Genomic DNA, 144,179 nt, shown 5'->3' with positions numbered 1-144,179 from the left:
CTGGGGCCAATACGGTGATTATGGTCCATTACACTATCTTTCTTGACAAGGGTATCCCTGCAAACCCAACAAATTGATCCCGATTTTAGGGCACTGTGTTCCTCTTCTCATAATGACATGGTGTAGTTTGTGTGACGCAATTTTGAATAAGACTTATTGGCTGTTTTGATTAGATCCACTAGTGTATTTTCCATGCTACTCATCTCACTCTTAAGTCTCTACAAATTACCAACTGCATTTTGTTCGCTGAACCCTGTTGTGCAAATGAATGGAAAACAGCTACAACTTTACGCTCTTTGACTATCTTCGACATTGATGGGTCAGATATTTCCAACAGTGTTTCTTGACAATCCATGGCTACCTTATCGCCCTTGGAGGGAATTTCGGAAATTTTTAAATTGTAAAATAGCTTTGTCTCCTGTCAGAATTTCTACCTTTGATTGCCATGAAGCTAGCAATGTTTCATATGATCATTAAATGTTATCTCAGTGTGAAATGGGGAAGAACACGTGGGACAATAGTGAAGTTTCCCTTTTTCACACCTTGAGACCCCAGTCGACTGATTGTAGTAATGGGGGAAAAATGACCGCATGAGATTACATATTTGGGGGGTTCATAGAGGAGCCAAACCCAATTTTCACATCATCTACTGGCGGTATCCTGACTGAATAAAAAAAAACTGTTTTCATTTGGTACTTTTACCCCATCCTCAAAATCCGTGTCACACTGAAGAACCACCACCTCCAGCCCAAGGTTTTCGTTTTCTTTTTAAAAAAAAACGTATTTCTTTTAAGGACATCGGATACTTGCCCTCCGATAAATTGAAATTTACTTTCGGGAAAATTTTTTCAACCATTACCTGCAAATTCATCAAGTCACATTTTTGAAGCATCATCTTTCAGAGGCTTATGTGCGGCAATATTTTAAACATTGCAAAACTGTGTCAAATCGTAAAATCTAAGCTCCCCTGGCAGTCGACAAATCCGGATGACATTTTGTCGTCGATTAAATCTCCCTAACTTCCTTAAACATATTTTGTTTAATTTACCGAGATTCAGATCTAGCTGTTCTATGAGTAAAATAGAGAACCCACTACCCCTCTCGTTAAACGTATCCAAAGTGGATATTAATTTATTAACCCAATCGAATAAATTACTCTTAAACTCGTTTAAGCTAGGGTAAAATGTGTAATTCCAGGTTAAAATATTATAATGAAAAATATCACCTGATTTCCTTTTTTTAAGTAAACTTTTTGACTAAATAAAGCTTTAATTCCATATCTTCCGCCCCAATTCTGTACCTGAGTCTCAATAAGTGCTCTTATTGAGACGTAGGTATGAAAAAATTCAACAGTGTCGGCTGGAATAATACATCTGTCAGCCAAGTTCTCCTCGGGAGGATGGAAAAGTACCCCGTGTGATTGAATGTGACCTAGAACAGCTTTGAGTAAATTAAATTCACGCAAATCAGGGGATGTGATGGTGTTTTCAAGCCCCGTACCACTTTTCACAGGACTCAAATCACTAATAACAATGTCCTCGTTAAATATATCCCTGGAAATATCATTCTCAACAATTTCCATAAGCCTGTTTAGCTCTTCTGTAGTAAACTCGAAATCCTGGTGAATAATGATGGCATACCTTCACTAGCATAATCATCTTGTGATGACTGGCCGGGCGAAATTGGATAGTCGTCTTGAATTATCTGCAGTCCTGACGGGCAAGGAAAAGTACTACAGGATTGCCCCTGCAACTAAAATAAAGAAATTGTGTTTTTTTCTTTGAAGGTCTTATCACAATGACAAGGGGGTTGTGTGTGTGTGTGTGGGGGGGGGGGTAAAGTATATAGTTCAAAATGTAATGGTATTTCTTTCCTAGGAAAGCTTATGTAGATCTTACTGTCAATGGCAATTAATCATAATAACTAAAGCATTTGTAAATGTGTTCTGATAAAACAGAACTGTGGAAAAAGCTTTCTCCCTCCATCCATATTGACTAAGCATACTGCATAAATAGAATTACTAACCCCTTCCATAGAAACACCATAGTCCAAAAAAAGTTTTCTGAGACAATTTATCTGATTAACTATTCCGTAGAATACTAGTCAAATTCCCTTGAATTAATGATACTACCAATATTGATTTCTCACCTTATGTTCATTTCCAAGGTCAAGTGTTTCCCCTATACCCTCTGTTCTAAATCAATAAAACGTTTAAGATCCAATAGCTAGTTGATATCTAAAGTCAGTTTTTATAAAGCTTCTTTTTTTATTCTTTTGCTAATTTATTAGATAAAATGGTAAAGTTTTGTACATTTTTTTTATATAATTCATCTTAATCTATTATTCTGGGTTAATTTAAGTTTTTCTTTCTTTCTTCTATAGTTTGAGAAGTAGCCTCTTCGCGAGAACCGTTCTCAAATAAAGTATTTTTAACAAAGATTAATTCATTTTTATGTATTTTGGTGATATTGGTTTTAACACCCTATCAGATGAAGAAATAATTACTCCCCTTTTAACTTGAATAGGATGATTTCACATAAAATATTAGTAATATTTATTGTTTTTCAATTAATTAAAAAAAACTTTTTCCAGAAAACCAGTTTTTCAAAGAAAATTAAACAGCTTCATTAGGCCAAGAATGGGCAGAAATAAAGTAAAATAATCTTCAAAGTGAAAACTACCAAAAATCATTATCAATAAATAAATAAAACTCAATAGGAACAGAAATTACAATAAATAGCCGATTCAAACTCAAAACGAGCAAACATTTACATGAGTAGGGCTGATAAACCCCATACATTCTCAAGATCATAGCATAATTTGCATTTTACCGAAAAAAAAAATGACCGTGGATTGTCAGTTTAATCGAGATATACTGATACCTATTCCTTAAAGTTTTCATAGCTTTTTATTTATCAAAGTAAGAAAATTGAAAACATTTAAAACGTACTTTGAGTAGAGTTGACCTTTTGAATTTGCTTGCCTCTCCGTACCAAACATGTTTTTGTGGTAGGTAATTTTTTTAGAGAGGTAAATAAACTTTTATTTTCCATGTGTTTTACGCAATTTAAAAGTTCAATGTATTTTTTTTTTTTTTTTTTTTTATTGATAAGCCAAAACCAGCATGTCTTTTTTCACTGTTATGCAATTATTTTTTGTCACTTAGTTTTTAAAATACATTGCCCCTCCCCCCAATATTTATCTGCCAGAAGATTGCATATATCAGCTGTTCTTGATATATTGCAAGTTTGCCCTTTTGATAATCTGGATGCACAAAGTGAATTTGGTTTAGTTCAACTTCTCCCTTAATATTCGATGAAAGTTTGAAATTAATACCCTTGGCCGTTCCTGGGATATTACCGATACGCACTTTTGAAAACCTGGATGCTCATAGTGTCTTGCACAGTATATGATCTGCACCGTTAGACCTAGCCTGCCACCACAGTCTTAGTAAGAAAGCCTTGACAGGTTCAACCAAAATTAAACAGTTCGAATGACGAACTGCTCAGGGTTGCCAAAACTTTTAGGGACAAGTGTCCAAATCGGCCAAAAAGGGACACTTTCAGTGTCCCTCTAGAAAATCGACCAATATACAGGGTTTCCACTATGAATTTTCAAAACCTGTGAAAAAAGTGCCGAGAAACCTGTGCGCAAAAACATCTATAAGAAATATCCCCAAGACGCTACCAAAGCTTAAAAGTAAAGTACAAATTAAAAGCAGTCGTATTTATAAAAAAAAAAAGAAGAAAATAAAGACATTTGGTTTTTGATTTGGAAAAGTGTCCAAAAAAGTGTTTTTTTTTCAAAAAGCTGCCTTTTTGACCAATAGTGTCCCGGTGTCCCTCAGAGTGAAAAGTGTCCAAAAGCCAATTCAATCGATGCATTGTTTTTAAATTACATTTTCACTTGTAAAATTTACAATAAAAACTCATTTTCAGTTTTTCATTCATCTATAAAATGTTTTTTAAAATATATTTAAGCAAGATTCAACTTGAGAGTATATTTTTAACGCATGAGTCGCATGCACTGAAAATATGAACGACGAAACAAGAAATTGCAATAGGGTATTAAGATGCTTCCCCGCTAATTAAAACAAATAGTTAGGTACATAAGCGTCAGGTTTGAGCATTTTATATGGTAAAAGCATGAAATTTGGCAGACATGTGCAGAAAAATATGGAGAATGTGACTGGGATCAGAAACACATTTTTTTACGCGATAGTCGCGCCGTTTTGCGTTTTTCCGCTCGGGAAATATATATATATGTATATTTAATATGCAGAATATATATATATATATATATATATATATATATATATATATATATATATATATATATATATATATATATATATATGAATTAGAATATTTAATTGGCTGTTTGGGGATTTTGGGACCTAGGTTTTTTAGGTTTTCGTGTGTGTTTGACTCCTGGGGTTTATTACTTGAGAAGTTAACTTTAGTATTTTGTGGTTTTACGTGCCTGAAATCATAAATTAGAAGTTAATTAGCTGTTTAGGGTTTTCAGACCTAGTTTTTTAGATTTTCGTGGGTGTTAGGTTCCTAGGATTTATTATTTGAGAAGCTAACTTTAGTATTTCGTGGTTTGACTTGTCTGAAATCATGAATTATAATATTTAATTGGCTGTTCGGGGATTTTCAGACCTAGGTTTTTTATGTTTTCGTGTATGTTTGACTTCTGGGGTTTATTATTTGAGAAGTTAACTTTAGTATTTTGTGGTTTTACGTGACTGAAACCATGAATTAGAATAGTTAATTAGCTGTTTAGGGTTTTCAGACATACGTTTTTTAGATTTTCGTGGGTGTTTGGTTCCAGGGGTGTATTATTTGAGAAGTTAACTTTAGTGTTTCGTGATTTGACGTGCCTGAAATCATGAACTAGAATAGTTAATTAGCTGTTTGGGTTTTCAGACTTAGTTTTTTAGATTTTCGTGGGTGTTAGGTTCCTGGGGTTTATTATTTAAGAAGTTAACTTTATTATTTCGTGGTTTGACTTGCCTGAAATCATGAATTAGAATATTTAATTGGCTGTTTAGGGATTTTCAGACCTAGGTTTTTTTTAGGTTTTCGTGTTTGTTTGACTCCTGGGGTTTATTAATTGAGAAGGTAACTTTAGTATTTTATGGTTTTACGTGCCTGAAATCATAAATTAGAATAGTTAATTAGCTGTTTAGGGTTTTCAGACCTAGGTTTTTTAGATTTTCGTTGGACTATTTACGTGCCTGAAATCATAAATTGGAATAATTAATTAGCTGTTTAGGGTTTTCAGACCTAGTTTTTTAGATTTTCGTGGGTGTTAGGTTCCCAGGGTTTATTATTTGAGAAGTTAACTTTAGTATTTCGTGGTTTGACTTGCCTGAAATCATGAATTAGAATAGTTAATTCGCTGTTAGGGGATTTTCAGACCTAGGTTTTTTAGGTTTTCGTGTATGTTTGACTCCTGGGGTTTATTATTTGAGAAGTTAACTTTAGTATTTTGTGTTTTTAAGTGCCTGAAACCATGAATTAGAATAGTTAATTAGCTGTTTGGGGTTTTCAGACCTACGTTTTTTAGATTTTCGTGGGTGTTTGGTTCCAGGGGTGTATTATTTGAGAAGTTAACTTTAGTGTTTCGTGATTTGACGTGCCTGAAATCATGAACTAGAATAGTTAATTAGCTGTTTGGGTTTTCAGACTTAGTTTTTTAGATTTTCGTGGGTGTTAGGTTCCTGGGGTTTATTATTTGAGAAGTTAACTTTATTATTTCGTGGCTTGAATTGCCTGAAATCATGAATTAGAATATTTAATTGGCTGTTTGGGGATTTTCAGACCTAGGTTTTTTTTAGGTTTTCGTGTGTGTTTGACTCCTGGGGTTTATTAATTGAGAAGTTAACTTTAGTATTTTATGGTTTTACGTGCCTGAAATCATAAATTAGAATAGTTAATTAGCTGTTTAGGGTTTTCAGACCTAGGTTTTTTAGATTTTCGGAGGAACGAGTATAACTTGATTGGTGATTAGGATTTGAATAAAAGGAATAGTTTTCGTTTAGTGATTGTAAATTTTATTAATGCTTTTACAATCGGATGTGTTTGATTAATCTTTGCAAAAAAAAGGGGTAATGGGATTTGTGAATTGGAGGAGATGCCGTAATTATGTACTGTATAATACACAAGTGATGTTATGGAGAGTATTGCCAATTTAACGAGAAATGACTGAAAAGTGTTTTGAGGGAGAGGGGGTGCATGGAGGGTTGAGTTGCATGAGAGTTCAGTTACAGGGGGATACAGTTACACGGTGGTTTAGGTAATTGGGGGCGAGTTGCATGGGGGTTCAGTAGCACGAGGTTTCAGTTGCATGGAGTTCAGGTGTACAGGGTGTTGGTTATAAAAGGGTTCACTGACATGGAGCGAGTCAGTTGAACGAGGGGGGGGGATTTGCGATTGGGAGGAGATGGGATGATAGTGTACTGTATAATACACAATTGATGTTTCGGAGCGTATTGTCAATTTAACGAGAAATGACTGAAAAGTGTTTTGAGGGAGATGGGTTGCATGGAGGGTTGAGTTGCATGAGAGTTCAGTTAAAGGGGGGTACAGTTACACGGAGGTTTAGTTAAATGGGGTCGAGTTGCATAGGGGTTCAGTAGCACGAGGGTTCAGTTGCGTGGGGGCTTCAGAAGCTTGGGATTCAGTTACATGGGGGGGGGGCATTGTTACCTGATTCTTTTATTCTAACTTAACTTGTAGGAATAGGACTTCATTCCATTGGCTAAATCAGTTTATTCATCTATAATGGTGAACAAAAAGACTATTAATTCTCCGTATTCTTCTTCTTCTTCTGATCATGCACCCATGCCTCCCATGCCTCCTTCTCACTCGGGGTCAATCGACGTCTTAATATCCGATAGAAGTTGCATATTCCACTCATTCTCCACACCTCGTAATATCCGTATGGACAGAAGGATCTATTAGCATAGTTATAGTGGAGGCCGAGTTGCTAGCGAAAAACCCGTGTGGATGAGTTGAAATAAAAATTTTTAACAAGAAATGGCTGAAAAGTGTTTTGGGGGAGATGGGTTGATTGGCAGAAGGATGTATTAGCGAAGTTATAGCGGAGGGCAAGTTGCTAGTGAAAAATCTAAGCTAATTGGACTTAAATTATTTCAAGAGATACACGTTAACACTCTAAAGAGAAATTTGAGTCGCATAAGCTTGGGTCTGATAAGCGCTTGAATCTGATAAGAAGAAGTTTAAATTTCTTTTAATCCCCAAGATGTAGATTCCTCCCCCGTATGATTTTCGTAATAATTATCCATTATCGCATATGCAAATCCTCCTGAAAGTAAGGAGCAACATCAGAATTTTGATGTTAGAGCCGTAAACATATTTTGTCATTTTAAGATACGTACAAAAAAAATAAAGTTGAATAATTTCGAAGTTTAAAAAAAGTTCTTATGGAAAAAGCCTGGAAGTATTTTTTTTACGGTTACATGCGCGGGGGTGGAGGGTATAAAACGTTACTTTGAGATTTCATATTGAATTCTATGACCTTTCTAATATTCTCAATACTCAAAGGTTCAAATGCAAGAACTTATTGATTTTATTTAATTTATACACAAATATCTAATCTATCGTGATGAAAGCCACAAAGCAAAGTATATTTATTACACGTTCTACACTTATATGATGATTCGTATCTTCGTATATCTCGCCATATCAAAAACCAGTTCCGCTGTTTACACCAATAGCATCTATCGTCCCTGACTATATCGTCAGGGTTATGGGGATAGTACAATCCTCCTTCGGGCTTCATTACAGAGCTCTGAAAGTAAAAGTATATTAAATTATTAAGAAGCCTATTTCCTTCATATGAATACTTTTCATTTTAAACTTAAAATACGCTAAATTCTTGATTTTCATTCTAACTTATTTTCTTTAAAAATTTGGAAAAAAAAGCCAACTTCAAAATAAAGAGTAACGAGTTAAGGATGAGACAGACTTTTGATCGTTTACATAATTAAATAAATAAATAAAAAATTATATATTTGAAATCAGCATAAAAATATGATTCTATTGATGTATCCATGGATATCAAAATTCCAGTTTTTAGAGTTTTGGTTACTATTGAACAATGTCGCTCCTTACTTACAGTTCATTACCACGAACTGTTTGAAAAAATATTAGTTTTTTTCCTTACTTTCAGTTAAAAAAAAAAACAAAAAAAAAACTAGTGATAAACTTATTAGAGTGACAAAACACTTTTATATTACACCTGTGAAAAGCTAAGAAATCCAGCTCAGAAAAGTAAAAAAAAATAGCAAGCCACACATCCCAAATCATAGATTTCAGACAACACACACCAACGAAAGACTAAGAAATCTAGCTCTGAAAAGTACACTGAATCGGACGGTATGATTTTGATTAAAGTTCTATGACTTTTAGGGGGAGTTTCCTCCTTTATTAAAAATAATGCAAATATTCTCAGGCGCATAACTTTTGATTGTTAACACTAAATGTAATGACTTGAAATCACTTATATATTTGAAATCAGCATAACAATACGATTCTATTGATATACCCATTGATGTCAAAATTTTAGTTTTTAGAGTTTCGGTTACTATTGTACCTTGTCGCTCCTTACTTACAGTTCCTTACCACGAACTGTTTGAAAAAATATTAGTGTTGTTCCTTTCTTTCAGTTAAAAAAAAAAACAAAGAGTTATGGTTACTTTCGGACGACTTGCACTTTACAGGCTTGGAACATTTGGTGGGTAGATATTACACCTGTGAAAGGCTAAGAAATCCAGCTCAGAAAAAAAAATAGCAACCCACACACCCCAAATCATAGATTTCAGACAACACACACCAACGAAAGACTAAGAAATCTAGCTCTGAAAAGTACACTGAATCGGACGGTATGATTTTGATTAAAGTTCACTGACTTTTAGGGGGAGTTTCCTCCTTGATTCAAAAATAATGCAAATATTCTCAGTCGTATAGCTTTTGATTGGTAACACTAAATTTAATGACTTGACATCACTTATATATTTGAAATAAGCATAACAATACGATTCTATTGATGTACCCATTGATGTCAAAATTTTAGTTTTTAGAGTTTTGGTTACTATTGTATTTTATTTTTAAATATTTGGTATCTTACCTTTATTGGTCAAATAAAAAACTTACCTTCTTATTTGTGGATCCTGAATATGGATATAAGCATCATAAAAGTCACTCAGGAAAGCCTGTAGTGGATATGCCGCCAATTTTGCATGTAACCATTTATAGTTGAATAGGACGTGGTTGAACAAATCGTCAAACCTTTTTGATCTAATGAAGTGGAACGGAAGCTCACCAAACTGAAAAGATAAATGTAATAATTAACAATTATTAAGTAGATCATGGCTTAATCTAAATAAAATTGCTTTTGACTACTGATTGCCAAGCAGTAAGAGAGAATTACAATGTACCAATATATGATGTATGTAAATCCTTTTCTTACATCTCCGATGTTTTAATAGACATTCTAAACGTTCGATATGCTAGCTTACTCTAAAAATAATGAACACATAACAATGTAAGGTATAATATATTTTTAATGAGATAATGTCATGTAGAATTGAACAACTTTGGACATTTTGAATCTGTTCCATAAAATGCATCACCATGAACTCTCTTGATAGTATAGCTCTTGTCTTCTCTTAGTTCGTAATCAGTAGAATATTAATTATTACATTTTGACTCAGACACAATTTTTATAGGTGTGTCATCGACAGGGTCAATATGCTTTTCGTCTGTGGTATTATTTGATTCATTGACTGTTTGATCAATGGCAGTAACGTTTGCTGGTACTTTATTTTTCATCGATTCATCTTTATATTCCTTAGTGATATTTTCTGCCAATGGCCTTTATTATTTTTCTAGCAATTTCACTGTCTATTATCACACTATTTTTACAAAGGTAACAGTTTCGGCACGTAGACAGGATATGGTTTATAATATTAGTAGAAGAGTAGGCCTTTCTTTTCGTCTTTGCTTTCGTTTGAATGCTAATATCCGAAAGCTGACGATATGGTTTAACACTGGGTAACATGTTACCACAAGCACTAGCAAGATGCCTTTCCTTGGCACCTATCCAAACGAGCGGGGATTTCCCCACTGGTTCCTACACATTGCAAAACGTGAGCAGTATGAAAACTCCACGTTTTCAACCAGACTGGTTATTTAGGGACCAATCAGGAGAGACATGCAATGTCGACATAGCTTTATTTCATTTTTTTAAGATTAATTTAGACGAGGTTACGTGCCGCACGTAACCTCGTCTAAATTAACCTTAAAAAAATGAAATAAAGCCAGTGTTAAACCATATCGTCAGCTTTCGGATATTAGCATTCAAATGAAAGCAAAGACGAAAAGAAAGGCCTACTCTTCTACTAATATCATAAACCATATCCCGTCTACGTGCCGGAACTGTTACCTGTGTAAAAATAGTGTGATAATAGACAGTGAAATTGCTCGAAAAATAAAAAGGACATTGGCAGAAAATATCACTAAGGAATATAAAGATGAATCGATGAAAAGATAAGTACCAGCAAACGTTACTGCCATTGATCAAACAGTCAATGAATCAAATAATACCAAAGACGAAAAGCATATTGACCCTGTCGATGACACACCTATAAAAATTGTGTATGAGTCAAAATGAAATAATGATTATTCTACTGATTACGAACTAAGAGAAGACAATAGCTATACTATCAAGAGAGTTCATGGTGAAGCATTTTATGGAACAGATTCAAAATGTCCAAAGTTGTTCAATTCTACATGACATTATCTCATTAAAAATATATTATACCTTACATTGTTATGTGTTCATTATTTTTAGAGTAAGCTAGCATATCGAACGTTTAGAATGTCTATTAAAACATCGCAGATGTAAGAAAAGGATTTACATACATCATATATTGGTACATTGTAATTCCCTCTTACTGCTTGGCAATCAGTAGTCAAAAGCAATTTTATTTAGATTAAGCCATGATCTACTTAATAATTGTTAATTATTACATTTATCTTTTCAGTTTGGTGAGCTTCCGTTCCACTTCATTAGATCAAAAAGGTTTGACGATTTGTTCAACCACGTCCTATTCAACTATAAATGGTTACATGCAAAATTGGCGGCATGTCCACTACAGGCTGTCCTGAGTGACTTTTATGATGCTTATATCCATATTCAGGATCCACAAATAAGAAGGTAAGTTTTTTATTTGACCAATAAAGGTAAGGTACCAAATATTTAAAAATAAAATACAATAGTAACCGAAACTCTAAAAACTGGAATTTTGATATCCATGGGTAAATCAGTAGAATCATATTTTTATGCTGATTTCAAATATATAAGTGATTTCAACTCATTAAATTTAGTTTTACCAATCAAAAGTTATACGACTGAGAAGATTTGCATTATTTTTGAATAAAGGAGGAAACTCACCCTAAAAGTCAGTGAACTTTAATCAAAATCATACCGTCCGATTCAGTGTACTTTTCAGAGCTAGATTTCTTAGTCTTTCGTTGGTGTGTGTTGTCTGAAATCTATGATTTGGGATGTGTGGCTTGCTATTTTTTTTACTTTTCTGAGCTGGATTTCTTAGCTTTTCACAGGTGTAATATAAAAGTTTTTGTCACTCTAATAAGTTTATCGCTAGTTTTTTTTTGTTTTTTTTTTTAACTGAAAGTAAGGAACAACACTAATATTTTTTAAAACAGTTCGTGGTAAGGAACTGTAAGTAAGGAGCGACATTGTTCAATAGTAACCGAAACTCTAAAAACTGGAATTTTGATATCCATGGATACATCAATAGAATCATATTTTTATGCTGATTTCAAATATATAATTTGTTTTTATTTATTTAATTTTGTAAACGATCAAAAGTCTGTCTCATCCTTAACTCGTTACTCTTTATTTTGAAGTTGGCTTTTTTTTTCCAAATTTTTAAAGAAAATAAGTTATAATGAAAATCAAGAATTTAGCGTATTTTAAGTTTAAAATGAAAAGTATTCATATGAAGGAAATAGGCTTCTTAATAATTTAATATATTTTTACTTTCAGAGCTCTGTAATGAAGCCCGAAGGAGGATTGTACTATCCCCATAACCCTGACGATATAGTCAGGGACGATAGATGCTATTGGTGTAAACAGCGGAACTGGTTTTTGATATGGAGAGATACACGAAGATACGAATCAACATATAAGTGTAGAACGTGTAATAAATATACTTTGCTTTGTGGCTTTCATCACGATAGATTAGATATTTTTGTATAAATTAAAGAAAATCAATAAGTTCTTGCATTTGAACCTTTGAGTATTGAGAATATTAGAAAGGTCATAGAATTCAATATGAAATCTCAAAGTAACGTTTTATACTCTCCACCCCCCGCGCATGTAACCGTAAAAAAAAATACTTCCAGGCTTTTTCCATAAGAACTTTTTTTTAAACTTCGAAATTATTCAACTTTATTTTTTTTGTACGTATCTTAAAATGACAAAATATGTTTACGGCTCTAACATCAAAATTCTGATGTTGCTCCTTACTTTCAGGAGGATTTGCATATGCGATAATGGATAATTATTACGAAAATCATACGGGGGAGGAATCTACATCTTGGGGATTAAAAGAAATTTAAACTTCTTCTTATCAGATTCAAGCGCTTATCAGACCCAAGCTTATGCGACTCAAATTTCTCTTTAGAGTGCTAACGTGTATCTCTTGAAATAATTTAAGTCCAATTAGCTTAGATTTTTCACTAGCAACTTGCCCTCCGCTATAACTTCGCTAATACATCCTTCTGCCAATCAACCCATCTCCTCCAAAACACTTTTCAGCCATTTCTTGTTAAAATTTTTTATTTCAACTCATCCACACGGGTTTTTCACTAGCAACTCGGCCTCCACTATAACTATGCTAATAGATCCTTCTGCCCCTACGGATATTACGAGGTGTGGAGAATGAGTGGAATATGCAACTTCTATCGGATATTAAGACGTCGATTGACCCCGAGTGAGAAGGAGGCGTGGGAGGCATGGGCGCATGATCAGAAGAAGAAGAAGAATACGGAGAATTAATAGTCTTTTTGTTCACCATTATAGATGAATAAACTGATTTAGCCAATGGAATGAAGTCCTATTCCTACAAGTTAAGTTAGAATAAAAGAATCAGGTAACAATCCCCCCCCCATGTAACTGAATCCCAAGCTTCTGAACCCCCCATGCAACTGAACCCTCGTGCTACTGAACCCTCATGCAATTCGACCTCATTTAACTAAACCTCCGTGTAACTGTACCCCCCCCTTTTAACTGAACTCTCATGCAACTCAACCCTGCATGCAACCCATCTCCCTCAAAACACTTTTCAGTCATTTCTTGTTAAATTGACAATAAGCTCCAAAACATCACTTGTGTATTATACAGTACACTATCATCTCATCTCCTCCAAATCGCAAATCCCCCCCGCCTCGTTCAACTGAATCGCTCCATGTAAGTGAACCCCTGTATAACCAAAACCCTGTACAACTGAACCCCATGCAACTGAACTCTCGTGCTACTGAACTCCCATGCAACTCAACCCCATTTAACTAAACCGCCGTGTAACTGTACTCCCCTTTAACTGAACTCTGATGCAACTCAACCTTCCATGCAACCCATCTCCCTCAACACACTTTTCAGTCATTTCTCGTTAAATTGGCAATACGTTCCAAAACATCACTTGTGTATTATACAGTACATAATTACGGCATCTCCTCCAATTCGCAAATCCCATTACCCCTTTTTTTTTGCAAAGATTAATCAAACACTTCCGATTGTAAAAGCATTAACAAAATTTCCAATCACTAAACGAAAACTATTCCTTTTATTCAAATCCTAATCACCAATCAAGTTATGCTCGTTCCTCCGAAAATCTAAAAAACCTAGGTCTGAAAACCCTAAACAGCTAATTAACTATTCTAATTTATGATTTCAGGCACGTAAAACCATAAAATACTAAAGTTAACTTCTCAATTAATAAACCCCAGGAGTCAAACACATACGAAAACCTAAAAAAAAACTAGGTCTGAAAATCCCCAAACAGCCAATTAAATATTCTAATTCATGATTTCAGGCAAGTCAAACCACGAAATAATAAAGTTAACTTCTCAAATAATAAACCCCAGGAACCTAACACCCACGAAAATATAAAAAACTTAGTCTGAAAACCCAAACAGCTAATTAACTATTCTAGTTCATGATTTCAGGCATGTCAAATCACGAAATACTAAAGTTAACTTCTCAAATAATAAACCCCGGGAACCAAACACCCACGAAAATCCAAAAAACGTAGGTCTGAAAACCCTAAACAGCTAATTAACTATTCTAATTCATGGTTTCAGGCACGTAAAACCACAAAATACTAAAGTTAACTTCTCAAATAACAAACCCCAGGAGTCAAACATACACGAAAACATAAAAAACCTAGGTCTGAAAATCCCCGAACAGCCAATTAAATATTCTAATTCATGATTTCAGGCAAGTCAAACCACGAAATACTAAAGTTAACTTCTCAAATAATAAACCCTGGGAACCTAAAACCCACGAAAATCTAAAAAACTAGGTCTGAAAACCCAAAACAGCTAATTAACTATTCTAATTTATGATTTCAGGCACGTAAATGGTCCCACGAAAATCTAAAAAACCTAGGTCTGAAAACCCTAAACAGCTAATTAACTATTCTAATTTATGATTTCAGGCACGTAAAACCATAAAATACTAAAGTTACCTTCTCAAATAATAAACCCCAGGAGTCAAACAAATCCGAAAACCTAAAAAAAACCTAGGTCTGAAAATCCCTAAACAGTCAATTAAATATTCTAATTCATGATTTCAGGCAAGTCAAGCCACGAAATACTAAAGTTAACTTCTCAAATAATAAACCCCAGGAACCTAACACCCACGAAATTCTAAAAAACTATGTCTGAAAACCCAAACAGCTAATTAACTATTCTAGTTCATGATTTCAGGCACGTCAAATCACGAAACACTAAAGTTAACTTCTCAAATAATAAACCCCTGGAACCAAACACCCACGAAAATCTAAAAAACGTAGGTCTGAAAACCCTAAACAGCTAATTAACTATTCTAATTCATGGTTTCAGGCACTTAAAAACACAAAATACTAAAGTTAACTTCTCAAATAATAAACCCCAGGAGTCAAACATACACGAAACCATAAAAAACCTAGGTCTGAAAATCCCCGAACAGCCAATTAAATATTCTAATTCATGATTTCAGGCAAGTCAAACCACGAAATACTAAAGTTAACTTCTCAAATAATAAACCCTGGGAACCTAACACCCACGAAAATCTAAAAAACTAGGTCTGAAAGCCCTAAACAGCTAATTAAATATTCTAATTTATGATTTCAGGCACGTAAAACCACAAAATACTAAAGTTAACTTCTCAAATAATAAACCCCAGGAGTCAAACACACACGAAAACCTAAAAAACCTAGGTCTGAAAATCCCCAAACAGCCAATTAACTATTCTAATTCATATATATATATATATATATATATATATATATATATATATATATATATATATATATATATATATATATATATATATATATATCTGCATATTAAATATACATATATATATATATTTCCCGAGCGGAAAAACGCAAAACGGCGCGACTATCGCGTAAAAAAACGTGTTTCTGATCCCAGTCACATTCTCCATATTTTTCTGCACATGTCTGCCAAATTTCATGCTTTTACCATATAAAATGCTCAAACCTGACGCTTATGTACCTAACTATTTGTTTTAATTAGCGGGGAAGCATCTTAATACCCTATTTCAATTTCTTGTTTCGTCGTTCATATTTTCAGTGAATGCGACTCATGCGTTGAAAATATATTCTTAAGTTGAATCTTGGTTAAATATAATTAGAAAAACATTTTATAGATATATGACAAACAGAAAATGAGTTTTTTAAATGTAAATTTTACAAGTGGAAATTTAATTTAAAAACTATGCATCGATTGAATTGGCTTTTGGACACTTTTCACTCTGAGGGACACCGGGACACTATTGGTCAAAAAGGCAGCTTTTTGAAAAAAAAACACTTTTTTGGACACTTTTCCAAATCAAAAACCAAATGTCTTTATTTTCTTCTTTTTTTATATATAAATACGACTGCTTTTAATTTGTACTTTACTTTTAAGCTTTGGTAGCGTCTTGGGGATTTTTCTTATAGATGTTTTTGCGCACAGGTTTCTCGGCACTTTTTTCATAGGTTTTGAAAATTTATAGTGACAACCCTGTATATTGGTTGATTTTCTAGAGGGACACTGAAAGTGTCCCTTTTTGGCCGATTTGGACACTTGTCCCTAAAAGTTTTGGCAACCCTGAGCAGTTCGTCATTCGAACTGTTTAATTTTGGTTGAACCTGTCGTTGCCACTACCTGTGATGCGTGCCACTAGCCTGCCCCCCCCCCCCCCAATTTTTTGGCATTAGGCAGAAATTTTGCAAAATCGGCCGAAATTTAGCAAAATTCTTGATTTCTGCAGAAAATTCGGCATAAATCAGGTAGCGATTCGGTAAATTTTTACGAAGAATCCCCTCCCCCCCCAATAAAATGATCCTCAGGACGCCCCTAGTTACAGTAACTGTAGTGTAGTATTAAAAGGATATATAGTGCCTTCTGCCTAGTTCAAAGTCCCTCACAACCGTTTCTGAGGCATTTCTGATGCGCCCGCTTGACAAACTGTGTTTGCATAGTGTGTTTCGAATTAGTTCCATGCAGTTTCTATATATCCCAAATTTTTCACCTTAATATCCTTAGTTTTAATAGCAGTAGTAGTAGTAGTAACAGTAAAATTAATCGTAGTAGCCCAAGATTTAGTGGCAGTAGTAGCAATAGAAATAGTAATAATAGTTACAGCAGCAGTAGTATGAGTAGAAGCAGTAGCATTAGGATGAAAATATTTTCTTTGGTTTTTCAACATCCCTCACAACAAACCCAGTTCGTTTCAACTTCACACACCAAACTGTTCCTAAGATATTGCTGTTACACCCTTTTGACAACCTGCACGCAGAGGGCGCGTTCTGACCCATTTCATCTTCCCACTCAAAATTTAATCTTCAAAACCCTTAAGCATAGTTCTAATACAGTGGTAGTTTTGATAATACCACTAACAGTATTGAATAGCTGTAGTACTACTTGCAGCAAAAGTATTAACCTTTTGCCTTTTGGTCAGTAGAACATCCCTCTCATCAAGTCCTGGATATTTCAACCTAATAAAATTAGCCATCGCAATGACATTGCTGATGTCCTTTTGATCACCTGTATGTTCATATACTTCTTGAAATTTACATCTCAATGCTCTTAGCCCTAAAAGTAGTTGCAATAGAAGTAGGAGTAGCAATAGTAATAAACGTAGCAGTAACAGTAGTATTAGAAGTATTGTACAAATATTGCCTTTTTGTGAAGTGATCTTCCCCTTTTAAGTATTCTCTGAAAGTTCCAACTTATACCCAAATCATTTCTTGAGATAAGCTATTTTGACAATGTGTATGCATACAGCGTCTATTGATTGAGTTGAAATTTTCCCTTAATACTGTAAATAAAGTAGTGTCGTAGTAGTAGTAGTGGTAGTTGTACTAGTATTGGTAGCATGCAAATATTGTCTTTTTGATTATCTCCCTTATTATTTCCTGAATTTTCCAAATTAATATACTCAGCTATTTCTGTGTTGCACCCTGTTTTGATTTAGTTCAGCAGTCCCCTCAACATTCTCTGAAAGTCTCACCTGAATACCCTTAGTCTTCTTGGAAAGTAAAGTTAAAACATGCATACCTTTCCCAATAACATACACTAGGTTTGAACAATGAAAAAATCAGCTTACAGCCCTTGTCTTAAGGACTGTGGGGAGGTTGACATCCCCAAAGACATAATTATTGGACCTTTCAACAAAACTGAACAAAATATCTCTCTTAAAATTTCGATCGCATATGTTTTGTGGAAAATAGGCTTGGGGGAAGGGGGCTGATTGCCCTTTAGTCACTCTGGACTCTTAAAAAGGGCAGTAAAACTTTCAACTTTTTATCAAATGAGCTTATACCAATTTTTCAAGTTTATACAACTACTCGTTCCATAAAAAACCTTAAATGCCCAACGCATAACTTACAACCCTTGCCAATGGGCTCTGGGGTATTGTGTCCACCCTAAAGAACATAGTTATATGATTTTTGGACTATTGGTAACAAAATGGCTCTCTCACAATTTCAATTGAAAGTGCTTTCGGAAAAGACGATGTCAGGGAGGAGGGCTATTTGCTTTCCATAATTGACTCTTAAAAAGGAACTAGAACTATACTTTTCAAATCAAATGAGCCTCTTCTAAAGTTCACATGACCACCCCTTCCATAAAAAACCTATATACCCCTGGAACCTACCACCTTTACCTCCAGACTCTGGGGGATTCTGTTTACCTCAAAGGCCTTGTTACATGATATTTGGACTATTTTTTAACAATTGGTTATCTCAAAACTTTTATCGGATACATTTGTGGAAAATACGACGTAAGAATGGGGGCGGTTGCCCCTTTTCACTTTCACTCTTAGAGAGGGAACTAGAACATAAGATTTCCAATCCAGAGAGCCCCTTCCGGAGTTTATATGACCACCCTTTCCATAAAAATCTTAGATGCCCTCATTACATAAATTAAAACCCTTGCTCTGAGGCCTCCTGGGGGGGGGGGCTGTCATTCTCAAAGACATAATTTCTAAACCTTTCAACTACGCTGGACAAAATGGCTATCCTAAAATGTTGATTCGGTATATTTCGGGAACTGATGGACTTGTGGGAAGGGGGGCTTGTTGCCCTCCAATCAGTTTTGACTACTAAAAAAGGCTCTTTTAATTTCCAATCGAATGAGCCTATATTGAAGTTTCTACGATAATAAATGGCCACCTCAGATTTTCCATCAGATGCATTTCAGAAAAATACATGTTGTGGGGGATATCCGTCCTAAAATCAGTTTGAATCTTAAAAAAGGTGATAGAACTTTTGATTACCAATCCAATGAGCTCCGTCCAAAATGTATACGACCTCCCTTTCTATAGAAGCTTTTTATGCCCCAAGGGGCTAACTTATAATCCTTTCCCTGAGGGATGTGAAGAGGGAGGGGGGGGGGGTGTTGGAATCCTCAGACATAATTTTCGGACCTTTTAGCTACGCTGAACAAAATGGCTGTCTCAAAATTTTGATTCGATGTGTTCGGAAAATAGTGGTCGTGGGAGAGGGGTCTGTTGCCCTCTAATCACTTTTGACTATTAAGAGAGGCACTAGCCCTTCAGTTTCCAATCGAAAGATCCTTTTTAGAAGTTTCTACGACAACAAATGGCAATCTCAAAATTTCTATCAGATGCATTTCAGGAAAATACGAAGCATAGGGAAGGGGGTGTCCACCCTCTTATCACTTTGAATCTTAAAAAGGGTACTAGAACTTCTGATTACGAATACAATGATCACCCTCTGAAGTCTATACGACCACCCTATCTACAGAAACTTTAAATGCATTTAAAGTACCCTTTCTACAAAAATTTTAATCAATGCATTGCAGGAAAATACGAGTTGTGGGAAGGGTATCCACCCTCTGATCACTTTGAATCTTAAAAAGGGTGCTAGAACTTCTGATTACCAGTCCAATGAGCCCCATCTGAAGTTTATACTACCACCCTATCTACAAAAACTTTACATGCCCCCTGGGTATAACTTACAACCCCTGCCCTGAGGGCTGTGAGGGAGGAGGGGTATCATCCCCAAAGAAATAATTTCCGGACCTTTTGACTACGCTGAACAAAATGACTATCTCAAAATTTAGATTGGGTGTGTTTGAGGAAATGGTGATTGTGGGAGGGGGTTAGTTGCCCTCTAGTTACTTTCTACCTTTAAAATGGGGGCACCAGTTCCTTCAATTTTTATTCGAATGAGCCCTTTTTGAAATTTCTACGACAACTCCTTCGATTCGAAGTGCCCTGGTCTAACCCCTCCCCCCCCCCAAAAAAAAAAATAATACATTGGGCCACATTGTTTTACTACTTACGCAGCGCTATTGTGCTGCCTATGATTTACGATATATCTAAACCACTAGTTTCTCATTATCTCGATGAATCAACACATCTAAAAATGGAAACTCACTCTCTGTTCGTTTTTCTACTGTAAAGACTAATTCTCTCCCTAAATGACTTAAATGTTCAAAAAACCTTTGATAGCTGAGTCTCCATCATTCCAAACAACCAAAACATCATTGATACATCTTCCTCGAAATTTAGGTTTTAAAAAGGTGTTTCTTCATAATTATTTAACGCTCTTCCAATTGCTAAGCCTTTTAATTAATGGAAAACATTATTTCTAAGCTTGACATAGCTTGTGTATTTATTAGCTATTTTATATAAATTTGAAATGGTTTTGTTTCTATTACTGAGGTTGATTCCTCTATCGTGTCTTTAAAACTTGTATATTGTTCGAGTTTTTTGACAAAATCGAAAGCGATTTGTCAAATTGAACTTAGTGTCTATTGATGGTATGTCAAAACTAAAACTCGATTTCAATAGATGTATCTATATATTTTTTGAGATTTTTTAAATTCGAAATTTTTAATGTAAGATTTTTTCAAATAAAGTCGGGGTTCCCAACCATCTTGCCAACAAGTTTTCAATCTTTACCGTTGGTGATTTAGTGGATCATACTAGAGGTCCCAGAGGCATACCTACTTTATGTAGTTTTGTAAATCATATATTCTCGGGCAAACCAAACCTTTTTGAAACAAGTTGTACTATTCAAGCTTTTTGTTACTTGTGAAAAGATTTTTTTTTTCATTTTCCACCGTCTTACTTAAATTATAAGACTTGTTTTTCTATATTTTCAGATTGTTGTATTTGTAAATGGAACGGCATAGTGGTCTATGAAATTATTAGGACACAGTCAACATAAACGGAAAACAGTCAAAATAAACAAGCATAGTTCACAATCCTATTTAACTCGAGCAATTTCGTAGCTTTGGGAGATCCCGTTGATGCTACCCACTTTGATTGAAAACCTTGCCAACTCAAGAGGACGTAAAATTTCCAGGATTACCACCCGGTGAAAATAAAAATTGATCCTAGTGATTTTTTGGTTGGTTTAGGGATTTTCTTTAATAATCTAGTGATTTATGTGCTGATTTAGTGTTTTTTTTTGTTTAGGCAATTAAAAAAATCACTAGAAATAGTGATTAATCATTAGCGGTGGCAACCCTGGAAATTTCATTGTCTATTCAATCAAATTTCATAGTAAAACTACAGATTATCAATAGCTACCGATCGCAATTAGACCTCTGGGATTAGATCTTCAACAACTCGACGCTTTTAAATAATACAAATGGAACCCCTGCTTGGTTTTAGAGTAAACAGCCAAACACTGGACGATGAAACATTTTTTAAATCAAATTGATTAGCATCAAAGTAGATGTAAAAAATATCAATATTATAACTTAAAAATGGTTTATTTGAAATGAAATTATCATAAGTCAAAACTGGTGAAGATGTTGGTGCAGATTTCATCATTAATTTCAAAGTTAAGCTCCAGCCTGATAAAAAGATAAGATATGTATACATTGGCATTTTAGAAAAAAATTGCTCACTTCAATGACTAATTTTCTTGTGAGACAAATACCTTTTTAGACAGTTTACTCACATACTCCACGGTTTGGATGTTAACTCCAAATAGAGAACTTTCCAATTTTACTTTTGAAGGACTATTTATATAAAATATTGAAAGTATAAAACACCCCAGTGTTTTTTTTTTATTGAGATTCGTTTTCGGAACTGCCGAATCAGTATAGGATTTGTCATTGCTAAAGGTCATTTTCAGCTTTGGTAATCTATTTTTAACACTTAGTTCTGGGGTTCTAGATCTGCGATTCAAAAATAGATGTTAAGCCATGAAACTTTGAAAAAAGGCTATATCGTTTGTATGTAGGTCAATGAATAGCGATATTTATCAGGCCGCGTTATAGATTAATCCATCTGTATTTGAAAGCCCATCTGTATTTTTTAACACTTAGTTCTGGGGCTCTAGATCTGCGATTCAAAAATAGATGTTAAGCCGTGAAACTTTGAAAAAAGGCTATATCGTTTGTATGTAGGTCAATGAATAGCGATATTTATCAGGCCGCGTTATAGATTAATCCATCTGTATTTGAAAGCTCATTCATTTCCCTCTTAGTATCTCCATCACTGCTTCTATAAAAAAATACATTTTGTGTCTCTTTTGACTAACAATGGCCTAATTATTTAGGGAAATGTTCAAAACCATCAAATGTTAATCCCTAAGAGTAAATAAGATTACAATTTTATTAACTTAGATCAAATTACACCAAGCATATATTTCAGAAATAGCGTTTGATTTCAATAAAATTTCACATTTGAGGGTGTTCAACCAAATAGCTAAAATCCTAAAAATAATATCGCACTATAGAAGTAAAATGTGAAAACATATTTAGCGTATAGTCCAGAAATGGTGTTAGATTCTCACCAAAGGTGGCATTTAATGATTTGTCATATTGTTAGTTAGAAATCTGAGACAAATCCAAGGTTTTCAAACTAAACTGTTTTAGAACCAAATTTTATGAAGTATCATACGAAAGAGGAAAGCTAAAAGAAAAAATCCTTACTCTCGAGAAACATATCCCTCGTCGCCTTCGAATTCTGGACGTTCTTTGTGTACAGCATGCACAATAATTTCCTTTTCGGTACTTCTCACTGTTATTTCACTTGCCCGAAAGCCAGGCAAGTCAACTCGGACTATCCAATCCTTATCATCTTCTTTGGTCATAACATCTTTTCCAGCCTTCTGAAAAACCCCTGGAATCGTCCTAATTCTTCTTCTTGCATGATGATGACGGCGTCTTCGAGGTACCCCGTAAGGTCTACAAGATTAAAAATCAGTGAAAAATCTGACCAGTCTGTCAATTTGAAGATATCTTAAGTACACACCGTAGCCAGGGAAACAGATAAGAGAAAACTTGTTTTTTTCCAGAAAAAAAATTGTATTTAATGCCACTCAACAAAACCATAGTTAATTGTGAAATTTAAATAAAAACAGTACCTTTTTCGTAATCACTGCATTTAATTTTACTTAACACTAGGCAAAAAAGAAAAAAATGAATCTCAAATGGCACAATAAAGTATATTCGTGAAGAAGTTCCCTCAACTAGCTGATATTAGCTAACTTAGCCTTAATTGTTCGGATGCGATATTTAAAAGGGTGACAAATGTTATTTTGGTCAAAGATGAGTTATGTATGTGTCAGTAGTAATGCCATGAGGCTTTCTACGACATCCCTGTTAAGTCACAACAGCCCAGTGAGATCACAACATCCCTGGCAAGCTTTCTGCAACATGCCCTGGGATGTCACGAAACAGCCCTGTTTCCAGCTGGAAAGATTGACATGAATAACATCACATGACTTACCCCCTCTTAAACGGTCAGGTGTAATATACTTGACATAATTTTATGTAACCTTGCGTCAGGAACACATGGGGGAATCCATTATTGTAACTTAGCGACAGCACACCTTATGTGATGTCACGAAATGATTGCGCAACCATCACTGTCACGTAACCTTTTTCGCCCGATAGGTTTAACGAGTTTCTTTTTTCATTCTTTATCTTTGACCTCGCTAAGACTCGAAAAGTCAATTCCCTTCCAATGGAAGAGCGGTCCAAGCAAGAGGACTAACACACCACTCCTAATATTCTGTTCTACTAAATACTTTCAAGAAATAACATATTCCCGTGACGTCACAGGACAACTCTGTCAATCCCATAATGCATCTACCGGGATTCCGAACGTAACCCTTGTTTTTCCTTGCACCTGGGTAAATTGGCACGAAGACGGGGAATGTTTATTTTTAGACAAAATTGTGCTAAATTTATGTCTAGCAATAAAGACGGAAGAAGTGCTTAAATTGTGTAAACTCCTTAGTCGTGCTAAAAAATAAATCTTAAAAACACAGACTTTGTAAATAAAACCTGTATATATACAGAAAAAATTAAAAAAAAATATTAAAAAAGAGAAAAAAGCAGTTAAAAAACACGACAAAAAAAAAGAAAAAAAAAAGAAAAAGCCTTATCGTAATATATGGAAAAAGAACCGTGTATTATAGAAAGTCGGGGGTCTTAGCATGCAATACCAGGGGATATGGCTGATATTAGATGCAAATTTAAACCCTATTAAGAATTTTTTAACGAAAATAATTCATTTCTTTGAGTGGAATGTTAGATTGCACAACCTCGTACAATACGCCCCCAACCTCCTATTATTTCGTATATATATTCCATATATATTCGAATCCATATATTTTCGGAATAATGCATATTTCTCATTGGCTATTTATTTATTATAATCTTTCGAGTTGTTCTGTATTGTTTATTTCCTTGTTGCGCTGTTTCTTCATTAATGTCTTTTTTGTATTTTTTTATCAAAAATATTGTTTGTTTCTATTTATTTTTGGGGCACTTTTCGGTATTTTTGCTCTTTTTATTACTTCGGTTGTGTCGTTTTTTATTTTTCTTAATTTGTAAATTCCTTCTTCAGGTCATTAATTTTAATTTTTTTTCTCTATTATTATTTATTTTTTATTTTTGTTTCTCTTTCCGTGCTAATGCTTCCTTGCAATATTTAACTAAAAAAAAACAAGTTTTTGTAACTCAAAGTAAGGAGCGACATTAAAACTTAAAACGAACAGAAATTATTCAGTATATGAAAGGGGATGTCCCCTCCTCAACGCTTCGCTCTTTACGCTAAAGGTTTTTATTGTTTTAAAAAATAAAGTTGCGAGACAAAGTTAAACTTTAGCGTAAAGAGCGAGGAGTTGAGGAGGGGACAGCCCCTTTCCTATACAGAATAATTTCTGTTCCTTTTAAGCTTTAATGTCACTCCTTACTTTCAGTTACAAAAACTTGCATTTTTAGTTAATTTCTGAACGTTTTTGAATTAATTCAGCTTTGATTTTGGCTTACCGTACATGAATAATTAAAACGAAATTCGCATATTAATTTTCCTTTTTTTGGCTAATTAGCTTTCTCGAAATTTTGTTCCCACGTAACTTACGAATTAACTTATGTCACGAATTTCTATATTCGTATGTTTTTATTACGTATATTAGGGAGTTCGGCCTCTACTCATTATTTCGGCCTTTACTCCGAAGCTTGAATTTTGATCGACTCCTAAGACCCTAAGCCAACCAATGCAGTTGATTATAGTAGAGATTTACTTTTAAAGTAATAAAAAAACTTCAGAATAAAGGGTATAGTATTGACTTGGGAGTGAGCCCCACTCACATACGGAAAAATTTATGTTCGTTTTAAGTTTTAATGTTGTTTCTTACTTTCAGTTGAAAAGAACTTGTCTTTTTATTTAATTTCTGATCGTTTTTTAAATAATACTGGGATATCTGGCGCCCCTTCACAGAAATTTCACTTCCCCCAAGGAAATATCTTCCATGGAAAGATCCTCCCCCGGTAACCCCTACTCTGACCCCAACCCCCACTAGAAAAAATTCCTCCTGAAAACACCTGTAAACTTCCCAATAACCAATGCTATGTGTAAACAATGGGCAAAGTTTATAACTTGCACTCCTTCCCCCCGGGAACTGTGGGGGATTAAGTCATCCTCAAAGAAATATTAATCAGAGTTTTGACTATACTGAACAAAATGGCTATCTCAAAATTTTGATTGGGTGACTTCAGGAAAACAATGAGCCTAGGAGGAGGCCAAGTTGCCCTCCAATGTTTTTGGTCACTTAAAAAGCGCACTAGAACTTTTAATTTCCGTTCGAATAATCCCTCTCATGATATTCTAGGACTATTGGATCGATACGATCACCCTTGGGGAAAAAAAATAAACACGGATCCGTGATCTTTCTTCTGGCAAAAAAAAAATACAAAATTCTACATTTTTGCACATAGGAGCTTGAAACCGCTATAGTAGGGTTTTTTGATACGCTGAATCTGATGGTGTGATTTCCATGAAAGTTCTATGACATTTAGGGATTGTTTCCCCCTTTTTTCAAAATTAAGACAAATTTTCTTAGGCGTGTAACTTTTGATAGGTAAGACTAAACTTGATGAAACATATATTTGAAATCAGCATAAAAATCTGATTCTTCTGATGTATCTATTGGTATCAAAATTCAATTTTTTAGAGTTTTGGTTACTATTGAGCCGGGTCGCTCCTTACTGGTAACGAACTTTTGATACCTGCTTTATTTATTTATTAGTTTATTTCTTTGAATTTGAATTTGTTTGACTCTAGTTCGGGTGACATATCCTCTTTGGGTGAGCAACTGATCCATTTTGAAAATAACCCAATAGATTTTCTTAGCTTGATTAATAATTCCGTAGGTCAGTCTAATAAATCACAATCAAATCCCCATTTTTCAGTTAGTAGTAAGTATGTATCGGATTTTGATCGAGTATCCAAACGAGATGGTGGTTTGTTTGAGCTTCAGCTTAATGTACAGGGCCTTTGTTCTTCATTTTATGAGTTGAAAAAAATAGTGCGTAGTGGCCACCCTGATTTTATTGGTCTTTGTGACTTTCCTTGATTCGAAAAATGAATCTCTATTGCAACTCTCTGGGTACAAGATGGAATGTTTAAATTGAAGTAGGATGGCAAGAAGTGGTCTCGCTGTTTATGTTTCGGAATGTTTTCCGTACTCTGTTAGACGTGACCTGTCAAGAAATGAAGAAGGAATTTTTGAATTCCTATTTACCGAGATTAAAACCCACGCTAAAACTTTGATTGTTGGTAATATATACCGGTCTCCTAGTGGGTCTATTCCCTCTTTCTTTCAGATTCTTGATGAGGTTTTGGAAACAATCCAACTTCATTCATGTGAACTTGTTGTTATGGGTGACTTCAACCTTAATTTGTGTGACCGAAGGTCATCCTCGTCCTTGGATTTTCTTTCAACAATGCACGCTCGTGGAACATTACCTTCTGCAGGCATTCCAACTCGCATTACTAACACTACTGCTTCTTTGCTTGATAATATTTTTTCATCGCTGACCTTGGTGCAAAATTTTGTGTTGACGAGTGATATCTCAGACCATTTTCCTGTTTTTTTCCACGTATGATTTTTCCGATGCGTTGCCAAGGAGGAACCAAGGAGCTGGTTTTTCCTCTTTAAAATTTAATGATCAGGGTTTGCATCTTCTTAGGTCACGGTTGGTGGGTTTTTAGTGGACTATTTCTGAAAATGAATCTGATATAGATAATTCTTTTTATGATTCTTTGAAAGAATTTACATTGGATGCATGTGTTGCGCCCCAGTCGAATCTGGCATCGAAAAGAACAACCCGTTTGAATCCTTGGATGACTTCGGGACTCCTTAAAAGTTGGAGGAAGAAAAATAATCTTTGGAAGGCTTACAGGTCCTCTAAGCTCTCTTCTCGTGATTCTCGACTTCAACTTTTCAAAGCTTATAGAAGAGTTTATAATTCGCTTTGCCGAAAGGCCAGACCGTTATTTTATTACATAAATTTCTCTGCGTGTGGTAAAGACATTAGGAAGACATGATAAGTAATCAATTCTGTTATCAGGCCATCTTCTCTGCCTCCTTCTATCCCTTCAAGTATAGTGATGGAAGGCGAAAATGTAGAGGGTGAGCTAGTTCAAGATACGTTTACTTCCTATTTCGCTAATATCGGCAAAGCTACAGCCTCTTCTGTAAGTCCTTCTTCTTTACCTGACTTTAGGTCTTACCTTGGACCGCCTTGTCATAAATAAATGGCATTGGAACCTGCCTCTGAAGCTAAAACAGCCAGAATTGTCAATGGTTTGAGGGGGGTCTTCATCTTCTGGTCCAGACCGTATTCCGACTAAGGTTGTACATTTCATTCTTCCTGTCATCATTTCTGCCCTCACGAGACATCAATGTTTCCTTTGAAAATGGTGTTTTCCCAAGTGCTTTAAAGCGTGCTCGCGTTATTATTCTTTTTAAAGGTGGATCAAGGAATGATCCTGCAAATTATCGTCCTTTTATCAGTGTTTAGTAAAATATTTGAAAAAGCTTTGCTTTCTCGACTTCTTAATTTTCTTAATCCTAAACACTTTTTTCATGATTTTCAGTTTGGTTTTAGTGCGAAGCACTTAACTGAGAATGCATGCGCAACTCTTTTGAAATATTTATATTCAGTTCTTGACTCTGGTCTGATACCTGCTGCTCTTTTTCTCGATGCACGAAAGGCATTCGACTCGTTAACACACAAGAATATTCTTTGGAAACTGTCCCATATTGGTATAAGAGGGAATGCTTATTCTTGGTTTCTATCATATTTATCTGGTCGAGTCATATCGGTTCATCCGCACTCTTCTAACCCTTCGGGAATAGAGTTTGGTGCTCCACAAGAATCTCTTATTGGGACGATATTCTTTTTAATCTATTTCAGTGACCTTATTAATGCGGTTCAAAATTTAAAACCTACCATTTGCTGTCGTCTTTGTCAACCAGCATTCGTCACTAATTGTGACAGGAGTTCGTCCTTACCGGTTGCACCTATTTCTTTTACTGATGACAGTACTCTTGGTACAGCTGGTATAACTGAGTCTGATCTTCGTTCGAGATAAATACCCTTTTTGAAAGAGTTATCCAATGGTTTGATGTAAATTATCTTGCCTTTAATGTCGAGAAGTCATTTTTTCTCATTTTCTCCCAAGTGTCAAAGGCTTGCCCTGAGTTAAATGAAATACACGTATCTTGAGGTTCTCTAAGTAGACCTAAGGATCGTTACGTTGGATTCAAAGGCATCTTGCTTGACGAAAATCTTTCCTTCAAGCATCATATTGACCTTATTAAAATGAAAGTCTCCAGGAGTCTTGGAATCCTTAGAATGCTCAAACACATATTCCTAGAGTCAATTCTCAGAATATTGTTCTACAGCCTAGTTCAGTCTTATGTTTTATATTGATCTGTTATTTGGATGTCAACTTTTCCCTCGTCTCTGATGAAACTTTCAAAACTTTATGATAGAGCATGGACTCTTATTAAGGAAACTAACCGATCTTCACTTAAACCCTTGCTTGATTTGAAATCTCTCTATTTTCTTTCTTGTTCTTCTTTCATCTTTTTACAGTTGCACGGCCATCTCTCTGCTGCTCTATGTAATAATATATCTTTTGTTTCGATCAATCTACTTATCATCTCCGCACTTCCAGCAATTTACAGATTCTTCATACTCTATCAGTGAGGTAACTCTGACAACTTGCAACAGGATTTGGAACACGCTCCCTGTGTCTGCACGAAGCTGCCACTCGTTTGTATGTTCAAAAATCACGTTAGGGATTTTCTAGCTAGTAATTAAGTTTTTTTTTCTCTTGTGTTGAGTCTCTTAAAGATGTGAATGTATGATGTTGAAAATGCTTTTGTTTTTTGTGTATTTGTTTCATTTTTGCTTCTCCCCTGTTTTTTTCCTGGCGATAGAGCCTTACGGGGGAGTTTATATTGAAGTGTATTTTGTTGAGTTTATTGATTGAATAAAATTGATTGATTGATTGAAAAAATATTGTGGTCACTATAATATAATGTAGTCACTTGGGTCCTTTAATATTGTGTTTAATATTGAACACTGACATTCCTCAGAATTTCCCCCGTGGACTTGATGTTTCAGTTCTGAACTCGGGATCTTCGGAAAAAATATAGCAGGAAAATTCCCTGCAATAGCATATTAAATATAGATATTATTGTTTTTCAATATCTTGGAATTTTTTCAAACTTTGGTTTTTAACAGGTAAATCACTAGCAGATTATTGAAGAGTCAGTGCCGGGTTCCCCATTATTATTTTTTATATCTATTACGGGTAGACTACATTTCCCCACTATTTGACTCCAAAATTGAAAAGTAAAGATAAATACTTGTTTTGCCCAAGCGTTCCACTGTAAAATACTCATGTCGTTTATATAGTTTGCAATGAAAGTCAGTAAACAGACTTACTTATAATACAGATCTTCTGAATAAGGATCAGTCCATGGATCTACCCAGCGATCAGTCCAGGGATCAGCAAGTGAGTAATCCCATGGCTCAGTCCAGCGGTTACCCCAAGGTTCAACAGTCATATTGGGAATCTATGCAAAAGAAATGATTATGAAATAGAAAAAAAGTGCATTCACTACAATAGTTTCAGGTTAACAAGGGCATGCTAATATTAAATGGGGAAGCTACAGAAAAAGGTTTCCATAAAAACCCCCAGCAAAAATGGAATTTCATAGTAACAAGGAACTTTGAAGGTCAAAACGAATTTTCATCACAGCAATTATATGAAAATAAAGTTATTATTTGAAAAACGTTCGAGCTCAGTCTTTGCGATTCTAAAATAATTGTGCTATATTGTTTAGAGAGAAATATTCGGATATCTACGAGTAATCCAGGTCAATAGTATACAGTGTCTTAGGATAGTCGTTAAGAAGTGTTTCTAGTTTTTAGCAGCAAGTTCAAATTATCACATTAGATTTTTTTCTTTTTTTTTACAACAAGCACCAACTTTCACCTTTTTTTTTTATTCTGCTGATCAATAATTTCAGGAAATGAACAGTACTTTTGAACAACCTTCAAACAATAACTGAGATCCAATTTTTTATTATCAGTTTATTGAGGTTAGTTGAGTAGGTCTATAGAATCGTTGTCAATTTCAGAATAAACTTGTTTTTCAGTTGATATTTCCGGTAATTTTCACTAGTCGGTCTTACAAGCCACATCTGCTGCCCTTTTAAGGTTTGCAACTGAGAATTGTTGCGTGTTGCCTTAACCTTCGTTTGATGAACAGCAGCATCCTGTATTTAAGCACATTGTGCACTTGGTGTCTGTGCACCCATGAAACAGCAAAGATTAAGAATAGCAGCTTTTCAGAAGGAGACATTCTAGAACTAAAAGCAGGCATTTTTAAATTGCCAATTTTGTGCTCATTTTCATGGTTTGGGTCGCATTTTTGACAATTCTCCAGCTCCCCTCTAACGGTCTAATATAGTAATAGGCTTTGTAGAAAAAAAATAATAATTAACAAAGAGTGATTCAAAGACAGATAAAAATTGGGGGAAAGGAAATATGATTCAATAACCCTGCCTGTCATAAAGCAAGAATTTCATCATTTTTTTGGTTAGATCTGAAATTGTCCAGAACGTGAACCAAACCGTGAAAATGTGCATAAATTGGTAATGTAAAATCCCTCTGTTCTAGCATGTCTCTTTTTGAAGAGCTGCTTCTCAACCTCTACCCATGAAATTTCAATGGGAGAAATTAAAAATAATCCCAAAATATGCACGAGGATGTATCATTTGTAATTTAGCTCAATTTTCAAAAAATAATTTGAAACTTGCAAGAGATACTTCGAATTTTTAAACCCTATAATGAAGAAAGAAGCAAACCTGGCAGATGTCCATGGTGACCAGTTAAAATCACTCTGTAATCGTACTTGAAGACTAATCTTGAAAAGTTAACAATATAATAACAAGAGGGATACCATTTAATTCTCCAATTTAAAAGCTCCAGTTATAACCCCTACCATTAGAATTGCTCTGCATGTCCCTTTAGGGCCGTGATATACCCATAGAAATTATACTAAACTGGGGAAACCGTAGGCTAGATGAAGACGGAAGGAGCCCTGATAATATCATTAATGTAAATTTTTTGCATATTATACAATAAGAAATTTGTCTTTACAGCGTTTTCTTCTGAAGTTCTGTATATTGTTGCTCTGTAAAAGAGTCTCTCCCAGTAAGAGTGGCTCTGGAGTAAAAACTCTTCCTAGCTAATTTATCTGCTATGGGCTGCCTCCCCGTCGTAGCATAATATTTGTAGGCATGAATATATAATGGGTCGGAGGTAATAGGCTTGAGACTGTCTGTGCAGGATTTCGACTCTTGTTGATAGAAGAGCATCGTCAAGTGCTGAAAACAACGTTGTGACCAAGATGGGTTCAGGATTGCACAAAGCCTCCATTCACACTGGAGGTCCCAGGGACTTCTCGTTGTTTGGTTCTAAGCCGGCTTAAGTGCTTCGGTGTAGACTTGCGAAGATGTGATCCCCGTCCTGCGCTGGTATCTGGGATCATTGCTTTTCCTGAGGCCAAAATAATTTCAATGATTTAAAGACATCAAAATTGGAACTTGGGATGTTATGACGTTAAAAAATGACTATCGTATCAACATTTTGACTAACGAATTCAGACAATTCGAGCTGGACTTATTAGGAGTTTCAGAAACTCATATTCCAGGGGTAGGAAGCATGAATTAGGTGATATTAATTTGTTTACTAAGGCAGGAAGGATGGGGTATATAGATAGGGAGTAGGGCTTATGATAATACTAATTGCTCATTTTATGACTAAAAAGTTCAGGGTATCAGTTATAGTAGTATATGCCCCCTGTAGAGCCACCTGACAGAGATAATAGTGACTCGGATGAATTTTACTTACAGTTACAGGAGCAAATAGACAGGGTCCCAGGTAGAAATATGATGTTTTTACTAAGGGATTTTAACGCCTAGGTCGGTAGAAATAAGGATAGATGGCATCCTTCCATAGGTAAATTTGGTGTAGGAGAAAAAACAGTAATGGATACAGACTTTTGCAACTTTGTGGGTATAACAATCTAGTTATAACCAATACGGTATTTGGTCATAAAATGGCCCATAAATTAACAAGATATTCAAGTGATGAAAAGGCAGCACACCTTATTGATTATGTTATAGTAAACCGAAGACTGGCAGGATCAAAACAAGATACTAGGGTATATAGGAGTTCTGTTATTGAATGTTAAAAGTAAAGATCCCCATCTAGGGTTGATTTTAAAGCTGAAATTTCGGAAGGGTAACTGCCTCCCGGGAAGTTATGGTGTTGATAGACTCCAGGATAAGAATTTGAGAGAAAGTTTCCAGGAACAGTTGACTACTAAATTGGAGTTAGAATTTGACAATGTAGAAGATGGTTGGAACAATTTTAGAAAAACAATTTGTGAAGTTGCTGAAGGTGTTTTAGGGAAGAAAGTTAGTACTGCAGCTATGAATATTAGTGAAAAAGCTTTATGCTTAATAGAGAGGAGGAGCGGTGTCGTTTTAGAACCAAATTTTCACTCTTAGGTTAATAATTCAGAAGTGCGTGAGTTGTCAAACACGTTTGGTCCTCAGTTTTACAGATTATGAGCAAACGTTCAATTCTGTTGATAGAAGACCTTTAGCAAAGGTCTTATCCTTGTATAGTGTACTAGACAAATACATTAATGTGATCAGTGCTATGTACGAGAATAACACTGCTGCGGTTAAGGTAAGAATTTCTAAGGGTCGTTCTTTTCCCTTCTACAGACGTCATTAACCATATTTCACCTGTCACCTCTGTTGTTTGACTGATGTTGAGTCTGATCAAATGCTGCAAAGTTGAGGTAGTTGCCTCAATGTTTTCTCAGCATTATTGGGGGGGGAATGCCCCCAACCAATAATGTGGAGAAAAAATATTATATACCTCATACCCCTTGACCATCAGGATATGAACCTCTGTTGCCCTCCCCCCTCCAATAAAATGCTGGAGATTAGCCCCTGGATAGGGGAACAAACAGGTTAAATCAGAAAATAGCCAAATTCAGCATTTTCATATGCTATACTAGACGAAATTTGCTACGAAGCTTATAGACGACGATAGAAAACAGATCTCACCTTATAGTCTGAAAAAGCTTAAAAATTACTCAGTTTTAATAAACAAAAATCAGTTTTCCTGAATAGGTGAAAGTTACGTAGATGGTAAGCTTTCGTAAATTTTACTACTCACCCTTAATATTTCCCCTATCGGTTCAGATAATTAAAACTCAGTGACGGCACAAAAGCTGGCTAATCTTAATATGAGCATATCGGGGAGGTCAGTTCACACAATACATCTGTTTCCATGGTAACTGTGAAAAAGCGTTTTGGTGTCGTAAATTTTACAAATGCTTACGCTTCTAGAGTTTGGCTTGAAATAATTTCCTGTCATTCATTTTAATATCCTTAGCCTTGGTAAAATTAGAAGCAGTACAATTAGTAGTAATAGCCAGCATCTAGCGCATTATGGTTAGTTGAATTTTCTAGCCTAACCCTTTGCCAAAATAGTAAAAGGTAGCTGAACTAGAATTTTACCCTTAAGACTGCAATAGGTTCGTATGGAGGGGAAGCTCTGGTTTCTTGTAATTGTTTCATATCCACAGATAAGAATAATAAACGAGAGGGAGGGATGGGCTCTTTTTGTCCTACAGACCTAAATGAATAAAGAAAAGATGAAATCATCTCTGAAATTTGAGCTCTGAGCCATATAATCTTTAACGACCTTCATTACACCAATTACAAATTACGAACTGTCTAATCAGTTATTAACGTATCAAAGCAACTAGTATACTAAAGCATTACTATTACTATGGAGTTGCTGCAGTGTTAAGCTGCCTAAAACCAGCAGGATGGTAACCACCTACTCGCCCTCTCACACTAATTAAAGGTTTTGGCTTCACGATTAAACAAAGAAAACATTTTAAAGTTATCATAAAAAGGACCAAAACAGGCACCCCAAGACTTGCGATGGATGGGAGGGAGCTCAAAGGGTCTTTCAAGCGTTTCTTTGAATGTTTGAAAATCAAAGATCAAATATTTTAGCATCGGAGGTAAAGGTCTTTATGCTTAAATTTAAATTTTTCTGGACCTTCAGCGGATATTATCAGCAAACTTCTTAAGCATTAAAGAAAGATTTAAAAAAGGGCCTGAGAAGTAACTTCAGAAACCAAAGATTTTCCTTATAAATAATTTTCTGTCAAAAGAAAAAAGATTATAATAGAAATATATATGGTATGATATAAAGTATAAACCTCTACCTTGCCTCTAAAACTCTGCTATTCCTACTTTTATCCTATTTTCTAAACGAAGACATTACGCTATCCTCCGTGAATGCTTACATTTTGCAGCCAAATCCAACGTTTGAGCTGGGTTGATTTCTTGGAACCAAGTATGTATTTTGTGTGAAAGTAAGACAGGAACAAAAGGGAAATTTTCGATAGGGTACTTTGAAGTACGTGACATAATGCAGACACATTTACATAATTAAGGAAGTAAAATTCAGCTTACTGACTTGTAATGAGTCGTAAAAATCGGACTCCCTTAATTTTGAGAAAAAAATTAATTGTTTCCAATCTTCGGAACTATAAAAAAAGTATCTTTTTCCATGCGAGGGAAAACAGCGACGTTACAACCAAATTTTCTACATATGAGGGGAGGGAAGGACAATACCCTCAACCACCTTACTTTATATTAAATGTTAATCAGGGCTTTCCTGAAACTATTTTAGAAGTTGACACCAATAGCTATTTAGTACTTGCAATTTATTTACAAGATTGTCTTTAAAACAAAGGGACTGTAAAATGTATTCTTTAAGGAAAATACAAGTACATTACCCTATGCTCAAGGTTAACGACACTAGACCTCAGAGGGGTATGAAGGAACAGTCCATCCACTCATATCTCTTTTACTTGTCTCTTTCTTTTTAGTTTGTTTTATTCATTTAAATGTCTGTTCTTTTTAGGTTTAATTACAGATCTTGAAGTAATCTGTTCGCTTTTAGCTAGGCTTTATTGTTCATTTTAATTTCCGTCCGTTTTTTGTTCGAGAAACTAGCTCCTAGGACAATTTCAACTTTATTGGGGATTAAGTTCCCCAGTAACATGCATCGGTCTCCAGTGGCGTCATATGGGGGTGGTGAAGGGGCAGTTGCCTTCCAATAAGTTGGAAAAAATTATTATATAGCCCATGCCCCTTGACTCTCCGGATATACGTCCCTCTTGCCCCCCCCCCAATAAAAATACTGGAGCTACGCCCCTGTTGGTCTCTCATGGGGGCCATTTTGAATAAAATTCTGATTTTTTCGATGTAGGACAGACAAATGTTCCTTCATGAACTGTAAGTATAAATCAATCTGTGCCAAAAGTACACCAAGCCCTAATAAATGGAATTTTGATTTACGGTACCATTACATTAATGGAAATTCGTATTTTTCCTATGAAGGGTGATTACGCATGAGTATTTTCTTATATATTTGATTTGTTTTCCGCCGGGGGCGATCAGACCAAAATAGCTAAGAGATGTTTTTAATAAAGAAAAGATTAACTTTACATTTTACCATGAAATTTACAAGGGGTTTGGGGGCACCCCCAAGAAACAAAATATTTTTGTTGAGCCTTGAATAATTAGATCGTGAATTGAAAAATAATTCGATGTATTTTAGGTCTCTCGTTCCCGGAACAAAACTAAGAGTTGTGCCTTTTTCAGCGGATGATTTCATTCGAAGCAGTATTATGTAAAAGCTAAGTTTTAGCGCAAAGAGGAAGGAGCTAATCGCGAAAAAAGAGGAAGAGAGGAAGAGAGAAAAAGAGGAAGGAGAGGAAGGAGCGATCAAAGCTCCTCTCTTTGTTAGGATAACCTTGGATGGGATAAAACAGACAAAAATAAAATAAAAACAAACAAGTATTTTAAACTGAAATTAAACATTGATTTCTAATCTGAATATAAATTATGCCACATTTAAGGGAGCTACCGCCCCACAAAACCTCTTTTAGGTCTCTTGCTCCCGAAACAAAACTAAGGGTTTTGCGTTCAGTTAAACGGGGGTTCAGTTATACCTGGGGTCAGATGCACTAGGGTTGAATTACCTGGATTCACCTATACGGGTTTAATTACACGAGGGTTCAGTTACACCCAGACCCATCTTATTTGATGAAAAATTTCGAGGGCTTAGCCAAACCTAGGAATGAGGCACGGTAATAACTACGGTGTTTTTGACGAAAAAGAGCAATTTATAGGCAAAACCAACAAGGGATCGATTACGCAGGAATCGGGTAAACAGACAAAATCAAGGAAAATTTCCCACAGGTACGAGTATGATCATAGGCAGCGCAATAGCGCTGCCTATGTAAAGAGCGATATGGGTAAAGTAAAGAGTTGCTTAAGTAAAGAGCGATTTTTTTTGTATTTTTTATGGTTTTAGACAAGGGCACTTCGTATCAAAGGAGTTATCGTAGAAACTTCAAAAAGGGCTCATTCGATTGGAAATTGAAAGGGCTAGTGCCATTTTTAACAGTCAAAAATGATTGGAGCGCAACTAACCACGCCCACCATTTCCCAAAATATATTCAATCAAAATTTTGAGATTCATTTTGAGAATTCATTTTGTTCAACGTAGTTGAAAGGCCCGGGAATATGTCTTTGAGAATCGCAACCCCCTCTCTCCACAGACCTCAGGGCAAGGGTTGTAAGTTATTTCATGAGTTAATTTAAGGTTTATATAGAAGGGTGATTGTATAAACTTCGGAGGGGGCTGTTTGGATTGGTAATCAGAAGTTCTAGTGCCCTCTTAAAGATTCAGAGTGATCGGAGGGTCGACCCCCCCCCCCACACCTCGTATTTTCCCGAAATGCATCTCATAGAAATTTTGAGATGGCCATTTGTTGTCGTAGAAACTTCCAAAAAGGCTTATTCGATTGGAAATTGAAGGGGCTAGTGCCCCGATTAATAAATCGAAAGTGACTAGAGGGCAACTTACCCTCCTATCACGCTAATTCTTTCCCCAAACACATCCAATCAAAATTTTGAGATAGCCATTTTGTTCAGCGGAGTTAAAGCTCCCGGAAAATTTGTCTTTGAGGATGACCCCCCCTACAGCCCTCAGGACAAGGGTTATAAGTTATGCCCTGGAGAGCATATAACATTTTTATAGAAAGGGTGGTTGTATAAATTTCAGAGGGGCTCATTGGATTAGTAATCAGAGGTTTTAGTGACCCATTTAAGATTCAAAGTGATCGGAGGGTGGATACTCCACTTCCCCACATCTCGTATTTTCCTGAAATGCATCTGATTGAAATTTTGAGATGGCCGTTTGTTGTCGTAGAAAATTCTAAAAAGGCTCATTGAATTGGAAACTGAAGGGGCTAGTGCCTCTTTTGATAGTCGAAAGTGATTAGAGGACAATTAACCCCCCTCCCAAACCCACCATTTCCCCAAACACATCCAATCAAAATTTTGAGATAGCTATTTTCTTCAGCGCTGTTAAAAGGTCGAGAAATTATGTCTTTGAGGATGACAACACCCCCCCCCCCGCACAGCTCTCAAGGCAAGGGTTGTAAGTTATGCCCTGGGTGCATATAAAGTTTTTATAGAAAGGGTGGTCGAATAAACTTCGGAGGGGGCTCGTTGGATTGGTAATAAGAAGTTACTATTAATCTCCATGACCACACTGCCTTTTCTATGACGAAAACAATAAGAATTCCAAATAGAGATAGGTCCTTTTATTAGACAGTGAAAAGAAAATATAAAACAAAGAATCTAAATATTTCGATGATACAGTCGGTCATCATCATCAGCAGAGTTACTAACTTATCAAAATTATAACAAACTGCTTTTATACTAAACAAAATAATCACTTCCGGGCCGGAAGTGATTGCTTTGACCCGGAAGTGATTATTTTGTTTAGTATAAAAGCAGTTTGTTTTAATTTTGATAAGTTAGTAACTTTACTGATGATGATGACCGACAGTGTCATTGAAATATTTAGAGTCTTTGTTTTATATTTTCTTTTCACTGTCTAATAAAAGAACCTATCCCTATTTGGAATTCTTATTGTTTTCGCAATAAGAAGTTCTAGTACCCTTTTAAGATTCAAAGTGATCGGAGGGTGGATACCCCCCCACCCCAAACGCCTCGTGTTTGCCTAAAATGCAACTGATAGAAGTTTTGATATGGTCATTTGTTGTCGTAGAAACAACAAAAAAGGCTCATTCGATCGGAAATTGAAAGGGCGTGTTTTAATAGTCAAAAGGGATTTGAGGGCAAAAAGCCCCCTCCCCCACGCCCATGAATTCCCAAAACATATCTGATAAAAATTTTGAGATAGAAATTTTGTTCAGTGTAGTTGAAGGGTCTGGAAATTATTTCTTTGAGGATGACACCCCCCCCCCAACAGCTCTCAGCGCCAGGGTTGTAAGTTATGCCCCGAGAGCATATAAGGTTTTTTATGGAAAGGATGGTCGTATGAACTCCGGAGGGGGCTCATGACATTGGAAATTAGACATTTTAGTTCCTTTTTTCAGAGTCAAAGTGATGGGGGGCAGGGCATCCACTTCCCTCTTGCGTTGTATTTTCCACAAATGCATCCAATAAAAAATTTTAGATAGTCATTTGTTCAAAAATAGTTCAAAGACTATATAATAAGGCCTTTGGGTTGGACAGAATCCCCCGGAGTCTGGGTGTAAGGATTGTAAGTTATGCTTTAGGGGCATATAAGATTTTCATGGAAGGGATGGTCGTGTGAACTTTAGAAGAGGCTCATTTCATATGAAATTTATAGTTATAGTTCCCTTTTAAGAGTCAAAAATGATAGAGTGCACGTAGCCCCCTCCCTGACATCCTCGTTTCCCAAAATGCATTCAATTGAAATTGTGAGTTAGCAATTTTGTTACCAATTGTACATACATCATATAACAATGTCTTTAGGCTGGATACCCTTCCCCAGAGCCCATTGGCAAGGATTGTAAGTTAGGCCCGGATCATATAAGGTTCTATGGAACGGGTAGTCGTACAGACTTTGGATTGGATGGAGCTCATTTTATTGGAAGATGGAAGTTTTCTGAAAGGTCTAGTAATTGTCTCTTTGGGGATGTCGACCTCCCCAGGGTCCTCAGGACAAGGGTTCTAAGCTAGGCAATTCATTCATTGCTTACACTTAGTATATGTTATTGAGAAAGGTATGCAGGTTCGAACTTTACTTTCCAAGAAGACGAAGGTTATTCAGTTGAGAGTTTCAGAGAATGTTGCGGGGAGTGTTGAACTAAATCAAAACACGTTATGTGTATACGGATTGTCAAAAGGGTGCAATACAAGAATAACTGAGTATATTAATTTGGAACAGAAATAATAATGGAGATGATCAAAAAGGCAATACTTGCATGCTACCAATACTACTACAACTACCACTGCTACTACTACCACTCTACTCCATTAAAGTATTAAGAGGAAATTGGAGCTAGATTAAATGACTCCAAGTGCATGCACATGGTCAAAATAGTGTATCTCAAGAATTGATCTGGGTATTAAGTTGGATCTTTCAGAGAATACGTAAAAGGGAAGATCATCTCACCAAAAGGCAATATGTGTGCACTGCTGCTAATAATACTGATATTGCTGCATTTACTGCTACTATACTACTTCTATTGCTACTATTTGTAGGACTAAGAGCATTGAGATGAAAATTTCAAGAAGTATATGAACATACAGATTATCAAAAGGACATACCAGCAATGTCATAGTAATGACTAATCGTATTAAGTTGAAACTTCCAGGACTTCATGAGAGGGATGTTCAACTCACCTAAAGGCAATAGGTTAATACTACTGTTGCTAGTAGTACTACGACTATTCAATGGTACTGCTAGTAATATCAATACTACTACTGTGACTACTATTATAACTATACCTAAGGCTATGAAGGTAAATTTTTAAGAAATTTTGAGGGAGTAAGATGAACTGAATCAGAACACGCCCTCTGTATGCAGGTTGTTAAAAGGGTGCAACAGCAATATCTTAGGAACAGTTTGGGGTGTGAAGTTGACACTAACAGGGTTTGTTGTGAGGGATGTTGAACTAACCAAAAGAAAATATTTGCATCCTAATGCTGCTACTTTTACTCGTACTACTGCTACTGTTACTATTATTACTATTTCTATTACTACTAATGCCACTAAAGGTTAGGCTACTACAATTATTTTACTGTTACTACTACTACTACTGCTATTAAAACTAAGGATATTAAGGTGAAAACTTTGGGATACATAAAAATTGTATAGAATTAATTCGAAACACACTATGCCCACACAGGTTGTCAAGCACACACATCAGAAATGCTTCAGGAACAGTTGATGGTATGTATTAAGCTGAAACTTTCAGCGTGTGTTGAAGGGGATTTTGAAGAAACCAAAGAAGCTATGTGCATACTGTTACAAATGCTGCTACATCTATTGCTAGTGCGCAACATAAGGGCATTAAGGTGAAGCTTTTAAGGAATATTTAGGCGGGTGTTGAACTAAATCAAAACAAACTATGAGCATGTGGACTTTCAAAAAGGTAGCAAAGTAATATCTGAAAAGCAGCTTATATTATTAATTTAGACATTTAAGGGTAAGTTGTGTGTGACTTTGAACTAACCAGAAGGCACTATTTGTATACTTTTAAAACTACCACTGCAGTAACTGTAGTGAAAACTCCTCCGTTAGCCTTAGTAATAGTAGTTCTGGTAACAGTAGTAGTAGTACTACTACTAGTAGCAGCGTGTATATAGACCCTTAGTAGGGGGAGAGGTATTACCACGGGGGGAACACCATATATGGGCATTTACCTACTTTCAGGGATGACGCAACACGCTCAGTGAATACAACCAGTATAAGATCATTGACCTCCATTGAGCTACAATCCGAGGAGAACAAGATCACATGCCTCTTTTTAGGTCAATCAGGGAGTTGCATTACAAACGGGAGTGATAACAGACCAGATTTCTTTTGAATTTACGGAATTTTTGTTATATCACAACTCCACCTTGAGGCTGTTTATATTGATCACGCTTCGAGGCTAAGATAACAGTTTACTTCTCGACTGTGGTCGCTATAATAGACACGTACACAATATGGGATGTGGACGATATAACTTTACTTATCGACTGTGTTCTGTATAATACACAAGTACTATTTAAGTAGCGTTGTCAATATAAAATATGCTTTAACATTCTAGTATACTAAAAAGTTGATACTAATAAAAAAACTCAGAACAATCCTTAGAAATCAACTAGTGAGACGATTATGAGTATGAACCATCAAGGACCCTATCCACCAAGGACCTCAACCTCCAAGGTCCTCTCTCCCCAACCTCCAAGGAGCCTCCCCCTCCAACGTCTTGGACCCATCCCCCCATTAATTTTTATTTTTTGGAAGTTTATTTTTTGCCCTTTTTTATTTTTTAACATTATAATTTTATTTCAACTTTTTTTTACATTTCTTAGAATGACATAAAACATACTTAAAGTATAACAAATTCACATTTAAGCTAGATTTCTTAACGTTTGTAGATGTGTGTTGTCTGAAACTTACGATTTGGGTTTACTATTTCACACTTTTCTGACCTAGTTTTCTTAGCCTGTCATAGGAGTTTGTTGTCTGAAATCTATGATTTAGAATATTTGGTTTATTATTTTAGACTTTTCTTAGCTAGGTTTCATAACCTTTCGTAGACGTGTATTGCATGAAACTCATAGTTTGGGATGTCTAGTTTGTTATTTCAGATTTTTCTGAGCTAGATTTCCTAACCTTTCGTAGGTGTATGTCTGGTTTTATTAATAATATTTGATTTTCTAATAAAGTAGGGTTTTAATTTTCAGAAATAAGAACGTCCTTGTTTAAAATACATCTGATGCTATTAATAATATTTGATTTCTTTTAATAATTGGGATACATTTTTGCATATTTCTTTAAATAAAGTCGGGTTTTAGTTTTCAGAAATATGAACATCCCAGTTTAAAATAAATCTGATTCTATTTATAACATTTTCTGAGCTAGGTTTCTTAGCCTGTCATAGGAGTGTCTTTTCTGAAATCTATTATTTGAGATTTTTGGTTTACTATTTAAGAATTTTCTTAGCTAGGTTTCTTAACCTTTCGTAGATGTGAGTTGCATGAAACTCATGACTTGGGTTGTCTGGTTTGCTATTTTGGACTTTTCTGAGCTAGATTTTCTAACCTTTCGTAGGTGTATGTCTGGTTTTATTAATAATATTTGATTTTCTAATAAAGTTGGGTTCTAATTTTCAGAAATAAGAACATTAATGTTTAAAATACATCTGATTTTATTAATAATATTTGATTTCTTTTAATAATTGGGTACATTTTTGCATATTCTTTAAATAAAGTTGGGTTTTAGTTTTCAGAAACAAGAACATCCCAGTTTAAAATACATCTGATTTTATTAATAACATTTTCTTTGCTAAGTTTCTTAACCTTTCGTAGATGTATGTCTGATTTTATTAAGAATATTCGATTTTCAAATAATGTTGGGTTTTAATTTTCAGAAATAAGAGTATCCATGTTTAAAATGTATCAGATTTTGTTAACAATATTTGATTTCCTTTTAATAATTGGGTACATTTTTGCATATTTTTTTAAATAAAGTTTTTTTTTCATGTTATGAATTCCAATATGTTTTTATCCGTAAAACTATCGTATGATTCTAAAAGGTACAATTTTCTAGATATAAAAAAAGTGCTTTATTGAAATAATGCATTTACACATAAATCTATACACTATATAGTTTTTAAGATTATGACTTCATCATCTTCAACCGATGGTGATGTCATCTTCATCATTGATAAATGTCTCCTTTATTGCTTCTTTCCGTCTTTTAGTGGGTGGAGGGAGAAACTCCATAGTATCTTCATCCAGCTGCATATCCTCAACAATAGCTTCTTTCCGTCTTTTAGTGGGTGGGGGAGAAACTCCCTATTATTATCATGCTCTGCTAGCTGCAGTGTTTCTGGAGTTTCATCTTTCTCCCCCCAGTCTAGTGCATTTTCTGTATTGGATATTGTAACCTCATTCTCTAAACTTAATTCTAGATCCCTCCGCTGACTATTGTCAAAAACGGATTGTGCCTCCTGAAACTTAAAAATAAAATATGAGGATCATGTTAGTGAAGTTAAACGAATATAAGTTGGGTTCATTTTTGTTTTTTTTTAATAAAGCTGGATTTTAATTTTCAGAAGTATGAACATCTCAGTTTAAAAAACATTTGATTTTATTCATAACATTGTTTTTTTTATATAAAGTTGGGTTCACCTGAACCCATCTCAGGTTTTTTCATACCCGAAAATTACGACTTTCTAAATGTTTCAGTTGAATAATTCAAAATAAAGAAGATTTTAGGGCAGTACCACCTCCGCACTATCGTTACACCGTTGGAATGTGAAAATGAAAAAAAAAATCCACTAGTATCATTATAGTAAATTTTCAATTGATCGGTGAATGTTCTACCGAAAAGCGTTTTTTCGAGATTTTAAATCAAATTCTATGACCTTTTTAATATTCTCACTACTCAAAGGTTCAAATGCAAGAACTTTTACTTGAATTTAATGTATTCTATACAGTAATATCTAAAATTTTATCATGATGATCAGCGGAAATTTCTGTGTCTTTTTTACACTTCCTGCATTTATAAAGGTATGTTTTCCTTCTCCAATCTCTGGATATCAAATTGAACTTCCTTTGTTTACTCCAATAACATTTCACATCTTTGACAATGTCATCGGGGTTAACCGGATAATATTACATTTTTGGCTTCGTTAAGGAGTTCTGAAAGTAGAAGTTCATTTTGATTTTTTCTTCAAACAGTTCGATGTATTTAGTATTATATTAAATACGTAACCTGCAGAGTACTAAGTGCCAAGGACATTTTCGGGGGGAGGGGGATGAATAAGCTATTTCATCTGTCAAAAATAATTTTGGACACTGACCATCTCATGATTCAAATGCTGAACTTCCAAAGAAAAGCAATAGCTTCTTAAATTGAAATATCTGACTTCCTTGTACACTCTATAGTCCAGGTTTATTGACAATGGTCAATGAAAGTACGTTTTATCGAGAAAATATTAGAAAATTTATACATTATAGTATGAATGACATGCAAAAACATGATAATACTACTAGTACTAACAACTTACTGCACTACTAAGCTATCCGAGGTCAACAAAAGTACGTTTTATCGAGAAAATATTATAAAATGTATGGATTGTAGTATGAATGACATGCAATAACATGAAATACTACTACTACTACTACTAGCAACTCACTGCAACGTAAGGGCACCTGAAGTCAATACAACTACGTTTTATCAGGAAAATATCTGAAAATGATTAAGATATAGTACAAATGGATTGCAAAAAACATGAAAATAGAACTACTACTAACAACTCTGAAAACTAAAACCGAACTTTATTAAAAAATATGCAACATATATCCCAATTATTAAAAGAAATCAAGTATTGTTCATAAAATCAGATGTATTTTAAACAAGGATGTTCTTATTTCTGAAAATTAAAACCCTACTTTATTAGAAAATCAGATATTATTATTAAAACCAAACATACACCTACAAAAGGTGAAGAAACCTAGCTCAGAAAAGTCCAAAATAACAAACTAATCATGAGTTTCATGCAACACACATCTACGAAAGGTTAAGAAACCTAGCTAAGAAAAGTCTAAAATAGTAAACCAAACATCCCAAATCATAGATTTCAGACAACACACTCCAATGACAGGTTAAGAAATGTAGGTCAGAAAAGTGCGATTAGTAAACCAAAATCACAAGTTTCAGACAACATACATCTACAAACGTTAAGAAATCTAGCTTAAATGTGAATTTTTTATGCTTTAAACATGTTTTATGTCATTCTAAGATATGTAAAAAAAGTTGAAATAAAATTATCATGTTAAAAAATAAAAAAAAGTTCAAAAAATAAACTTCAAAAAAGTATAAAAAATGTAAAAAAAGTTGAAATAAAATTGTCATGTTAAAAAATAAAATTATCATGTTAATTAATAAACTTCAAAAAAGTATCAAAAAGGGGGGATGGGCCCAAAAAGTTGGAGGGGGGCTCCTTGAAGGTTGGGGAGAGGGGACCTTGGAGGTTGAGGTCCTTGGTGGCTAGGGTCCTTGATGGTTCATATTCATAATCGCCTCACTAGTTGATTTCTAAGGATTTCTAAGGATTGTTCTTAATTTCCTTATTAATATCAACTTTTTAGTATACTAGAATGTTAAAGCATATTTTATATTGACAACGCTGCTTAAATGGTACTTGTATATTATACAGAACACAGTCGAGAAGTAAAGTTATATCGTCCACATCTCATACGGTGTACGTCTCTATTATAGCGGCCACAGTCGAGAAGTAAACTGTTACCTTAGCCTCGAAGCGTGATCAATTTAAACAGTCTCAAGGTGGAATTGTGATATAACAGAAATTACGTAAATTCAAAAGGAATCTGGTCTGATGTCACTCCCGTTGGTAATGCAACTCCCTGATTTGCCTAGAAAGAGGCATGTGATCTTGTTTTCTTCGGATTTTAGCTCATTGGAGGTCAATGATCTTGTACTGGTTGTAGTCACTGAGCGTGTTGCGTCACCCCTGAAATTAGGTCAATGCCCATACATGGTATTCCCCCCGTGGTAATACTTCACCCCTTACTAGCCTTTTTGTTAGTTGTACAGCCTCTTTAATATTCCCAATAAATTTCAACTAAATACTCGAAACCCTTTGGTTTATTTAATATCTCCCTCAACATGCCCTGAAAGAGTAAACTTTATACCCGAAGCTTACCTGAGATATTGCTGGTATTCGCTTCTGACAATCTGCATACAAAGTGTGTTTTGATTTATTTCAAAAACCCCCTCAAAACTTCCTGAAAATTTTTCCGTAATATCTTTACCATTAGTAGAAGTAGTAGACTAGCAGTAGAAGCAGCATTTGAAGCGTGCGCATAAAGCCTTTTGGTTAGTTTAAAAATCTCCTTGGCCTACCCTGAAAGTTTCAACTTGATGTTCTGAGCCGTTCTTGATAAAATGTTGATGCTTTCTTTTTGAAAATGTGCTTGAATATAGTGGGGTTTGATTTAATTCAACATCCTCCAACACATTCCCTGAAATTTTCCCCTTAATACCCTTTGACCCAGTAGTCGTAGTGGCAGCAGTAATAGTATGCACATGCTGCCATTTGGGTAGTTTAACAAGCCCTGAAAGTTTCAACGTAATACTTTAGGCTGTTCCCGAGAAATCCTTTTACATCGCACGAGAACCTACATTCACATGGTGTGTTTTGATTTAGCTTAACATCCCCCTAAAATTCCCTGAAAGTTTCACCTTAATAACCTTAGTATTTGTAGTAACAGTAGTAGTGGTAGTAGTTTTAACAGTTGAAATGATAGCAATTATATTAACAGTAGTAATAGCAGTAGTAGTAGCAGTAGTAGTTATAGTAGTAGTAAAATGCACATGCTACCTTTTCGTTAGTCCAATCTCCCCCTCAACATGCCCTGAAGTTATCAACTTAATACTCTAGGTTTTTTAGTTAGTTCAACGCTTCCATTGTAACTGAACCCTCGTCTAACTGAACCCCTGCTACTGAAACCTCGAGCAACCCAACCCCGTGCAGCTCAACCCTCGTGTAACTGAACCTTCGTGCAGCTGAGTCCCATTTAACTGGACCCTTGTCTAACTGAACCCCCATGTGACTGAGCCACATTTAACTGAACCCTTCGTGCAACTCAACCCCTGAACTCAGTTTTCCAGTATTAAACAAATCATTGGGTATAACGCAATTTAGAATCTTTACATGTTCTACCTTGTTGTTATTGTTTGTTTTTAAAGTGTTGAAATGATTGTCTCTTATTTACCTTGATACCCTTAGCTTTGGTAGTAGCAGCAGTAGCAGGCATATAACGCCTTTTGGTTAGTTCAACCTCCCCTCACCCTACCCTGTAAGACTCAACTTAATGCTCTAAACTGTATCTAAGATATTACTGATATGCCCCTTTGATCACCTGCATGCACATAAATTAGTCGACAGTCCTTTCTAATTTCAAATGCTACATTGGGGGCTCTCATCTTCATATCATTACTATCATTTCCTTCAAGTTGCTATAGTATAAAACCACTCATTTTTGATAATAGAACGTTTTTCGACCTTGAATCAATGCAAAGTAGTCAAATGTCTATGTGGAATTGTGATACAAAGCAGTGTTGCCACCCTGGCGAGGAAGAATTTACTAAATCTCAGAGTAAAAATTTACTAAATCGTATCTGTTTTTACTAAATGATCAAAATATTTTTTTGCGCACCATCAAGCATTGATTTTTACTATAGGAGGACAATCAATAGGATTTTTAAATTATTTTTCATTTTTTTCTCTTTTCCTCTTCCCTCTGTTTTTATCTTTTTTTTCGTTTTCCTTCAAGTAAACCTACTGCTGACGCTTGTCACTCGAATTTTATTTATTTATTTTTTAATTAAAGCTACAGATATTGTTGCATCGGCTGATAACATCGATTTATTGGAGTTATGAGAAGTGGAATATTTCTTTTCCCTAAAAAGCGTGGAGCTGCTTCTGATTGGTTGAGGGTAGGAGTGGGCTTGCGCAGTGCAGAAGCAAGATTCACCCTGAAGGGTCTCTTTTTTATGACTCCTTCTTAAATCTGTTACAAGACTATTTTCATTCCATGGGGGTTGGTCACGACAGTCGCAGAAAGAGAAAAAATAACCTACTGTGAATTTTCACCGGTCGGTAAACTACTGTCCTGATTGTTCAAATCGCTTTTCGCAGACTTAACCGAGTCGGACAGCAGTTGTCCACTTGTACCTGCAAGAAGTGAATTCAAACGGGCAAGAGTTGTCTCATAACTCCTACAGTATCATACTGGTATAAAAGATTGTATCTGAAACAGATTCCTAGCGACAACCCGCCTAGTAAGCCTTGTCCGTACTTGACGGCTTTTTCTTGCCATCTGCTTACCGGATACTGTCTTGGCACCGATGAAGCACTCAAGAACCTCGAATGCATCGATCCTTCTGTTGATTTGTGCTGCTCCGTATGTTACACAGTAATGTACTGGCTGATTAGATTGCAGTTTACTATTAATGGTAGTTTTTTGTGCCTGACAAACAAGAAACTGCCGTCAAGATAAAACTTCAGATGATTCTACCATGGTTTGTAGCCGAACAATTCTTTTGGATGATGAAATTTCTACGTAAAACTATTTGTTTTTCTACCTAGAGACTACCATCCTTACAGGAACTTTATTTATTAAAATGATTATCTTCTCGAGATCAATTGTAAGACCGAATCACAGGAAAGACAGGATAAAAAAAACATAACCCTTCCGGTAGTTTCCATGAAGACGAAAAAAAATTCATACCTCACAGATGATATGACATAGGAACATTCAGACACGCAATGCAAACAGGGGCATAGCAGGAAATGTGGCAACTATTTTTTGGTAACCAAACCACCCTCGAATGGAAAAATGGTCGACACTTTTAGATCCAGTTGTATGCCTGGACGAAAATTCGTCCCCATTCGGTATTTCAACAAGGTTGTTAACTTTTTAAGTGCTCCAAGAAAAGATCGGAAGAAAAAAGAAAACAATCTGAACTATTCCTCAATGTCCAAGAGATTCATGACCTTCTCTTGAACAGTCAAAGAAGGTTCTCTTGATCTCCACCTTAAGATTGTTCACACTAACTGCGGCGTTATGGATCAAGTCGCTACTCCCCCATTTTTATTTTCTCTGTGCACCATTTGTTTTGTGTGCACCATCGCAGAAACAGTTTCCCGTCTTTAGTCTATTCTGAAGCTTTGGCTTCATGTTGGAAAAAACTGAAAACTGGCGTTCTAACTCAGCAGAAGAGTGGGGGAGACAGCCCAGCTGCAACAAAAATTTGCAAAGATCATCAGACATCGCTTCCCCTTACCATCTTTAACCGAACGCAAATTTTTCAAGAACATATCAGGTTCAATTATGTCACTAAATTTATTTTTCACAAAGTCTTTCTTAGACTCTTAATTCCACGACTGCACACTAAAGATGTCTCTTTTCCCCTCCATTTCCGTATTCCCCAACAAATATGGAAATCGAACCATGAGTGGTACGAGTGTTCTGACTGAACCGCTCACAGCAACGGCAGGATCAACACAATCGAGGTTCTTGAACGTTTCATCGTCGCTTTCGAACCTCTTGGCGATCTGGCTGCAGAGCTCTATATAATATAACCTTTAGTTTTTTTCGGAATTCTCCAAGCTTCAGCAAAAAAATTCGCATGATTGCTAGAATTTTTGGCGTCAAAATTCCGACTGTAACAAATGAAACCTAGTTCTTAGCCCAAAGTTAAATTCGCTCGCAGGAAGAACTACACTCTGGAGTGTCTGACGAGCGTGATTCACGGAAAGATTGAAAACTTAATTATGTGTAGCCTTTTTTTATCACACTGTGCTTCGCAAAGCACTTCAATAGCGAGGTAAATCTAGCTCTGGTGCTACTCAGAATATTGTGACGGTGAATCGCTCTACTCTGAAAATCCAGATTGAGAAAATTGATCTTCTTCATCGTGAAAGACATAAAATACAGATATGCTTTGCAGAGAGGATCGTTCATGAAACGATAAATCGGCCTTGCCTTCTCCCGACTAGCCCTATCAGTGTCGGGGTTGATAGATTGATCGCCCAGGATCAGAGCCAAAACAATACACTGTTCTTAAATTCTGTTAACCGCTGCTTCAAGAGACAATCATCGTGTTGCGCTGATGGACAGCAGGCTGTGTTTGGAAATATTCGTAAAGTCTTGACGCTGTTCATACTTCTTGACCCGTTTTAGAATAAAACAGATATAGTTGACTATGTCTCTAATAAAGTCTTCAACACTTTCAGATAAGAGTTCACGCTTCAGGTTTACAAAGCTTCACGCGATATACTGATGGTGATGAAGAGGTGGGAGGGACTGAAACTGAAGCCATAGAATAAAAAATATCAATTCAGACAGAGAAAAGTGTTCAAATTTTGTCTAATAGAACGAATCTTGCTGGATAAACCTTCCACTTTGGGGAGGGGGAGGAGTTGGGGGGGGGGGTTGTGAGATTTTATGGAAATATTTTACCTAAGGGAGATTTTGGCCATTAATTTGAAAAGGCAAGTTGTCAAAAGGGGTATATCAGAAATGTCTTAGGAACAGTTTAGTGTGTGAAATTAAAACTAGTCCTTCATTTTCTGCAGGGTATTTAAGGATTTTGCTGCTCTTTATTGTGTTTTCTATCGTCTGTTTTGTGTTCTCTGTAAAGCACTAGTTTTTTTCAGTATTGTAAAAATTTTAAAATATAAAATGAGAGTCAGTTTATTTGAAAAAAATATTGTAGATTTATGTCGCAAGAGCTGCGAAGCAATAGTTTTTGTTCGTTTTGGGCTTTATATTCGTTCTTTACTTCTATCAGTAAACTTTTATTGTTAAATGACATTTTATAACAATTGTTTGGGTTTCAATTTCCGATGTATCTAAAAGACATACAATTAAAAGGTAAATAAGTGCCGAAAATTAAAAAAATATCAAACGTTGGTTAAAAATCAAGTGCAAAGGTATAGAAATATAATACTTGTTTTGATTTTTTTTACATATTCTTGATGGTTAATTAACAAAAAATATATGCTCGAAATATTTAGGCTATCATTTTCAGTAAACCACTGATGACCCTTTTGCCTTTGGGCCTGGATTAGGGTGGAAATAGGAGGTACCCTAGGTCTTATTCTAGTAATTTACGTTCTTCATAAACTTAACTTGATTGTTGATTTAAGTTTTTCTTTTATAGGCTTAACTTGTTTATTCAAATTAAGGACTATCCATTTCAAGTTTAAATTGGTGTAATTCCTGCTCATTTTAGGTTTTAGTATTGCTCATTATTTTTCTTGAAATGTTTTGTTTTTATCTTTTTAAAACAATATTGTTTAATCATATCTTTAATCCTTGGTCGAGTGCTTCAAAGCTAAAAGCTGAAAAATACAAGTTTAATATGTTAATTTGACATATTAGATGCCCTCATATATCTTTAGAATTGCGAATACCCCCCCGCAGGAATTCTAAAAGAACAAACATGTTTTTGGTGACACAATTTGTACATGAAGTCTTGTGGTTTTGTGTGATTCTATAGCTTCTAATCAAGTTTGATCTTCTTTGAGGGCGCATCTACGAAATATCAAATCAAATATAACCCCAATGAGTGGAATGATTCATTTTGTTATTTGTGTCGATCCATAGAATTTAAATTGTTGAACACAAGCACATGTGCTAACAAATACTATCTTAAGTGCAAACGTTGCAAAATCCATACCATAATTGACATGAGCTTCAATAAGGCCTGGCCTTGAAAATAAATAAAATGGATTTCTTATAAAAAACTTATCACCTATTATGGCATTTTTGGATGAGTAATAGTGACATTTAATTATTGATGTTATTACGAAATTGTTTATATTTTTTCTATTTTTTTCTTTGTTGATACATTTAAGCAATAAACATTTTTTAGTTTACTTTTCTTTTTTTTTTAAAACTTATACATATCCATAGAAGGGGTGTGTTCTACAAGTGGACATAGCCTCTGAATAAAACAGAGAGGGATGTGTCTATAGTGGAACATAGAAGACACTTCAAAACATTTAGTTCTGTTCAATTAATTGATGTGGGAAACTTTCTAGTGAAACCCTTTGCTTTAATGGGTCCTATACCCCTATCTCTCCTTTTCAAAATATGCCGCGAAGTTAAAACAAAACTTCTCGAAGTTAAAAAAACGCCAGAGAAAAAAAATCTCAAGTTTAAACAACAACAACGTTTCGAAGAAAAAACGTCACAAATAGAAAACAACGTCTCGAAGTTAAAAATTTCTCGAATAAAAAATAATTTCCAAGTTAAAACGAAAAACTTCTTGAAGTTAAAAAAACATATTGAAGACAAAAAGGTCTCGAAGTTAAAATAAAACCTCTCGAAGTTAAAAAAATGTCACGAAGAAAAAAATATCTCAAAGTTACTAAACAACCTCTCGAAGAAGAAAAAACGTCTCTAAGTAAAAAACGTCCCATAGTTAAAGCAAAAACGTCGCGAAGAAAAAATGTATTGAAGTTAAAACGAAACTTCTCGAAGTTAGAAAAATATCACGAAGTTAAACAAAACGTCCCGAAGTTAAAAAAAGGTAAAAAAGAAAAAAACTAAAAAATGTCGCAAATAAAAAAAAATACATCTCGAAGTTAAAAAGCAACATCTCGAAGAAAAAAACAGCTCAAAGTTGAAACAAGAACGTCTCGAAGAAAAAAGCATCTCGAAGTAAAAAACAAGCGTCTCGAAGTTAACAAAAACGTCACGAAGAAACGAAAACGTCTCGAAGTAAAAAAAAATGTCTCGAAGCTAAAAAAAAAACTTCACTAAGAAAAAAAACGTCTCAAAGATAAAAAAGCAAGTCTCAAAGTTGAAAAGCAACTTCTCGAAGAAGAAAAAACGTCTCGAAGTAAAAAACGTCTCATAATTCAAGCAAAAAAAGTCGCGAAGAAAAAAATGTCTCGAACTTAAAACATAGCGTCCAGAAGTTAAAAAAGTCACGAAGTTAAAACAAAACGTTCCGAAGCTGAAAAAACATCCATACAGAAAAACACTTTAAAAACAAACACATCACGAAGAAACAAAAACATCTCGAAGTAAAAGAACATCTGTAATAAAAAAAGATCTCGAAGCTAAAACAAAAACGGCGTGAAAAAAAACGTGTCGAAGTGAAAAAGCAACGTCTCGAAGAAAGAAAACGTTTCGAAGTAAAAAACGTCTTGAAATAAAACAACGTCCCAAAGTCAAAACAAAAACGTCTAGAAGTAAAAAAAATCGTATCAAAGTTAAAACAATCACTAAGTAAATTAAAGACAATTCAATGAAAAGCAATACATTATTTGCTAAATCCTAGACTTCACAGGATTTATTTTTTATTTTTTATCGCTTTATACATATTGAATTGACTCTCATACTGCTGATTAGAAACGAACTAGCACACTAAAAATGAACATGAATACTTGGAATCCAAAATAAAATTTTTTTTCATTGTCTTGAAAAAAGTACTAAAAATGAAAGAATCATAACACTAAAATGGAAAGGAATATTTTTATTGAAACAAATTTACCTATAATATTACAAACTACTAATATAATTGAACAACTTTTGACAATTTGAATCTGTTTCATAAAATAATTCACCATCTTATCTCTTGAAAGTGTAGTATTCTCTTGCCTTAGTTCGTAACCAGTAGAATAATCGTTAATCTATTTTGGGTCACACGCAATTTTTAGTGCGATGTCACCTACAGGCTCAATATGCGTACTATCATTGGTATTATTGGGTAAATCGACAGTATCTGTTGGTACACGATCGACGGTACTAATAATGTTTACATGCGCTTTGCTTTTCGTAGATTTGTCTTTAAACTCCTTGGTGATATTATCTGCTAATACCATTTTTATTTTACTTGCGAGTTCATTGTCTATTACCAAATTATTTCTACATAGATGGCAGTTTCGACCTGTAGACAAGATATAGTTTAGAATATTAGTAGAGTAGTAGGCCTTTTTTCTTTTTACCTTCTATTGAATGATAATGCCTGAAAGAGGGCGATAGGATTTATCTATAGGTAACGTATTACCTACGCTTTAAGCAAGAAGCTTACCCTCGTTGTCAAATATTATTTGTATGATTGCATTCTCTTTGAATGATACCATCTCTGGAAGTTTTTATTCTTGTATATCCACCATCAGTAATGTTGAATGTTTTGCTAGGCCAAAAAAATTTAATCTTTCACTAACATGACAAAGCGTACATATGTTTCCGATGGTGTCACCATTAGTGCTTGTTTCGTACTTCAAATATTTGTCTTTGTCAGTATTCAATGCTACGATAACTCTGTCATGTTCACATACTTCCTTGAAGTATTTCCTCTTCACTTTTTCATCATCTACATTATTTTTTTCAATGATGGTATCTGTCGGTAAACTACCAATGATACCATTAACGTTCAGCGAAGCTTTGATTTTCATTGAATTATCCGCAATTTCCTTGGTGATGTTATCTACTAATGCCATTTTTATTTTGCCTTCGATTTCACTGTTTATTACCAGATTGTTTTCACAGATGTAACAGTTCTGGCACGTAGGCAAGATATGCTTTATGATATTGGTAGAAGAGTAGGCCTTTCCTTTTTTCCTTTGCTTTCATTTGAATTTTAATACCAGAAAGATGGCGATAGGTTTTATAAACGGGTAATGTTTTACCAGAACCATCTGCAAGAAGATTTCCCTCGTCATCAACTATTAGTTTGATGGTTGAATTCTCTTTGCATGCTATCATCTCTGGAAATGCCACTCTTGCATATCCAGCATTATTAAAGTTGAATCGTTTCGGTACTCCAAAGAAATTTAATCTCTCACTATCATTACAACTCTTACATACATTTCTAATAGTGTCAACACCTGTATTCGTTTTGTAGTTCAAATATTTATCTTTGTCAGAATTCAACGCTACAAACTCTAATATGTAAACACACTTTCTTGAAATATTCTTATCTTCCCTTTAAAAAAAATAGAATGTAAGTTTTTATACTTCTAGTGCACAATTAATATTGATGAAGAACGTACAATAAACTAAGTAGTGTCGATGATCGACCAATGAGTCCCATGGAGGCAGCTACATAGAAGAAAATCGAGAAAAAAGATGTACACCATTGATTACATAATGATATCCGTCAAATGCCCATCAAAACCATTAAAATTCTTGTTCTCGCGTCACCTTTGACTGGTGGATTGGGGGGGGGGAGTATCTATAAAACATTGGAACCCACTTCATATGTCTCTAAATCTAAAAAGAAACCACTTTGTCTTTCTCAGACTTTAGTGAAAAACCTTATTCACTTATTTCAGACTCTAGTACACCACTTGTGAGCCTGGTAGTGGTGTCTGTGTCTGACTGAACCCTGATAGATTCCTTTATCATGGTTCCATCTACAGGTTCATCACAAATATCATCATTGCTATTATTCTGTCCAATGATGGTATCGGTTGGTAAAATGCCAATGATACTATTAATGTTAACTGATGTTTTGATTTTCATTGAATTGTCTTTAATTTCCTTGGTGGTGTGCTATCATCTCTGGAAAAGTTACTCTCGCATATCCAGTAATATTAAAGTTGAATTGTTTCGGTACTCCAAAGAAATTTAATCTCTTACTGTTATGACAACGCTAACATACATTTCCAATAGTGTCGCAACTAGTACTTGTTTCATAGTTGAAATATTTTTCTTTGTTAGCATTCAATGCTACGATAATTCTATCATGTATACACACTTCTTTGAAGTATTTCATCTTCAATTTATAAAAAATAAGGTGTAAGGGTTTATACTTCTATTGCACAATTAATATTGATCATAAACATACAATAAACTAAGTAGTGTCAATGATCGACCACAGAGTACCATGGAAGCTGTCGCATAGAAAAAATAAAAAAAATTGTTTTCCAATGATTAGATAATAATATAAGTCAAATGCCCATCAAGCCATAAAAATTCTTGTTCTTGCGTCACCTTTGACAGGTTGAGGGGTAGGAGTATCTCTAAGAAAATTGGAAACCACTTCACGTGTCTCTAACTCTAAAAAGGAACCAATTCATCTCTCTCAGACTTTGGTGAAAAACCCTATTCACTCATTCCAGACTTTAGTGCACCACTGTTGAGCCTGGTAGTAGTGTCTGATTGAATGTTGATAGATTCCTTTAACTTGGTTACACCTACAAGCTCATCACACATACTGTCATTCCTATTATTCTGTTAGGTAATGGTATCTATTGGTAAACTGCCAATGACACTATTAATGTTCACTGATGTTTTGCTTTTCGTCGAATTGTCTTTAATTTCCTTGGTGATTGTTTTAACTTCAAGACGTGTTGTTTACTTCGAGACGTTTTTTATTTTGAGACGATTTATTCTTCATGACGCTTTTTTTTTAGCTTTGAGACGTTTTTTCTTCGTGATATTTTTTTACTTAGAGACGTTTTTGTTTCTTTGTGACGTTTTTGCTTTTAATTTGAGACGTTTTTTGCTTCGAGACATACTTTACTTCGAGAATTTTTTTTCTTAGAGACGTTCCTTTTTAACTTCGAGACGTTTCTTTCATTGCAAAACTTTTATTTTTTTTTATCTGACATGTTTTCTTAACTTCGGGACGTTTTTATTACCCTACCGAGGCAAAGCCTTTCCAAATTATGGTCCCTGACAGATACAGATACCTGACTGTTACTAGACACTAATACTTTTACTGTAGACTGTGACTGATACTAAACCTGAAATTTAGCTCTAGACACTAGAGCTAAATTTCCATTTGATTATGATTTGTTTGCTTTGCTGGAAAAACTGGAGAAGAGTAGAACAAAACAGAAATGCAAAACGAAAACGTAATTTGACAACTTCGTATGCAATGGTGGTGAGTAACATTTTGAGAAAAATAAAGCTTGTTACCTCCATACTTCGGGAGCAGTCCCTTCAAGAGGTTAGAGATGATAGTCAGTTCCTCCAACCCTCAGCTGTTGGACCAGTTGTTATTACCCTACGGAAGCAATCCTTTCCAAATTATGGCCCTGACCGATACAGATACTTGACCGAGTCTCCCATCACCAGTCACTGCCTACTCTCCCCAGAACTATACCCTTAACCCCATACTCCACTCTCACCCTGTGTTGGTGTCGAAATCTATTCTCTCCATGACTGTCCCATGAGGTTGGTAAAAGTTTGAACTTAATACTAGTAGCCATTCCTTAGATCAATTAATTAAAAACAAAGAAGTATTTCTGATGGAAGTAAAGAGTGAAGTTGACACTTAAAACAAACAAAAATTATTGCTTCACAGTCTATCTAACATATATGCATAAAACTAGTGCAAATAAACCATGATATTTAATTACAGAAAACTAGTGCTTTGCTGAAAACACAAAACAATATAGTACTTTTGGTGCAGTTAAAGCAAACCGATTAAGGACACTTTAAAAAAAAAGAAGCATTTTAGGATTGTTGCTTAATTTTTTTATCTTAATTTGCTACCACTTATGAACAATGAGCTCAGTCCAATGATTCGATCTTGTTTTGGTTCTGAAACATAAGTAGTCAAACATTTCGTGGTAACGAACTGTAAGTATGGAGCGACCCGGCTCAATAGTAATCGAAACTCTAAAACACGGAATTTTGATACCAATAGACATATAAAAAGAATTGGCTTATTATGCTGATTCCAAATATATAAGCTTCATTAAGTTTATTAATGAAACTTAACCGTTAAGGGCTAAGAGCCTGAGAAAATTAGCCTGACTTTCGAAAAAAAGGGCAATCACCTCCTAAAAGTCATAGAATCTTAATACAAATCACATCATCAAATTCAGCATACCAGAAAACCCTACTTTAGAGGTTTCAAGCTTCTATCTGCAAAAATGTGAAATTCTGTATTATTTCTGTAAAGATCACAGATGCGTGTTTGTTTTTCAAGGGGTGATGAAATCGACCCATTGGTCCTAAAATATTTGGTCCTATTAGGGCTCATTTGAACGGAAATTAATGTTCCAGTGCCCTTTTTGAGTGATCAAAAATATTGGAGGGTAACCAGCCCCCCACCCCTTTTTCCCCAAAATTGTCTGATCAAAATTTTAAGATAGCCATTTTGTTTATCATAGTTGAAAAAACCAATAACCATGCCTTTCAATATAACATGACCCCCCACAGCCCCAGAGGAAAGGTCTTTAAGTTATAAAATTTGCCCGTTGCTTACGATTGGGAATCATGCACAAATTTTAGGGTGGGGGAGGCGAATTTTCTGCTGGGGATTTTTCCCAGGAAAATTTTCCAAGGGGAAGGAAGTTTCCAGGGGGTGAACTTGTGAGGGGAAATTATACACTGGGGGAATTTGCAGGAATTCTTATACAAAATTATTTGTATATTTCTTACTTTCTCTTTTCTGTCTCAATTTTACGCGTGGAGTTGTTAAGGGTATTTGTCTTGGGTAAATTTTTACCGGGATTGAATTGTCACGGGGATATTTCTGTGGAGAACATATTTCTCCGTGGCTGTCGGGCCAGATCTCCTTTGATTATTTAAAAAGCAACCAGAAATTAAATAAAAAAGTTTTTTTCTAAAACCTTTAAAAAGACGGCTTGACTTCAGACTTGTCTAAAAATTAAATAAAGAAAAAGACACTAGTTTTTTCAACTGGAAGTAAGGAGCAACATTAAAAATTATAACAAACAAAATTATTAAGTAAATGAAGGGGATTGCCTCTTCCTCAACCCCTCACTCTTTACGCTAAAGTTTGAATTTTGTCCCAATTCTTTAAAAACGACTCCTGAAACGCAAAGATCGTTTAGTCAGAACAATTTGAAGCTTTTTAAAAGTACTAAAAGACTTTAGCTTAAAGAGTGAGGTGCTGAGTAGGAGGGCTAAAAACTTACGGAAGGCTTACACATAGGGCTAAAGCTAAATAGTAGTAGCGTAGATCAGATTTAAGTCTCGAAATAATCAAAATAAATACAAGGTATTTTTAGCAGGCGTAAATAGCAGGTATGCTTTTCATATGATTTTACTATCGTCTGAGTAGGGGGGGGGGGGGGTATGAACCACAGATCATCCATCTTGCAGCTATGCTTGGAACCGTTTGGGAATTTCGATTTTTGGAAATAAATTTGCCCTGGGAACAATCTCTATTTCGAGGTATGTTTTTAATTCTCATAACGTAAAAAAATCAAAACCATAACCAATATTACTGAAAAAAGAAGTGAATGTGGATTAACAGTTTAATACATACTGAAATTTACTTCTGAAGGTTTTAATAATTTTGGATTTCTTAACGTTATAAATGAGAAAACGTTCAAAACAAATTTTTTTTCTAGTAAAGTGCAAATTATGTTCTGCTCCTTAGAAAGTACAGAGGGCATTAGCCCTACTCCTTTTCTGGTAGTTTCTGTTGTTTTTTTTTAAAGTTGACTCGGATATTCGCTGGAATTTCCGTTCGTTTTGGGTTTCATTTCTTTATTGATAACTATTTATGGTATTTTTACGCTAGGAAATCATTTAAATTTATTTCCGCTCATCTTTGGTTAAACATAGCTCTTTACTTCCCTTTGAAAAATATCATCTGTGGAAAGTTTTTCAAAATTAATTTCTGTTTGTTTAAATTGGCAGAATCTATTTCGTTGATTAAGTTAGGAATATTTCAAATCTTTTCAGTTTTTCTATAAGAATCCAAATTTTAGCTTATTATTTGTATGTGGCCAACATTGTGTAGCAATTTTTAATCATAGTTATACTATAATGCTTTGGAGTGACGAGCACAGGGAAAAATATTCAAATATATGGATTGAAAATCAGCATAATCTTTGTAGTTCTTTAGGACTGACGAAATTCTAACCGCCACCATGTTAAAACCAAAAGTGTAGTCAAAATTTGATCAGCTACCCTGCTCCACATGCCCTGACATTTTGAACTTAATTTCCTTGCAGTCGTGATTGCAGACGCATATAGTTGTGGTAGTCGAAGTCGTACGTACTTGCAATCACAGTTCTGAGTAGTCACAGTTGCACACACAGGTAGTTGGAGCAGCAGTTGCAAGTGTTCGCAGTCTCAAGTAGTCACAAACACAAGCAGTCATAGTCGTAAATAGCAGCAGTAGTAATAGTAGCAGCAGTATAGGTAGTAATAGTAGCAGTTGTAGCTGCCCTGAAAGGTTCAATTTAATACCCTGAGTTGTTCCAGATATACTGATGATGCGTCCTTTTGACATCCTGCATGAATATAGTGCTTCAGTAGTAGCAGTAATCATAGTGGATGCAGTAATGGTATTGTGTAGATAGTGCCTTTTGCCTAGTTCAATATCCCCCTCAACACTCTTTGAAAGTTTCAATTTTATGCTCTAAACCGTTCCTGAGAAAATGCTAATGCGCCCTTTTTACAATCTAAACACTTGGGGTGTTTTAATTAGTTCAATATCCCCCTTAATATCTCCCGAAAGCTCCACCTTAATACCCTTAGCCTCAGTAGTAATAATAGTCACAGTAGTAGTAGTATTAGTGCCAGTATTCACAGCAGTGTGCACATCGTGTTTTTTTTCAAGATCCTGCTCAATATACCCTGAAAGTTTCAACTGAATGCCCTAAGACGATCCTGGGACATTTCTGATTGGTCTTTCGGCAACCTGCTTGCACATAGTGTGCATTGATTTGGTTCAAAATCCCCTCAAAATTTTCTAAAATTTTCACCCTAAATCCATTAGCCTTTGGAATAGTAACAGTAGTAGTAGTAGCCTTAGAAGTAGTAGCAACAGTAGAAGTAGTAGTAGTAGCATGCCAATATGCCTTTTGTTTAGTTCAACACCCTCCAAAATATACCCCGTAACTTTCAACTAAATACTCTACGGCGTCCCAAAGATATTGAGGACACGCCTTTTTGACAAAATGCATACACATATAGAGGGTTTGGATTTAGGTCAACTTCTCCTTCATTATTTCCTGAAACTTTCACCCTGATACATTTAGCGCTAGTTACAGTAGTCTTCGCAGTAGTCGTAATAAGTGCTAGCAGTAGTAGTCACTACTTATTGGTCAGTTGAACATTCTCTTCATCATTCCAGAAAAATTTCAAGTTAATACTCTAAGTCGTTCCTAAGATGATGTTGACATGCCCTTTTGACAACCTTTATGCTTGTAGTGTGTTTTGATATGTTTCAAATCTCCCTGAATATTCCCTGAAATTCTCACCTTATTACTTTTAGCCTTAGTAGCAGTAGTAGTTGCAGTAGAAGTAGGAGTAGTAATAGTATGTCAGTAATTTTTGTAAATTGAACGACCCCCGCCCCTATTATGTCCTCAAAGTTTCAACTTAATAATCTAAGCTGTTCTTAATATGTTGCTGACATGTCCTTTCATAACCTGTATGCACATAGTGTATTTCGATATGGTTCAAACCCCCCGGAATATTCCCTGAAATTTTCACCTTAATAGCCTTTGCATTAATAGTAGCAATCGCAGTAGTACACTATTTGTCAGTTGAACAACCCCCTAATCATTCCCTGGAAGTATCAGTCTGAAAACCTAAGCCGTTCCTGCGACACACCCTTCTGGCAAGATGCAAGCATGTAGTGTGTTTTATTTAGTTCAACAGTCCCCTCAACATCCTTAAAAGCTTCATCTTAATACCCTTAGCATTTTTGGATACCAAGGGCTAAACGTACCCACTTTTCCCAATAACAAAAAAGAAATATCCATATAGAATTAGGCTTTTGACCAAAAAATATGCACAAACAACAAAAATTAAATATGACATGGGGAAGAAAAAAGAGAAAAAAAAGAAAATAACAACAGGAGTAAATACATTACACCACAGATCATTCGAGTTTTTTTTTGTACCGTTTGCGTTAATTTTGGCCAAAAAATGCATTATATTTCACATATTTTACAATAGAAATTTGACAGTATCATATAAAAAGTCATAAGAGATTCATTTCTTCAGGGTCATAGGTTCGCAAGTTTCCAAAATTACGGCCATTCTTCTTCATTTTCACTCTTAAATCTAGATCCAATTGGAGCCGGCATGATCTGAATCCGTCTTTGCCTTGGCTCCCTAGGGATTGCTTTTGGAGCATGAATCCGAAGTTCTCCATCTGACGAAAATGTGGAGCTTAATTCACCAGGATTGATTGTTTTTGGAGGGAGAAAACGTCGTCTTATCCTAATTGAAGTGAAAAAACATTAATAAAACAAAGAAGCCAACTTAAAATATGCAGGGTTTAAGAGGAGGCACAATAACAACTAATAAACAAATGAGCCAACTTAAAATATATAGAATTTAAGACGAGACAATAAAAATTAATCCATTTTTACCAGTAAATTTCGACAGGAATAATGGTTTGGAGGGGTGAGTACAATTTACAATATTGATCAGAGCAAGTCAATCGTATGGGAATATAATAACAGGGTTAGCAAATTATTAATTATTTCCAGTTTCAGGGAAGGAAAAGGGTGCCCTCCCCCTACTACGCAAATGATTTGTAAGGGTGAGTACAATTTACAACATTAATCGAAGCAAGTCAGTCGTATGGAAATTTAATAAAAGGTTAACAAATTATTAATTCCTTCTAGTTTCAGGGAAGAAAATGGGTGCCCTCCCCCCATTACACAAATGGTTGTCCTGAATAATAAAGTTTCATTAAGTTATTTTTAGCTTTCTTTCATTAAGCTATTTTTAGCTATTTTGAGCTATTTTAAAGTTTCATTATTTTTAGACAAAATACTGTCTAAATAATCTTTAATTGAGCACAATTTAGTTCGTTCTTTCAACAACTGCCAATTTGAGCTATTAATCCGTCACAGATAAAACCTGTAATTAATTAAAAAAAAAATTTCCACAAAATAAGGTTTTCAAAGAAAAGTAAAGAACTCTATTAAACCAAAAATGAGCAAAAACAAAATAAAATAATCTACCAAGCGTGACAAATCAGCATCGATAAATAAATGAACCCAAAACGAACAGATTTTACAATGAAACCCAAACAACAGATTTTACAATAAATAACCGAGTCAAGCTCAAAACGAGCAGAAATTAATGAGTAGGGCTCAAAACCAATATGACTTCCAAAGGCCAGAAAATAATTTGCACTTTACTGAAAAATATAAATGTTTTTACTTTCATAACTTTAATAAATCAAATAATATTAAGACTTTGATTACTAAATATCAGTACATGTATATTAAACTGACAATTCACATTCATTTGTATTTTTCTCAGTAAAGTGCATTTTGTTGTAAGGTGTTCTATAAACAACTTATATGCACCCAGGGCATAACTTACAATCATTTCTCTGAGGGCTGTGAGGGGATTGTCATCTGCAAAGACCTAATTTCCAGAAGTTTCAACTACGTTAAACAAAACGGCTATCTCAAAATTTTGATTGGATGTGTTTGGGGAAATGGTGGGTTTGAGAGTGGGGTTAGTTGCCTTTCAATCATTTTCGACTATTCAAAAGGGCACTAGTCCTTTCAATTTCCAATCGAATTAGCCCTTTTGAAGTTTCTACGACAAAACTTTCTATAAAAGCCTTATATGCTCCAGGGACAAAACTTACAGCTTTTGCCCTGAGGGCTGTGGGGGGGGGGGAGGGTTGTCATACTCAAAGACCTAATTTCCAGAACTTTTAAATACTCTGAAAAAAATGAATATCTTAAAATTTTGATTGGATATGTTCGGGAAAATGGTGGGCGTGAGAGGGGGGTTAGTTACTCTTCAATCACTTTCGACTGTTAAAACGGGCTTTAACCCTTTCAATTTCAAATCGAATGAGCCATTTTTGAAGTTTCTACAACAACTTTCTATAAAAAAACCTCATATGCCCCCAGGGCATAACTTACAACCCTTGCCCTGAGGGATGTGGGGGGTTGTCATCCCAAAAACAATTTCCAGAACTTTCAACAGTGTTGAAAAAAATGGCTATCTTAAAATTGTGATTGTATGTGTTTGGGGAAATGGTGGGCGTGGGAGGGGGATTAGTTGCCCTCCAATTAAATTCGAAAATTAAAAGGGCACTAGCCATTTCAAATTCCAATCGAATAAGCCCTTTTTGAAGTTTCTACGACAACGCTGTCTGTAAAAACCTTACATGCCCCAGGGCATAACTTACAATCCTTGCCCTGAGGGCTGGGGGGGGGGGGGTTGTCATCCTTAAGGACCTAATTTCCAAAACTTTTAAATGCGTTGAACAAAATGGCTATCTAAAAATTTTGATTGGATGTGTTTAGGGAAAAGGCGGGCGTGATAGGGGGGTTAATTGCCCTCAAATCACTTTCGACTATTAAGAAACTAGCCCTTTGAATTTCCAATCGAATGCACCCTTTTTCAAGTTTCTACGACAAAGCTTTCAATAAAACCTTATATACCCCCAGGGCATAACTTGTAACCCTTGCCCTGTGGGTTCTGAGGGGAGAGGATTTTCATCTTCAAAGACCTAATTTCCAGAATTCTCAACTGCGTTGAACAAAATGGCTATCTCAAAATTCTGATAGGATATTTTTGGATAAATGGTGGGCGTGAGAGGGGGGTTAGTTGCCCTCCAATTACTTTCGATTATTTAAAATGACACTAGCCCCTTGCATTTCGAATCGAATGAGTCCCTTTTCAAGTTTCTACGATAAAGCTTTCAATGAAAACCTTATCTGCCTCCAGGGCATAACTTATAACCCTTGCCCTGAAGACTGAGGGGGGAGTGCCCTGCTGAAAGGTATAATTTCCAGGACTTTCAACTACGTTGAACAAAACGGCTATATGAAAATTTTGATTGGATGCGTTTGGGGAAATGGTGGGCGTGTAAGGAATGTTAGTTGCCTTCCAATACTTTTCAACAATTAAAAAGGGTACTAGCCATTTCAATTTCCAATCAAATGAGCTCTTTTTGAAGTTTCTACGACAACCCTTTCTATAAGAAACCTTATATGCCCCCAGGGCACAACTTAAAACCCGTACCCAGAGGGGTATAGGGGGGGGGTTGCCATCCTCAAAGACATAATTGCCAGAGCTTTCAACTACGTTGAACAAAAGGCTATCTCAAAATTTTGGTTGGATCTTTCGGGAAAAGGTGGGCATGAGAGGGGGTTTAGTTGCCCTCCAATCACTTTCGACTATTAAAAACGGAAATATACCTTTTAATGTCTACTCAAATAAGCCTTTTTTGAAGTTTCTAAGAAAAAGTCTTCAATATAAGCCTTATATACCCCCACAGCATAACTTACAACCTATGCCCTACGGGTTGTGGGGGAGTATCCTTCTCAAGAACATAATTTCTATCTGGAAATCAACTACGCTGAACAAAATGGCTATATCTAAATTTGGATTGGATGTGTTTCAGGATATGGTGGGCGTGGAAGGGGTGTTAGTTGTCTTCCGATCACTTTGACTATTAAAAAGGGCACAAACCACTCCAATTGACTGAGCCCTTTTCGAATTATCTACGACAACTTCTTCGATACAAAGTGCACTGGTCTAAAGGAAAAAATAATAAATAATACATTACGCCAACATCGTTCTTGTATGCCCCCAAGGCATAACTTAAAACCCTTGCCCTGAAGGCTGTGGGGGAGTGTCCTCCTCAAAAACATAATTTCTATCTGGAAATCGACTACGCTGAACAAAATGACTATCTCAAAATTTGATTGGATTTGTTTTGGGGAAATGGTGGGCGTGGAAGGGGTTTTAGTTGCCGTCCAATCATTTTTGCCTATTAAAAAGGGCACTAGCCGTTCCAATTTCCAATAGAATGAGCCCTTTTCCAAGTTTTTACGACAACTCGTTCGATACGAAGTGCCCTGGTATGGAAGAAGAAAATAAAGAATACATTGTGCCAATATCGTTCTTTACATAGACAGTGCTATCGCACTGCCTATGATAAAACACGGACAAAAGAACACGGAAAAAAGACAAAGAAAATCATATACTGGTTTAATTAGGGTACATAAACCATCTAGTTAAAAGATTACCATCCCTCCCATGCTGACAAAATTTGAGTACGCTGTTGAGTGCGTAGGTTTATTTTCTTTAAATTTTAGTTTTGATTTATTCAAATTGGCTCTATATAGCCATTCCTTATACTTACTGGCCGAACTGTCTTTTTTACGTTTTATGATATCAATTCTTAAATTTGGACTGTTTTTGGCCACTCTCATACATTGCAAGTAAATGGGATAGGATTACGCCTTTAATTGCTTAGTTAGGTATATGGGCTGGGCATGACCTATCCCGGGGAAGATCTATGGATCTCTCCCAAAAAACTTCATTTTATTTAATTCCTTATATTCCTTTTATTTTTTAGGTAATAGTACTTCATTATGTTTTTTATATGATTCGTTCTTTATTTGCGGTTGCTAAGTTGTTCTTATCCCTGAAATGCCTCCCAAAGAAATTCCTGCATATTTCCCCATTCTTAGCTTTCACAATTAAAATTTACTTATACTATTACCAGTATCATTTATTTGATACTAAGTATTGAAATTTATAGAAGGTATCTTTTTTTATTAATTTCAAATATTTTTTTTACAAATTTACTCCCAAAACGTTTGCAGAAACAAGGGACCAAACAATCAAAAACGAGTGGTTTTACTCAACACTGAAGAAAAGGAAGGAACCAAAGAAAAAAAAAGAAAATACTGACGAAAACAAGAGACCAAACAATCAAAAAGAAGTCTTTTTACTCAGCATTGAAGAAGAAGAAGGGACCAACGAAAACAAGAAAACGCTGAAAAAAGCAAGAGACCAAACAATCAAAACAAGTGGCACTGAAGAAAAAGAAGGGACCAAAGAAAACTATAAAACACTGAAGAAAACAAGGGAAATTAAAACAAGTGGTTTTTACTCAACACTGGTTTAACAACATTATCTTTTTTTTTATTATTTTCAAGTATTTTTACAAGCATTTTACTCGCAATAAGTGTGCGGAAAAGAAGGGACCAAACAATCAAAAACAAGTGGTTTTACTCAACACTGAAGAAAAAGAAGGGACCAAAGAAAACAAGAAAACACTGAAGAAAACAAGGGACCAAACAAGCAAAACAAGTGGTTTTACCCAACACTGAAGAAAAAGAAGTGACCTAAGAAAACAAGAAAACATTGAAGAAAACAAGGGACCAAAGAAAATAAGAAAACACTGAAGAAAGCAAGGGACCAAACAATCCTAACAGGTGGTTTACTCAACACTGAAGAAAAAGAACTGACCAAAGAAAACAAGAAAAGACTAGAAACACCAGGGACCAAACAATCAAAAACAAGTAATTTTACTCAACACTGAAGAAACAGAAGGAACAAAAGAAAACAAGAAAACACTGAAGAAAACAAGGGAACAAACAATCAAAATAAGTGGTTTTACTCAACGCTGAAGAAAACGAACGGACAAAAGAAAACAATAAAAGACTAAAGAAAACCAGGGACCAAAAAATCAAAAACAAGTGGTTTTACTCAACACTGAAGAAAAAGAAGGAACAAAAGAAAACAAGAAAACACTGAAGAAAACAAGGGAACAAACAATCAAAACAAATACTACTACTACTACTAACATCTCACCGCAGCACCAAGCCGCCTGAGGCCAACACAGCTACGCACGATCCTCCTCCACCCAAATCTATTCAAAGCCTCCCTTTTTACACCCGCCCACGAAGTTCCCATTTCCTTTAAATCTTTCTTTATGACGTCCTCCCACCCCAGACGGGAAAGACCTGTTTTCCGTTAAGCCCTAGATGGTTGGCCGAAAAGAAAAATCTTCGGCAATCTGTCATCCTTCATCCGCAAAACATGCCCTAACCACCTCAAACTTTCTTTCATTATAGACCTAGAAAGCGGTATTGAACCACATTTTTCGTATAGCCTATTGTTTGAAATACGGTCAGTCAGCCGGTTACCCAGAACAGTCCTTAAGCAGTTTCTCTGGAAAACATCTAGCAAATATTCATCCGCTTTTCGGAGCGTCCATGCTTCAGAGCCATATTTGACCACTGTCATCACTGTAGCGTCTAATATTCTAATCTTGGTTTGCAGACTTATCTTCCAATTCTTCTAGACTTTTTTTAATTTTGAAAAAAACACCCTGAGCCTTGACTTTTCTATTTTTAACATTTTCACTGCTCCTACCATCTTTACTAATAATAAAACCAAGGTAAGTGAAGCTGCTCACTCGAGCAATATTTTCATTACCCAACGTCACCTTTTCATCTTCACTTACTCTTAGCCTTAGTGACTTAGTCTTCCTAACATTAATTTTCAAACCAATTCTAGCAACCTGACCTCGCAAAACCTCTAAAACTTCATTCATTTTGCTCACACTTTCATCTAGGATGCTTAAATCATCAGCATAATCCAAGTCCAGGAGACTTTTTCCTCACCATTTGATTCCGTGGTCTCCCATCATTTCCTACCTTAACCGCAGCAATGTTATTCTCGTACATAGCACTAATTACTTTAATGTATTTGTCTGGTATACCATACAAGGATAAAACCTTTACTAAAGCTCTTCTATCAACAGAATCAAACGCTTGCTCATAATCTATAAAACTGAGGACCAAATGTGTTTGAAAACTTAGGCACTTCTCAATTATTAGCCTAAGAGTGAAAATTTGGTCAACACATCCTCTACCTTTCTAAAACCGCACTGCTCTTCTCTTAAAACTTTGTCTACGGCATCTCTCAGTCTAAAAAATATCATATTACTAAATAATTTGCTCCCTACAGAGACCAGACTAATGCCTCGATAATTACAACACTCACTTTTATCACCTTTCTTATAAAGTGGCTTAATTAAGGACTTCCTAAAATCGTTAAGTACTTCCCCTTTTTCAAAAATCATATTCATAATCTTCAATAACTTATTTCTAACCTCAGATCCACCATATTTAAGAAATTCATTTACCACCCTATCAGCATCTGAAACCTTATTATTCTTTAATCCTTTTAGTACTGTTGCTAATTCCTCCTCATAAAACAAATCTTCCTTCACATCCAAGGTATCACAAACTTTTTTATTTTCCTCTATATTTTTTCCTGCAACTCTATCTCGGTTAAGCAAATTCTCAGAATGTTCGGCCCATCTCGCTTTAGCTTTTTTCTTATCGCTAATTGCCACCCCATTCCTATCTTTAACTGGGACAAGTCCGGATTGACTACTACCTCTCAATTTGTTAACGTGTCAGTACAATATTTTACTATTATGCCGTCTAGCTGCATCTTCTAAATCCTCGGCAATTTTATCCATGGCCTCCACTTCACACCTCCTTAGTTCATATTTCAATGCTTTCTCCACTTTCTTTACATTTCTTTTGTTTTCATGCGAGATATCACTAGATAATTCTTGTACAAGTCCTTTCTCCTTTCTATTAAACATAAAGCTTTTTCACTAATATTCTTAGCTGCAGTTCTAGCTTTCTTCCCTAATACACCTTCAGCAACTTCACAAATTATTTTTCTAAAATTATTCCAACCATCTTCCAAATTATCAAATTTTAAACTCTCAAGATTAGTATTCAACTGTTCCTGGAAAGTTTCTCTCAAATTCTCATCCTGCAGTCTACTAACATGATAACTTCCCGGGAGGTAATTACCCTTCCGATATTTCAGCTTTAAATAAACCCTTGACACTACTAGATGGTGATCTTTACTTTTAACATCAATAACAGCACTCCTATATACCCTAGTATCTTGTATTGATCCTGCCAGTCTTCGGTTTACTATAGCATAATCAATGAGGTTTGCTGTCTTACCATCACGTGAATACCATGTTAGCTTATGAGCCATTTTATGACCAAACACCGTATTGGTTATAATTAGATTGTTATACCTACAAAATTGCAAAAGTCTGTATCCATTACTGTTTTCTTTTCCTACACCAAATTTACCTAAGCTGGGATACCATCTATCTTTTATTTCTACCAACCTCGGCGTTAAAATCTCCCAGTAATAACATCATATTTCTACCTGGGACCTTGTCTATTTGCTCCTGTAACTGTAAGTAAAATTCATCTGAGTCACTAGTATCTCCGTCAGTCGGTTCTACAGGGGCGTTAAAACTTGGATAAAATACCCCTTTATGGGTACACCTTCTGATTGAAGTAACCCTTATTTCCAACACAAAAAAATTCACAGGCAGCGCAATAGCGCTGCTTAAATAAAGGCTTCATCAGGCAACCAATATATTCACTAGGCAACTTCGTATAGAAGGAGTTGTAAAAACTTCGGAAGAGGCTCATTTGATCGATAATTGAAAGTTCTAGTGCCATTTTTAAGAGTTCAAAGGGAATAGAGTGCAACCAAACTCCCTTCCGCACCCTTTTTTTCTGACTGACCTCTCCTTAACCCCCAAAGAATCTGACTAACATATTGAAATGGCTATTATTGAAATCAGTTGAAGTAAAATAACGATGCCTCTTGGGGTGATATGACCCCCCTACAGCCCTTGAGGCGAGGGTTATGAGCTACGTAAGTTTGACTGTTATTTGCATCTAAGGATATTCGCAAAGCATATCATATCTAAGGATATCTATATTTATAGATATTTGTAAAGAATTCGATACAGTTGATTTTCAAACTCTGCTAAGTGGGATGGAGTCGTTTGGTGTCCACGAAAAGTGCTTAAAGTGGTTTGAAAGTTATCTCACAGGGAGATACCTCAAATTAGTGTTGAATGATGTGGGCTCAGCAGCATTTCCAGTGATGTGTGGAGTAACACATGGATTAGTGTTAGGTCCGCTGCTTTACCTCATGTATGTTGATCTCACGCGTCTTTATTTGAAAGATGTGGTATCTTACTTCGTTTGATGATGATACCGTTTTAACTGTGTTTGCCTCATCTATGAAGGACCTGGTGACAAAGGCGAATCTCGCATTGGAAAGCCTGGAGATTTTCACTTCATTAAGTCTATTGTGTGTAAATGTTCGCAAGAAATTTGTAATGATGTTTTGTACGGATGGTAGATCGCTGGATGTGTCTAGCCAGGTAACTTTGTGGGGTAATCTAGTTCAGCAAGTTGATCATCTCCGCTACCTAGGTTTTTATCTTGGTTACCATCTGGCATGGAAGTGTCACAGTGACGCAATTTCATAAAAATTGCCCATGGGGTTGGAATATTTTGATGTCTACAGCACTTTCTCCCTCAAAGAATACTTTTAACTATATATTATTCGTTGGTTTATCCAAATATCTCTTAAGGTTGCCTACAATGGAGCAGTAAGTTCTTATGCAACTATAGAAGAGTGCAAGTTCTACAAAATAAAGCTGTTAAAACAATCGGTAGGTATGTCCAGGATGTACATGACACATGCGCTTGTTTTAGGTCCCTGAAGCTCCTAAATGTAGGTTAGATAAGAGATTAACAAGCTGCTGTATTTGTGTTTCAGTGTAAGAATGGTTTAACCCCTGATGTTTTAAAGGATTTTTACCAAATTAATAGTGACCTGCATAATTATGGAACTAGGCAAAGGATATTGATTTGTGTCGTGGTGCCCTTCATATTCAATGAAACACCTGGGTCCATCAGTATGGAATGAGCTACCACTGAGATTTAGAGCGGCGGAACATGCACCTCAATTTAAAAAGAATTTAAAAGATTATTTTTGGGGCGAATTTGTTAAATTTTATTATGGCTGGTAGGTTGGGTAGGGGAGGAAGAGGAGCTGGAGAGGTAAGGGTGGGCTGGGAAGGTAAGGGTGGGTAGGGGCTAAGGTAAGGTTGAAAGGGCAGTGTGGGACAGGGGAGTATAATGAGTGATGGAGACTGGATTTATTATTATTTTTAACTCAGTTATTTACTTATTTTTCTATATATTTTTTATATTTTTGTATTATTTTTCTTTTATTTTTCTTTTTTTTATATATAGGTTATAGTTTATCTATTTTTGGTTTATTTATAATAGTTTTAATTAAATACTTGAGATTTATGTAAATGGTTGATTTGATAAGTAAGTAGTTATGTGGATTTTCGCGCGATCGCAAACCTTCATAGGTTTTCTCCAGCGTGAAAGTGTTGTCTAATTTATTTATTTGTTTATGAATGTGGATTAATAAACCTTTGAACTTATAAGGTTTGTTATTCGAAAAGGGGGTGGGAATCGGGTATGTTTGATCCTCGGTCTTCAAAAAAGCTAAGGGTATTAACGTTGAACTTTCAGAGAATTAACATTCTGGAATGTTGGGGAATGTTAAAATAAATCAGAACACACTATGAACATGTTAGTCGTCAAAAGAGCAGATCCGCAATATAGCAGGAACGGCTGAGGGGATTGAATTGAAACTTTCAGAGCATGCTGATGCAGATGTTGAACTAAACAAAAAGACAATATGTGTATAGTACTACTCAGTGGTATTGCTACAGCTGCTTGTGAGTACTACTTGCAACAACTGCTTCTACCCCTTACGTCTACTACTACTACTTGAAACTACTACTACTTCTTGCTACTACTATTGCTAATCTTGACAACTACTACAACTACTTGCGACTACTGTTACTACTTGATACTATTCGTACTACCTGCAACTACTCGTGGGACTTGCAACTATTACTACTATTTGCATCTGCTACTACTACTTGCCACTACTACTACTACTTGCCACTACTACTAGAACTCACGACTACTATTATACTACTTGCGACCACAACTACTTTTCACTGCTGCTAATACTTGCGACTACTATGAATATTTGTGAATGCTACTACCACTTGCGAGTACAAATGAAGTCTGTTCTTTTAAAAGGCTGAAGAATCCATAGCCATAGTCTTGTTTATGGTAATTTCTGTTTTTTTTTTTAAGTTTGTGCTGTTTATTAACTGGAATTTCTGTTCGTCTGGGTGTCATTTACTTACTAATAGTGGTTTATGTTCGGTATGAACTTGGATTATTATTTGACTTTATTTTTTCTCGTCTTTGGCTTAAGGTAGCTCTTTTTCAAAAACTTCTTTTGAGATTTCTTAAAAAAGTTAACTAAAACTAAATAATAAGTGAATTTTTGAAAATTTGACGGCTCAACAACTCAGGATTAATTTTCCAACGAATAGCTCCCCCCTTACTCCAATATAAACCTTTTTGCAGATGTCCTGATGGCAAAATTTTTGACTACTTATTCCATATTGCCCGCATATACCGTCTTAGGAGAGAGATACCAAGGTTTTACAGATTTATTAAGGGCTTACCTTCTAGCATGAATTACCCGTAAACTAAACATTTAATGCCCGAATACAGAAAAAGGGTGACAACACTGTTGAACCTGTCAGAACCAACACTTTCAGGTTGAGTTAGTGAAGAGCAAATTATGTTCCATGTATTTTTCTCCTGCTACTTCACCTAGAAGGGGTTGTTTTATAAACTTAGGAGGGGGCTCATTAGAATGACGTCTTAGCAATTGGTGCCCAAAAAAGATATTGCCTTTCAGTTTGCATTAATTCTTCTAGGAAGCAAGCACCTTTGGACAGTTTTTAGGGGCAGGTATTCAAGGGAAAACTTTTCTTTGGAGCAACTTTATCTGGAGCAAGTTGTGTGAGTTTCCTGGGGCGAGTATACTCGTCGTAATATTTCGTAAATGTTAAGGGCAAGGAACGAAGCAACCAGGACCGTATCCAGGATTTTTGTTCGGGGGGGGGGGGGGGTTACTCGATTTTTTCCTGTGGACTTTGTCTAACATCCTCGAGCAACATTACGTTAGCTCGAGACCGTTAGTCCACCCCTTACGAATGAGGACGCGTCCATTAGGCATATCCTAATTTTTTTTTTGAGACAGTAAAAACAAAACGCAAAAAGAAGCCAAATGGTAGAAGTAGTCTATATATCTTTTTTTGTATTTTATTTTTTTAGCTAAAAGTAAGGGGAAAAACGAAATCCAAGTGAACATTTTTATTCCCGGCAAAAAATTTTGATGACCTTGTCTGGGCAGATGTCAACGTCCCTATAGACTACAAGGAGGACCAAGCCACTCAATTGTTCTCCTGTTCAATTTCTCAGCCAGGTTTTGAGCCTTCTGAGCGTAGATAAACTTCTTTCCGGAGTAGCAGTGCTAACAGGTAGCATCTCAAGAACAGCCAGAAGAAGAAAAACATTTGGAAAAAAGGTGGCGTGGGATGCCTGAAGCAAAGACACAGCACAAGTAGGCCTCTCTGATACCGGAACATTCTCTCACTTGATGCGCCATAGCTCAATTTCTTGCTTCAGACAGTATGGCTCGAGAAGAGTATCGCCATACAATTCAACCAATGACTCCAGATTCAATGCCTTCAGATCGACAGAGAGAATTTTCGCAGGAGAAAGGACGCTGAGATTTGACAGCAGTTTCTGGTGAAGCACAAATCGTTGTTTCAGCTCGGAAGTGAAGTGGTCTAGGAAAGGAACAAAGAGCGAGGTTCTATAGTGGATGAGAAGGTCTGGATCATCTGAATGCACACTCCGGCCACCTCTCGTCCTTGGACGAATCATCTCCAGTCGTAAGTCGCTGGCAAAACACTGAGCTTTGTCAAAAGTAGACGTGAAAGCAGTAGCAGTATTTCCTCGCATTTCCTTTGTTTTTGAAAGGACAGTTTCCATGTGCCTGCATGCAGCTGTCAATCACAGTCAACTGACTGAAGAGTCTTGCACAGTGGAAGCGTAAGGCAGAAAAGCTCTTTGACCACATGGAGACACGCAACAAATTGCGACTGGTTCATCGAGTCCAGCAACTGCGCCACTTTTGCAGAAGTTTCTGCATTTCCGTTCTCTTCAAGAGCTTCCAGGGATACCAGGATTGGTTGGTACAGCTAAAAAAAACTCACGACTGAATCGTGGCACTCCACCCATCTTGTTTCGCAGAGTCCGGTTAAAGTATGTTTCCTCGAATCCGGTAGTATTTCATTGATCTTCTCTTTTAAATTATGTGTCCTGAGTGGGAAAGTATGGTAAAAACTGCAGACTTGTGACAAGACACCAAAGAAATGCTGAAACCCCAGAATAGAGCATACAGAAGAGACGACCAAGTTGAGACTGTGCGCACTACAATGGACGTAAAGTGCCTTCCGATACTTTTCACGTATAACACCCTGAACGCCCCTAAGATGCCCGGTCATTGCTGCCGCACTGTCATATCCCTGACCAACCATCTTGTTCAGATTAATACCAAGGCTTTCGAGATATCGCAGGCTTAATGAAGCCAGACCTTGTCCAGTCAAATCAGAAATTGGGGTAAAACCAAGGAAGTCCTTATGTAGGTTCCCTTTGAAAGTGTAGCGGACGCAAACAGACAGGTGCTCCTTGTTCTAAACGTCCGCCGTTTCATTGGCAAGCACCGAAAATAATGGACTTGCGTTTACTCTTTCCACAATGGACTGCTGAAGAAGCTCCCAGAATGCGGCGATAATACCATTCTGGATGATGGGAGAAAGATATGTGGCATTTCCAGCTGCAGAAAGAAGATGGTTCTTCAGAACATCGTCACCGTGTCTCGCCCTCAGCCGCAGTAGTGCTCGGAAGTTGCCATTATTATGGGAAGGTTCTGGATCCGAGACCGAAATGGGGCCGGAATCGTTAGTACCACGAAGGGCAAGCTGTTGCCACCCACAAAATATCACCGTCTCAACAATTGATCGCAAATTCTGGCGATTTTCTTGAACCTGTGCTTTCCTTGCCGCGTCTAGTTGGTGCGCGATATTGTCCTGCCTTTTCTCCGAGACAGAAATTAAGTTTTCAGCCGATACGATGCAGTTTCTATGAAACTCTGCTTGTTGGTGAGCTGTGAAGCACTATCGCATCCTTCCAGCTTCTGAATGGTTTGGTGACTAGATTCCCCAAGCGCTGGTGTCAGCCTTTGCCAGCCGTCTCTGACGAGAAGAGAACGCAAAATCTGCAAAAAGCAGCGTCCTCAGACGGAGAGTAGGACAACCAACTGAAACAAGCGAGTCAAATTAACTGAAACTTCAGCTTCCGTTTTTCGGATACTTGAAAAATGTAGGAGATATCTGGAGTCCAAGGGCTCTTCAGCAAACGAAGTTTAGAATTTGCATCGAGACTGGATGATTTGTTGACAAAACGACCGATGTCATTTGCAAACAACGACAGAGACTGGGTTGGTGTAGGTGCGTGTTGCGTCGTGGTTGGTTCCAGGGTCCGTGATTCAGAAGCTTCAACGATGGCTCCAGTACCCTTCAGATTCCCAGGTGTAGATGAATGCTCCACATACGACCCGCTAACGCCACTGTCAGAAACATCCCTGGTCCGCTTGGGCGCAAAAAACGACGTAATGTTACACTTCCTCTTCATGTTGAAAATCGCTCTTCTCTTATCCAAGTCGGAAATTGAACTGAACTAAACTGAAATCTTGCACTCTTATAACATTTACCTCGAGCTCACATTAATCCTAATTTACTATGCAAGGTCTGACCTTGCATAATAAAGCGAACATGGAGTTACCTAATTGTGTAAGCTGATCACAACCGTTTACCCACAAAATTGCAATAGGATTTTTGTAAGCCACAAAATGCAAAAGGATAATAGCGCATATTAACCCTAATTTACTATGCAAGATCAGGTGAACATGGGGTTACCTACGGATACCTAATTGCGTAAGCTGATAAGCACCGTTTACCCACAAAATGCAATAGGATTTAGTGTGGGAGCATATTTTTTTCTGGTAAGGTTTTGTCTTTACAGGTATTTTTTAGACTAATTTCCGACTCGGTCAGAATTTTTTTTTTTTTTGGGGGGGGGGGTCAAACCGGGTAACCCCCCTGGATATGGCCTTGGAAGCAACTTGCGGTTGGTTTTCCAAGTTTTAAGGAGGCGAGTTTTCCAGGGCCTAGTTTCTGCGGACGATATTTCTTGGGGACAGGTTTTTTGGAGAGATCTTCCCGGGTCAATTTTCCAGGGGAGATTTCTTGTTACGAATACAGATAGGTTCTAGCTATATATATATATATATATATATATATATATATATATATATATATATATATATATATATATATATATATAATATGACATCATTTATGTTACAAAGGCAGAATCATAGGATCGGAGATTATAGTAGAAAAAATATGGACTTGGGAAGATACTTACTCTCTAAAAACATAGCCTTCCCCACCTTCATAATCTGGACGTTCTTTATGCATGCCATGGACAATTATTTCCTTGTCTGTGCTGTTCACTGTAATGTCACTTGGGAGAAAGCCTGGTAGTTGCATGGTGATTTCCCATTCCTTATCATCCTCTCTTGTCCGAACATCTGTGCCTTTCCTTGAAAAAACCCTTTGAACGGTTCTAACTCTCCTTCTCCTCCTTCTTCTATGAGGATGGGTACGAGGCTATCCATATGGTCTAAAAAAAACAGCAATATTATCATAGTCAATGCAACAGATTTATCATAGGCAGCGCGCTAGCGCTGCCTAAGTAAAGAACGATGTGGGCACAATGTGTTTTTTTTCTCCATACCCGGGCACTTCGTATCGAAGGAGTTGTCGTAGAAAATTCGAAAAGGGCTCATTCAATTGGAAATTGGCGTGGCTAGTGCCCTTTTCAATAGTCGAGTGATTGGAGAGCAGCTAGCCCCCCCCCCCACCACGCCCGTCATTCCCCCAAACACATCCAATCAAAACTTTGAGATAGCCATTTTGTTCAGCGTAGTTGATTTCCAGATAGAAAATATCTTTTTGAGGAGGACACTCCCCCACAACCCTCAGGGCAAGGGTTTTAAGTTATGCCCTGAGGTCATAAAAGATCAATGTTGACAATGTACTGTTTATTATTTTTTTTAAAGCAGGGCACTTCATATAGAAGAGGTCGCCGTAGACTTCAAAAGGGGCTCATGCGATTAGAAATCGTGAATTCTAGTGCCCTTTTTATTAGTCGAAAGTGATTGGAAGGCAACTAGCGCCCATCATTCCCACAAAAACATCGAATCAAAATTTTGAGATAGCTATTTTGTTTCGCGTAGTTGTTTTCCAGATAGAAAATGTGTTTTTGGGGAGGACACTCCCCCAAAACCCTCAGAGTAAGGGTTTTAAGTTATGCCCTGTGGGTATAAAAGTTTTTTATAGAAGGTGTTGTCGTAGAAACTTCAAAACAGGCTCATTCGATTGGAAATTCAAAGGGCTAGTGCCCTTTTTAATAGTCGAAAGTCATTGGAGGGCAACTACCCCCCAGCCCCCATCATTCCCCCAAACACACCCAATAAAAATTGTGAGATAGCGATTTGTTTCAGCGTAGTTGATTTCCTGATAGAAAAGATGTTTTGAGGAGGACACTCCCCCACAACCCTCAGGGCAAGGTTTTTAATTTATGCCCTGGGGGCATATTGGATTTTTATTGAAGGAGTTGTTGTAGAAACTTCAAAACAGGATCATTCGATTGGAAATTCAAAGGGATAGTGTCCTTTTTAATAGTAGAAAGTGATTGGAGGGAAACTAGCCCCCCCACGCCCATCATTCCCCCAAACACATCCAACAAAAATTTTGAGATAGCCATTTTGTTCAGTGTAGCTGATTTCCAGATAGAAAATATGTTTTTGAGGAGGACACTCCCCCACAACCCTCGGCAAGAGTTTTAAGTTATGCCCTGGGGGCATATAAGGTTTTTATAGAAGGCGTTGTCGTAGAAACTTCAAAACAGGCACATTCAATTGGAAATTCGAAGGGCTAGTGCCCTTTTTAATAGTCGAAAGTGATTGGAGGAAAACTAGCCCCCCCCCACTCCCATCATTCCCCCAAACACATCCAATCAAAATTTTGAGATAGGCATTTTGTCAGTGTAGTTGACTTCCAGATAGAAAATATCTTTTTGAGGAGGACTCCAAAACCCTCGGGTCATGGGTTTTAAGTTATGGCCTGGGGGCATATAAAGTTTTTATATAAGACTGTCGTAGAAACTTCAAGACAGGCTCATTTGACTGGAAATTCAAAGGGCGTTTGCCCTTTTTAATAGTCGAAAGTGATTGGAGGGCAACTAGCCCCCCCCCACGTCCCATTATTCCCCCAACACATCCAATCAAAATTGTGAGATAGTCATTTTGTTCGGCGTAGTTGATTTCCAGATAGAAATATGTTTTTGAGGAGGACACTCCCCCGCCACCCTCAGGGCAAAGGTTTTAAGTTATGCCCTAGGGGCATACAAAGTTTTTATAGAAGACTGTCGTAGAAACTTCAAAAAAGGCTCATTCGATTGGAAATTCAAAGGGTTAGTGCCCTTTTTAAAAGTCGAAAGGGATTGGAGCTCAACAAGCCCCCCCCCACGCCTATCATTCCCCAACATATATCCAATCAGAATTTGGAGATAGCCATTTTGTTCAGCGTAGTTGATTTCCAGATAGAAAATATGTTTTTTAGGAGGACATTCCCCAACAACCCTCAGGGTGAGGGTTTTAAGTTATATCCTGAGGTATATAAGGTTTTAATAGAAGGCATTGTCATAGAAACTTCAAAAGGGGCTTATTTGATTGGAAATTCAAAGGGCTAGTGCACTTTTTGATAGTAGAAACTGATTGGAGGGTAACTAGCCCCCTCCTACGTCCATCATTCACCCAAACACATTCAATAAAAATTTTGAGATAGCCATTTTGTTTAGCGTAAGCTAGTTGATTTCCAGATAGAAAATATGTTTTTGAGAAGGACACTCCCCCACAACTCTCAAGGCAAGGGTTTTAAGTTATGCTCTGGGCGCATATAAGGTTTTTATATAAGGCGTTGTCGTAGAAACTTCAAAAAAGGCTAATTCGTTTGGAAATTCAAATGCTAGTAGCCTTTTTAGTAGTCGAAAGTGATTGGAGGGCAACTAGGCCCCCCCACGCCTATCATTCCCCCAAACACATCTAATCAAAATTATGAGATAAGTCATTTTGTTCAGCGTAGTTGATTTCCATATAGAAAATATGTTTTTAAGGAGGACACTCCCCCACAACCCTCAGGGCAAAGGTTTTTTATAGAAGGCGCTGTCGTAGTAACTTCAAAACAAGCTCATTCGATTGGAAATTCAAAGGGCTAGTTCCCTTTTTAAAATTCGAAAGGGATTGGAGGGCAACCAGCCCCCCCCCCCACGCCCATCATTCCCCCAAACACATCCATTCAAAATTTTGAGATAACCATTTTGTTTAGCGTGGGCTAGTTGATTTCCAGATAGAAAATATGTTTTTGAGAAGGACACTCCCCCACAACTCTTAGGGCAAGGGTTTTAAGTTATGCCCTGGGCACATATAAGGTTTTTATAGAAGGCGTTGTCGTAGAAACTTCAAAAAAGGCTAATTCAATTGGAAATTCAAAGGCTAGTGCCGTTTTTAATAGTCGAAAGTGATTAGTAATATTTTTTGTTGTTGTTGTTGTTTAGACCAGGGCCCTTTGTATCGAAAAAGTTGTCATGGGAACTTCGAAAGGGACTCATTCGATTGAAAATAGAAAGGGTTGATGCCTTTTTTAATAGTCGAAAGTGATTGGAGGGCAACTAATCCCCCTTCCAATTCCAACCTCCCATTGGCCCATTATGTTTTAAAACTAAATATTGCCTTAAGATTAAATGAAAATGCACTGTGATAATGCTAATTCCCAATAAGGCATCTCAGCAGTATCACAAGAACGACTGAGGGTATTATGTTCAAACTTTTGAGGCTACTTCTGCTCTTAAAATTTAACCAAATCAAAATAGTGTAAGTGTATCCATGCTATCTAAGAAACTAAACAGATTTTTTGCCAATGGTATCAAGTTTTCCATTTCAGGTCAACTAGAGGAGGTATGAAACTAAGTTAAACAGTACTATTTGTGTCCAGATTTTTAAAATGGCGTATGTTATTAAAAATTGCTGAAAATTTTTCTCCAGCATACAAATAGCAGGCCAAACTATAGTCTTAAAAAACGAAAAGATTTAAAGTGTTATTTTCTTTTTCCCTGAAAAGACTATGTCAATATAAAACGAACAGAAATTAATCTAAAAAATTTTTTTCCACAAAATGAGTTTTTCAAAGAAAAGTAAAGAACTCCATTAAACAAAAAAAAAGAGCTAAAATAAAATCAAATAATCAACCAATCGTAAAACTACCACAGATCAGCATCGATAAATAAATGAAACCCAAAAACGAACAGAAATTACAATAAATAACCGAGTCAAACTCAAAACGAGCAGAAATTAACATAAGTTTGGCGCAAAACCCCTATGCCTTCCCAAGGCCAGAACAAAATTTGCACTTTTATTGGTATATCTGAAAGTTTTTTTAGTCAGGAACACTCTTTCTCGCTGTATTCTTTTCCAGATTATAATTTGGAGGCTAAAAACCGGACGTCACTTCACAGAGGGGGAATTGCGTGTTTGATTTCAAAGTCATTGACATACCAAGTAAGAAATGATATTGATGTTTGGATAGAGGGTAAGTTTGAAAGTTTTAGTATTGATTTAAATTTGGGTAGTAGTAAATTTTCGATTAGTATTGTGTATAAGCCACCGAGCGCAAGCTGGGACGATTTTGAGCGTGGATTTGATTAACTTACGCGTGCGGTGTCTCGGACAGGTTTAGATTTTATTTGTATGGGTGATTTTAACTTTGATCTGCTATCTTTGAATGGAGTGAATCTTGATTTTTTTAATTTGATTGTTGTTAATGATCTTTTTCCCCTAGTTAATATTTCAAAACGGGTAACGAGTCATTCAGCTACTCTCATTAACAATATTTTTGTTGGTTCGAAGTATCTGGACCGTAGTTATGCTGATGTGGTTGTGTACCCTTGTTCTGATCATTTTACGGTTCTCTGTTTGTTACTTTATTTCTGCATAGAAAGAAAGGAAAGAAAAAAAGTGAAGAATCGATTGTTAAAAAAAGAGAACTTACAAAGGTATGGTGATGAGTTAAGCAGCACTGATCTTAGAGAAATTTTGGAGATAAAAGATGACGCTTCTGGGGCATTTGATTGCATGATGGGGATCATACAGCCAATTTATGACAAGACTTGCCCAGTTATATTTGTGAAACCGCATAAGGATCAACCCAGGAAGCCTTGGATAGCTACAGAAATTCTTGAAGCGTCAGATTTAAGAAATCAAGTGTATGTAGAGTATTTAAATAGTAGGTGTGTCAAGAAATTGGAAGAGTTTAAAATAATACGCAATAAAGTGAACTCAATGAGAAGGAAAGCTAAAAAAGAATATTTTGCTAACCAACTGAGTTTAAATAAGGATAATGCGAGAGGAACTTGGAAGGTTATAAATGACCTATTGGGAAAGAAGAAAGAAGCTCCACCCAATTCGCTGCTGATTCAAGGAGAAGCAGTGAGTGATGAAACGATTATTACTAATAAATTTGCTGAGTTCTTTTCAAGCATTGGTCAAAATGTGCAGGCGGAAGGGTTACTGAATTTTAATAATGATTCCTTGGAGGACGAATTTTTGGATGAAAGAGGAATTGGAAATGAAATTGAATTTCAACCGTGTACTGGAGATGAAATTCTGAAGGTTGTGAAAACAATCAAATCTAATTCAGCAGGGACCGATGGAATTAATTTGAAGGCTTTTAAATCAGTGATGTGTTATTTAATACCATGTCTCGTCCACATAATCAATCTTTCCCTGGAAACTGGGGTATTCCCCGATGCGCTTAAAAGGGCAAAAGTCATCCCTCTCCATAAAGGTGGGTCTAACCTAGATATCGAGAATTATAGACCTATATCAATCTTGACCCTCTTTTCAAAAATAGTTGAAAAAATTTTGAAAAAAATGCTATATGATTACCTTACGAAAACTGGGATGTTAAGTTAAACTCAATTTTACTCTAGGACAGGTCACTTGACTCCGGATGCCGTGCCGTTTCCCAGTGATCTTGTAAATAAATGCTTTGAACGCGGTGAAATCCCTTTGACTGTTTCTATTGATTTTAGAAAGGCGTTTGATACAGTGGATTTTGAAATTTTACTCAAACGTCTACAGTCCCTTGGAGTTCGTGGTAATTATCTGAAATGGTTTGATAGTTTTTTAAGTGGAAGATCTATTCAAGTTGTTTTAAATGATGCATTTTCTTCTCCCTATCAAGTGAAGTGTGGTGTACCTCAGGGATCTGTCTTGGGACCACTTCTGTACCTTGTGTATGTTGATTCAATGCGTTTTTACTTACCGGAGTGTTTTATCACGACTTTCGCGGATGATACTGCTTTAACTATGTCTAGTCAAATGATTGATGATCTATTGTTGAAAGTAAATAGGATTTTAAAGTCATTTTATGTATTTACAAGTTTCAGCCTTTTGTCAGTAAATGTTAAAAAAACTAATTTTATGATTTTTAGGAGTGTTGGTAAGCCTCCGATTGTTGATGGAGAGATATTTTTTAATGGTAAGCCTTTGTCACAGGTGCATGAGGTGTGTTATTTGGGCTTCCAGCTTGATTGTAATTTGTCTTGGAAGCACCATAGTGATCTTGTTGCAGCTAAAGTTGCTGAGGTCTGGGAATTTTGCGTTGTTTGAAGCATTTTTTACCATTATCGGTTCTTTTATGATTGTATCATAGTATTGTTGCGCCCTATATTTCTTATGATTGTGTCATTTGGTCTAACTATTATTATACAAATTTCAAAAGAGCGAAGATTTTACAAAATAAAACAGTGCGTCTTCTTGGGAATTATATAGAAAATATGAATGATACCGCTTCATGTCTAAAAAAATTAAGTGTGCTTAACAGTGGTCAGAGTCGCAATTACCAAGCTGCTATTTTTGCCTATAGATATTGGATTGATGTATTTCCTCCAGTTTTTACAATTTTTGTTATCATAAATAGTTAACTCCACAGGTATGTGACTAGAGAGGCGAAAAATTTTACTGTTGAGTATCGAGACACCCCACGTGCAGGTTTCAGGATTCGGTATTTGGCTCCGGCTATTTGGAATGATATCCCAGTTGGCGTTCGGGAAGCTGAACACATTCGGTCGTTTAAAGTAAAAATAAAAAAAAATTTATTTGGAGAGGGGAGGAAATTTATTATTATTGTCATAATTAATGTCTTAATTTTTTTTTTCTTAATATTTTTTGTTTTTTTTTTTTAAATTGATAGAGATTGTTCAGGTATTTTTTCAGGTATTTTTTTTTTTTTTTATAATTAGATTTTTGAGAGGTTGAGAATTAGAGGATTGCAGCCGTCTTTCATCAGGCTTTTTGAGCCTTCCCCGGGCGGTTGCTTGTATATAGTTTATTTTGTAATTAGTAGTAAATAAAGCAAGTCAAGTCAAGTCAAACTTTACTGAAAAATGCAAATAAATGTGCATTGTCAGTTTAATATACATATACTGATATTTAGTAACCAAAATGTTAAAATTATTTGATTTATTAAAGTTATAAAAGTAAAAACATGTATATTTTTTTCAGTAAAGTGTAAATTTTGCTCTGGCCTTGGGAAGGCATAAGGGTTTTGCACCCAACTTATGTTAATTTCTGCTCGTTTTTATTTTGACTCAGTTATTTATTTTAATTTCTGTTTTTTTTGGGTTTCATTTATTTATCGATGTTGATTTGTGGTAGTTTCGAGCTTGGTAGATTATTTGATTTTATTTTTGATCATTTTTTTTTAATGGAGTTCTTTACTTTTCTTTGAAAAACTTATTTTGGAGTTTTTTTTTAATTAATATTTATTAAAGATTAACTTGTTTACCGTGTGTTATTTTTCTGCAGGAGTCATTATGGTTGCACCAGTAGATACAACGAATAAAGGTACGACCGATAACCCCTAGTAGCCGAACTTTAAAACAAATTTTAAAATGAAATGTGTAATGGCATAATTTCCCATGAAATATTATTTTGAAAATATTAATTTAATTTAGATATTGCTGAACAATAATCTTTAATATTTGAGACGTTTATATATGGAAAATTCCTCCATGGAACGATCCTCCATCGTAAGCTTCTCCCCTCGACCCCCCACCAGAAAAAATCCCACCAAAAATCCAGTGTATTTCCCAATAACCAATAATATAGGTAAACAAAGGGCAAAGTTCACAACTTGCAGCCCTTCCCCTCTGCGGGGGTTTAGGTCATCCCCGATGACACAGTTATTAGGTTTTTCGACTATGCATAACAAAATGACTATCTCCAAATTTTGATCGGGTGACTTTGGGAAGTGGGAGGGTGCTTTGTTGCCCTCCAATTTTTTGATCACTTAAAAAGGGCACTAAAAATTTTAATTTCCGTTCGAATGAGCCCTCTCGCGATATTCTAGGACCACTGGGTCAGTACGATCACCTCTGGAAAAAAAAAACTTTCTTCTGGCAAAAAATACAAAATTTCATATTTTGAAAATAGGAACTTGAAATCTGTACAGCAGGGTTCTCTGATAATTTGAATTGGATGGTGTGATTTTCATTAAGGTTCTATTGCGTTTAGGGGGTGTTTTCCCCTTTTTTCGAAAATTAGGCAAATATTCTGTTCTTTTTTAAATTTCGGTTTCTAATGAGCCGGGTTGCTCCTTACTAGCAGTTTGTTACCACGAACTGTTTGATGAGTCTAAAGCCTTCTGCGCCATTGGCGCTTAAATGAAAACGAATTATATTTCAAATATTTTTTTGTACTTTATTACAATATTAAGAATAAATTAAAATTACAGTGAAATAAAATCTTGAACTGACGAGTTTTCAGCAATTACTATAATATTATATCAAATATTCCGTTTGATTTTATTATTTCTTTTCTAGTCTGTTTAAGACACATATAGTTTCATTACAAACAAGGGTTTGGCTACTGCTCCTTCCCTAACTGTAAACGTCTAAGGCCTACTGCGTAATTGACGCTTTAATGAAAATGAATTATATTACAAATGTTTTCTTTTGTTTTTATTACAAAATTGAAAATAAAAACAAAAATCACAGTGAAATAAAATCTTGAACTGATGTCCTTTCAGCAATTAATATTACTATATATTCAATATTCACAGGTTGGGTGCCCAGGGGGCACCCAACCTGGGAGTAGAACGGGGGGTACCAGCGCGACGCGCACCACGTGGTTTATGGTTTTCTCACTGAGAATGAAAAAACAGGAATTTTCTCACATTTATGTCTGTTTTCATGGATGGTTATGTGTGTTGGTCGATTTATTTGATATTTTTCATGGATGGGTATGGATATTTTATGGTTTTTGTCCCTGAGAATTTGAAAAACAGGAATTTTCTAACATTATATATGTTTTTATGGTTTTTGTCCGTGAGAATGGAAAAACTAGGAATCTGTTACACTTAAGGGTGGCAACAACAATTTATGTTCCTGTTTTATGTCTTTTCGTTTTCAGTGAGACTGGACATTCTCGACGCGAATGTTATGAGATTGTTTGGCTAACCTAACCTGAGAAATTGATTTACATAATCGGTGGGGGAATTATTGGTCCACGAAAGGGGAATTAAGAAACAATCATGGCTTCTTTGATCTTTAGGCTAACCTAACCAGAGAACTTGATTTACATAATCGGCGGGGAAATTATTGATTCACGAAGGGGGAATTAAGAAACAATCATGGAGTCTTTGATCTATATGCGAACCTAACCTGAGAACTTGATTTACATAATCGGCGGGGCAATTATTGATTCACGAAGGGGGAATTAAGAAACATTATGGCGTTCTTTAATCTTAGGTCTGAGGGAGAAACGTTCTTTAGGTCAGAGAGAAAAATTAATATTCTATTTTTAAATAGGGCATCATTGATCTTTACTGTCAGGAGTTAGAAATGACATCACTTGTTATCTTGGAATTATGCGGGTGGCTAAAGAGATAGAAATTCTATTTTTAAATACGGCTTCACTGAGCTGCAAATCGGAGAGATAAATTAATATTCTAACGAAACCTTAATAGTGTAGCTAGGAAACATTATGAGATGAAGAGAGAAACTTAGGAAAAGATTTCATATAAATTTGAAATGTGAAATCACAGATATTTAAAAAGTAACCAAAACATGCTGGTATTTATTTTATTTTATTACCTGGCGGATAAGGTTGAATTTGTTTTATGTACTATTGTTGGCAATGCAGTGAGAGACATTTTAATAGATGATTTTAGACAGGATTTTAGAAGAGGTTTTGAGTGGTGTTGTTATAGTAAACAATTTCTATTTGAACAGTGTCGTGAGGTCCTCTACCCCAACCCCAAAGGGCCCCGATCGCCCTACCCCAATCCAAAGGGTTCCAATCCCCATACCCCAATCCAGAAGGAACCCCCGGTCCCCAAAGGTTCCCCGTGCTCCCCCCCGGCCCCACAGACCCCAAAGACCCGTCCCCGGCCCCGTCTTTCGTTGATGTATGTTGCCTAAAACCTATGATTTTGGGTGTATGGGTTGCTATTTTTGACTTTTCTGAGTTGGATTTCTTAGTCTTTCATATGTATGTGTCGTCTGAAACTTAAGATTTGGGGTGGGCTGTTTGCTATTTTAACTTTTCTGAGCTGAATTTCTTAGACTTTCATATGTGTGTGTTGTCAGAAAACTAGGATTTGGGATGTGTGGTTTGCTATTTGGACTTTTCAGAGCTAGGATTCTTAGTCTCTCATAGGTGTTTGTTGTCTGAAACTTCTAGTTTGGGAATGAGTAGTTTGCTATTTCATATTTTTATGAGCTAGGCTTTCCTAGTATATCGTAGGTGAATGTTGTCAGAAAATTATGATTTGGGATATGTAAATTACTATTTTAAGCTTTTCTGAGCTATATTTCTTAGTCCCTCAGAGGTGTTTGTTGACTTAAACCTCTAGTTTAGGATGAGTAGTTTACTATTTAATACTCTTATGAACTAGAATTTCATAGTATATCGTAGGTGAATGTTGTCAGAAAATTATGATTTTGGATATATAAATTACTATTTTGGGCTTTTCTGAGCTAGATTTCTTGGTCCCTCATAGGTGTTAGTTGTCTCAAACATATAGTTTGGGGTGAGTAGTTTGCCATTTTGGAACTTTGAGAGCTAGGTTTCCTAGACTTCCATAGGTGTGTGTTGTCAGAAACTTATGATTTGGGATATTTAAATTACTATTTTTTACTTTTATAAGCAAGATTTCTTATCCATTCATGTATGTTTGTTGTCTGAAACCAATAGTTTGGGATGGGTGGGTTGCTATTTTTGACTTTTCAGAGCTGGATTTCTTAGCATTTCGTGGGTGTGTGTTGACTGAAACTTATGATTTGGGATATGTAAATTACTATTTCGGGCTTTTCTAAGCTAGATTTCTTAGTCTTTCGTTGGTGTGTGTTGTCTGAAACCTATGATTTGAGATTTCTAGTTTTGCTTTTTGGGCTTTTCAGAGCTAGGATTCTTAGTCCCTCATAGGTGTTTGTTGTCTGAAACATATAGTTTGGGATGAGTAGTTTGCTATTTCATGCTTTTCTGAGCTAAGGTTTCTTAGTATTTCATAGGTGTGTGTGTTGTCTGAAACTTATGACTTGAGGTGTCTAATTTGCTATTCCAGGCACTTCTGAGCTAAGGTTTCATAGTATTTCGTAGGTGAATGTTGTCTGAAACTCATGATTTTGGATATATGTAAATTACTATTTCGGGCTTTTCTGTGTTAGATTTCTTAGTCTTTAGTTGGTGTGTGTTGACTGAAACCTATGATTTGGGATATAAGGTTCTTTGTCTTTCGTTGGTGTGTGTTGTCTGAAACATATGATTCGGGATTTGGAGTTTGATTCTTGAACTTTTCAGAGCTAGGATTCATAGTCCCTGATAGGTGCTTGTTGTCTGAAACCTATAGTTTGGGATGAGTAGTTTGCTATTTCAGGCTCTTCTGAGCTAAGGTTTCCTAGTATTTCGTAGGTGTGTGTTGTCTGAAACTTATGATTTAAGGTGTGCAATTTGCTATTTCAGGCTTTTCTGAGCTAAGGTTTCATAGTATTTCGTAGGTGAATGTTGTCTGAAACTTATGATTTGGGATATTTAAATTACTATTTCGGGCTTTTCTAAGCTAGATTTCTTAGTCTTTTGTTGATGTGTGTTGTCTGAAACCAATGATTTGGGATGGGTGGGTTGCTATTTCTGACTTTTCTGTGCTGGATTTCTTAGCCTTTCATAGGTATGTGTTGTCTGAAACCTATGATTTGGGATGGTTAATTTGTTATTTTTGACTTTTCTGAGCTAGATTTCATAGCCTTTCATAGGTGTGTGCATTCAGCAAATTATGATTTGGGAGTTGTAATTGGCTTTTTAGACTTTTGAGACCTAGGATTCTTAGTCCCTCATAGGCGTTTGTCGTCTGAAACCTATGGTTTGGGATGAATAGTTTGCTATTTCAAGATTTTCTGAGCTATGGTTTCTTAGTATTTCATAGGTGTGTGTTGTCTGAGACTTATGATTTGAGGTATGCAATTTACTATTTCCGACTTTTCATAACCAGATTTCTTAGTCTTTCGTAGGTATGTGGTGTCTGAAACCTATGATTTGGGATGTGTGGGTTGCTATTTTTTGACTTTTCTGAGCTGGATCTCTTAGCCTTTTTTAGGTGTGATTTGACTGAAACCTATGATTTGGGAATGAGTGGTTTGCTATTTTTGACTTTTCTAAGCTAGATTTCTTAGCTTTTAATAGGTGTGTGTTTTCGGAAAATTATGATTCGGGAGGTATATCTTACGTTTCGGCCTTTTTAGAGCTAATATTCTTAGTCCCTAATATGGGTTTGTTGTCTGAAACTGTTAGTTTGGGATGATTAGTCGGATATTTCAGGCTTTTCTGAGCTAAGGTTTCTTAGTATTTCGTATTTGAAGCTTCCACGTCAGTTTTAAGTTCACCAAGACATAAAAAATTTAAAGTTCAGTTCTAATTTTTCCATAGAAGATATGAAAAGTTATACTATGACTGTGATTATTTTCTATGAAGATAGAAAGTTTCACTTTAATTCTAAATTTTCTTAAATTCAGTTCCGACTTTTTTCAAATAGATGAAAAAATTTAAACTTCAATTTAAAATTTTCACAACATAGTCAAGGAAAGTTCAAGTTTTTTTCTGAATTTTCTCAATGAAAAAGAAATTAGTCATTTATCATTTCTTTTTTTCCAAATAATATAAAAATTTTCCACTTTAGTACAGATCTGTCTCGGACAGATTAAAAATTTCAAATATTGGTCCAAATGTTTTCACAGAAGATAAAAAAGTTCAATTTCTCTTCAGAATTTTAACTAAGAAGACATTTCAATTCTAATTTCTCAAGCGAAAATAAAAATCTTCCACTTCAGTTCTTCATTTCACGAAGACATAAAGAAATTTAGAGTTCAATTGTAAATTTTTAGGTTGAAGATAAAAAAAGTAATACCATACCTGTGAATATTTTCACGGAAGATAAAAAGTTCTAGTTCAAATTTAAATTTTCTCAACGAAGTGAAGAAAAGTTCAAGTTCTCTACTGAATTTTACCAAAGAACACAATTCAATTCTAATTTATCCAGAGAAAATAAAAATCTTCTACCTAAGTTCTTTATTTCACAAAGACATAAAGAAATTTAAAGTTCAATTCTAAATTTTTCAGTGGAAGATAGAAAAAGTAAAACCATACTTGTGAATATTTTCCCGGAAGATAAAAAGTTCTAGTTCAATTTTAAATTTTCTCAACGAAGTGAAGAAGAATTCAAGTTTCTTCTGAATTTTACCAAAGAACAAAATTCAATTCTCATTTCACCAGAGAAAATAAAAATCTTCCACTTCAGTTCTTTATTTCACAATGATATAAAGAAATTTAAAGTTCAATACTAAATTTTTAGGTGGAAGATAGAAAAATTAATACCATACTTGTGAATATTTTCACGTAAGATAAAAAGTTCTAGTTCAATTTAAAATTTTCTCAACGAAGTGAAGAAAAGTTCAAGTTCTCTACTGAATTTTACCAATGAAAAAGAAATTAGTACTTGATCATTTATAATTTTCCCAATAATATAAAAATTTTCCATTTCAGTTCAGATCTTTATCAAAGAGATGAATAATTTAAAATAATGTTATCAATTTTTCAACGAAGATAGAAAATGTCAAGTTCTATTTGGAATTCCATCAAAGAAAATAATTCAATTCTATTTTCTCCAAAGAAGATAATAATATTCAACATCGGTTCTTTATTTTACAGAGACATAAAGAAATTTAAAGTTCAATTCTAAATTTTTCGGTGGAAGATAGAAAAAGTAATACCATGCTTGTGAATATTTTCCTGGAAGATAAAAAGTTCTAGTTCAATTTAAAATTTTCTCAACTAAGTGAAGAAAAGTTCAAGTTCTCTTCTGAATTTTACCAAAGAACGCACTTCAATTCTAAATTCTCCAGAGAAAACAAAAATCTTGCACTTCAGTTCTTAATTTCACAAAGACATAAAGAAATTTAAAGTTAAATTCTAATTTTTCGATGGAAGATAGACAAAGTAATAAAATACTTGTTATTATTTTACCGTAAGATAAAATTTATAGTACATTCTAAAATATTCTAAGAGATGTCAATTAACGTTCAACTTTTTTTCTGAACTTAACCAAAGAACACACTTCAATTCTAATTTCAACAAGAAAACATAAAAATCTTCCAATTCAGTTCATTATTTAACAAAGACATAAAGAAATTTAAAGTTCAATTCCAAATATTTTGTTGGGAGATAGAAAAATTAATACCATACTTGTGATTATTTTCACGAAAGATAAAAAGTTCTAATTCAATTTTAAATTTTCTCAATGAAGTGAAGAAAAGTTCATGTTCTCTACTGTATTTTAACAAAGAACACAATTCAATTCTAATTTCTAGAGAGAAAATAAAAATCTTCCACTTAAGTTCTTTATTTCACAAAGACGTAATAAAATTTAAAGTTCAATTCTAATTTTTCGGTGGAAGATAGAAAAAGTAATACAATCCTTGCAAATATTTTCCCAGAAGATGAAAAGATCTAGGTAAACTTAAATTTTCTCTGCAAAGTGACAGCCACTCCAAGTTCTCTTCTGACTTTTACTACAGAACACAATTCACTTCTAATTTCACCAGAAAAAATAAAAATCTTCCACTTCAGTTATTTATTTCACAAGACAAAGAAATTTAAAGTTCAAATCTAAATTTTTCAGTGGAAGATAGAAAAAGTAATATCATACTTGTGAATATTTTCCCGGAAGATAAAAAGTTCTAGTTAAATTTAAAATTTTCTCAACGAAGTGAAGAAAAGTTCAAGTTCTCTCCTGAACTTTACCAAAGAACACACTTCAATTCTAATTTCTCCAGAGAAAATAAAAATCTTCCACTTCAGTTTTAAGTTCCCCAAAGAAATAAAGAAATTTAAAGTTCTATTCTAAATTTTTAGATGGAAGATAGAAAAAATAAGATTATGACTGTGATTGTTGTCCATGAATATCAAACGTTTCACTTTATATATAATTTTTATTAAATTCAGTTCTGATTTTTCTCAAGGAGATGAAAAATTTAAAGTTCCATTCCAAATTTGTCATATAAGATAGAATAAGTTATACATTGATTGTGAATATTCAACATGGAGATAAGGAACTCCACTTTAATTCTGAGTTTTCTCGAAGAAGTGCAAATTGTTCAAGTTCTCTTCTGAATTTTCTTAAAGAAGAGAAAAAAGTTAACTCAGTTCATAATTTTACCAATGAAAATGAAAAAACCTTCCACTTCACTTCTTTATTTCTCAAAAACATAAAAAATTTAAAGTTCAGTTCTAAATTTTTCTGTAGAAGATGGGAAAAGTTATACTATGATTGTGATTATTTTCCAGTGAAGATAAAAAACTTCACTTTAATTCTAATTTTCTTAAGTTCACTTCCGATTTTTTTTGCAAAGAGATGAAAAATTTAAAGTTCTGTTCCAAATTTTTCATAGAAGATAGAAAAAGTTATACATTGATTTGAATATTCGACATGAAGATAAGGAGCATCACTTTAATTCTGAGTTTTCTCGAAGAAGTGCAAAATGTTCAAGTTCTCTTCTGAATTTTCTTAAAGAAGTAAAAAAGTTAGCTCAATTCTGAATTTTACCAATGAAAATGAAAAAGCTTCAACTTCAGTTCTTAATTCCTCAAAGACATAAAGAATTCAAAGTTCTCTTCTAATTTTTCCAAGAAAATAAAAAGGCTCCACTTCAGTTCTGGTTTTTTTTCTCAAAGAGATGAAAAATTTAAAGTTCTATTCTAATTTTATATTATATTTTGACTGCTTTGTCATATGGATTTACCCATCAAATTTTTTAATTAGAAAAGGAGTGACTCGTTCTACTATTAAAGACAATCATTCAAACTCCTTCATCTAACCTCCAAAACAATAGGTTAGGTTAAGTATAAATAAATATTAATAAATAAATAGAAACATTTCTACATGTTTAAGTTAGGTTAGGTATGGTTACGTTATCATGAGTGATCATGATAAGTTAACCTAACCTTTTCCGGTGAGTCTGGTTAGGTTAGGCTAGGTTAAGTTAGGTTAGATCAGGTTAGGTTAGGTTAGGTTAGCCCAAGTACGCTTCACTTAGGTTAGCTGAGATTAGGTGGGAGACATGCGAAAACTTAGGTGTCTGGTTTATTGTGTCGTGAGTAAGCTCGGTTAATCTTAGTTAGGCTAGGTTAGCCTACTTACGCGCGCGTACGGAGGTTAACCTAACATAAACTATCTTAACCTAACCGCATTTCATCTAACCTAACCTAACCATACACCTAACTTTTTGCATGTCTCTCACCTCACCTAAGCTAACCTAAGTGAAGCGTCCGTAGGCAAATCTAACCTAACCTAACCTGATCTAACCTAACTTAATCTAGCCTAACCTAACCTAACCTAACCATACTCGCCGGAAAAGGTTAGGTTAACTTATCATGAGCACTCATGATAAGTTAACCTAACCTTATAAGTTAAGTTGACCACTCGATCGCGTTATCATACCCTGGGACAGGGTATATTGTAAATAGGGTAGTACCAAACCCGATATTTGCAGAACCGGTGTGGTAGTCGCGGGCATAAAATTATAATTTGGGGCCGGGGCTTTCCCCTCAAATAAGTGGTGACACCCGTAGATTACCAGGCCAGTGGCGTTGTAGCTTACCACTATAATACTGGTTGCGTTGTGGCCTACTGGTATAAGATAGGTAACTAAATACCACGAACAGCAATAGTTTATAATTGAGCCATTAAACATATATCTACGACGGTGTGGTAGCCTGCTAATGTTTCAGTAGCTGACTGGTGAGCAGACGATTTATGAAACTTAATAAGGGGGTTGGGAGGGTTAGGTTACGGGAAGGGTTCTTGTAAGCCTTTAGTTAAGTGTTCTAGAACATAACTATCACAATAGTACCTGTTTTGTGCTTCAGAGCTTTTCCACTTATGAAGCGGCACCAAAAGTGTTGTTTTCAGTGCTATATCGCACTTACTAAGGGTAGAATTGGAAAAAAAAATGCATGTTGATATGAGCAATAGCTTTCAAATGAGCCATTAAATATAACTCTTGCAAGTTCTGCTAGCCCAATAGCCTCAGCTTTTCCGATTAAGACATGGCACAAAAAGGGCCGTTTTTAGTACCATTTGGAAATTGTAAATGAAAGAATATTTCTATAATTTATAGAAAGAACGTAGATAAAAGCATAATCTTTTATATGAGCTATAAAAAATCTGTCTACGATTTTCTGGTAGCCTGCTAGAGCCACCACTTGAGAAATGACACAAAGTGCCATTTTAGTGCTACGTGGCGCTTGCAGATGGCGGAGTTTATAAAAAGAACGTAGATATAAGAAATATCTTTTGACTGAGCTATTAAGCATTTCTACGATGTTCTGGTAACCCATAATTAGGTAGGCCTGGAGAAAAAAAAAACAGAAAAAAAGGAGACAGATAAGTGCTACCGATGTGAAAAAGCGATCTTCCTTGTTGCTCAAGGAGGGGGACTGTAATTTCCCTGTATCAGGTTTTTGACAATGATTATTCCAATGTTACACTGTTCATTTTGATCTGACGCCATTTTCAAGGGGTTTCCGGCTTTTTTTCGAAATCACCATAAATTTAATTTTGCAATAAACTTTTACTTTTAAGATGAACCGAAATAATAGTTACCATTCGTGAATCAGTGTTAGATGGTAATTTTTTTCAATAGGCAGCTTTTTCAAAGCGCGTCTTTTAACTTTTAATTACTATGGGCCGTGGTTCGCTGTTTACTAGGCTGCAGCTACCGCTGAAACCATGATTGTATAGATGATGAAGTCTAAAATAGGACAAAAATTATTTAACTCTAATTCAGGGTTTTCAGTCCTTCATTGGCTCTATTTTTTGAGAATGTAGTTCCCATTATTTTAGAAGGATATTAATCCATAAGAAGACTTTTCCGTAAATTTGAGAAATAAATTATCAAATCTATAAACCCTTTTAATTCATGATTGAGCAAACGTACAAAGCTCAAATCACTTCCTGTGCATCATTTTGACAGGACCAAATAAAGGGCGATTGAAACGATTGGGCCCAGTCGAGCTCCACGCCGCCATAAAAAAGAACAATGGATTTTCGAAATTGTGAAATGTTCTTAACAAATACGGTAAACGTTGCTTCTGGAGAGAGATCATTTTCCAGGCTAAAACTAATACAAAAAACTACGTAATATCAACAACAATTAGTATAGACTAAATAGCTAAGCAAATATGTAGATTAAAAGTCAGGACAGAAGGAAAATAGATTTTAAAACCGTTTTATAGGCATTTTCAAAAATTTGTTTTTAGAAATATGTACATTCATGTGCCCATATTTGGTGATGTAAATTTCACATTTCAATTGTGATTGGATGACTTTAGGGGGAGGGGCCTTTAGAGAGGCAGGGGGGGGGCTATTTTCCCTTCAATATTTTTGGTCACTGAAAAAGGGTACTAGTAAATTTAATTTCCGTTCAAACGAGCTTTTTCCCTGTACAAGTTATTCGACCTTGCTGATTCCAATGAGCCACGCTTCTAATAATCCAATTTGATATATCAATACTTGTACCTTGTATTGCAAAGCTTATTAAGGGGGTTTTTGAGGAGGAACATACGGGAGATGTTCTTGCAAACCTTTGGTCTTGGACCATAATTATTACAATGATGATATCGTTTTATATTTCAACGCTTTTCACTTAAGAAGTAACATCAAGCTTTTTTTAGTGCTATATCACACTTACGGATGATAGAGATGATAAAAATCACATAGATATAAGAAACAGGATTCAAATGAGCCGTTAAATGTCACTCTAAAAAGTTTTGGTAGCCCACTAGCCCCAGCTTTTCAACTTGAAACATGGCACCAAAAGTGCCGTTTTTAGTGCCATTTGGAACTTTCTGATGGTAGAATTTATAGGAAGGACGTAGAAAGGGGCGTAATTTGTTATTATGCAGGGGGAAGCACCGCCAGACCCAACCAGACCCAAGTTTGTCCCCTCAGACCTCATTTTGCCCGACAGCTGAAATTTAGTTTCTGCAAAAATCCTCTTGTCAAACTAAGAAAAGTCTGCATAATTCAAGCATCCAGAAAAATAGGTCAATTTTCTTAAGTATATCTTTGCCTCTATGGTAATATGGTGGCCGGCGTTTATACCCCTGGCGATTATCTCCCCGGAAAATCCCCCCCCCCCTGCAGAAAATACCCCCAGGTAAATCCCACCCGGAAAATACCACTCTCGTGGAAAAAAGGCTTTCCAAATATGAGCATTTTATTTGAGTTTTATTTTTTTCCTTAGCTGGAAAGGAGTTTTAGTACTTATGGGCAACTCACTCAAGTTTACGCTTTGTAAAACTCGAGAACAAACCGGTTTTTCGTTAGTTTTTTTTCAGCTTAGTGCGAGACAAGACGAAGACAAGTGAAAGAATATATGGGAAATATATAATTTGGGCTATATATTTAGACGAACTGGGGGTGGGGGTAAAGTATTTGGGTAGTTTGAAGTCAGAAAACAATTCTTTCTAGGTATGGCCACTAAAAAATTATAGATAAATATCGAGGTATCTGGAAATTTTGGTAAAAAAACAAAAAAAAATTGTTTTTTTTTTATGACCGTTATGCCAAGTATTACGTACTGTTATTAGGTTAATGTTGTGTTTCATTTAAGTATTTTATGATGATCGCTGATCAAAGTTTGTTATTTGTGCCTTTCATTTATGTTATTTTACTATGTTCATGGTCGTATATTTGACTTTAAAATACGCTTCTCTATCTATCTATCTAATATGCAGAAAAATTGAACCGAAAACATTTTATATGCAGACCCGCTATACTTTACCTCCCTCCCCCCAGTAGTGTGTTAAGTGCTGATTTGAACTATACAAGACCGGTCCAGAACTAAATGACCAAACACGCTATATTTTTGAACTAGATATTCAGGGACGAGACACTATAAAGCAACCAGACAAGTTTAGGATAAGATAAGATAATATTTATTTTCCAAAGGCTATTACAAGCTCTAATTGAGCCGAATTCACTTCATATGTCAAAAAAAAAATAGACAAAGCAAAACGAAGAAACACATAATACAGCAAGAAAAGAAACACCAATCAAGCATAAAAATGTTCGATAAGAATTTAACAAATGGTTAGAATAGAAACAGAAAAATAGAAGAAGAAGGGGTGGGGCTACACCCATTTCTGGACCTATCAGAGACAATGGATACATAGGGTACTCCGTATATTGTTACTCGATTAACATAGCTATGATGCCATTGCCACCAATCTATAGCAACCAGATTCAATATAAGGAGCGATTTTCTTTCTAGCTCATATTAGTAAGAGTTTAATTCAGAGAGAGAAAAGTTTATTTTTTATACTCCATTAATTAACAAGATATTAGCATAGAAAATGAGTGCTATTTTTACACTATTGGAGCTTTATGGTGGATCAGGTAGCAGCAATGATACAAAGACGAGATTACCAAACATAGCAGTGGAAACTACACGAGGATCCCGACTGAGCCTTGAATGGGACGATATGTACGCAAGATGTGATATCATTGAGCAAATTTAAATTGGAGGAGCACTTATGCTTTTCTGTGAAACTAGATATAGTGCATATAAATAGTCTTCAAGCTACTTTAAATACACTAGTGAAATATACTGAGGAAAATAAATTGTATCAGTGATATTATTATTGTATTTATATTTAATAAAAATGTTTCTAAATCGAAGACATTCTTTATAGTAGGTTAGCGCATATTCTTAAAGTAGAAAAAAGAATCCTAGTTAGTCTGAAGTTGGTCGTGAGTGTTAGGACTTTAAAAAATGGATAGATTTGAGAAAGCGAAAATTATATGGAATCTTGTGTTTATGGAAAAACATTTGATTCTTGATGATTATTTTCTGGAGTCATCTTTTCAAAGGAAGATATTTTCTCAGAGAATACTTGTCAATATAATGAAAACTGATTCTCCATCATTAAACTATTGTATGAAGCTTTTACGTCGTGGTCCAAATGCATTTACACAATTTTTTGACATATTAAACGCAACAAGACAAATGATATTGTGGATTTGCTTTTGAACACACTACCTTAGAAATTTAAGACTATAATTTTTTTCACAAGAAAGATGTTGTTCAAAGAGGATTTACTCCTTTCTCCTCTCTCTCCATCTCAATTTGTTGATTGTAGCTCACTTTCATTTTGGCGGTGAGTGTCAACTGGTCATTATGTGAGAATTGTACGATGATTGAAGAGTGACGAGCAAGATGAAAAGTGCAGATTATGCAACGTGTGTGAATTGCATATAGGATATACCGTACAAATTAACGGTTGTAATTCCTGTCTTGAAGAGATGTGTGACTCTCACCCTAGGGGACACCTATGCTCCAATTGTAATCATGATTAATGTAATCAGTGGAAGAATACATATCCTGGTATGATTGGAAAGAACCCTAAACGTGATTTTAGTTTACTACTAAGAGACTGGTATCGTCGTGGCTTTAAATTGTTTTGGGATGAGGAACCAGGTCTACGATTCAACTGGTAGAATAACAAAAGAATTGGTTTTCTACGTCATCGTTGTGAAGACAATGGTTACTATGATTATAAGCCTATTGATTTTTATTTAGCTGTTAAGAATGTGATTCACCTTTTGAAAACACTGTATGTGACATTGCTTCAAATAAGCAAATTGAAACACGTGAATTTTACAATATGAATGAAAATAGTATCATTTACTATATAAAGAAACAAGATAAGAGTGAATTTACATTATACTATAGAAAATGTGACCCTGACATTGCGGCACATCAGGATCAGTATGCAGTGAATTCAGATGATCTACCTGCATGAGTTGTTCTTGACAAATACCTATACGTAGTAGAAGGCGAAATTTAAAGAGTGGAAAAGTGGTTTTTATTATGTATATACATTATTCTTATTAATAAACAATTTTACATACATTTTTAGAATATTTTATTCGTAGGGCACTAAAATCAATATTAAAATTGTTTGAAAGTATAATTTCCCCTAGGAAGTCGTTCAGACGAGGAATGTCAACGTAAATGCTGAGAAACTGCTTGTAGGTATAGCCACGACATCGGAACATGAAAAAGAGTAGTACATGAAAGCCAAAGGTCTTAGTCGTTCAATCCTGTACTCTCCTCCAATTTTGAGTAATAGTTTTCCCACTGATTCCAATAAAGATGTGGATGTGTGGGGTATAGAATTTATATGATAGGCCAAGAGGATAAGAAATTCTATATTCTTCGCTGTTTGAAAGATGCATAGCCAATGACCTGTCTTCAAGCTCGACGGACTTCGATTAACAATGATTAGGGTATTGTTAACACTTCGGGTTTTTTCAATGAAGTCCGATGGTATACAATAAGATTTATAATGTGACATGTGTAAATCCATACTAAATACGCTGATTATTTGGTTTGTGTTTATGGTGCAAAGTCTAGTAGAACACTGCCGTCGGGTTGGATTTCCCAATAAGTTTCAAATTAACTCGATGATATCAATGTGGCTTTCAGTCAAAGCTGACAAATGTACACTAAACGTACATTCCTCGTTTGTACTATGCTCATATCGTGAGTGCCAGACAAGTGCAAAACAATTACACCATGATTTTTTGAAAACATTGAATTGGTTATTCCATTTTGAAATAGTTGTGAGTCATGATCTAGGGATTCATGGTCAATTCATACAGTTCTGTAGGATTTTTATCAAATGATAATTTACAATGGAATTCTATTCACTTTGCACACAAGGCTAGATAGGCCAAAAATTAAAATCATAAGGGGATGCAGTCTAAGATCCAACGGCACTAACACTCTTCACAAAGGCCAAAGCAACTTTAATGGGATTTCTCCATTGATAAATGATGAATCGGTATAACTGCGAGAACCAGTGGCAATGTAGCGTTGATTGTTGACCGTATGGGGGACAAGAAGTTTGATATTGTTGCTATTAGCTCTCAGCATTTCCACTGCCAATGCATCAGAGCTCATAACCTGTTGTTTTCGAACATGAAGAATTGCTGAAGTGACAATGACATTTGCATCATGTACTGCAGCAGGTTTTTTTTCTCAAAATGAAATTCGATGGAGCTAGATGTAACTTTATGTCAATCTTAACATTGGGAGGCAACCATTGAGATATATTGAATATCTCACGATTTAATTTTCCAACTAAATGATACTCCTGGGTCACTGCAGCAGTTAACTCACCGTCAGTATCAGCATCTGATCTACGTTCATAGCCCAGTGCCTGTCCTCTCAACTCCTTATATGACTTTGGAGCCATCATTATAAATTGTATGTAGCTTGCAGTTTGATAAATTATTACTAGTGCTCCCTAATGTTAGATTAATGAATACATTATTTGTTTGAACAAGTTGTGTAGGATACAGTTTTTTTAGGATAGTCCATCACCAGCACTGGGAGTTGTATTGTCTGAATTCTTCTTCCCCGAAACGTTAAAATCGAAAAATGTTGATGGAAAGTCTATGAAATTGTCTTCATTTGAAGACACCTGAAAGTTTGTGTAATCCGAGAAGGGCTTTTGGGAATGAAATTGTTCATAGTACCCATACTTGACACTGACATCAAAATTTTCAGCATTGAAAAGATTCAATGAGGAGCCGATTGATGGATATCATTCTTTGTGGAGAAGATAGGTCATCTTAAGAGAAGAGATCCTTCTTTGATCTAGCAATCTTTTTCTGCTTCTCGTTATTGCTCTTCTTCCTTTTATTCCACAAACTCGTTGTTGATTGTCTTTCGCTACCCACCTGGGTAGAGACTGATGAGTGAATGACGACCATGCACCCTTTTTAATCCCCTTCCATTTTGCTGAGATTCTAATTGTTCGCCAACGGCTCTTGCTGAAGATCTAATATTTTCTTTAACACCTCTCGTTTAAATTTTTGCCCGACTCCCAGTCCTGTAGTCTTGAGGCAGCAAAATTTGATGCAGCAGGTACAATATATTTTCTGGCAAGGGGTAGTGCAGAACAAAACAGCCTAGCTAACCAACTACCAAGACCATAGGCAGACATTTTAGTACACCCCTTGTAAGAGTCCAATCCATGATCTATTTGACGAAGACTCAGAGCACCAACATAGCAGTCAATATCAGGACAGACAAATCGAATTCTTCTATTGTTCATCTTAGGCACAGTTCATATAATTATCCAGTATGATCATTCCCTATCTCACCCATTATAAAAACCCGGACCGGGGTGCGAGTGCTCCAGAGAACGTTGAAACATAGGCGGCATCAGATCTTTTCACGGGTAGACAAGTCAGACCCGAAAAAATCGGAAACAAGTGGAAACCCGCTATTACGAATAATGCACTTTACGCGAAACAATCGGAAACAAGTGGAAACCCGCTATTAATAACTGCACGAAGAAGTGGGAGGAGCTTTTTTTTCGCACCGAGAACGAAGACCAGAAATGATCTGCGATACGCTTACTGGATAATTATATGAACTGTGATCTTAGGCACAGTTCATATAATTATCCAGTATGATCATTCCCTATCTCACCCATTATAAAAACTCGGACCGGGGTGCGAGTGCTCCAGAGAACGTAGAAACATAAGCGGCGTCAGATATTTTCACGGGTAGACAAGTCAGACGCGAAACAATCGGAAACAAGTGGAAACCCGCTATTAATAACTGCACGAAGAAGTGGGAGGAGCTTTTTGTTCGCACCGAGAACGAAGACCAGAAATGATCTGCGATAAGCTTACTGGATAATTATATGAACAAGGGTGATCTTAGACATACGATGGGTCAAAAATGACATAACCAGAATGCATGCCTAGCGGATTAAAGCTTCCCCAGGTAGAGTAAGTTATTTTACAGACACTGTGACCACCATATTTTTATTCTACCCTCAGCCAAACAGCATGTAAACATTTTATAAACCAACTGTCTTCTATAATTTTTCTATTACTATTATTTTTTTTTTCAGATTTACTATCATGCCACTTACTTTTGTTAAAAGCAACCGAGGCAAAGACCATCTTATTCACGATGGATTCAGGTAAATTTTGCAAAAGCATGGAGAAAATTTTAATAATTGGTCATGTGTGGAGGCCCAAAAGTTTAAGTGTAAAGGTCAAGAACACATGGATTGGTGCTAGCCGACTTGAACGACGGCGTGACCCTCCATATGAAATAAATCATGGAATTGCTTTCATAAAGTCAATCAAGGCATTGCAAAGACAAACAATTATGTTGAAGGATGGCATAGTGGGTTTCATTTCATTGTTGGAGCTGTACATCCATCCATTTGGAAGCTAATTGACAATCTGAAACTGGACCATTCATTGAATGAAGTCTGAATTTACCAGTAAATGGCGGGTCAACAGGATTAAACTGTTGTTTTTTGGGGTTTAGGGGGGGGGGAAGGTACCTAGGTTAGGTTAGGTTACGCATTAATATATGCTATGCCTTACCCCCTCCCCCCTAAATTGCAAATATATAGCCAAAATTTGTTTCTAAACTAATATATGTTCATCCTATTTTTTTTATTAGCATTACAAAATGAAATTCAGAGAGGAAAGAAAATAACAAAATGAAAAATATAATAAAAAAAAGGGTGCAAAAACGAGGATTTTGTCAGCCAGTAGCATTAACCAAACTTGACTTCTCTTTTGGGTACCATATTATGCACAAGTACCAAAAAATCTTATCACGACAATGCTCAGCGTTTAAAAAATGTGCACATGTAATGTACACATGTGATGGAAAATCAGTGTGGTATTAATCGTTTTTACGCATGTAATTGTAATTATATATCTTTTTATAATTAAATAAAAATTAAATAAAATAAAATAATTAAAACAATAAAATAATTTTATAATTAAATAAAATTAAAAATTTTATAATTAAATGTAATTAAATAAAAATTAAATACTTGAAAACTATGTTTTCTGTTTCAATAAATTGTTCCATGTATAATTTTCTGTATATTCAATTTCCCAATGTATGATTTTTCACATATCAAATTTTTGTTTATAAAGATTTGCGTTTATGAAACTTCATGTATGAATATTTCGTGCCTGAATTTTCATATATGAAATTTCTTACTTCCCAAAATTCAACACTTATGGAGATAGGAACTAGAGACGTCGTCAATAGGGTTGTGTGATGTAATGAATCTGATGCTGTAATTTCCATTAAGATGGCGTTGATTCGGGCAATTTTTCTAAGGCATGAAGCTTTTGATGGGTAACATTAAACTTATTGAATTTTATATATTTGGAATCGGCGCGAAAGCTCAATTCTTTTGATGTATCTACTGTTAGAAAACTTCCATTTTTACCATTCTAATTGCTATTGGGCTGAGCCGCTGCTTTCTAACAGTTTATTACCAAGAACTGTTTGATAAATTAACAAACTTGTAACCAACCAATGAGAAACCATTTGTATTAAAACATTAAGAGATTTGCCGATAAAATTCGTTTGTATTTGTTTTGAGCCGTAAGCCTAAGAGTAATGAAGCCTAATATTCTAAGTTAATGTTAAAATGAAAATGTTTTAAACTATGTAGAAAAATAGGAATTTTTCAACTTTATGTCCCTTCAGGCAAACCCCTTTTTTCCTTCTTACAAACTTTAAGCCCCCTCTGACTCTGAGTCACATCTATAATTTTGCAAGCAATAAAAAACTTTAGCGTAATGAGTGAGGTTTTGAGGAGGGGACAGCCCCTTTCATATATCGAACAATTTCTGTTCGTTTTAAATTTTAATGTCACTCCTTACTTTCAGTTGAAAAAACAGTTCTTTTATATTTAATTTCTGACCGTTTTTCAAACAATGCCAGGAAATCCATGAGACATAAAATGATGTTCACAATGTTGAAGGCCGCGTGGAAAAACCAATCCACCAAGAAACAATAAGAAAAAAATATTTTTCAATGTGTTGATAATGCAAATTAACTTTTTATTCTTGTATTTCTCTTAGGCCTATTTCCTAAGTGGCTTTGGTGGTTTTTCCTTCTTTTTTACAGTCAAGGACTGTAATACGCTATCATGTGATATATTTTTTATTATTTGCGGAATGTTTGATTACACAAACTGATTTTAAAATATTACATATACTGCTTTTAAAAATATTTGGCATCATAACATAGTTGAAAATTGGTCAAGGTTAGACAAACTAAATAATTTTTTGGAAAAAGCTTTATTCTTTATACGAATTAAATAAATTTAGGGGGAAATGCTTTAACTTCCACTTTTCCATCTGCTACTCTTGTTTTCACTGTGTACCCATAAATTGAATAAATGATGACAAAACCAAAAAAAAGAAAACAGAAAAGGAATATATAATTTAGGCTATATATTTCTACACAAAGAAGGGGTTGAGGGTAAAGTATAGAAGTGCCTTCAAACCGTCTTAAAAACAATTTTTAAATATTATACAATAAAAATTGTTTTCTTAACATTTCTCCTTCTCCATAGCCCCCATTCTTGGCTAATATTATTGGTTCTTATTGCAAAATAATGTAAATTCAGAAAAAAAGAAAAAAGAATTATATAGGCTTAGGCATTACCTGGTCTATTAATGAATTATTTGAAAAAAACTAAGTTTTCTAAAGAGTTAAAGAGGCTGAGTTACAAGGTCGAACCTTAAAACGTACAGGGATTAGGAGGCAAAGTTGGGGGGCTGCCGCCCCCAAACCCCCGCTTTCGCAGCCTTTAAATAAAAAAAAAGTTTTTTAAACTGAAAGTAAGGAGCGACATTAAATCTTAAAACGAACAGAAATTATTCCGTATATGAAAGAGGCTGTGCCCTCCTCAACACCTCGCTCTTTACGCTAAAGTTTTTATTGTTTAAAAAAGAGTTGTGAGAAAGTCAAACTTTAGCGTAAAGAGCGAGGCGTTGAGGAGGGCACAGCCTCTTTCATATACGGAATAATTCTGTTCGTTTTAAGATTTAATGTCGCTCCTTACTTTCAGTTTAAAAAACTTTTTTTATTTAAAGGCTGCGAAAGCGGGGTTTGGGGGCGGCAGCCCCCCAACTGTGCCTCCTAATCCCTGTACGTTTTAAGGTTCGACCTTGTAACTCAGCCTCTTTAACTCTTTAGAAAACGTAGTTTTTTTCAAATAATTTCTGCACGTTTTTGTACAGTTTATTACTTATTATTGCTTGACTAACTGTTAGATGATTGTGTATTATTCTTTTCTTTCTCGACAGGGTGTTTTAAGGGTCGACCTTGTAACTCAGCCTCTTTAACTCTTTAGAAAACATAATTTTTTTCAAATAATTTAAAAAAGAAACTGAGTTTTTAAAAAAAAATTTAAATTCAGTATATAAAAAATTCGATCTAACGGTGAATCGAACTCGGGTTTTCCGTCTGATAGCCAGGAATCTCACCGCTACACTAAAGAGACATAATTGGAATTGTTTTTTAGTAAGGTAATGAATCTTTTTGACGCAAGCAAAACTTGATATTTGGTTTTTGGAAAACAGGGAAGAAGTGATCAGATTGAGCTGAAATTTCGAGGATAAGCTCCCAGGCCCCAGGAAAGCTTATCCTCTAAATTTCAGCCCGATCAGACAACGTTAAAGGGGGGTTGTGGTGGGAAAAATTAACATGGGCTAATATAGGAAAACAAGGTTTTTCGTAAATGTAAATACGGGAGATATTTTTTTCGGTCTGAAAATATCAAAAGGCTCTAACAGGTCGAATTCTGCTTCGAATGAGTCCTCATTCAACCGGATCCATTGCCAACTGTGGCCTGTAGGCGTGGCTAAGAAAAAAAAAATGAATTTTAAGTGGCTATATTTGGTTTTTTGAAAACAGGGAAGGAGTGATCGGATTGAGCTGAAATTTCGAGGATAAGTTCCCGGGCCCAAGGAAAGCTCAACCTCTAAATTTCAGCCCAATCGGACAACGTTAAAGGGGGGCTGTGGTGGGAGGGTCCAAACTTCCGGCCCAGTTTACCCCATGAAGATAAAATCGGAGGAGAATGAAATTTTGCAAGTTTCTTAGTTTGAGCTTGGGCTACAAAATGCGATTACCGCCGTCTCTCTGCGACCTCTAGGATCTGAAATCGCTTAACATTGTGGTGGGTCGCCTCTTTATAGAGGCACAAGTGTGTCTCCTTGATTTCCAGGGAAGTGAAATTTATATTTTGAAACAGTGCTGAATCAGGAATCAAATAAAGCTATGATTTCGTTACCACGTTTGCTTATTTTATATTTGGAATCTTGATTCAATGTCACCATGTTGTCTAAAGTATAGCAGCATCTTTGAACAATAGCATAGTAATTGTTATTTAAAGGACAGAAAGTAGATATAAATTAAAGAAATATAAAATTGGATTCCCAATTGAATTTTCATTTCATAAAATAATAGGCCTAATCCCTCCTATTGCTAGCCTGTGCTATGCATATTTATTATCTCATATATTAGGGGGTTGCGCTTTCCTCAATACCTCGCTCTTCTCGCTCAAGTCCTTTAGTTCTTTTGGTAAAATTCTAGTTTAGCTACTTTTTGCTATCTTGGAAAATGGTTAATTGAGCAAAATTGTGAAGCAGAAAACAGTTTTGTTTTACTCCATTTAAGCAGATGATTTGTTTTGCAAGGATAGATAGATATTTATTGCAAAACAAAAGCCTCTTTGGGCTTATTTGTTTTGCAAGGTTTCACATTTTCTTTTGTGCTTTTTACAACATTGAAAATAAACAAAAAAAATGCAGTAAAATTAAATTTGGAACTGATTAGCTTTCAGCAATTAATATCATTATATATTGAATATTCAGTTTGATTTTATTTGTACTTTTCAAGACAGTTCATGGCACATAACCTAGTCAAGGAGGCACAGTTGTGCCTCTATAAAGAGATGACCCACCACAATGTTAAGCGATTTCCGGTCCTAGCGGTCGCAGAGAGTCAACGCTGATTGCTTTTTGTAGCCCAAGCTCCAACTAAAAAACGTGAAAAATTTAACCCCCCTCCGACTATCTTCATGGTTAAGAGTGGGCCGGAAATTTCGACCCTTTGACCACAACCCCCCTTTAACGTTGTCCGATTGGGCTGAAATTTAGAGGTTAAGTTTTCCTAAGGCACGGGAGCTTATTCTCGAAATTTCAGCTCAATCCGATCACTCCTTCCCTGTTTTCCAAAAAACAAATATAGCCACTTAAAGTTCATTTCTCTTTTCTTTCTTTTTTATCAGCCACGCCTACAGGCCACAGTTGGCAACGGATCCGGATGAATGAGGACTCATTCGAAGCAGAATTCGACCTGTTAGGGCCTTTTGATATTTTCAGACCGAAAAAATTATCCCCCGAATTTACATTTACGAAAAACCTCGTTTTCCTATAAGAGCCCATGTTAATTTTTCCCACCACAGCCCCCCTTTAACGTTGTCTGATCAGGCTGGAATCTAGAGAATAAGCTTTCCTGGGGCCTGGGAGCTTATCCTTAAAATTTCAGCTCAATCCGATCACTTCTTCCCTGTTTTCCAAAAACCAAATATCAAGTTTTGTGGGGATTTTCTTGCGTCAAAAATACGTCGCACAGAATAAAAATAATGTAATGTCTCTGTGGTACAGTGGTCGCTTTTCTTGACTGTCAGGCGGAAGATCCGGGTTCGATTCCCCATCAGAGCATTTTTTTTATTTATTGAATTTGAAGTTTAAAAAAGAAACTCAGTTTCTATTTTAAATCCAATCTATTAAATCCTTCGGGTCAACAGGCGTATCCAGAAGAATATCACAGTCGGCCTTCAGGTTACAGGTAAGTCTCCACTGCTTTGATAACATGGGGCCTGGGGCGGCTGATAAAAATCTTACTGTGCATTTGATTTGAGTATTCAGGAATTAAAAGCCTTAACACAAGAATCTTCAAAAGCAGGGGGTTTGGGAGGCGGCAACCCCCATCTTTAACTCCTCAAAAAATCAGCTAACAGTTAGTCAAGCAATAATAAGTTATAAACTGTACAAAAACGTGCAGAAATTATTTGAAAAAAACTACGTTTTCTAAAGAGTTAAAGAGGCTGAGTCACAAGTTCGAACCTTAAAACGTACAGGGATTAGGAAGTGCAGTTGGGGGGCTGCCACCCCCAAACCCCCTCTTCCGTATATGAAAGGGGCTGTGCCCTCCTCAACGCCTCGCTCTTTACGCTAAAGTTTTTATTGTTTAAAAAAAAGAGTTGTGAGAAAGTCAAACTTTAGCTTAAAGAGCGAGGTGTTGAGGAGGTGTACATGTTCATATACGGAAGCGGGGGTTTGGCGGGCGGCAGCCCCCCAACTACACCTCCTAATCCCTGTACGTTTTAAGGTTCGAACTTGTGACTCAGCCTCTTTAACTCTTTAGAAAACGTAGTTTTTTTCAAATAATTTTCAGTAAAGCACCAATGACGCAGTAGGTTGTCGACTTTTACAGTAAGAGCAGGAGGCAATATCAAAACTCTTGTTTGTAGTAATTTTGTTCGTTCCAAGCTTCTATTTAGTTCGTTCCAAGCTTCTGATTCTATTTAAGTGGTTCTTGTGTTTCAGGAGTCGTTCTTAAAAAATCAGGACAAAAAGTTAAACTTTAGCGTAAAGAGCAAGGTATTCAGAAGGGGGCAATCTCCTTGTATACACAATATTTTCTGTTTGTTTTAAGGCTTAATGTTGCTCCTTAGTTCAGTTGAAAAAAAGACAACTTGTTTTTAATTTCCAATCGTTCTTCGAATTATACCGGGAAAATCAAGCTTCTGTCTCCCACAGAAAATGTCTCAAAGTAAAGCTGTTCTCCTGTAAATTAATCCCACCAACCCACCTGGAGAATGCCCCCCGGACATTTTTATGTCTGAAAATCATCCTGGGTAACTGTTGGAGGGCTAACTGCCTTCTTCTAACATTTTTGGTGACTTAAAAGGACATTATAACTTAATTTTCGTTAAAATGAGCCGTCTGCTGATCTTCTAGGACAGTGATTCTCAAACTGTGGTACGCGTACCCCTTGGGGGTATACAATAATTTTTAGGGGGTACACGGCTGGCCAACAAAAAAAAAAAAACCCTTTAAGTCTAGGACTGGCAATTTCATTTCTATTTTAGCTATAGTTGTACCGGTAACTGAGAAGGGGTACCTAAAATGTTTTGTGGGTAAAAACAGGTACAGGGTCTAAATAAGTTTGAGAACCACTGTTCTAGGACCATTGGTTCTATACGATTCTTCTTATAGGCTGTCACCATAATTGCATAACTTACAGCCCTTTCCCAGAGGACTATGGAGGGTAATATCACCAAAAGCATAGGTATTGGACCTTTGAACTACACTGAAAAAATGATCTTAAAATTTTGATCGGATGATTTAGGGGAGGGGGCTTAGCTGCCCTCCCCCCATTGTTTTTGGTCACCTAATAAGGACACTAGATATTTTACTTTTCGTTCAAACGAGCCCTCTGCCGATCTTCTAGGACCCTTGATTCGATAGCCTACCATCACCCCTGGAGAAAATTCAAAAAAACAACAAAAACAAGCAAATAAATACGTATCGGTGATCCACAACATACAAAATTCCTCATTTTTGTAAACAGAAGCTTGAAACCACTATAGCAGGGTTTGCTAATATCCTGAATTTTGTGGTGATTTTGTTAAGATTCCTTGACTTTAGGGGCGTTTCCCCTCTTTTTGGAAAATATGACAAATTTTCTCAGCCTTGTATCTTTTGATGGGTAAAACTAAACTTAATAAATCTTATAGATTTGGAATCAGCATAATAAGCCATTTCTTTGAATGTGTCTTTTGATTAACATTTTTGTTTTTAGAGATTCGGTTACTATTGAGCCGTACAGTTCGTCATCACGACACGTTTGACTAAACTAGGGACATACAAGTGTTTCCCAAGATTCTTAACATCTGAACAAAAGTAAAGATGAGTCAAAAATTTTGCGGGGGGGGGGATCCGAATTTTATTTGACGAAGCCAAACTTGTCTCTTGAAATAATGTGGATGGAACTAACAAAATACGTTGATCCACGAAAGTTTCAAACCTTTAAAAACTAACTAGCAAGTCTGTAAGCAATTAATGTGTCAGCTATTCTAATTTTATAACATTGGTTTTTTTTTAATTTTAACAGTGATCAAGAAAATAATAAAACTTAAGAATAACCCTAAAATACCGTAAAATGATGACTCACAAATCGAGTGAATATCGCTTTTATTCCTTAATGTGCCTTTCACTTATCAAACTCTGAACACGATCAAAAACGAGTCCAACGTTTGAACTTGAACTGTGTCGGGATTCTCAGAACCAGTTATACTGGCTATTAAGTAAATAACACTCTTGCTCTCTATAAGCAGTGTTGATAATTCATGAAAATTTAATAGCGAGAACGGGGGCTAAATATGTTTTTATAAAATAAGGGGCAGGAACGTTTTGTCTTTTTTTTACATCGTTTCGATGAATGTTCCGAATGAGACATTTTCAATGAAAATAATAATAAGAAAATGGGTACTGTTATTAGCTGGAACCCACGCAAGAAATGGAGTTTGGTTAATGCTAATGAAATAAAACAAAATAGGATGAAAATATAATAGTTTAAAAACATATTTCGGCTATATATTTGCATATTAGGGGGGGGGGTAAAGCATAGCAGAGATTAAATATGTAACCTAAGCTACCCTAACCTAGGCATCTTTTTTCCACCTAAGTCCCAAAAAATCAAAAGTATAAACATTGTAAACGCAATGACAAACCACGGTTTGCAATCCAATTCTAAATTAAAAGACACCCGTTTGACTAGTTTCTCAAGCATCTTCCCTATATAATATATCGCGTGGGTTCCAGCTAATACAACAATACCAAAAAAATGTTCAAATCTAGGAGGGACAGGGGGCAATACCCCTAAGATGTTAACTAACTTGTGAATATTGGAGTCAATTCACGACAATGTGGGGGGGGGGGGCAAAGATTTTATTCGATTTTCTAAATGAAGATACATATCAAAGATATTTTTGAAAATCTATAAGGGTGTTTTCTTTTATCAGAGGCAACGCTATAGCGTTGCATATAGTAAAGGCCATACGGCTTCAATGTTCTATTATTTTTTTTCCCCAGAGGCACTTCATATGGAACAAGTCATCACACCATCAGATTCAGCGTATCAAAGAACCATACTGTAAAGGTTTCAAGCTCATATGTGCAAAAATGTGGAATTTTGTAATTTTTGCCAGAAGAAAGATCACGGATGCTTGTTTACTTGTTTTGTTTTTTTTTGTTTGTTTTTTTCCTAGGGATGATCGTATCGACCCAGTGGGCCTAGACCGTCGAGAGAGGGTTCAAATTTTATCCCAATTCTTTAAAACAGCTACTGAAACACAAGGGTCGTTTAATTGGAAAAATAAGGAACTGTTTTTTGAAGTGCCAAAAAACTGTAGCGCGAAGAGCGAGGTATTGAGGAGGGGAGCAAACCTGTCATATACGTAATAATTTCTGTACGTTTTAAATTTTAATTTTACTCCTTGCTTTCAGTTGAAAAGCGTTTTTTTTTATTTAATGAAGGTTAGAGATAAACATTTTTCTAAAGGCAATAGATTTTCTGTATAGATTTTCACGTGGTATTTCTGTTTGATATGTTTTTTTTTTTTGAATATTGATATTTAATAAAAATGAATTTTCTCTCTAAAAAAAAAAAAAATGAAAAAAGGGTGTCGATTAAAGTAAAATTATATAAAAATGTTCTGTTGAGCAATACCGAGGCGTTGGACGGATATTTTTTAACAATATTAAACAATTTATTTTTTAACAATTTATTTTTTAACAATAATAATATCGACAGTTTTGAACTTGTTTATCAAACACCAAAATATTTATTGCCTTTAGACTCAATTGCTTATAAAAATTAACGTATTATCAAAGTAGTTTGTTCAAAGTAAAACATTAAAACTAAGATTTAAAAAATAGAATATTTTTAATTCAATATTTTTAATTTAATTTTGAACACAAAAAACCAATGTATTTGACACCTTTATGCTTCATAACTGTAAAAATTTAAATCTTTTTCAAAGAAACAACTAGACAAATATTATCACTCCTCGAAAAATAAACAAATGACAATAAAAGACTTTAAATGTATCCACTCAGGGGGATAATACAAAAATTCCCAGCAACCTGTTCCGGGGAAACATTTCTGATTATAGTGGATTTATATATCAGCTCATGGATACTCTGGCAATGCAAGCAAAAGTTGAAGGCATACTTCTACCGAAACTGACCCTTATTAAGTTGTTTTCCTTGTGTTTCCTTTTTTAATTATACAAACTTTCTTGGGTACTAATAACAGCACTAATTACTAATAAACAAATACACATTTAGGATAACCATAAAAAACTGATTCTTTGATCGAATTTTATCAATAGTTAGCCTCCTAAAAATTCATTAAAGCGTCAAAATCTATTATTAGACTGTCAACAATGGGGCAACACACATTTTTTCTATGGTTTTCGCCTATTCTGCTTTTTTTTCTTTTGGTTTCCTTATAATTACTTTATAGTCCCAGATTTCTAGTAGGGCCATACCCCCTACCTTCTCCCCCCACCCCCTGCCGGTGCCCATGCATGAAAACGAAAATTAGAGCGTGTTAAAATGAAAATGATGATCAAAGACATACGCGGTTAGAAGACATACGACACCTTGCAAGTGTACGAGTCAAAAATGAAAATGAAGAGCAAAGACACACACGGTTAGAAGAAAAGCGGTGGCGTGTCGAAAATATAAATGAAGAGCAAAGACACGCACAGTTAGAAGACATGCGACACCGAGCACATGAGCAAGTCGAGAATGAAGAGCAAATACACACGCGGTTAGACGAATAGCGGCGGCTTGTCAAAATGAAAATGAAGAGCAAAGACACGCGGTTAGAAGACATACGACATCGAGCAGTTGAGCGAGTCAAAAATGAAAATGAAGAGCAAAGACACACACGGTTAGATGATATACGACACCGAGCAATTGAGCGAGTCAAAAATGAAAATGAAGAGCAGAGACACACACAGTTATAAGACATGCGACACCTAGCATGTGAGCAAGTCAAAAACGAAAATAAATAGCAAATACACACGTAGATAATTTCTTAAACCACATTGGCCTGACATCACATAAAGAAAGAAAAACGAGCAAAAGTGGGGTTTTTATAGGCCAAATGAAAATACTGAAAAAACACAAAGCTAATTTTGAGAGAAGAAAAACGACTCTCTTCTTCAGCGCAAAACGAAATAATGTATCCAAGGAAAATGCCGAAGAAAAAAACAACAAAAACAAACGCGGAAAGTCAGTGTTGAAAGACCCAAAAACCAAAGAAAAACCAAAAACTTAAAAGATGAATAAAATTCAATAAAAGCCAAAAATTAAAAGAATTAATACCAAATACCTAACAACCATATCGCTGATATTGGCGAATAACTCGCTTTTATGGTTGTTAGGTATTTGGTTTTAATTCTTCTAATTCTTTTATATATATATATATATATATATATATATATATATATATATATATATATATATATATATATATATATATATATATATATATATATATATATATATATATATATATATATATATATATATATATATATATATATATATATATATATATATATATATATATATATATATATATATATATATATATATATATATATATATATATATATAATATATATATAATGTGTGTTAAATATGTTCTGATAGGTGTGAATACAAATTCTTAAAATGCTATACTTTTTATCGTGACATCCTAGGATGAAGTCATACATTTTTTTGAAACTACTAACAACTACTACAAACAACTCACCGCGGCACCAACCCGCTTGAGGCCAACACAGCTATGCACACTCTTCCTCCATCCCAGCCTATTCAAAGCCTCCTTCTTTACGCCCTCCCAGGAAGTTCCCATTTCCTTTGAACCTTTCTTTATGATATCTTCCCACCCCAACCGCGGACGACCTGCTTTCTGTTTAGCCCTAGACGGTTGGCCAAAAATGACAATCTTTGGCAGTCTGTCATTCTTCATCTGCAGAGCGTACCTTAGCCATCTCAACCTTAGCCTCATTATAGTCATAGAAAGCGGGATTGAACCACATTTTCCGTACAGCACACTGTTTAAAATACGGTCAGTCGGCCGGGTACATAGAACAATCCTTAGGCAATTTCTCTGGAAAACGTCTAACAAATCTTCATCTGCTTTTCGGAGTACCCATGCTTCAGAACCATATTTAATCACTGTCATCAGTGTAGCTTCCAATATACTAATTTTGGTTTGCCGACTTATTTTCTTATTCTTCCAAACTTCTTTTAACTTCGAAAAAAAAAACACCCTGAGCCTTGGCAATTCTACTTTTAGCATCTTCACTGCTCCCACCGTCTTTACTAATAATACTTCCAAGATAAGTGAAGCTTCCCATCTGATCAATCTTTTGGTTACCCAACGTAACCTTTTAATCTTCACTTATTCCTAGCCTTATCAACTTAATCTTTTTACGATTAATTCTCAAACCTATTCTAGCACCCTGAACTCGCAAAATCTCTAAAAGCTCATTCATTTTGCTCACATTTTCATCTTGGATGCTTAGATCATCTGCATAATCTAATTCCAGGAAAGTTTTTCCTCCCCATTCAATTTTGTGTTCTCCCAGTGCCTTTCCTGTGCTGAAGAACGGTTGGAGAAGTGCCACTTCCTCTTTGAAGTAGAAACTGAGGCTCTTCAGTAGTAATGTCATGTCAGTATTAATGTCTGATTCTTAAACCTGGGCGCTGGCAAAACAGCTAGAGAAAAGAATCCAAGGTTTTGAAAATAATTGTCTTCGACGAAAACTCGGAATCAACTGGACGGACAAAATTACAAACTCATTCATTTGAGAGAAGATTAAACAGCCACTCGTTATTGATAAGGTCATAAGCAGTCGGTGGTGATATTGGGGACAGATGGTAGTAGTAATCAACATTATACTTCTGACGAAGCTATAGCAATTTCTATGTTATTTGCGTACTGCCATAGGACTATGCTATTTGCGTACTGCCCTAGCAATTTCTATGTTATTTGCGTACTGCCATAGCAATTTCAGCATTATCCTATAGAAGCTCTTCACCTTTTCAAAGAGATTCAGAGCTCCCTCACATGACCTTCTGGATTTGCGTACTGCCCTAGGAATCTCTATGTTATTTGCGTACTGCCATAGGACCATGCTATTTGCTTGCCTGTATAGGACCATGTTATTTGCTTGCCTGTATAGGACCATGCTATTTGCTTGCCTGTATAGCAATTTCTATGTTATTCTGGAACTTGTATACACCTTTTCAAAGAGATTCAGAGCTCCCTCACATGGCCTTCTGGATTTGCGCAAAGCTATAGCAATTTCAATGTTATTATGGATATTGTATACACCTTTTCAAAGAGATTCAGAGCTCCCTAACATGACCTTCTGGATTTGCGCGAAGCTATAGCAATTTCTATGTTATTCTGGACCTTGTATACACCTTTTCAAAGAGATTCAGAGCTCCCTCACATGACCTTCTGGATTCTATGGAAGCTATAGCAATTTGACACCTTTCCAGTGCATGTACCTATGGATCTGGTTTGGTGGGTATATACGATAACTTGATTTGTGGTTGGGATTTGAATAAAAGAAATGGTTTTCACTACAATTCATATTAGTAAGAGAATTGAATTCAGATTCAAGTATTATCACGACCAGTATATGCCTTAGCAGATATTGACAAATGTTAATTGCCTTAACTCGAGAGTAGTTTGTTATTAAAAAAAAGAACTATTTAGTTTATGGTAACTATTTAGTTTAAGAAATTAGTTTACGAGTAGAAAAATGCTTCACTACAGATACGGCTTTTGTGTTTTTCTTAACATGTTTTTTTTTTCCTAACTTTCTGAGGGAGGAGGGGGTAACTATTTATTTTAAAAATTTGTTTACGAGTAGAAAAATGCTTCACTACAGATAAGGCTATTGTTTTTCTGAACTTTCTGAGGGAGGAGGGGGTGCATATTTAGTTTAAAAATTAGTTTACGAGTAGAAAAATGCTTCACTACCGATAAGGCTATTGTGTTTTTTTTTCTGAACTTTCTGAGGGAGATGGGTGGGGGTAACTATTTAGTTTAAGAAATTAGTTTACGAGTAGAAAAATGCTTCACTATAGATAAGGCTATTGTGTTTTTTTTTGTCACAGTTACATTCTCTTGATTTTTCAAAGTTAATTTCGAATTTCTTTCATTGAAATGCAAGAGTTGGAATATTCCAGTAGCGTTTTGTCGTGGTTTAGCTTGTCACAGTTACATTCTCTTGATCTTTCAAAATTCACTTTGGTTTTATTCCATTGAAATGCAAGAGTTGGAATATTTCAGTAGTGTTTTGTCGTGGTTTACCTTGTCATAGATACATTCTCTTGATTTTTCAAAGTTCATTTCGAATTTCTTTCATTGAAATGCAAGAGTTGGAATATTCCAGTAGCATTTTCTCGTGATTTACCTTGTCACAATTACATTCTCTTGATCTTTCAAAGTTCACTTTGGTTTTATTTCATTGAAATGCAAGAGTTGGAATATTTCAGTAGTGTTCTGTCGTGGTTTACCGTGTCACAGAATGGTTTACCATGTAACAGTTACATTATCTTGATTTTTCAAAGTTCATTTTGAATTTATTTTATTGAAATGCAAGAGTTGTAATATTTCAGTAGTGTTTTGTTGAGGTTTACCTTTTCACAGTTACATTCTCTTGATTTTTCAAAGTTAATTTTGAATTTCTTTCGTTGAAAAGCAAGAGTTGGAATATATAAATATTTTCTTTTCATGGTTTACTTTGACACTGTTAAACTCTCTTTATTCTTAGTAATTTATTTCGGATTTATTTCATTTAAATGCTTGAGTTTTATTATATAAGTAGGGTTTTGTTGTGGTTTACCTTGTCACAATTACATTTTCTTGATTTTTCAAAGTTCAATTCGAATTTCTTTCATTGAAATGAAAGAGTTGGAATATTTCAGTAGTGTTCTGTCGTGGTTTACCTTGTCACACTTACGTTCTCTTGATCTTTCAAAGTTGACTTTGGTTTTATTTCATTGAAATGCAAGAGTTGGAATATTTTAGTAGTGTTCTATCGTGGTTTACCATGTCACAGATACATTCTCTTGATTTTTCAAAGTTCATTTCGAATTTATTTCATTGAAATGCAAGTTGGAATATTTCAGTAGTGTTTTGTTGTGCTTTACTACATTCTCTTGATCTTTCAAAGTTCACTTTGGTTTTATTTCATTGAAATGCAAGAGTTGGAATATTTCAGTAGTGTTTTATCGTGGTTTACCTTGTCACGGTTACATTCTCTTAATTTTTTAAAGTTCATTTTGAATTTCTTTAATTGAAATGCAAGAGTTGGATTATTTCAGTAGTGTTTTGTTGTGCTTTACATTGTCACAGTTACATTCTCTTAATTTTCCAAAGTTCATTTACACACACACACAGAGATGACACACACAGAGAGAGACGAGACACACACACACACATAGAAACGACAAAAACACATAGAGACGACACACACACACAAAGAGACGACACACACACACACACACAAATACGAAACACACCACAAAGACAACAAGCACAGACACCACTTACACAGAGACAACACACACACACACACAAAAACGACATACACATAGGGACGACACACGCACAGAGACGACACACACATAGAGACGACAACACACATAGAGAAGACACATGCACAGAGACGACACACACACACAGAGACGACACACACACAGATATGACACACACACACAGAAGCGAAACACAAATAGAGTCTGCACAATCACAGATGAGAAGACAAACACAAAGAGACGATAAACACATAGCAACGACACACGCACCCAGACGATGCACCCATACACAAAGACATAAGACACACGCACAGACACGACACACACACACACAGACAACACACACACATAGACGACACACACACACATAGCGATGACACACGCACTGAGACGACACACACACAGAGACGAGACACACACACACACATAAGACAAACACAGAGATGACACACACACATAGATGAAACACACATAGAGACGACACACGCACAGAGAATATACACACACACACAGACAACACACACACCAGGAGGGACAAGACACACACACACAGACATAAGACACACACAGATATATTAGAAACATACAAAGACAAGAGACACACATACACAGAGAAGATAAACACATCTAGAAAACACACGTATAGAAACAACACAGAAACACACAGAGAGAGAGAGAGACCACACACACTCAGAGACTACACAAACACACACAGAGACGACACACACACACAGAGACGACACACTCAAAGTGAGGACTTACACATAAAGACGACACACGCACAGAGATGACAAACACACAGAGACGACACACACAAAGAGATCACACATACAAACACTTCCTTGGCACCTTTCCAAACGAGCGGGGATTCCCCACTGGTTCCTACACATTGCAAAAAAGTGACCAGTACGAAAACTCCACGTTTTCAACCAGACTGGTTTTGTAGACAACACCCATTTTTTTTTAAGGTTAATTTAGACGAGGTTACATGCGCACACACACAGACAGAGAGAATACAAACACACAGGGACAAAACACACAAAGAGATGCCACACACAGAAAGAAACTGAATTATAATATGAATATGGTAAGGAAGTGTTTATATGTCAGGTTGACCGAGTGGTTATGGCGCTAGACTCAAGCTCTGGTCCCCATACGGGGTCGTGGGTTCGAACCCCAAAACTGGCAATTTTTTTTCATGTGTACTTTTTTTCTTTCATAATGTCTTGTGATTTAACTAAAAAACTTAAGTAAAAAGATTTATGCAGAACCTAAAATGTTAGGGCCTTTAATAGATTAAATAAAAAAAACTAGAAAAGTGCAAAATGTTCAAATTCTCTTCTGAATTTTCTTAAAGAAGAGAAAAAAGTAAGCTCAATTCTGAACTTTACCAATGAAACTGAATTACAATATGAATATGATCAAGAATTGTTTACAAGTCAGGTTGGCCGAGTGGCTTAGGCGCTAGACTTAAGATTTGGTCCCCATATGGGGTCGTGGGTTCGAGTCCCACACCTGACAATTTTTTTTTCTTATTCTAAATCTTTGGAAACAGCCTCTATTTCTGACCGTTTAAGTTTTGATGTTAGTGTTGTCAGTCAAAAGCTATGACCTTGAGAAAAGAGCTTGAGAAAATTGCCTAATTATTGAAAAATGAGGAAACATCCTCCAAAAGTTGACAGGAATGCACCCCCTCCAGTGCTTTGTGGGATATGTTGAATAAAATATGCAAAGTCGACACAGCTTTATTTCATTTTTTTTAAGGTTAATTTAGACGAGGTTCCGAATTTTCTTAAAGAAGAGAAAAAAGTTAGCTGAATTCTGAAATTTACCAATGAAACTGAATTACAATATGAATATGATCAAGAATTGCTTAAAAGTCAGGTTGGCCGAGTGGTTAAGGCGCTAGACTCAGGATCTGGTCTCCATACGGGATCGTGAGCCCGAGTCCTATACTTGACAATTTTTTTTCTTATACTAATCTTACAGAAACAGCCAATGTTTCTGACTGTTTAAATTTTAATATTAGTGCTCCCAGTCAAAATCTATGTCCTTGAGAAAATAGCTTGAGAGAATTACCTGATTATCAAAAAATGGGGAAACATCCTCCAAAAGTCGATAGGAATGCCCCCCTCCAGCGCTTTCACGGATATGTTTAATAAAATATGCAAAGTTGATATAGCTTTATTTCATTTTTTAATGTTAATTTAGACGAGGTTACGTACGCGCGCACGTAACCTCGTCTAAATTAACCTTAAAAAAATGAAATAAAGTCTCTGTGTGTCGTCTCTGTGTGTGTGTTGTCTGTGTGTGTGTGTATCGTGTCTGTACGTGTGTCTTCTCTGTGTGTGTGTGCGTCGTCTCTGTGCGTGTGTCGTCGCTATGTGTGTGTCGTCTCCTCTGTGCGTGTGTCGTCTCTATGTGTGTTTCGTCTCTGTGTGTGTGTGTCATCTCTGTGTGTGTGTCGTCTCTGTGTGTGTGTGTCGTCTCTGTGCATGTGTCATCTCTCTGTGTGTTGTCGTCTGTGTGTGTGTGTCGTCTCTGTGCGTGTGTCGTCGCTATGTGTGTGTCGTTTTTTTGTGTGTGTGTTGTCTCTGTGTGCGTGGTGTCTCTGTGCTCGTTGTCTTTGTGGTGTGTTTCGTATAAGTGTGTGTGTGTGTCGTCTCTTTGTGTGTGTGTGTGTCGTCTATATTTGTGTTTGTCGTTTCTATGTGTGTGTGTGTGTCTCGTCTCTCTGTCTGTGTGTCATCTCTGTGTGTGTGTGTAAATGAACTTTGAAAAATTAAGAGAATGTAACTGTGACAATGTAAAGCACAACAAAACACTACTGGAATAATCCAACTCTTGCATTTCAATGAAAGAAATTCAAAATGAACTTTGAAAAATCAAGAGAATGTATCTGTGACAAGGTAAACCACGACAGAACACTACTGAAATATTCCAACTCTTACATTTCAATGAAATAAAACCAAAGTGAACTTTAAAAGATCAAGAGAATGTAGTAAATCACAACAAAACACTACTGAAATATTCCAACTCTTGCATTTCAATGAAAGAAATTCGAAATGAACTTTGAAAAATCAAGAGAATGTACCAGTGACACGGTAAACCACGATAGAACACTACTAAAATATTCCAACTCTTGCATTTCAATGAAATAAAACCAAAGTGAACTTTGAAAGATCAAGAGAATGTAACTGTGACAAGGTAAAACTCGACAGAACACTGCTGAAATATTCCAACTCTTGCATTTCAATGAAAGAAATTCGAAATGAACTTTGAAAAATCAAGAAAAATGTAACTCTGACAAGGTAAACCATAACAAAACACTACTGAAATATTCCAACTCTTGCATTTAAATGAAAGAAATTTAAAATGAATTTTGAAAAATTAAGAAAATGTAACTGTGACAAGGTAAACCACGACAAAATACTATTGAAATATTCCAACTCTTGCATTTCCAGGAAAGAAATTCAAAATGAACTTTGAAAAATTAAGAGAATGTAATTGTGACAAGGTAAACGACGACAAAACACTACTGAAATATTCCAGCTCTTGCATTTCAATGATAGAAATTCAAAATGAACTGTGAAAAATTAAGAGAATGTAACTGTGACAAGGTAAACCCCAACAAAACACTACTGAAATATTCCAACTCTTGCATTTCAATGAAAGAAATACAAAATTAACTTTGAAGAATCAAGAGAATGTAACTGTTACTTGGTAAACCATTCTGTGACAAGGTAAACCACGACAGAACACTACTGAAATATTCCAACTCTTGCATTTCAATGAAATAAAACCAAAATGAAGTGTAAAAGAATAAGAGAATGTAACTCTGGCAAGGTAAAGACTGACGAAACACTACTTAAATATTCTAGCTTTAATTTCAATAAAAGAATTTCTAAATGAGATTTGAAAAATCAAGAGAATATAACCACGACAATGTAAGCCATGATAAAACACTACTGAAATATTCCAACTCTTGCATTTCAATGAAATAAAACCAAAGTGAATTTTGAAAGATCAAGAGAATGTAACTGTGACAAGCTCAACCACGACAAAACACTACTGGAATATTCCAACTCTTGCATTTCAATGAAAGAAATTCGAAATAAACTTTGAAAAATCAAGAGAATGTAGCTGTGACAAAAAAACACAATAGCCTTATCTATAGTGAAGCATTTTTCTACTCGTAAACTAATTTCTTAAACTAAATATTTACCCCCACCCACCTCCCTCAGAAAGTTCAGAAAAAAAAACACAATAGCCTTATCTGTAGTGAAGCATTTCTATACTCTTAAACTAATTTTTAAAATAAATAGCTACCCCCTCCTCCCTCAGAAAGTTCAGAAAAAACACACAGTAGCCTTATCTGTAGTGAAGCATTTTTCTACTCGTAAACTATTTTTTAAACTAAATAGCTACCCCCTCCTCCCTCAGAAAGTTCAGAAAAAAAACACACATGTTCAGAAAAACACAATAGCCCTATCTGTAGTGAAGCATTTTTCTACTCGTAAACTAATTTCTTAAACTAAATAGTTACCATAAACTAAATAGTTCTTTTTTTAATAACAAACTACTCTCGAGTTAAGGCAATTAACATTTGTCAATATCTGCTAAGGCATATACTGGTCGTGATAATACTTGAATCTGAATTCAATTCTCTTACTAATATGAATTGTAGTGAAAACCATTTCTTTTATTCAAATCCCAACCACAAATCAAGTTATCGTATATACCCACCAAACCAGATCCATAGGTACATGCACTGGAAAGGTGTCAAATTGCTATAGCTTCCATAGAATCCAGAAGGTCATGTGAGGGAGCTCTGAATCTCTTTGAAAAGGTGTATACAAGGTCCAGAATAACATAGAAATTGCTATAGCTTCGCGCAAATCCAGAAGACCATGTGAGGGAACTCTGAATCTCTTTGAATAGGTGTATACAAGGTCCAGAATAACATTGAAATTGCTATAGCTTCGCGCAAATCCAGAAGGACATGTGAGGGAGCTCTGAATCTCTTTGAAAAGGTGTATACAAAGTCCAGAATAACATTGAAATTGCTATAGCTTCGCGCAAATCCAGAAGGCCATGTGAGGGAGCTCTGAATCTCTTTGAAAAGGTGTATACAAGGTCCAGAATAACATAGAAATTGCTATACAGGCAAGCAAATAGCATGGTCCTATACAGGCAAGCAAATAACATGGTCCTATACAGGCAAGCAAATAGCATGGTCCTATGGCAGTACGCAAATAACATAGAGATTCCTAGGGCAGTACGCAAATCCAGAAGGTCATATGAGGAAGCTCTGAATCTCTTTGAAAAGGTGAAGAGCTTCTATAGGATAATGCTGAAATTGCTATGGCAGTACGCAAATAACATAGAAATTGCTAGGGCAGTACGCAAATAGCATAGTCCTATGGCAGTACGCAAATAACATAGAAATTGCTATAGCTTCGTCAGAAGTATAATGTTGATTACTACTGATGGTTAGAATGGGCAGTAATGGTCTTCCTCATTATGTTTGGTGTTGGACTCCTCCAGGAGTTTAATGGCACGGACGACAGAAGGCTACGCTTGGACGATGCCTAGAAAAAGACGCAGTGCTCTCAAGAACAACCCTTGATAAACTTTGGCCGAAGACGCTGGAGAGGTCATCGTGGAGAGGCATCGTTGCTACCTTATGCGTAAATCGGCGTGGGAAGTCCTAAGTCTAATTAAGTAAGTATAATTCAACTGTTTTTGGATATTCTCTCAAATTCTCATCCTGGAGTCTACCAATATCAGAACTTCCCGGGTGGTAGTTACCCTTCCAAAATGTCAGCTTTAAATTAACTCTAGACATTACTAGATGGGTGATCTTTGCTTTTAACAAATGACGGCACTCCTATATACCCTAGCTAGTATCTTGTATTGATCCTGCCAGTCTTCGGTTTACAATGACATCATGGTTGCAGCAGTAGCTGTAACCTAGTAAAGAGCGAATCACAGCCCATAGTAATCAAAAGTTAAAAACGCGTTTTCAAAAAACTGCCTGGTGAGAAAAAATCGCCATCTGACACTGAATCAGGAATGGTAACTATTATTTCGGTTTATCTTAAAAGTAAAAGTTTATTATAAAAATAAATTTATGGTGATTTCGAAAAAGACCCGGAAACCCCTTGAAAATAGTGTGAGATTGAAATAAAAGTGCACCATTGGAATCAGCATGATCCAAAATCTTCAAAGGATACTTACAGCTCCCCATCTTGAACACAAAGGAAAATGACTTTTTTGCATGGGTAGCACTGATGTGTCTTTTTTTCTTTTTTTTTCACCAGGGCTAGCGAATAACCAGAACATCATAGATAAATATTAGACAGCTCATTCGAAGGGAAATTAAAGATGCTAGTGCCCTTTTTAAGTGACCAAAAAGATTTAAGAGCAAATAGCTCCCCTCCCCCCGATATATAAGGTCCAATATATACGGTTTGGATGATGATATGGCCCTCCATAGTCCCTGAGGAAGGGCTGTATGTGGTATCGGGCGTATTGTTATTGCGCGTATCGGTATTGGGCACATTGGTATCGCACGTATCGTATGGGGAATATCGGTAGCGGTATCTGTTGTTTTTTTTTCATTCATTTTGTAGGCTCAGTTTTTAAAGCATGTCCCGGCAAGATATCATGGTTGCGGCGGTAGCTGCAACCTAGTAAAGAGCGTACCAAAGTCCATAGTTACCAAAAGTTAAAAGACGTGATTTGAAAAAAACTGCCTAGTAAAAAAAAATTTCCATCTGACACTGACCCATCAATGTTAAATATTATTTCAGTTCGTCTTAAAAGCAAAAGTTAGTTGCGAAGAGTAATTTATGTTGATTTCAAAAAAGCCTCAAACCCCTCGAAAATGGCGTCAGTCAAAATGAAAAGTGTGCCATTGGAATCAGCATGGTCGAAAACTTTGTAGAGGGAAATTAAAGCCCTCCCTGAACAACAAGGGAAATCACACTTTTGCATCGGTAGCACTGATGTGTCTCCCGTTTTTTCTTTTTTTTCCTTTCTTTTTTTTCAACAAGCCTAGTGGGCTACCAAAACATCCTTAAGAGATGCTTAATGGCTCATTAAGCTATTTCTCTAATCTACGTACTTTTTATAAATTCCGCCATCTGCAAGTGCCATATGGCACTAAAATGACACTTTTTGTGCCATTTCTCAAGGGGTGGCACTAGCAGGCAACCAGAACATTATAGACAGATCCTTTATAGCTCATATAAAAGATATTGCTCATATCTACGTCTTTCATATAAATTCCACCATCAGCAAGTTCCAAATGGCACTAAAAACGGCACTTTTGGTGTCGTTTCTCAAGTAGAAAAGCTGGGGCTATTAGGCTAGCAGAACTTGCTGAGTGATGTTTAATTACTCATTTGAAAGCTATTGCTTTTATATACGTGTTTTTTTTTAACCATTTTTACCATTCGTAAGTGCGATATAGCACTGAAAACAACATTTTTGGTGCCACTTCTTAAGTGGAAAAGCTCTGAAGTACAAAACAGGTACTATTGTAATAGTTATGTTCCAAAATCCTTAACTAGAGGTTCACAAGTGCCCCTCCCGTACAATCCCCTCCCAGCCCCCTTAGTAAGTTTCATAAATCGTCTGCTCATCAGTAAGCTACTGAAACACTAGGAGGCTACCACACCATTGTAGATAGATGTTTGATGGCTCAATTAAAAGCCATTGCTTATATTTACTATGTTTTTAAAAACTCCACCGTCTATTAGGTTTCACAGATTTTAATGTTAACTAGTCTCTGAGGAGAATTTGCAATGTACTCTTTGTCATGGTTGAAGCATTAGCTGCAACCTAGTAAAGAGCTAACTACAGTGCATAGTAACTAAAAGTTAAAACATGTTAAAATCGTCGTTTTTTCTTCTTTTATCAAGGCCTTGCGGGTTACTAAAACATAACAGAGAGATGCTTAAGAGCTCATTCCGCCTTGTGCAAGTGCCAGATGGCACGCAAAAAGGCACTTTATATGCCGTTTCTCGAGGGGTGGGGCTAGCGGGCTACCAAAACATCTTAGATAGATTTTTGATAGCTCGTATAAAAAAATATAGCTCATATATACATTCTTCCTATAAATTCCACCATCTGTAAGTTTCAAATAACACTAAAAACGGCACGTTTGGTGCCATATCTCAACTGGAAAAGCTAGGGCTAGTGGGCTACCAGAACTTTTTAGAGTGATGTCTAATGGTTCATTTGAAAACTTTTGCTCGAATCTACTTACTTTTTATCAATTCTATCATTCGTAAGTAAAATATAGCACTGAAAACAATATTTTTGGTGCCACTTTCTTAAGTGGAAAATCTTGGAAGCATAAAACGGTATCATCGTAATAATTATGGTCCAAAACCCTTAACTGAAGGTTTGTAAGAGCTCCTCTTGCAATTTCTTCCTCCTTAATAACCTCCTCCTTAATAACCTCCTCCTTAATAACCTCCGCAGTTAAAGTCCTATAGTCCCGCAGTTATCGTATTAAATTACATTATTAGAGGCGTGGTTCTGTCAGTACAGCGCTGGACTTCAAATTAGATTATCATGCGTTCGATTCCAGCTTGGATTTTTTTTATCATGTTTTTTCTCTTGTTATGATTACTTTTCATATAATCGACTGTTTTTACAAACGTGATGCACTCATTTTTTAAGGCATATCCCGGGAAGGCTGATTTTAAACCTATTACTCATATCTACGTGTTTTTTTTTTATCAATTTTACCATCCAAAAGTGCCATATAGCACTAAAAACGGCATTTTTGGTACCGCTTCTGAAGTGGAAGAGTTTGGAAGCATAAAACGGTACCATTGTAATAATTATGGTCCAAAGCCTTTAACTGGAGGTTTCTAAGAACCCCTCACATATACTCCCCCTTCAGACTCTCTTAGTAAGTTTCATAAATCGCCTACTCATCTTAAAAGTAAAAGATTATTGCGAAAACAAATTAACTAAAACAAAAAACTTTTCAACTAAAAATCGACCAAAAATTGAGCTTGATTGATCAACAGTTTTGAATTGGACCATCAAACTTCGCTCTGCGATGAAGCCTGTATGCTACTTCTAACGGCGGTGATTGAGGGGAAGGGACGTCCTTGCCCCTTAGTTTTTGCTCTTAGTTTTTGCCTAGGTTTTGAAAAAAAAACCGTTTTTGGTCATTTCCTTGGAAAAGGCACTTGTTTCATTTAAAAAAGTTGGGGAAACAACCGAAAGTGCATTTTGTGTGAATGTGCTATCGAGTCAAATTTATAAAAACGATTATGTATAAATATAAGCTCTTACGTGAGCCCTTAAACAGCTCTCTTTTGTTACAGTAGCCTTCTAGTTTCTGCTAGTCAATAGGTGATTTACAAAGCCCTGTCTTCATTATGGCTTTTCCAGGCGAAGTCGGCCGAGTAAAAACAGCTTTTTGCTTATCGAAAAACAAACGCTCCTGAAAAACATATATTGTTTCGTGAAGTATGGACAATAAACTTTATGTTATAGCCAGAGAATTTTTCTTAGCTGTCGAAGGTTGTTTGATGTATTTTCTAGAGGTGTCTTATCTCCCCTAGAACGGTGACTAGAAATTATATTAAAAATAAGTATTCAACTGAAACTAAGAAGTGACATTAGAAATTAAAACGAACATACGTTATTCCGTATAAATAAAAAGATTATGGCAGTGTAGTTTCTACATTAAATTTTAATAAAAAACGAACAAAGATTAATTTAAAAAACGAAGTTTTTCTGAGAGAACTAAAGAGCGAAGTTGAAACTTAAAACGGACAAAAGTTATTACTTCACAATCTATTTAATACATATCAATAAAACTAGTACAAATAAACCAACTAGTTATGTTTCTCTATGCTTTTAAGATTATAAAAACTAGCGCTTTACTGAAAACACAAAATAATATAGGAGTTTCGGTACAGTAAAAGCAAACCAATTAAGGACACTTTTTACAGAATAAAAATTTTATCAATCCCTTACAGGATCAATCCCTTTTAAGATAAAGCAACAATCTATTTTAGGATTTTGCTTTATTTTTTTTACTTCTTTGGTATCACTTCTTTGGTATCACGTTTTGGTTCTGAAAAGAACATGTCATGATCAGTTTGTACACAAGTTCGAAGTAAAGCCATCTTGATAGTATTAGGACTATAGACTTGCTTGAGAATCAAGCAGTTAGTGGTAACAAACTGTAAGTAAGGAGCGACCCGACTCAATAGTATCCGAAACTCTAAAAAACGAAATTTTGACACCAGTAGATGCATCAAAAGAATCGGATTTTTATGCTCATTTCAAATATATAAGTTTCATCAAGTTTAGTTTTACTCATCAAAAGTTGCGAGCCTAAAAATTACCTCATTTTCAAAAAAAGGGGAAAACACCCCCTAAAAGTGATAGAATCTTAATGAGTCTACGCTGAAGCTTAAATTTTCTTCCAATTCTTTAAGAACGACTTCTGAAATACTATGTTCGTTTAATTGGAACAATGATAAGCTTCTTTCAAAAGCACTAAAAAACATTATTGTAAAGAGCGAGGTATTGAGGAGGAGGCAACCCCGTTCATATACGGAAGAATTTCTGCTCGTTCTAAGTTTTAATGTCGCTCCTTACTTTCTGTTAAAAACTCTTGTTTTTTTAAATTTAATTTGTATAATAGCTTGAAATTCACTGTTGTATAGAGAGAAATAATCAAATTTCCAGAGTTCATATTATGTCTTATTTGCTCTTCATTTCAAGTAATACTAAAGCATATATCTTACAATTTAAGATTGTATATTACCCACTAATTGGTATTATAGCTGGCGAGATCAAAATACTGCTTGATAAATCAATCTGGGAGAGATCAGTAAAATTCGAGCTATGGCTGAAGTGGTTCATTTGCCGAATATGACCATATAATTTTGTATTGTGTAAATTGTGTTGTTGCATTACTTGTATGCTTGTTTTTTCTTTTGTATTTTATAGCCAAATTTCAGTTCCTTTCACATTTTTTCTCTTTCTTTTTCCTTCTTCTTTCTGCCTATCAGCATGTTTTTTTTTGTTTTGTTTTTTTAGTCGTAAAAGTAGTGACCCCCTTCAATGAGTGCGAATATATATGATGACCCTTTGAATGAATAGCCAAGCTCGTGACCAAAGTATAAACACATACTGAACAAGTACTGACAAAACCTATCCTCTCCACACAAAAAAGTGACCCTTTGTCCGCTCTCCGGAGACGATTCCATACCTATGCGAACCTGGCGAGTAAATCACAAGTTCCGTAGGTGATTATACTTACTCCGTAAAAGCTGTATTAAATTTAATTTATTGGCTTGGAGCGATTAAGTAGTACAACATTTACCTTCTAGAGGCGCTGAGGTACGCGGGGTCACTTTTGGAGTTTTGTCAGTACTTGTTCAGTATGTGTTTATACTTTGCTCGTGACACACTTGCGGGGGATGATGAATGCATCGATAATTTTTTGTTGAATTGTCGCCCAAGTAATTATCTGAATCCGAATAATCTTTGAGTATTCAAAGCCTGCAAATGTAGAAAGAGCGATCGTTTTCTGGAATTGCCAAGGTCTAAGAACGGCGTGTTCTTCTTTATGTAAGATTTTAAGTTCGCTAGATAAGAAATCTGTGTATTGTGGGCCTTCGTGAGGCATTTGTTTCTAGCAAGTCACTGCCCTGGGATTTATCTTTTCCAGGATATGTTTGCGAACGGACAACCATGGAGCGGGGCGGCCTACGCCTTTTGATTAATGAAGGTACCCAATATTGGGCTAGGGATCACCTTGGCCTGTGGTTTGAAGGTAGGACCGAAACACTTTTCATTGAAATGAAAAATGAAGGAGAAAGAAATTGGATTTTGGGGATTGATTTACAAAAATCCGTCATGTGATATTAGTTTTTTTCTTCATGAATTTGAATTATAGTTAGATAGGATTAATAATGAAAACAAAAACAAATGTATGATGGGAGATTTTAATATAGATTTACTAAAAAGAACGAATAACTCAGATTTTGTTAATATGATGGTGTCATGTGATAGCTTTCCTCTTGTAACTATTCCAACTCGGATTTCGCATCTTTCGGCATCTTTAATTTATGATTTTTTCGTTCATGGTGGATTGCTTGAAAGATCCCAAGCAGATGTGGTTGTGTCCGACGACTCGGATCACCTTCTTTTAATAAGTAAAATAAAGCTGAATCAGCCAAAGGAAAATAAACGAAATGAAAGGGCTTCGTTTTACCGTGTATCTACACATCAACACACTCGGGCCGTGTATCATCGTATATACACAATCGGTGTCAGATAGTTCAGAATGGATCATTTTAATCTTCAAAAAAGAAAATGAGTACGGGGTCCCACAAGGGTAAATCCTGGGACCCCAACTTTTCATCATTTTCATTAACCAAGTGAAAAATTACCTGTCAGAGGTTAGTGTCATCCTGTTTGCAGATGACATTTTGCTCTTTCTGGCAGCACCCTCACTTGAAGTTTTGTGTAATAAAATTCATAATGCAGTTTCTGAATTTCTAACTTTTTCTCAACAAAATATGTTAACCCTAAACTTTTCTAAAACTTTTTTCATGAAATTTTCTAGACTTTCGTCAAGTGCTGGAAATGATTATATCACGGTTCACGGAAATGTGATAAAGATAGTAGCAACAACGAAGTATTTGGGGTTTTTAATTGATGAAAACCTGTCGTGGAAAAACTATTCAAGTGCAATAGCTGCAAAATTAAGCAGAGGCTTGGGGTGATGCGAAGAAAAAAATCTAGTCCCAAAAAAGATCCTAAAAATGATTTATTTTTCCTTTTTTCCATATATTAGCTACGGATGCTCTATATGGGCAAGTAATTTTGTAACATGTTTCAAAAGAGTACAAAAACTTCAGAATCGAGCTGTAAAATATTATCGGAATTTGATAATTCTGATGAGGTTCCTGCTCATGAGCATTCTAAAAAGAATAAGTTGATGGATGTATCCCAAATTCGAGATTACCAAGTCGCGATTTTCTCGTATAAATATTTGAGTCACCTGCTCACCCCTGCTTTTGAAAATCTTTTTACTTTTAATAGAGACCGGCATGATCATAATACAAGAAAAGCTGATAACTTAGCTCATGAATTTAGGAGCACCACTCGGGCATCTTTTGTGATTCGCCATTATGGTCCCCATATTAGGAATATATTGCCCGAGTGTGTGAAAAATGCGCCTAGTCTTCAGGCTTTCAAATCACGGGCAAAGAAGTTTCTTTTATCTCGTCAGTAAATTTGATGTCAATCCCTCTCCAGGTTGTCATTCTATTTAAGGTATTTCCCCGATTTTCTTTGCTGTTTTTCTTTTTTTTCTATCTTCTTCTTGTCTTTTCCTCTTTCTCTTTTTTCCTTTATTCCTTCATCAGTTGAGTTTTTTGTGTGTTGAGTAGCTTGGTATGAATGTGGTTTTAATTAGCTGAGAGTGAAAACCTCGCTTGCCCTTTCAAGCTTATTGCCTTTCTTGGCAGGTGAAAGGCGAATAGTGTTTTCTTTTTTAATAGATGTATATTTCAATATCTCCCAATATTTCTGTATGCTGTTCAATCACTTCACGGTTATTAAAAAATATTTAGTTTTACGCCTGTATTTTTAAGATAATTTTAATTGTATACTGAAAGTTACTGTTGTCACAATTGGTGTAAGACTATAAAAAGCTTTATAGGTTCGTCTAGTTTTGTCATGCTATATACTCACTTGACTCTTAAATCAATAGTCCTGTTTTTTATACTTGACTTTTGTGTTTTCAGTAAAGCACTAGTTCTGTACAATCCTAAAAGCATAGGCAAACATAATTAGTTGGTTTATTTGTACTAGTTTTATTAATATGTATTAAATAGGTTGTGAAGAAATAATTTTTGTGCGTTTTAAGTTTCAACTTTGCTTCCCTCGGGAAAACTGTTTTTTTAAATTAATAATCAATAAGGTTTTCGGTCTTGCCGTCACGTGAATACCGTGTTAACTTATGGGCCATTTTATGACCAAATACTGTATTGTTTATAACTAGATTGTTATAACTACAAAATTAGAGCAGTTGGTAGCCATTACTATTTTCTTTTCTTATACCAAATATACCTAGGCTAGGATACCATCTATCCCTATTTCTACCGACCTGGGGGTTAAAATCTCCCAATAAAAAACACCATATTTCTACCCGGGACCCTGTCTATTTGCTCCTGTAACTGTAAGTAAAATTCATCTGAGTCCCTAGTATCTCTGTCGGTCGGTTCTATGGGGGCATATACTACATTAACCGAAACCCTGTACTTTTAGTCATAAAATGAGCGATTGGTATTTTATTATCAATTCATTTCCAGCCTAAACAAGATTTTGCTGCCTCCTTATTCCTAATTAATCCTACTGCTTGTCTATCTACCCCATCCTTCATGCTTGGGTAAATAAATTCTATACTACCTAGTTTCCTGCTTCCTACACACCTGGCATGAGTCAAACTCCTAATTGTCCAGTTCAAATCGTTGGTATTCGTCAGCCAATACGAGTTTTTTTCAACATCGTAAGATAACAAGTTTCACTTTTCATATTCTTTAAATCATTGAAATTATTTTGGCCTTAGCAATAGGAATGGCCCGGATACCAGCTTAGAACCGGACAGCAAGTCCGGAACAGTATGAAAGGAGGCTTTGTGCAATCATGGGCCCATCTTGGTCACATGGTTTTAAGCACTTGACGATGCTCTTCTGCCAACAAGTCAAAATTCTTCTTAGTCTCAAGCCTATTACCTGACTCATTATATATTCATCCCTACAAATATTATGCTACTATGGGGAGGCAACCCATAGTGGCTAGGCAATACCATTCCGGAGTATTATTTAGGCCCTGGATTCGTTCCTGGACTTATATCAGCAAACTTAAACCAGTTTAACTAATTAATGTTTAGTAGCTTTACACGTACACCTGCAGTCAACAGTATTCTGAAAAGGGCTACTATTATTCTGTCTGGAATCTGAAACCAACTGACAACTTTTAATACAGGGAAGAAAATGTATTTTAATTCAATTTTCTCCTAAATATATCTGTTTATTCTTAGCTCTTAAGAGAAACGGCTACCTTAATTTTCAGAAGTAGTAGATAAATGAAAAACCAAAACTTTATTCTAAATAAATCCTGAAACAAAATTGCAAACCAAAAGAACTTGAAGAGAAAAGAAGTGCATTTTACTAAAATTTAGTTTCATAGGATGGTTGGTTCCGATCATTGAGACGTTTGGTAATTTCTAAAATCTTCACAACGTGCAAGCACAAAGGTCAAAAATCGCAGGACCTTGTGGTTCTCTATTCTAGCTAGTCGGCCAACCAAGGCCCAATATTGCTGACCTTTCTGTTAAAAGCCTATCTGTCAACAATAGGCGGTCTACACATAAAAGAACCACTGCCTCTGGAGCTTTGGGGGTGACGTAAGGGACAGATACACAAATAATCCTTGGGAAGGGGGCACCGATATAAATTCTACTGCCCCATCGGTTGAAAGAGCCCCCTCGAATTTTTTTCAGACTACGCCTTCCATACGAAGGGACTGGGAGAAACGTTGACTAATTTTCGTTCTGCTTGCTAAGTGATTCACTTAAAACAGCTTAAGTAAGGTGCATAAGCGAGTATTTTATTCGGTAAGAGAAGGGAACAATCTTCAATTGCCTCGTATACAGATTTATTTACAAAAAAAAAAAAAAAATAAAGGTACAAAGAAAAAAAATACCGGAAGATTCATTGAATGTATATTGAATGCAGATTAAGCTGCACCTCCAGATGGAGTTGATCTTGTTGATCTTGCTGGAGTTGAACTAGCTGTACTGCCTGTAGTACCGGTAGTGCCCCCTTCAATCCTTCCAACGGCTGGCGCTGGTGTGATGGGTACGATACGTTCTGTTGGTGAGCTCAAAGCAGTTTTTGGAGCATGGATAGTTAAGACACCATCTGATGACAAAGTAGATGACACAGATTCCGGTTTGACATGTTCTGGGAGTCTGTATCGTCGTCGAAATCTGCAAATAATGTATAATCAATGTAAATGATGCATACAGATAGGGCTTGAACTATGTATTTCAGTTTCAGAGGACACAGATCTTTCCACGAGGGGTCGGAAGCTTCACAATAACGGCCCAGATTAGTCAGCGGGTCCCACATATCAATATGGACAGGAGATTTACCCCTAACCTCCCTTTATTTGGAAGAGTATTTCTCGAGAAGATCACGCTATGGATGTTGAGGTGACAGATCATTGCTTATTGCAGAGATATTCTATAATATAAAAGGTTACATTCAGATGCTTACTTTATAAAAGTGGAAGGAGCAGGGAATCCCATAACATGTCAGATGAGTTGAAATTAATCTCTTATTTACCTTCATTTGCATTAGGCCTAATAAGTGTTGAAGGGTGATAAGATCCCCCTTTTATTATAATTTGTTTTAGCAATAAACCATTACAATCGTGTGGTTACCGGCCCAAAAATAAAGAACTGCAAGAGTGGGCATAATTTGAACAGTCAGAATATCCTAGGAGTAAGTAGACGCCGTCATAAAGGGTTGGCTGAAGGAGCGTGCTTTTATCCCAAATTTTTTACGTTTCTGTGAAACAAAAAGTAGGATTGGGTAGCGGGGGTAGAAAGTAATCCAATTCTCCTCGATGCCCTAGAATGATTTTGGATTATTTGTAAGATTAGTGTTTAGTGATGAAAAACCCCCTCATTGCAGAAAATATTTCCCTATGTAACGCAAAGGATTACTTTAACCTGCCCACCGGTACATATGTATAGGTAGGGGGCATCGTGAGCATATATAGGTACATATGTAGGTGGCATCATTTTCCTATATATACATTGTTAATATTGTTTCATAGGAGGCTTTGACCCCTTTCCCCTGGCGGCCTCAAGGGAGAACACTCCTATGGAATTGGTTCGAAGAATTTTCCTTGGAACTGTGAAAATGACCTACCCTATAATTGAATGGATTCATCAGACGCTATGGGCATCCAGGCGAATAACGCATTAATCATATGTACTGCACTGTAAACATTTACAGACCTCCCCACAATGTGTACCACATCTTACAATTGCTGTCTTTTTCTCAGTATATAATTTTACTTTTGGTACGTGTATTATCCCGAAGTATTGAGGCGAGAAAAAAAGGTTTTTCTATCTTCAATTGGTTATGATTAGTTTAGTCAAAAAGTGAGAAAAACTACGATGCTAGTATATTTTAATTAAAGATATAATATAGATTAGGTATTTAAAATGATGCGTTCTGGGTGGCCTACCTTCCATAATTATTTGTAGTTTCCATAATTGTTACTAGTCTTTTTCTTCATTTTTTTTGTCATTTTCATCATATTTTGGTGTATTTCATGATAAACCTAACATTACTTCTTTGAGTGTGTTCGGGAAACTAATGAAGACCGTTTCAAGTAGTAATTCTACCCACCTGACGTAGTTTACGTCTTGTGAAGCGATTCAGATAAGTAATTGGGCTTCTCGGATAAGTAATCTTGGAATACTCGAATAAACTATCTTTAGCAAAGTAATAAAGAAAAAAAGAAATAAAGTGAACGAGAATGAGACTCACTCTCTTTGGACGTGTCCATATTCATCGGACCGCTCGTCATGTTTGCCATGGACAAGAATATCATCGTCAGTGGTCTTGACTGTAATTTCATTTGGTAGAAAGTGACCAACATCTAGCTGAACTTGAAATTCATCAGCAGTGTCCCTCAAGGACCCAGGAGTAGCTATCTCTTTTAAAGCCCTACTGGTGTCCGGAGCTCTTCTCATCATTCTTCTCCGGAAGGGCCTGCAAATGAGACCACCTCTAATATTCTGTTTTGGCGTTTAAAATAACAAGCCTTTTTATATTTTGGCAGAACTAAAGGAAAGGGTATTTATGTATTATACCACCAACACTCAAGTTTAAGCTGTGTAAAACTCCCAACTCGGACATCTGTTCCAAGTTTTATTTTATCGAAAACTTGCTTCTTGTCGCGGCAAAAGTTTAACCTACACTTCAGATGGTACAAATTAATCTCTTGTGGTGGTATAATTTTATTTAAAAAACCTGTACAGTTTATTTTAAAGCGTTGGCAACACTGTTTTGTTAACGCTCAGTGGAAAACAAGTAGTAAGTGACAATAGATTGAAATTATATCATTTGGGCTATATATTTGCATATCACTTCTTGAGTGTTGGCAGTATAATAAATAAGTACCAAGGAAAGATATGCAATAACTGTAGCAATACCCATTTCAATTTCAAAATCTTGGCAGTTTTTCTATCTGAAACATCCCAATTAAGCAATTCTTTCTAAAAAAAAAAGAAAAAAAAAAAAGAAAAAAAAAAGCTATCCCTTTTCAGAATAAGGGGATCACACAGTATAGGGCATATTCACGGGATGGAATTCTACCTTCACACCGCAGCCTATGTTTTTAGATTTATTTTAGTTTTTTCTTTATTAATTTCAAAATACCCGACCCAAAAATGATGTCTCCCCTAAAACCAATTACTTGACCTTTCAACTATGTTGAAAAAAAAACCGGCTATCTCAAAATTTTGATTGGATGTGTTTGGAGAAAGTGGGTGTGGGAGAGAGGGCTGGATGCCCTCCATTCATTTTTACTCTTAAGGACTGAGAAGATTTTACGGTTCTATGGGTCTACAGGATCACTGGGAAGCATGCTCTTATGGGATTAGTTCAAAATTCCAAATAGAAAACCTTCACAAAATACTATTGAGAAGATAATGTTAGTGATTAGTAAAAGGAAAAAATGGAACCACTCTAGAAAAATTTAAAAGCTACTGGTTTCATTTTAATTGTAATTTCAAATATACAAGTTTCATCAAGTTTAATCTTACCCATCAAGTTACGCGCCTGAGAAAATTTGGCTTATTTTAGAAAAAAGGGGGAAAGACCCCCTAAAAGTTATAAAAAAGTTATGAAAATCACACCATCATATTCAGCGTATCAGAGAACCTATCTACAAAAATGTGGAATTTTCAATTTTTTGCCCGAAGAAAGATCACGGATGCGTGTTAGTTTTTGTTTTCTTTTTCCCAGGGGTAATCGTATTGACCCAGCGGTCCTAGAATATCGTGCGAGAGCTCATTCGAGCGGAAATTAAAAGTTCTAGTGCCCTTTTTAAGTGACCAAAAAATTGTGGAGGGCAACTTGGCCCCCTCCCACGCTCATTTTTTTCCGAAGTCACCCGATCGAAATTTTGAGATAGCCATTTTGTTCAGCATAGTCGAAAATCTAATAAATATGTCTTTGAGGATGACTTAATCCCCCACTGTTCCCGGGGGAAGGGCTGCAAGTTATAAACTTTGCCCATTGTTTACATAGTGTTGGTTATTGGCAAGTATACAGGCATTTTCACGAGGATGTTTTTCTAGTGGGGGGTCGGGGTTAGAGTAGGGGTTACGTGGGAGGATCTTTCCATGGAGGATATTTCCTTGGGGGAAGGGACATTTCTATGAAGGGGGCGCCATATTTCCCAGCATTATTTAAAAAACGATCAGAAATTAAATAAAAAAGTTTTTTTCAACTGAAAGTAAGAAGCAACATTAAAACTTAAAACGAACAAATTATTACGTATGAGTTCGCCCTCTATAGTCAATACCTCGCTCTTTACGCTAGTTTTTTTTAGTACTTTCAAAAGAGCCATCTATTCTAATTAACCGGCCTTTGTGATTCAGGGGTTTGTGATTCGGACAAAATTCGAACTTTAGCGTAAAGAGCGAGGTATTGACTAGGGAGCGAACTCTCTAATATACGTAATATAAACATACGAATATAGAAATTCGTTAAGTAAATTAATTCGTAAGTTACGTCAGAACAAAATTTCGAGAAAGCCAATAAGCCAAAAAAAAAGGAAAATTAATATGCGAATTTCGTTTTAATTATTCATGTACGGTGAGTCAAAATCAAAGCTGCATTAATTCAAAAACGTTCAGAAATTAACAAAAAAAAAAACAGTTTTTTTTAACTGAAAGTAAGGAGTGACATTAAAACTTAAAGTTTTAATGTCAAGTTTTTGGTATTCGGTAAAATTTTTGCCGAAGGGAAAATTTTCGGCAGAAATTGGGCAAGAAGCTGAAATTTAGCAAAATTCTTGATTTCTGCAGAAAATTCAGCATAAATCAGGTAGCAATTCGGTAAAATTTACGAAGATTGCCCCCCCCCCCAATAAGATAAGCCTTAGGATGCCCCTGCCCACATAAACGCATCAAGGGGAGTTTCACTTGAAAAAATTTATTAGAACATGAGACCAGCTCAATTTCAATCTAAGACAAAACAATAAGAACGAAATGTTTACAACAGCGCTATTTACCGCTAATTTCACTGTCCCATGGAAAAAATTCAACAGCTGAAATATTTGATTTCAGATGAAGCGATGGTCAAAACCTGAAATTTTATAGATTTTGTCTTTTTGTCAAAGAACAGTCAGCTTTTTATTTTCATCTGATGGTAAATTCGGATGGTAAATTTGCCCACTTTTTGCCACTGTGTATGTCACAGAATACCAAGTGCACCGCAATTCCACAACGCTTGGGGCAGCGTCCGGCGGGATCGTCACAGATTGTGACGTGCTTGTCAGTTTCTGCCACATGGCACAATTTGCAGAGCCTGGTGAACGTGACTTGAGTGGAGACCACCCCCTCAAGCAATTCAATCCGTTATCTTTAAAGATCGAGGGTCTGTTGACTCCCTCAAACCTTGTAATCCATTTCAAACGCGCCACGTGCTAGAAATGCGCCATACATGGTAGAAGTTGCCTATGTGTGCCAGATGGTAAAGTGGGTGATCTCTGGCTAAAGACTAAATAACAAATAGCCCCCGCAATTAAGACAACCATTTCCCTGCCAATTCACAGACCTTATTGAATTAGAACTTGGGAAAATTGGAACTAAATGGTACTTGCCTCGTCAATGTCGAGGTCCATGCCACCTCCGACGCCACCAAATCCAAATGGATCAGACCATGGGTCGCTCATACCACCAAATCCTCCGTACCATGGGTTAAGTGCCATTTTGATCTAAAAGAAATCAGTGCATTAGACAGACCTGTTCTCAACAATAATTGAAAAATCCGTAAAATTAAAACGAAAGGAAATTATTCCGTAAGAGGGGGACTCCCCTTCCTGAATCTGCTCTTTATGCTGGTGTTTGAAGTTCACTAAGAATACTTCCCGTTCAAACTCAGCTGCCTTCGGTTTCATGTGTCGTTCTTTAAAAAAATCGAACTTTAGCGTAGTGAGGCATGAGGAAGGGGCAGTCCCTCATACTGAATAATTTCTTGTCGTTTTTTAATTTTGTATGTTGCTTTTTACTTTCAGTCGAAAAAAAAATTTCATTTAATTTCTGACCGTCTTTCAGATGCCAGGAAATGTCCCCTCCTCTATGTAAGATTTTTTACTGCTTTATTATGAGTAGCACGGATATCTGGCAGTTTGGCCCTGCCTAGACAAGAGATCTGAATAAATGACAAAACTAAAATTATTAACAAGTCTAAATTCTGCAAAGGCAATCTCAAGCCTATTACCGACTCAATATATATTCACACCAAAAAATAAATAAAATTAGCTGCTTGAATAGAACCAGCCAAACATTGCAACATTTAAATTATGTTAGCAATAGTAAAATATGTTACATATTTTTATATGCTCCTTATTTCGATCAGAAAAAAAACAGCACATTTTAATATCTATTTTGTCTCCTTTTTTGTTACGCTTATTTAGATTTCTCATAAAATTTCTTTTCCATTATTCAGAATTTGACTTATTCTACTGATAAGATCCTCCAGAAAATTAAATGCTATATCCTCCCCCCTAAAAGTTCTTTTGTCTAAACTCAACTTTTTGAATGTCATTCCCATAGATGAATCGTAGCCGTATTTCATCAGTGCTGTTCAACAGCATGTTTAATCAGCGTGATGCTCGGATACAGGCACGTCGTCAAACTAATTTTCAGGGAAGAAATATGTTAAAACAGGATAACATAGGTAGTGGCATCAATTCACAAAAACGTATGACGATGAATGTTTTCCCCAGTATCTAGGGGGTATATTTGTTGTTTGTTCAATGCATATACCAAAATACCCCAAAAACGTATTGCTTAGAACTTAGGAGGGGAAAAAATTATAGGGGGTGTACACACCCCTGCACCCTCCCAAAATTAACATCACTAAAAAAGGTGTAAATACAGCAAAATAGGCTCTTCAGACCCCACTAAACAATCGTAATGTATATTATCTAATTATCAAGAATATTTTTACTTAACCAGATATAGGATTACTTTTGGAATAAAAAACGAAACACAAACTATCTCCGCCTTTGACAATGTTCAAAAATGACTAGAAACGAAAATTAGGACAACTTAAAAACAACTGATTTTTTAGAACTAACAGAAATCTACCGTGCCTAATTAGATTTTTATTAAATAAAACAGTTTAGACCCCAAGGGTCTACTACTCATACTAAAATTTTCGATGGATCCAACAAAAGCAAAATTAAATGCATTTGTATAAGCTTTTCAGGGGGTCCAGGCCAGACAAATCCTCTGAGCATCAAAATCTTGCCCCCCCCCAAAAAAAAATGCTGAAGTATGCCCCTGCAAATAAACAGAGCCTCCAGATCTGTCCCATCCTGGAACAAATCACAATACTTTATCGTGAGTTTCATAAATGTGCCTTTTATCTACTGATTTGACGATGTAGTACTTCCTCCATTAAACATTCAAGGGTATATTTAGGTTTCATAATTCCTAGGTAAACTAAGTTATGCGAAGTGATTTTTGCCCTCCTGGAAAGCCAAAAATATATGAAATGGAAATTGTATATTTGGAAAAAATTCGGATTCGAAAAATAAGTTTTTTCTAATCTTATACCCCACCCTTGTGAAATATTGTGGAAAACTTCAACTTTCGGTAAAATTCCACTTTAGCTACTTTTGGCTATCTTGGAAACTTCAAATACCTTCCCAGGACATACTTAACTATCAAAACAAATAAATCCCAAACAGAAAAAGAAACATGAACTTACTATGTTAATTTGAGTCTGTCCCTATCAAGCGAGTTCAAACTTATGCTTGATCAACGTTCTTGCTTGATTATATATTTGTTGGGAAAGTGCAGTGGCGACATCAAGTTTTAGGGTTAAATCAGTTCAAACCTGGCTAAAACAGGCCTTAACAAAAGCTACGGTTTCTTTGAAATAGGGCTAGATCAAAATGTTATTTAGAATTGGAATCCCGGATGTCTGAAAATTCAGCTGCTTATTTTTCCATTTGTGTAATAAACCAAAAACAAGGTATGATATGCCCTGCGTTCCATAAGCTTATCATAATTTATGTTTATTATTTTTGGCTTTTCAAAGACAATTTTAGTTAGTAAATTGCGTTCAAAAGCACTTATATAGAACTATCATAAAGACAGAAATTCTTTGAATTTTTATCTATTAGGATAAGCCTTTGGTTAGATTCAAAGATTCTTTGGGGTTGCAAGATTTTAGTTTCTTGAGAAATTCATTTGTCATTCAAGTTTAGATTTATAATAGGAGATGTTTACCTAGGAGTTATGAAACCTAAAATATACCCATGATTGTTTAATGGAGATAGTACTGCATCGTCATATCAAACAGTTCGTGGTAACGAACTGTCAGTAAGGAGCAATCCGGCTCAAAAGTAACCGAAACTCTGAAGAACAGAATTTTGTTACCAGTAGATACATCAAAAGAATCGAATTTCTATGCTGATTTCAAATATATAAAATTTATTCTAACTTTAATGTTTCATCAAATTTATTCTAACTCATCAAAAGTTACGAGCCTGAATAAATTTACCTTATTTTCTAAAAAAAGTGGGAAACAACCTCTAAAAGTAATAGAATCTTAATATAAATCAAACCATCAAGTTCGGCGTAACAGAAAACCCTACTGCAGATGTTTCAAGCTCCTATCTGCAAAAATATGGAATTTTGTATTTTTTGCCAGAAGAAAAATCACGGATGCGTTTTTTTTTCGGGGTGATCGTATAGACCCAGTAGTCCTAGAATATTGTGAGAGGGCTCATTCAAATGAGAATTAAAAGTTCTAGTGCCCTTTTTAAGTGACCTTAAAAAATTGGAGGGTAACTTGGCCCCCTAATACGCTCGTTTTTTGCCCAAAGTCACCCAATCAAAATTTTGACATAGCCATTTTGATCAGCATAGTCAAAAATCTAATAAATATGTCTGAGGATGACTTAATCCCCCACAGTTCCCGGCGAAAGGGCTGCGAGTTATGAACTTCGCCCATTGTTTACATATAGTATTGGTTATTGGGAAGTATACAGACGTTTTCAGGAGGGATTGTTTCTGGGGGGGGGGCGGAGGAAGGGGTTACATGGAAGGATCTTTCCATGGAGGATGTTTCCTTGGGGGAAAGGACATTTCTATGAAGAAGGCGCTGGATTTCCCAGCATTATTTAAAAAACGATCAGAAATGAAATATAAAAAAAAATTTTAGTTGAAAAGTTTTTTCAACTGAAGGTAAGGAACAACAGCAAAACTTAAAACAAGCAGAAATTATTACGTATATGAGGGAGTTCACTCCCTAGTCAATACCTTGATCTTAAGGGTAATTTTTTTTAGTACTTTCAAAAGAGCTATATCTTCTAATTAACCGGCCTTTGTGATTCAGGAGTTTATGATTCGAACAAAATTCGAACTTAAGCGTGAAAAGCGAGGTATTGACTAGAGGGCGAACTCCCTAATATACGTAATAAAAACATACGAACATGAAGTTCGTTACATATTGTTACGTCAGAACAAAATTTTGAGAAAGCCATTTAGCCAAAAAAAGTAAAATTAATATGCAAATTTCTTTTTAATTTTTCATATACGGTGAGCCAAAATCAAAGCTGCACTAATTCAAAAACGTTCAGAAATTAAATTAAAATTTTTTTTTAACTTAAAGTAAGGAGCAACATTAAAACTGAAAACAAGCCGAAATTATTCCGTACATGAAAGGGCTGTCCACTCCTAAACACCTCAATCTTTACGCTAAAGTTTGACTCTGTATCACAAATTTATTTTTTAAAACAATAAAAAACTTTAGCGTAAAGAGCGAGGAGTTGAGGAGGGGACAGCCCCTGTCAGATACGGAATAATTTCTGTTCGTTTTAAGTTTTAATGCCGTTCCTTACTTTCAGTTAAAAAAACTTTTTTTTGTTTAATCAGTAGATAAAAGCCACATTTATGAAAATCACCATAAACTATTGTGATTTGTTCCAGGAGGGGACAGGGCTCTGTATTTATTTGCAGGGGCGTAGCTGCAGCCTTTTTATTGGGGGCAAGAGAGTCAAGGGACACGCGTCACGCTGATGAAGAGCACTGATGAAATACGGCCACAAGTCATCTATAGGAATGACATTCAAGAAGTTGAGTTTAGACAAAAGAACTTTAAGGGGTGGAGGGAGGATATAACATACAATTGTCTGGAGGATCTTATCAGTAGAGTAAGTGAAATTCTGAATAATGGAAAAGAGAAATGTAGTTGTGAGAAATCTAGATAAGTGTAACAAAAAAGGAGGCAAAATAGATATTAAAATGTGCAAGGCAAAATTGCAAAATTGTTTTTCTCTGATCGAAATAAGGAGAACATATAAATATGTAACATTTTTCACTATTGCTAACATAATTTCATCTAATGTTGTAATACTTGGCTGGTTCTATTCAAACAGCTAATTTTATTTGGAATTTTAAGGTTGCTAATGTGATCATGGGGGGTTTCCCGCTTTAATGCAAAAACTTGTTTCTACCAAGCGACAAAACTAGGTCTTAAACCAATTCTAGAACAGGCCATGATCACATTTCATTGGCTA

At 35.7% G+C, this 144,179-nt stretch overlaps 3 protein-coding genes across 6 annotated transcripts in view; all 3 read right to left on the bottom strand.

Annotated features, from left to right (window-relative positions):
• The window catches only part of LOC148940480 (alpha-crystallin A chain-like), a 46,971-nt gene extending 11,892 nt beyond the window's left edge, over nucleotides 1–35,079 (bottom strand). Inside the window, exons 1-3 of one of the 4 annotated variants that reach the window (XM_089104975.1) lie at nucleotides 34,957–35,079; nucleotides 30,072–30,202; nucleotides 22,749–23,003 (exon numbers count right to left, since the gene is read on the bottom strand). In XM_089104975.1, the coding sequence (XP_088961101.1) occupies nucleotides 22,749–23,003; nucleotides 30,072–30,193 (377 nt within the window). In that variant the 5' untranslated portion in view covers nucleotides 30,194–30,202; nucleotides 34,957–35,079. Of the gene's footprint in view, nucleotides 1–22,748; nucleotides 23,004–30,071; nucleotides 30,203–33,890; nucleotides 33,918–34,956 lie in introns of those variants that run through there. The other 3 variants (XM_089104977.1, XM_089104976.1, XM_089104978.1) reach the window with 3 other exon arrangements.
• A 27,065-nt stretch (nucleotides 35,080–62,144) lies between these two features.
• Nucleotides 62,145–110,844, bottom strand: LOC148940479 (protein lethal(2)essential for life-like). Its single transcript, XM_089104979.1, has 3 exons — nucleotides 110,803–110,844; nucleotides 77,386–77,643; nucleotides 62,145–62,527 (listed from the first exon to the last, which is right to left on the bottom strand). Exons 2-3 carry the CDS (start codon nucleotides 77,508–77,510, stop codon nucleotides 62,335–62,337), a joined length of 318 nt encoding a protein of 105 aa, XP_088961105.1. The 5' UTR covers nucleotides 77,511–77,643; nucleotides 110,803–110,844; the 3' UTR covers nucleotides 62,145–62,334.
• Nucleotides 110,845–133,496: 22,652 nt separating this feature from the next.
• LOC148940478 (alpha-crystallin B chain-like) lies at nucleotides 133,497–141,460 on the bottom strand. The gene is made up of 4 exons (XM_089105273.1): nucleotides 141,362–141,460; nucleotides 139,249–139,358; nucleotides 135,899–136,126; nucleotides 133,497–134,322 (listed from the first exon to the last, which is right to left on the bottom strand). The coding sequence occupies exons 2-4, from the start codon at nucleotides 139,350–139,352 to the stop codon at nucleotides 134,070–134,072; spliced, it is 585 nt and encodes a 194-aa protein (XP_088961399.1). The 5' UTR covers nucleotides 139,353–139,358; nucleotides 141,362–141,460; the 3' UTR covers nucleotides 133,497–134,069.
• Between the last annotated feature and the right edge of the window lie 2,719 nt (nucleotides 141,461–144,179).

Source organism: Artemia sp. Qi Xiang Cuo, chromosome 19 (genome assembly GCF_049724085.1).
Source record: "Artemia sp. Qi Xiang Cuo chromosome 19, ASM4972408v1, whole genome shotgun sequence".
Lineage (NCBI taxonomy): Eukaryota > Metazoa > Arthropoda > Branchiopoda > Anostraca > Artemiidae > Artemia > Artemia sp. Qi Xiang Cuo.
This window is presented reverse-complemented; position numbering and strand designations above follow the sequence as displayed.

What these genes read in the sequence shown, in the direction of transcription:
- LOC148940478 (XM_089105273.1), bottom strand. Translation starts at nt 139,352, where the DNA reads ATGGCACTTAACCCATGGTACGGAGGATTTGGTGGTATGAGCGACCCA. An exon ending in GGCATGGACCTCGACATTGA is followed by an intron (nt 136,127 to 139,248) that starts CGAGGCAAGTAC and finishes TGGTCTCATTTG; the next exon opens with CAGGCCCTTCCGGAGAAGAA. An exon ending in TATGGACACGTCCAAAGAGA is followed by an intron (nt 134,323 to 135,898) that starts GTGAGTCTCATT and finishes CATTATTTGCAG; the next exon opens with ATTTCGACGACGATACAGAC.
- LOC148940479 (XM_089104979.1), bottom strand. Translation starts at nt 77,510, where the DNA reads ATGCAACTACCAGGCTTTCTCCCAAGTGACATTACAGTGAACAGCACA. An exon ending in GAAGGCTATGTTTTTAGAGA is followed by an intron (nt 62,528 to 77,385) that starts GTAAGTATCTTC and finishes CACTTCAATTAG; the next exon opens with GATAAGACGACGTTTTCTCC.